The sequence below is a fragment of the Anomalospiza imberbis genome, chromosome 7 (genome assembly GCF_031753505.1).
Source record: "Anomalospiza imberbis isolate Cuckoo-Finch-1a 21T00152 chromosome 7, ASM3175350v1, whole genome shotgun sequence".
In the NCBI taxonomy this organism is placed as follows: domain Eukaryota; kingdom Metazoa; phylum Chordata; class Aves; order Passeriformes; family Viduidae; genus Anomalospiza; species Anomalospiza imberbis.
In genome coordinates this window covers 32,027,556-32,171,734 of record NC_089687.1, presented here as the reverse complement: position 1 = coordinate 32,171,734, position 144,179 = coordinate 32,027,556, and the positions used below count along the sequence as shown (strand labels likewise).

At 40.2% G+C, this 144,179-nt stretch overlaps 3 protein-coding genes across 5 annotated transcripts; all 3 read left to right on the top strand.

Annotated features, from left to right (window-relative positions):
• Positions 1-22,925: 22,925 nt before the first annotated feature.
• ZC3H15 (zinc finger CCCH-type containing 15) lies at positions 22,926-34,277 on the top strand. Its single transcript, XM_068196402.1, has 10 exons — positions 22,926-23,089; positions 25,050-25,151; positions 27,808-27,919; positions 29,401-29,553; positions 30,488-30,579; positions 31,641-31,823; positions 32,483-32,629; positions 32,825-32,929; positions 33,139-33,265; positions 33,488-34,277. The coding sequence occupies exons 1-10, from the start codon at positions 23,012-23,014 to the stop codon at positions 33,679-33,681; spliced, it is 1,293 nt and encodes a 430-aa protein (XP_068052503.1). The 5' UTR covers positions 22,926-23,011; the 3' UTR covers positions 33,682-34,277.
• Positions 34,278-46,505: 12,228 nt separating this feature from the next.
• Positions 46,506-92,876, top strand: ITGAV (integrin subunit alpha V). The gene is made up of 30 exons (XM_068196400.1): positions 46,506-46,713; positions 50,560-50,687; positions 62,731-62,822; positions 63,333-63,447; positions 64,683-64,744; positions 66,270-66,315; positions 67,813-67,938; positions 68,648-68,692; positions 68,863-68,906; positions 68,996-69,052; positions 69,447-69,499; positions 69,906-70,108; positions 72,681-72,872; positions 72,985-73,030; positions 73,585-73,686; positions 74,407-74,465; positions 75,475-75,629; positions 77,009-77,146; positions 77,648-77,715; positions 78,858-79,005; positions 79,358-79,450; positions 80,476-80,555; positions 82,284-82,364; positions 83,270-83,375; positions 83,994-84,152; positions 85,125-85,238; positions 85,597-85,710; positions 85,804-85,911; positions 86,940-87,062; positions 87,445-92,876. Exons 1-30 carry the CDS (start codon positions 46,559-46,561, stop codon positions 87,538-87,540), a joined length of 3,108 nt encoding a protein of 1,035 aa, XP_068052501.1. The 5' UTR covers positions 46,506-46,558; the 3' UTR covers positions 87,541-92,876.
• Positions 92,877-97,077: 4,201 nt separating this feature from the next.
• Positions 97,078-128,419, top strand: FAM171B (family with sequence similarity 171 member B). 3 transcript variants are annotated; one of them, XM_068196399.1, is made up of 8 exons: positions 97,078-97,363; positions 119,086-119,319; positions 120,030-120,122; positions 120,410-120,565; positions 122,338-122,505; positions 126,047-126,163; positions 126,683-126,806; positions 127,070-128,419. In XM_068196399.1, exons 1-8 carry the CDS (start codon positions 97,198-97,200, stop codon positions 128,394-128,396), a joined length of 2,385 nt encoding a protein of 794 aa, XP_068052500.1. In that variant the 5' UTR covers positions 97,078-97,197; the 3' UTR covers positions 128,397-128,419. The 3 variants fall into 3 exon arrangements, with proteins under 3 accessions (XP_068052500.1, XP_068052499.1, XP_068052498.1); XM_068196398.1 differs by having other exon boundaries at positions 97,078-97,387; XM_068196397.1 differs by having other exon boundaries at positions 97,078-97,411.
• Positions 128,420-144,179: the final 15,760 nt, after the last annotated feature.

The following is a 144,179-nucleotide window of genomic DNA, read 5'->3' as shown; positions in this document are numbered from 1 at the left end:
ACACGTTTGGCTTCAGAAACTTCATGTTTTAAATATCAACTTTGGCAGAAAGAAGTCAACAAGTAAAACATTCTTCTTACATTCAGATACAGAATCACAGTACAATGATACTTGGCAACAAAGAGCAGTAAAAGAAATCAGCTTCTAAAGCCACAACAATATTTGTATGCTGCCAGACTGAGTTTCAGAAAATGCACTTCACTGAAAAGGAGAGCAAGAAAAGATGTGACTGTTGCTAAGAACCCACCACTCTTGTCCCAATGTACATCAAATCCAAAATCTTTTAAATGTTTTTACAAAAGGGAAATTAAGTACATTGGCACTTGACAACCCATATTTTTCATTTATTGAGCAACCTACATTCTGTTTTCTCATTAAAAAAATAACAGGTAAGGTAGAGCACAGGGTTTTGTTGGTTTTTTTTTTGTTTGTTTGTTTGTTTCTACTATCATTTCAACAACTCCCTATAGTTCTCAGTCCAACTATTTTACTTCCAAGAGTGAATAAATATATAAGGCATATATGTATAAATTCTGTATAAACACACATACATACACAATCTCCTTGTTGGACCAACACCCCTTTGCACCCCAGCATGATTCCAGTCAGTGCTGTTCCTACCAGGGCAAGGATCCCAGCTCAACAGCAGCAGAGCAAGTTTTGAAAGTTATACTCATATGGGCAGTGGGAAGGCTTGAGAGAATACAGGCAAATTAAAAGCTAGGATTCAATTAAAGCTTCATACAGTGCCCCACCACCTCTTGTGTACAGTTTAAATAGCAAACCCTGGTATTTAATAAAGTGCAGTCCATGTTCTGGAGCCAGTCTATTGGCATGTTTCACAAGAGAGGGAGAAACCCCTGTGGGTTCAATGAGATCTACCTAGGAAAAGAGACTTGGGCTCAATTACACTTTGTAACCCAGTTTGGTAACTAGCAAGGCTAAACAACCAAGTGGTAGAGGACTTCCACATCACATGTTTGAGTCTACACACTTAATTCCATCTACTGCACCATTTGAATCTGAACCAAAATTGCTCTCAGCTCACTAAAAGGATAGTAATACTATGCTTTGCACATAAGTTGTAAAATCAACGCTTACCAGTCAAATGCCAGATGTATTTAAGTATCTGAAAAACATTTTTGTGTGCAAATTATTTTACAGTTTCCAGTACAGTTGAAGTTAGTAAGCACATATATTCTTCTGCCCCCTTCTACACCACTGACAAGAAGGAATTCTCTACAGGAGGCATTCTGAGCCTTGCATCTACTCCATAATCCGGACAGTGACTTTAACAAGTCATTCATCGAGACTAAAAAATGAGTTTTAGTATTAATGAGAATTTTTCCTTCTCTAATCCCTCCCAGTGCACACACACCTCTTAGGGAATCTAAGAGGTTCAGGTGGACGACACTTCACTTTACATAATTATGTGAGCCTCCTCAGCTTCACAAGAAAAAATACAAGATAGGAACTGAAAAACAGAACAGGGCACATGGTGTTTCATTAGCTGCAGCAGGTACCTTGCTCTGTGTAGAGCAATAAAGCTGGCAGCAAGTGAGATATTACACATTCAGAATTTCCAGGGATATCCGAGGTAACTAAGTTGTAGTTTCAACAGGACAAACACCACTCCTGCAGTAGGTCAGGCCAGGGAGCTTTTAGTGATTGCAAACAGACAAGACCAAAGCTCTTCCGCCACCTAAAATCCAGCTCCATCAGAAGCACTCTGCCTTCCAGTTGGAGGCACTGGATCACTGCTGACTCAAAGCAAGTACCATGTCCTGAGTCACTGCCTCTCACTGTCCCCGGTGACCTTGCACACAAGTCAGAGCACGCCTGGCTTCTTGATTTACAAGCTTAATTTAACACCAAATAAACCAGTCCACAGTTTATATAGTCCATATCAACTACAAGGAATTATAGCAAATTACACCCCTATTCCCTTAAACCCTTTGTGCTACAACACTTGAAATCAGTCCCAGATTATGCAGACCCTTCTCCCTCCATTTCAAGAAATACTAGAAATTAGTCACTGTTGCTTCTAAATAAAACAGCAAACAACTTTGTATCTACACACAAAGTCTATAACACAGACTACAATACAGAATTATTTACATCCGAGAATCAAATTACAGTGTAGTTCAACAAGGCTCTTATCTCCTTACAATGTCAATTTTCTGGAAAAACACCTTACACTCTATGCCATCAGTTAAACAGGAAAATGAAAAAGAAAATTACCTAAAAGCCAGAGCTTTTTAGATAGATATATCTATCTAAAACTTTCCATTGTGTTTAACCATGACCCATTTATTTATTCCATGAATGCTTTTCACTGCCCAGACAAAACTAATTTGCAGGCCTTCTTTTGACATTTTCAACAGTCTAAAGGACTGTTATTCTGGGTAACAACAAATGTGAATTACAGGAATTTTGCAGTGAAATAAAAAAATCATTACAATACAGGTAATCTCAGTTTTCATGAGTCTGACCCTGTTTTGCATTCAAAAATGCAGCAGTTAAGATCTATTTATAGCAACAGCAGCTACATGACGTGGTTGATAAAACCTTACGTGAAACAACTATTACAGAAATTTCTCATACTTTTCCAGGAAGCTTTCAAGATATCTTCCTTTATATTAAAAATACTTTCAATTGAGTATGCCAAGAAAACAGTCAACAAATCTCACTTCACACATGGAATTTCTGGATCACTTTTTTTGCATATACAGAAAATCTCCTAAAACATACCCTAAGAAAACAGACCAGATTTCTTACTAGTGGAAATTTGGAAGAAAAACGTCAGCCACAGGTAAATGTATTCCTCATTTTCCTCACATTCATGTGCTCCTCTGCCAGTTTTGGGTTAATTACTGCTTTGATGCACCAACTGACTGATAGGTAATAAAGGTGTTTTCTTTCTTGTGCTGCCTCACAAGCTCCTTGTCAGTTAAATAACTTGCTCACCTCTATGAAATTGCCTCCAGGATTTTTGTTGCCTAGAAGGATTATTGGCCACAAAAAAAGCCTGCTATTCTGACAGCCCTATGATACCTCCAATAAAATCACAGTACACAAGTAGAGGAGGTTTCTGAAAGTCATCATTATTTTTTTAATTCATCACTGCAAACATCTGCTACATATTGCTGAGTGAACAGCAAAGTCAAAAATATTTCTTACCCATTATAGAAGTATCAAGATGCCTGGTTTATTTTCATAACAATATATTTTGAAAGTAAAAGGCTACCTATTAATAAGTGATGGGTTTCAAAATTTACTTGCTGAACCTTGGAGACAATTAGAGAAAAATCCCTCATCTGCCTATTTCCACCACCTTATCACCAAAGCTACGAGCCACCTTGTCACAATGTACACAATGTACAAATTATGAAGATGCCACCAAATTTGCAAACAGATATTAAATGCTTCCCCTCTCCCCCAGATGTTTTACAACTACAATGGAGTTTCACCAAAACAGTGGTGTTCCACTCAATATCAAATCTTAAACATCAAATTATTCTACTCACATAACAGCCAAGTAAAAAGTCATCCAAATTGTGGTTCTAAGAATAATTTTCTAAGTTATACAACATTTAAAGAATTACCCCAAAATCATTATCAACATAAGTTTATATACATTTTGAATAACAGGGTACAGACCAGACTTAACATTCACTGAAGTCAATGACAAAATTGCCAAGATATCTCCTGAAACATGGTTATAAATCAGAACTGCATCGTGAATTCTAAAATACCAGCAAAACACTCATGATATTTGGGTGTTATAAAAGTCCTGGAAAACATCAAGGAAAGGTGGATGATACAGAATTCTGTTATCTAGTCACACAGTTCACACTTAGCCTTTGTATAATACAAGGCAGGAGGGTTATTTTAGGCAATGAATGCAGAGAAAATTGTTTGATAGCTCACCTTCAAGAGCTTATTCTTATTCAAGAGTATTTTTGCTATTTTTAATCTATTTGGAGTCTCATACTTTGGACAGGTCTACATGCCACAGCTGTGTTGAGAATCCCCTCATAGGTAACTTTTGCAAAAAAGTTATCTAGACACATAAAACTTACTCCAAATATAATTAGAAAGACAAAATGCACAGATCTGAAGTACATGCTTTCTGCTACTGTCAGACATGGCTTCTAGCAGATTTGAAGAGCAGCTCAATAATTAAAGAAGAAACACTACTTCAAATTTTATAATGCCGAAGCTGATTTACACATATTCACACACCTCTTTGAACAGAAAGAGAATTATTCAATCTACCCTTTGCATCTGGAGTCTGTAACTGCTTTTCACAGTCATTTATATAAGAGGGCTTTTTCCCTCAACAGGATATTAAAGTCTCACAATCATTCATCTACAATAGACAGTCATTTTTCAAAAATAAATAAAACAACTGCTATGCAAAAATAGAAATTCAGAATAACTTACTGTCGTGTACACCAACTGCACAAAAAGAGATAAATGTTTTAAATAATTTAGAAAGTCAAGTGGTTTTAAAACATGAGTCCACGTAAACTTAAAAGTGCCCTACACAACAATACAAATGGATTAATAGCCTCACTGATCATTAATTCTGTAATGGCATGCTATGATCACAATGTTTATGATGCTATGAAAATCTAAACAATAATTAACCATAATTTGCAATCAATATTTCTCTTTCAAATTCTTAATTTCATGTTATGTTGGAGTACTGCCTTATTCTTTTAACTAAGCAGTTTTTATCTAGTGCAAGTCCTAGGAAATGTCTGACTAAATTCCTGGCACCAGAGGAATGCCAATGGGGGTTTAAGCCAGTCTCAGGCCTGAGCAGTTACAACAAAGTACATAATCTACTGATTCTTAAATAGGTACATATGGAGGACTTAAGAAGAAGTTCTCCTGCTCATGTGATTGAATGCTGGTGAATTATTTTTCTCCAAATCCTAAATGAGAAATGGAGCTGAGCCTAGTAGCAAACACAAAGGAAGAAACACAAAATGGGTTTACTTTATACAATTCAAGTCAAGGAGAGGAAAGTGTTCTTCATTACAAATACTCGCTCATATCAGAACCTCCTTGGCATCTAACAGAGAGATGACCAAAGAACCACCCCCACAAACAACACTTAAGCTTGTGCAGGTTTCCTAGAAGACTGTGGGAAAAGCTGACTAATTCCAGAACACCAACTTTCTAATCTCTAAATAGATTTTATGACTTATGTCTGTTTTGCAGCTGGTGATCTCTCACCTCAAAGTCTGGATATTCAATCCATAATGTGATGTCCCTCTACTGTCCTGCATTTTGTGCAAACCTTCCACACTTACTTTATTTATTTACACAAGGGATTATGTGGCTCCTTATTCAAAGACAATTTTGACTGCCCTTTTTAAAGATATATGTTCAGTTTTAGTTACAGACTCATCTGCAGGTATGTATTTCAATTCCTACCCATTCTTTGTTCTCAAAGCATTTGGGAGACCATAGCTTTTCTGTCTTCATTTACTTGCAAAATTTTCCAATTTTCATTTGCATTTGGTTTGACACAGAATAGTTATATCACATATTTTTCTGACCACGGTACAATTTCAATGATGTAGGGAAAAAAAGATATTGGTTTGCCAGATAATTAATCCAAGTCTGTCTCCATCACAGAGAGAAGAGCACTATAAAACATAAAGTAATGTCTTGATGATGATGATGAAGGAGGACATCTCAGTCTGTCAAAATTAGGTGGAGTTTTTATTACAGCAATACACTTCCTAGCTAACAACTCATCTCCAACAGAACCAGACCTGAGCTATTTGCTCATCAGGAGTTTATCATCTGCAGTACAAGCTTTGGTATGGAACACACTCATGAGAAAACGCCTTTGAACAAGTCCAAGTGGGTTTTTTTAAGGGGTATTTGAGTTAAAGATTAAGCTTATCAAGATTCTGCTCAGGTAACCCTTTAGGGGAAATCAATGGAAGCTTCTTTGCTGGGTCAGCTTTCTACAGCTCATTCTATTCCCAGATTTTGCCCTTGACTCCTGTGAATATGATGAAGTACCACATCTTTGGCAGAACTGCTGCTCTGTCTCAGCCATGAAAACAGCATCATTTCACCATAAGGCCAGTCCAAAGAGGCAGATAACACAAAATAGGATCAGATGTGCTATGAAATCCACATTTGGGACAAGGCCTAGCCCACTACAGTTTTTTTCAACACAATCATTATCACCGATGAAGAGAGACGGGGATTCCATGAGACGGTCAAAGAATCCCATTTTCTGTGGGCTACATATGCTTATATACCACTTCAGGAAGACTAGTAATGTTTTACTACAAAGACTGGGTTAATCATCACATAAACGTATGCACGTTACAACATCTCTTGCTTGCAGAGTTTGATGCATTTTTCTTTTTCCAGTAAGTCAATCTGATTTAATCTTTGTGTAATCTTCAAAGCTGCTTGTTTTTGCCAAGACATCCTAATTGTCATATCTCTTTTGCAACCAGATCCAAAGTCCATCATCTGTCTTCTGTGTCCCAATACTTCTTTTTCTTTGTCCCATCACAGAAGGCAGGAACTATTGCTAATGGAGTGCAAAGCCCTACAGCATGTGGGATCAGTGGTGTGACAAAGTGATTTCAAAACAAACGGAGATGGGGTGAGCAATCTCTCTACATCCCTACCAATGAACAGCCCACCAAAAACTTTTTAACTATAAAGCATTAGCTATTCAGCCCCTGGTTCATAAGCTACAGCCATGGTTATTATCATTGGAATGTTTTCATGTACTTATACTAATGTATTTCAAACATACAGTCAAAGGTAATACGTTTGAAATCATGTGCAAACTTCTGTATTGATTTCAAGATTTAGTCCAAGAATATGATTGACTTATTTAAATATTTTCCTTTATCAAGTCATGAAGAATAAGTAACTAATTATCAAAAAGGATATTGCTATATTATCCTATCATCGTGCCTGTTTTACTCCTGTGGATTACTTGAGTAATCCATAATAATAAAAGTTCTAAACAGCAATAATTAAGAGAGAAGAGACAGGATTGTACCTTCCAGTTTTGATACCATGAGAACTGTAAGGTTTACTCTGAAGGCCTCCAACTGGGGCTCAGAATAATTAATTTTGTGTATATTTCTCATTTAAAGTCAAAAGTAGGGAATATGCTTCAGCTTCCAAAACCTGACAATCTGTAATCCATTTTTTTCAACACGAGTAATTTATGAGGTATCCACAGTACAAGTCCAAATTGAATGAAAACTACATTTTGATTAACTAAAATCTCATTATTTTTCTAATTGCAATAGGCGTGAGACCATACAGTAGCAAAGCCCTCCAATTTCTATTACCTTCACTGAATACCACACCTAAACTTTATACAGAATAAAGATATTTAATGAATTCTGTAGTGTTTGACAGTCCTAGGGTCACAGTTTTGCTTTTGAAAACTATAGAAAACTGTATTCTAACTGCTGTTTTCAACATCACCTCATGCTACACAAAATCACAATGCAACCTTTTCATTCCCACTGGATACATGAAATATTATCATTAGTTACTAAAATGAATTGTTGGACACTATCATGCTCTTTAGAAAGGTTAAAAAAATCCTTTGTTGCCCTTCAACTGAAATTGTTTGAAATGCAAAAAAGCCAGAATCAAAGCACAGCATTAAAGGAGAATAAACAGAACTAACCTTATTAATGAATGAAAAATAGATACTTCACCATAATGAGAATGGGTCCTATGAATGGTGTTTACACTTAACAAAATAAATATTAATAGAACTTAGAAAAATAGTGCCTCAGATCAAAGCTTATATCATCATACCCTTTCAATAGTTATGCTTGTTAGTTTTGTCCTTTTGTTATTCCTGTCATTGATTATCCTGTTCCCTGGTGCTCCTTCCACCTCTGACCATCATTCATCACACATGGTCTTATACTGCATATCATCCACCCATAAGAGAAACCAGTGTAATCTTCAGACAGTGGTCAAATTCCAAGTACTCAATGAAATAAGTCTAAAATACAAAAGCTTTTATAGTTAATGTTATAAATTGCCTGCTGTCATTACCCCTAGATCACAGAATTAACTTTTTTCATTTCCACTTCTAGATTATTTATTTTCTAATGTCTTCCACAGCTCTCTTAAAACATGTTTTAAAGCTGGTTATCCCACAGTTATCCCAAGTATTTTAGCAAGGCACAACATCAAGACTGAGGTTTACCTAAGTAATTTACTGAAAGCCAGGAGAAAAAAACAGAAGAAAAAAATAAGACAGCTTTTTCCTGTAACTAACAGCACAGAAAGAAAAGCATATTTGCTTTCCTCACTCCCATCTTTACAGTATCTCTGGTCTTAGCATCAAAATCAAGTTGCTCCTGTTGCTCTTCCCTTGCTATTTTTCTTCCCCCACAAAAAATAAAAACCTGATGCCATCTAGATCAATTTTGCAATGAGAACTGCAGTGACAGAGAATGACCACCTGAGCATGGAAACACACAGCTCCATGCCTTAAACCTGTGTTAGTCCTTTATGAGAATCACTCCATTCTTTCAGATGCAAAATGGCAACCTGAAATGCATAAAAAAGATTTGATCTCTCCTTGAGTGCATAGCAAACAATATTTTGCTCTGCACATACCTGTTAAATTAGTCCATCATCAAGGCTGTCTAGCCTTTACTAGAAAATGTCATTAACATAGTGGGATGGAACATTAAAATACACTTTTACCATTAACTCATTTCAAAGGCACATTGTCTTTCCTTTTAAATCTATATTGCATCTTCAGTTTGATTCTGGCAAACAAGACAGAGTCGTAAGACAAAAAAGATCAACCCAAAACTTCCAAAAGTGAATGTGACCTCTACAGATTGCATCCTGTTTTACCAGCTGCTTCATCAACATCTGTGCACCTAAGAGTAGCCCAAGACACTGCGAAGGACACACCTACTGCTAATTTTGATTCTGTTATGGCAAAAATTCATTAAAAGATTTCAGGGAAAAAAGAGCAGGGAATAAACAGTCTATAAAGGTTTCAGTGGTATCATGATACAGCACATTAATAGCTTTAATGTGAAAAAAATTTACATATGGGCTAATAAAAAGCCTTCTTTTAATTCCCTCTGTAACACCATGTAATTCCCCATGACTTGACCATCTGTACAGTGATATATGAGTAAAAATACTTGAATGTGTGGTGCCAAGGGACTTGTAGATTCATAGTAGCTGACTACAATGGCACCATGTTGAGAACACCCCCTGGACAACCTTCAGCTCTGCAGAAGCAGCCAAAGTTACAATTTCCCCCTTCAGCTGCTTCAGAGTCATGCTGACTTCACTAACCAAAGAGTAGTTTCATAAAACATCTGTCTGACCTAAAACAATACTTGAAAAGAGACAAGGATAGTTTGAAGGTAAGACAACTTGGAATGATCTTTCCTCTTGTGAAGATGCTACTGCACATTCACTCAGCTCAAAACACACTAACACTTTAAGCATTTTTGTTCCACCCCTCAGTAATACTTGAATAAGCTACATATATTCTTACCAAAATGATACTAAGATTGTGGTTGTGTACGGGATATGTATAAAACATTGTTTCTAGTACAAAATTTATAGCTTCAGATTTTTTCTAAAAATCAAATTCATGGCTTGGAAATTTGCTTTGTAGGAAAACCATGCGACATTCTCCTCTTAGAACTCCAAATTCCATGGGAAATAAAATGAGAAAGAACTTGAAAAAGTATTTAAGAATATCTTAAATTGTTCTAAACCAGGAACTGAAGTAATTTTTTGGTTTTGATTCACAGCAAAATGATTTTACAAGGAAAACAGTTTCTCTGCAAACTTGAACTGGGGGTTTCACCACTGCAAGTAATGAAAGATGGTTACTGTAAGTGAATGTTTCACCTTGGGATGTATTTTGCAACCCAGCAAACCAAAAGCTATCAGGAGCATCTCACCTCAGTAACTTCCCTGAAGAGTCCTCATAGGATTCCTGACTCAGTCAGAAGTGGTAAGGAGCATGGCCAAGCAGGGAAACCTCTTGATAATATTTGTTTTTGAAGGTGGAGCAGAGTGGCAGAGTTCTATTTTTACTGGGCCTGAGTTACTCTACATTGCACAGAATTTCTGACTTTAGGGTTGAAATTAGAACTGCAAAATCCTAAATACCAAGGATGTGGTGTGTCCTTGCAAGAGAAACTTCAAAAGCTAATACACTTTGTGCCAAATTAAAGGTTTTGAGTACAAAGATCTAACAACAGAAGAGTTCATACATGATTATACGAAAAAAATATGAGTATTTGCAACCTAGGGGTTGGAAATTATTCATTAAAATAAGAAGGCCCTAGACCTTAGATACTGTTTTGACTTTCTTCTCTTTTGATCTTAATGTGAAACAATTTATAACATCAAAACAGTGTTATATTTCAGAAACTTTTTTAATTGTAATGCCAACATTCATAATAATTATAATTTGCTTTTCAAATCATCTTTGAGAAGAAAGGAATAATAAAATTATCCTACTAAATCCACTAGGGGATTATGGTTGTACTGGAATATCAAAGAACTTAGGATGCATTGAAGTTTTATTGTCATACAAAACATTGAAGTGCTAATTATCTTAATCTGAAATTGGGTGTTCTTCCTTTGATTAGATGCTGTACATCAGTATGATAGTCTCAATGCTTTCTGGTCAGACTGATTAATGAAACCGATTTTGTTACATTACTCAGTATGTCTGCAAGTTTATATAGAAATAAAATTATTTCCTTATAAATTTTAAATTATAAACTATAGAGAAGCAAGCACAGTACAGCTGTTGCTTTACTTTGCAGTGCATGCTGTATTATGAAAGGAATTAAGCAACTTCCCACCCCCCACTCATAATAATGAGAAAATTATGGGAGTTTTTCCTCTGAGCTGATGTTCATCCTAAGAAATACTTCAGTTCAAAGTGATCAAGGCATTTAACATTTGAATTATTTACTAATTTAAGCAACAGTACTATTCATATGCTTAGAGCCAGGAGCATACACACCTCACCTCACTGACTGAGCATGGGGGACCTGCAAGTCCACAATTATTCTGGAATATTCACTCTGTAGTTTACAAGCAGCTCCATCTCATGTTTTTTAGCAAGACTCAAACACAGCAAGAAGATTCACATATTTCCTAAAATAATGAGTCCTTGTTAGTTCTTCATTTATCCTTACTAAGAAAACCTAGGAAAGCAAGCTTTATATTGTAAATGGCTAAGCAAAAGGAAAGCACAAAATTTCCTAGGAGCTATATGGGAATAAAATAACTTAATCCATTTCAAATTATTTCATGCATACCAAACCTTGCAAAGCAGGCAGGAAAGCATTCATACCTAGGCACAAAATATTTATGCTGACAAATGCAATCTTTCACTTGCACATCAGTGTAAGTTAATAAAAAAAATCTTTCAAAAGCTTCCTCAGTATTTCAGTCTTCAAATCCAAATTTAAATAACATCCATCAAGATTTTACATACACAGAAAAAGCATAGCAATAACAAATTTAAAACTGACTCTCTGAAGCAGACAATTTAATTCTTAGTACGCAAGACAATGCAAACAAAACTAAAAGCAGTAACTAAAAATAGGCATAATTTTCTCTTTTCATCAAAAGCTGATTATAACCCCTCTAAGAAACCAGCATGATCTCCACAGACTCCATAGTCCTATATAAGGAAGATACAGTGGCATTTATTTCTTGGATTCATAGAGTGGGTTTGTGACATGCCTGGGCAGGGTGAGGAGGGCAGAGCTGAGCAAGCACAGCAGGAGTCTGCAGCACCTGCTCATTCGTACACACTGCAGGACCACGTCCCAAATATATTTTTCTACAGATGATCTCATGCCACACAATTTGTAACAAAACTAAGGAAATCTAGGATCAGGTGGCTGCAAAGAATGCTCACTGATTTACAAGGTTAATTTCCCATAGCAGCATCTAGGCAGGTTAGTGAACTATGAAGCATTTTCCTTTCAGTAATGGAAGAGAATAACATACTGACAGAACTGACTGAAAATACTTAATTTCTCCCTCTTACATAAGAATATTTAATGTGACTTCTAAATGACCCAACTGAGAGATGCATTCTTTCCCTAGGTAAAATACATGACGGGGAGAAGAAAAAATATATTTTTAGAAAAAACACTCCCTTAACTATATTTGCTTTTTGCCACCAGCCTTTGAAATTCTTCTTCAACAGAGGATTAACATCATGGAAGAAGGCAGGAAATTCCATGGCCCGAATTAAATCTAAGTAAACAAAGTAGGATGCCAAATTTCAGGTTCCTAAGGTTCATGAAGCTGAATTCTCCAATTCATGATGACCACAGTGGTACCAGAGAGAACATGACAACGTCCAGTGTTGGCCAAGAGTCCACAGGAGATGACTTCCACTGCTACTGAGTGCTGAAAAACACACACCTCTGAACAGAATGACCCTGACTGTACAATCATGCAGCAGAAAGACAAGCAGGAACCAAAGAAAATTCCCAGACATCCTCAAAGAGAAGCTCCCTGCCAGCTCTGTACTGCTTTCATTATGAAATGTCAGACCACAGCTTTTTTTAATGACGTGCTCTTCACAACAGTACTCCCTCCATACCTGAAATTTCATGTAAATGGCTGCATGAACAATTTGAACATGCTGGAATTACAGAACAAATTTCCAGCCACAGTAGAAAATTAGATATTTGATGGAACTGAGCAACTGAAAGTGTTTATGTTGCATATAATATTTACAAGTATTTTTATAATAGACTAGTATCAATTTATCCTGCATCTAAGCAAACAAACATTTAGCATAACCAGCTCAACTCTGCAGCATAACACTAATGACAAGGTTTATTTTAAAATTAATTTGTATTATTATTACTCTGGTAATAACACATTACTATTACTCTGATAACACATTAACTGCAACTCATGGAAATAAAAAAAGCGCTGCTTAACATGAATATTGTTTTATGTTGGCTTAAAGAATACAAGTCTGAAGAACTTCACAGCCTCTAAATTCATGTTTAGATATCATCAGTAGATCCTTTTTGCCAGTATGCAGGTATACAACCTCCCAGGATGTGGTTTAGCAGCAACATATATCCCTAAATGACTCAGCTCTGAGTATAGACAGGAACTTGCCTATCCAATTGGGCTGCCAAGAACTCGTGGGACTTGCAGTGACAACAGGCTTTCTGTGGCTGGGCAAAGCCCGACAGCTGGAGACTACCAAAAAGCCACAAACAGAGAGGTAGCCTCACCCTAACACAGTGGCTTAGCAACTCAAGTTAACGCCACATCAACAGCCTATTAAACAAATGTTTCCAGTTCACTACAGAGACACTCGTTTCTAATACAGTAAAAATACAGGACTGACAGGAATATTGTAAGAAAACATGGACTGCGGTATAGTACTTAAGCCAGCCTGAACTTTAATGCAGGTAGAATCACCTTTTTCCCAGGACAACAAAACTTGGAACTTGCATACACAATAAAATCCTTCTCTGTACGATTTGCTGGCTGAAATCACCCACAAAGCTGGCCAAAAGAAAACTTTGAACACTTTCATTTTATATACGAGTACAAAACATTCTTGTACTACAGAGAAGCAAATCTTTTAAGAGAGTCACTCATACCATGCAAGGATGCAGTGAAAGATGACTCACATTTTTTCCAACTCAGTATTTATCCAGAGGGCAGAATGTACAGGGAAGGGAAGGAAAGAATCATTACTTAATTGCAAGGCATTACCAGAACAGGAGTGGGTTAAGGCAGCAAAAAAGCCCAAATGCCAGTAACTTCAGCTGAACAATAGTAACTAGAGACAACTGCCTGAACAATTCCAAATGGCTGGAATTCAGATTTGTGATGGCTTAGAGCTAAAGGAGGCACAACTTTTGACTAGTTTCTTGCTATGATCAGAACTACTGCAAAAACAGAACCAGAGACACAGATTCTTGCAATGAAGGCACTGAGCAACTACAGTGATAACGGATCAGAGTTCGTGGCTGCACTTATCAAATGGGACACCATTTCAGAAGCCTGATAACCTGCACAGCAGAGTCTGGCTGCCAGGCTCAAGAGGTGATGTGAGCTTTAGGCTAGAAAATAGAAATCCATCACCATGACCTTTACACCACAGGTTATTAGAGTTTGTTCCTGTCTGGAATCCAAGTATCTTACACATAAGTAATTTGCACTTTCATTATAGGATGCACAATTACCTGGAAAACCATTTACTGTATCTCTACCATAAATGTTATGTTTTGCAGAGCTGAAAGATAGTTACAAATACAGGCTCCAATTTAGCATAAAATTTCCAGTCTTCTCAAAGTACAGCTCCATTTATATTCTGGATTTCCATCTTATATCAATACATAGGATGTAAAAGCAAGTACATAATGCATTCCCTTGAATTTTAGCCACAAAAGTTAGGAAAAACAACAACATCAAAATAAACCAAACCCAGATTCCAACCTCTTCACTGTTGCAGATGTGCTCTGCAGAGCAAATTTCCACCATTTGTGGACTGTTTCTTCTCTCCACTTGATACTGCTCCTATTACTTTCAAAATCCTTTCACACTGAATTGACAATTTAAGTGGGGTGCCAATAGTTTTAGCACCAAATGCCCCTCTGCTACAGCTAAATTCTACCTTTCCTAGGAGTTTATCATCACTCAGTTTTTTTCAGCCAACGAGTCACACCAAATAGTCACAATGGGTTTTGAAGCAGTGGTCAGGACCTTGCAAGCCAAGAAAACCCCTGCTCACAACCAGCACACTTGCTCGCAGGAAAAAAAAACTGCATTGAGCAAGTTTACATTAGTTTGTACTAGCACAGCCCAGTTATTCTGCCTGTGTCATCTCTCCAATTTACCAAATCATTCATTTTTCTATTCCCCAAAACAAGTCATTAAAATGCTATTATTTCCAGTTCAACAACTGAACATAACTCCAAGGTGCTCTGTTGGCCTGGGCAGAGAAGTCTGTTTCCCCACACACACCACTGCCCTTAGCTGTCTATTAAAACTCTATGAACACTTAGAGGAGAGTTTTATCACCTTGAACTCTTTGAATTTACCCCAATTCCCATGGCATTATTAAAATGCTTTCTTAGCAAGATCAAATACTGGTACTGCCTCTATCATTCATCAGTTGATAGAGAGCAGCACTACAGAGAGCTTCTAAACCAAACACCACTCACACTGCATCATCATCATTTGAAATCCATTTGATTTTGTTCTTGCACTGACACTTTAACCTGATTACTCAAACCAACTCAGGAACCAGATGACAAATACTCTATAAGGTGTAAACCTTAAATAAAAACATCCATTTTATTCTTAATTGTTTAAACTCCTATAGAAAACACCTCCTCATTTAGTTATACTTTCATGTTTAGAAAATATTATCATCAAACACAATTTTGAATTTCTAAGATTCAATTATTTAACCAGAAGCTCTCCACTTTCTCTTCTGCCCATCATTCCTGCAAAGAAAATATTTTTTCCAAAGTGAAAATTAATTGTAGAAATTCATCTACATGTATACGGCAACCATAGGATTTGCAGCAACCTGTGAACCCTTGCTGTCACTCTGTCCATGACAGCACAGTGTGACCCAGCAGTGACACCGTTCTCCAGGACACCGACCTGCAGCGTGGGGCAATCCTGACACCCGATGGCTGCTCCTGCAACTGTTGCTATGGGACACCAAACGAGTACACAGAAGCTCGGCGAGTTTAAGAGAGAAAAAGAGAGAATTTTATTTTTGACCTCACAATATATAGAATTCCAAAAGTGACAGTGGATTGGAGGATGAAATTGCCACCTCTCCAACTACACTGGTCAAACAGTCCATCAATTCTCTCTTCCCACAACAAAGAATGCAAAACAGTCATTATTTACATGAACAGTGTGTGAGAACTCTAATATGCAAACATTATGAGAAGGCTAAAGAAGTTTTATGAGAACTTTAAAACTTTCAAAAGAACTAAAAAAGAAAACTTAACACTTTTAAAAATCAGGGCAACATGCAACCACCAAGGGCCTGGCCTCAGGCAGCACGGCCCTGGCACGGGCAGCAGCTCAGAGACTCCAGGGCTCCCTGCAGGTGCCTCCGACTCTCACACACCTCTCACTGAGTCCCCTGATGCTGCCAACCTGCTCTCAATCTCTTCATTACTCCCTGGACATTCCTCTTCCAACTTTTTTTCTTTTTCAGTATTAAGGGAAAAGAGGATGGCTTCTCACTCATTAGGAGCATTTGCTGAGCTAATTTCCATATAACAATTCATGGTTATTGTTGCTTTAATCTTACAACACTGTAAAATGGCATCTCCAAATGAAAAAAAATTTACTTTCACCACTGATCTGCCCACTGCACTCACAACAACCAGATTGCGACCAGCATTAGATCTACCTGTTCTATCATTCCAATAGTAAGAAGAAACAAGTCAGTTAAGAAGCTAACTGCCCAAAAATCCATGTTCTATGTCAAGAGAAGAGGCATATTACAGCTTTCTTGGAAGGGTGGTTACTGGTTACCCTAATTCATACTCACAAATAAACTCCGAATGCTCTGAAAATAAAATGCATTTTAAATGAGAGCCTGATGGCTTATTCCATTGTTTAAATGAATGTGAAAAATATTTGTTTACATTAAGACAGAGAAGTATAAATACACTAAGAGAAAGGGAAACATGCACAATTTCTTTCCCCATCTGGTTCGTAATAGAAATACAAACATAGTCCTGATACACAAGTATCAGGTTTAATATACACAAGACAGTTGCCAGGGTCAAACTGCACAAAAATGAAATAAATGTCACTTTCATGCCACTCTCATCTTCTCTTTAAATCAACCAGACACCTACACTATTGGACAGGATTTAAAAGTACATTAAAGTTTTTATTTCCTTTCTTAAGTCAGCTACAAGCCCACATGATTGATTCCAACTCTGTGCAATGCTGAAAGGACTACAGAGCACTCAATAGCTATGCATGTTTATTCTGCATAAATGGAGACACTGCTCATTTTCCTCAATGAGTCTGCACCATTATTGGAATCATCCTGAGGTCTAGCAAACCATTTCCCCAATCTTTCCATGTATAAGAATCTGACCTTTCTTAACTGACACTCTTCAGCTGAACTCTCTTTTTCTTCATTTACAGTTAAAATAATCATCTTCATGTCTATGAAGATAACATCTATTTCAGATACCACTTATTTTTAACTTAAATCCAAATAACTTGCCTATAAATAACTATAAGACTGATTAACAATGTAAATGCCTATTCAAAGTATCTTATTTATTCTTTTATGTTTAGGGAATTTAAATCTCAAATTTTGAAACACTTTTGAATTAGTAATATTCAATTCTATAGAAAGATTATAACTCTTTAGAATTCTTCTGTAAGCGCAGAGCAAGCTCCAAGAACCCAAATCCAGATTAATACATAGAGAGAACACTTAGAACACCCCATCCTTGATTGGGCAGAGGTACAAAATTCCCCGAGCACAAACCCTGTAAAAGCAGCACCACACATTATAGCACTGCTGAGAAAATCCAGGCTACCACAAGGAGAACTCCCAGAAGGATGTTGGTGCTACCCTCACGCAAATCCAGGAAAACCACGCTGTTGTCTCTGGATACAGCTCATCTCCACATCTCCTTATGGGCAGCAGTCCTGTACCAGATACAAGTAAATGCTGATGCAAGAATACGACACTTGAAAAAGTCCCTCAGGGAGTAAAGTGCAGGTTTACATCCTTTTGGCTCTTCCTCATTAAACCTCTTCCTGAATCCTGCAGTTGTCAAAATTACTTTGTTACACTCTACCTTACTTATATAACCAGAAGCTTTCCACTTTCTTTTTTGTCCCTTGTTCCTGATGTAGAAAGACCTTTTGTAAAGCTTAATTTAATTTCAAGTACATATCAACTATATGTCTTTTCAGCACCTTGACATACAACTTGTGAACACTCAGTAAATAACAGCAGAGTTTGAGTGTACAAATTACAGTTTTCTGGGACAGGCACTTGGAACATGGAGAAATTGTGACACCTTATGGCTGTTCCCATAATGACCTTGAACATTTAAAGGGTAAACAGGTGGAAAAAAGAGTGAGTTAGGGGTTTTAAGTTCTGGTTTGGCCACACAGTATGAGTAACTCATCCACCACCACAACCCTGTTTGCAGCAGGAGTTCCTCAGGACAGGCAATCCCACCAAAACCAGTTTATGCCTCAAGAGCCTCCTCAGGCCTCCCTCTGCCACGAAGATGCTCTGCAGAGTGCCCTGAAAGAGCAGCCACCCCAAACATGCCCAGCAAGCCACTGTTCCCATAGCATCAGACCCCAAACATCTCTAGGTGAGCCAGGGACAGCATCAGAGTACTCCCACAGCAATGTAAATGTCTTGGTGCCTCCTGGACTCATCATGATGGACTTGAGCAAACCCTGTCCAGTCTCTCTTCAGGATATCTTACCTATACACAACATTAAAAAAATATACAAAAACTGACATGCAAAATACCACAACAATACTCACTTACTACACCATTTCCAGCAGGGATTTAAGACCTCTACCAGCAGCCCAAGAATAGCCTGCTTGCTCTCAAGATATAGTCTTATCCATAATGTTCTTCAGGTGGCTCTCATCATTAGCCAGAATGTCTCCAGCTGATGTAACCAATTAAGTTAGGTTTTCTCCTATAAAGCCCTCCACTGGAGAATGGGGCAGCTTGAGGGAAAGTGTAATGGTTTTAACAGATTACTCTCCTTTTTTAAAGCTAAGTTAGAGAAAGTCTCTTGAGAGGAGAAATTATTTCACATTGTCTTTGTTATCTCTTCTCATGTAGTAGCAGAGAATTATAAGGTTCCCTGAACTTTTTTTTTTTCAGGCTATATTTCTTAATTTCAAGAATTTTTGTCAGAGGGCTAAAGCCTGAAAGTTTTGTTTTATCACAAATATGAAAACATGTAGCTGGGGAGATAAAGAAGATGAAATGAATGTCCTTGTTTGTGTTATGCAAATGCAGAAGAAATACACAGGTAAGTAGGAGTTACAACTCTACAGCTGATTTGTGACTGAGAAGGAAGGATCTAGAGACTGCTTCTGGTTCCAATTTGGGTGCAAGCAGCAGCTCTTTGGCTGGGCTTCTATAGGTTCATACTCGACTTTCTCACTTGGCAGAAATGTATGGCTTGGTTTTTGTTTGGGGAGGAAGAACAGGAAAGTGTATTAAACTGGGCTTATTTTAATTGTGGAAGATGCATGCACACCATAGTGAAACACGATGTCAGTAAAGCTCAGTGAGCTCTCGGACTACTTACTTGTCATTTATTCAATTACTCATAAAACAATCAATGTTCATATGAATTAGAGTAACAATCTTAATTTTTGAGGCATAGCAAAGGAGGTGGAAAAAAGTCAAGAAGCTCAAGTTATGTTAAGCCTGATATTTCTGTGGTCACTTAGGATTATTTTAAATGAAATACTGTAGACAGTACTGACTTTAGTGAGCTCATAATTCTAGCCTTAGCTAGTTCTAAATCTAATGCTGGATGCAAATTAGAACCAAATTGCGTAAATTTCTAGAAACAAGAAATAAAATACTATTCTTCAGGCTTAGATGGATTAATCTTTTAATTATGTGTTGTATTTATGATAATCTTCATGTTCTCTATTATTTTAGATCACAATGAAAGGAAGCCACAACATGGGAATAATTTTTCCTTTAAATTGGAAGACACAGTGGCTTATGGCACAAATGAAATAAATTTCACAGAAGAAAACATAATGGTGGCTCATCTTACAGTGGAAGTGATGTTAGCAGGAGCATGACTGACATAAGACAGTGAGTTGTCCCAATAGCTCAAACAAAATGGGTTCAATTCTCAATTTTAGACTGAATCCCTTCTCTGTCAGGCTCCCACCACTGTGTGCTGCTGTGTCTTTACTGATGGGTCAGGAAATCATTAGTTATTACAAATCTGACCCAATGTAAACCAGTGCCAGTCAATCAGGGAACCTCCTAGACCTTCCATGGTCTCGTGCTTCTTTGTGACTCGGAGCCCAAAACCAAAACCTGGAATTGTTTTCCAGTATTATGCAGATTATTATGTAGATTCCAAACTGAAGAACCAAACCATGCCATCCTTTTTGAGCGTACAAGCAGTGATGTGTGCCAAACGGCTGGTATGGCTACTCAGCACTGTGAGCCCCAGAATGTTCTGAGTTGGAAGGGCCCTACAAGGATGACAGAATTGCAGAACTGTCAGGGCTGGTAGGGACCTCAGGAGATTACCCAGTCCAACACCCCTGCCAAGATGGGGACACATCCAGGTGGCTTTGGAATGTGTCCAGAGAGGCAGACTCCACGCCCTCCCTGGGCAGCTGTTCCAGTGGTCTGCCACCCTCAGAGTAGAGAAGCTCCTCTTGTTGAGGTAGAACTCCTAGTGCTTTACTTTGTGCCATAAATATGGCTCATCATGCCCCAGCTCTTAGCCTGACACAGGACATCTTGACCTCTGTCAGGCTGGGGGCTGTGAGCCCTTCCCTGGGGAGAGATGCCCATGTGAGCAGCTGAGTTGGGATTCACTTATCACCTGACGGTTCAGAGAGCCTGGGAGATGCTCTTTGTCCCCCTGACATTTAATTGTCTGTTCTGTGTGTCCTTCAGCATGCAGTATATCCCTGTTAAAAATGACCAGATATTGGTGTTTGTATTAATGTATTAGCTTTTGCACATTGCTAAAGATTAAAAGTGTTTAGATATAGTACAAATTATAACTCTTCAGCTGCTTGTTAATATCACGTAACCAGCTTACGTATTCCCTGTATTGCTCATAGAAATAGTAGTGTCACAGAACACCTATGTATCACTTACAGAAATAATAGTGGGGTGAATGTATTGTACTGTAGACCTTAGCAAAACATAAGATGTGAAAAGGCTTTTGTGTAACTGTGAACAGTGTAAGGCCATCCACTCACTGACCTGTCCAAGTGATAAGATAACCATGACACAAACCAGGGCACCAGAGGACACCATGTTAAATTTAAGGAAGTCATACAAAACCCTTATCAGAGGGGTGAAACAGCAGGATGGAGACACAAGAAGAAATAAAATATATTGACCTGACGCACAGGATGTCATGCAGATAAGCCAGACTGTGAAGAATTCAAACAAAGGAGTTCCCAAAACGTCAGAAAGTTCGCAAGAATGTTTGAATAATGTATGAAATACATGAATATGCATGTGATGTAACCATATAAAAATAACACTGTCTGTATGTACTGCTGTGTTCTTTGGCTGTCGGCCAGGAGCACCCCAGCGCTGGATTTTTGTCTCTTCTTTTATCCCGTATTAAACTTTACAAAAATTCTTTATGCTGATCTCTGTTTCTCACAATCCTAAGTGAGTGGAAAATCGTGCTGCAAAAAGCCACTGTCCACGAAGAAGAAAGCGGAGTCCTGCAAGAATCAATTTTATTGGAATAAAGGGAGAGAGCCCACTGCACCATACCCCTCTGGGGTCTCTCCGAGTTTCTGGAGCACACATCTCTTTAATCCCGAACTCCTGGCCGCATGTCGCTTTCTGTCCTTTCCCCAGAGGCCGAGGCACTAGGAAGGTACAGCCCTCTGTATATTCCTCCCTGAATACAGATCCTCCCCGCATCGTGCATCGTACGACCACTAAAATGAGCTTTAAGACGCCCCCGGACGAAGAAGTTAATCCCGTAAACCTATTAAGCCTGTACATTCTTCCTAGAGTTCAGAAGCTCAGACTGTGCTGGGCTCTGCAACAAACATGACCCGCACGCCCATCCTTACAGAACCCGCCGGGCCCTTTCAGACCGAGTCGCTGAGAGGGCACTCGCAGCCCTTTCCCCTCACACAGAAACCACTACCTCTGACCAGCAGAGCAGTGTCCCTTTCCCCTGACACAGAAACCACTACCTCTGACAAAGCAGAGCAGTGTCCCTTTCCCCTCACACAGAAACCACTACCTCTGACCAGCAGAGCAGTGTCCCTTTCCCCTGACACAGAAACCACTACCTCTGACCAGCAGAGCAGTGTCCCTTTCCCCTGACACAGAAACCACTACCTCTGACAAAGCAGAGCAGTGTCCCTTTCCCCTCACACAGAAACCACTACCTCTGACAAAGCAGAGCAGTGTCCCTTTCCCCTCACACAGAAACCACTACCTCTGACCAGCAGAGCAGTGTCCTTTTCCCCTGACACGGAAACCACTACCTCTGACCAGCAGAGCAGTGTCCCTTTCCCCTCACACAGAAACCACTACCTCTGACCAGCAGAGCAGTGTCCCTTTCCCCTCACACGGGAACCCCCGCCCCTGACCAGCAGAGCGCTGTCCCTTTCCCCTCACACGGGAACCCCCGCCCCTGACCAGCAGAGCAGTGTCCCTTTCCCCTCACACGGGAACCCCCGCCCCTGACCAGCAGAGCGCTGTCCCTTTCCCCTCACACGGGAACCCCCGCCCCTGACCAGCAGAGCAGTGTCCCTCACACGGGAACCCCCGCCCCTGACCAGCAGAGCAGTGTCCCTTTCCCCTCACACGGGAACCCCCGCCCCTGACCAGCAGAGCAGTGTCCCTTTCCCCTCACACGGGAACCCCCGCCCCTGACCAGCAGAGCAGTGTCCCTTTCCCCTCACACGGGAACCCCCGCCCCTGACCAGCAGAGCGCCGTCCCTCGCGCTCCCTCACGCACTTCCCGCCACTGAACACCACGCACGCTCCCGTGACGTCACGCGGCACGCCCCTCCGTGACGTCGCGCGGCGCGCGCTGCCCGCCGGGAGGCGATTGGCCGGCCGGCGGCGCGTTCCCATCGTGCCCCGCGGGAGCCAGTGCGCCTCCCCCGCGGCGGCGGCGCGGCCCGAGCGCTTCCCGGCCCGGCCCGGCCCGAGCTCCCGCGGGAGCCGAGCCGCCCCGCCCCGCCATGCCCCCCAAGAAGCAGCAGCAGCCGGCGGGGGGCAGCAAGAAGGCCGACCAGAAGAAGAAGGAGAAGATCATCGAGGTGAGGAGGCCCAGGCCGCCGCTCTCCCGCCGCGGCCTCTCGCTGGGCCCCGCCGCTCCCTGCGGCTTCCCGGCGGGAGCGGCCGAGGGAAGGATCACGGAGCCGGATCCTCTCTGTTCCCGGGGAGGCGCTGGCTTCTGTGCGCTGCTTGGACGCCGCTCCGGCCGGGACGTGGCAGGCCCGAGCCGTGTCGGGCCTGAACGCGGTGTGACAGCGCTGCTGTGCTGTCTTTTTTCCTCGCCCTCTCTCGTGTGCGTCCTGGTGTCCTGTGCGTCCGTGTAGGCCCGGAGTGCGGCTGGCTGCGCTGTGGGTTTGTGCTTTTGGGGGTAGGACCAGATGGTCTCCAGAGATCGCTTCGCACCTTAATGATTCGTTGGTTCCTCCCTCAGATTTGCGGTGGGTTCTGTTACAATTTGACTCGTGTGACCGGATTTAAAAAAATAAAATAAAACCTGCTAGGGGTGTGTATGTTTGTCTTGCTGTGTGTGTGAATTTATACTGAGAGTACAGGCAGGGTGGTTACAGAAATTTAAATGTTTGCCTGAATTTTTGGCATGAAGGATGCTGCTCAGGTGAAATAGCCGTGTAATGAGTGTGTTCCTTTCAATCTGAGGTTGTGGGTTGTTGTTTCTGTGGCTTTTGGAAAGGCCAGGTTAGAGCAGTTGGTCTTGTGTTCTCCTGACATTGGAGTTCCCGAGGTTCTTGCTGAAAGTAGCTGCCTCGGAAAAATTCTGCTTTTTATTTCAAAGAAATGTAGCTGAAAGGTGAAAAACTGGCATTAGTTGTTTGCAATAGATTTTCATATAAGTCAAATACACAGGGATTATATTTTCCGTGCTGTACTTACAGTGGCAATCTAGTGTGTAAACAATAAATTCTCTTTCCCAGCTAATTGTTTTGGCTTCTCCAGTTAGCACTAAGTAACAGAAAAGCTGCTATTTGTAGGGAACATGTTGTAAGTCAAAGCAGCATGAGTCTGGAAACTTGGACCTGTTTATTTCGTAATTAATTTATAATATACTTTTGGATTGTTAGACTTCCAAACCCATATTTGCACTGAGCTATTTTCACTGGATGAACATCTGTTACTTTTTGTTCAAAGGAGAAAATGTTGGTATCAAATCAAAGGCATGGATAAGTTTTTAAGGCAGGTATTTCAGTTACAAAAAATAATGTCTGCCTTAGCTGTTCATGTGAAAGTAAGCTGGTTTTTTGGTGGGTTTTTTTGTTTTGTTTTGTTTTTGTGAAATTTGTTTCATAGATTTGGTATAGAAACCTCTCCTTAACAGTAAAGCGGAAGATACAGAGGAAGAACTGGTTTAGGCAGTAAACAGAAACTTCAAGCAGTGGATTTTAGGAAGTAGAGACACCTGTCCAGACCTGATGTAGATAAAGACTTCACTTCAAATTAGTACAGTTGGAAAAGAAAAAGCTTCCAGTACTTGAAAATAAAAAGTAATATGTCACATGTGGTAATAGAAAAGTGGGGTGTGTTATATAGATGTCTGTCTGAATAGTTGAAGATAGAAGCAATGAGTGATTTCAGGTAGATGGAAGAGAAAGCAGCAGTAGTTATAGCTGATTAGTTGTCCTGTTTTCCTCAGCTGTTCCTTGGGTAGTCTCCAAAAACATCTTGTCCTGTTGCCTTGAGAGGCCTGAGCACACTGTGTGTCCACTCTCACACTGATAGCAGGCACGAGGAGCTCTGCTGATAAAAACAAGTGCTCACACAAGGGCCACGTTCAGGAGGTTCTGGTGAAAAGCCACTTCTGAAGATGATTTGAGGAGTCTAAATTTTGTCCATCCTGTTTCTTGCATTGCTTGTGTTGCTTGAGGAAATAATCTGTGTTTTACTGAAAGCCTGAGAGGAGTGGCAAAGGGTGAGGTTTCTGCTGTTTTGGTGGTTTGGGTTTTTTTGGTTTTTTTAAATTAATATGGCTGTGTTTATCTCTTGGTTTAGGACAAAACATTTGGCCTAAAGAATAAAAAAGGTGCAAAGCAGCAGAAGTTTATCAAGGCTGTGACTCACCAGGTTAAGTTTGGTCAGCAGAATCCACGTCAGGTAAGCATTTATTGTGGAATGTTTTCCCACTGCATAGTCAAATCATCTTTCACTCTCTGTACAGATGGTCAGGTACTGAAGAAGGAGACAGTTGAGCTGTTCCTTGCCTCATGTGACTGGCACAGATCTAGCTAACAGTTGTCTAGCTGTAAATTATGTACCTGTGTAAAGGTAGCACACAGTATGGGGGTTTGTTGGATTTTAGTTTGTTGTTTGGTTGGCTTTTGTTGTAAAAAAAGATCTGCATCCCATCCAAACTCAACTAGTCAGGGTGAGTGCTTGTATCCACAGTGTTCTGATAGTAGCATAATTCAGTTTAAGGTGTACCTGAAATGAAATTGTAGATACTGACTGTCAGCAAAGTACAGTTGCACCTTCTTTCTCTATTTTCTTTTCAATTCACACCTTATTTGAGAAATAGTGAGCAATTAAAATTAACAAAAGTTGTTACTAAAACTGAAATTGAAAGAAGATGAAAGTATAAACGTATATGTTTTCATTCTTCTGCTTACAGAAGTATTTATTACAATTTTAGGTGGACACAAGTCTGTCAAGTCTCCATCTATTTGGTGAACTCTTTGGTCAAAAAACCTGAAATTTTGAGCTGCTGTGTGCAACTTGGCTCTTCTGTATGATGAAATGAGATGCAATGTTTACTTTATACTCAGTCAGAAAGCATGGATTTAATGGACATGATCCAGGTCTCTTATTCCTACAGTGCTAGGACAGCTACTGTTACATATTTACCCAGCTTTCTGTCCTATGAATAAGCCTGTAAAATTATAACATTTGCATTAGCTCAATTCATGATGTCATGATACATTTCTTGCATAACAAGGATGAGCTAACATGGAAAGCCCAGCTTGAAAAGTAAAGTTGGTATTTGGGTCATTAAATCTAAATAATTTTTTTTTGTTGTGTGAAAAGATTCCTTGATGTCACTTCAAAAACATTGGGGCTTTTCAAACAGTTGTGAAATTTGTGTATGAAATCCCTTGATCTCTGGCATGTATACAAATACCACTATGTAAAATAGCCAGCCTAAAATAGTGTTCTTTCTCAAATGCTGATGGCTACCGAGTATTGGATGTCAGGACCAAATTTTTAAACCTGATTATAACTCTCTTACCTTATAGAAAAGCTTTCAGTTAGGATTGTCCTTGAGAAAGAACTTTTTGAAGCAATTTTCCCTATGTCATGAGATTAAAATGGAAATGCTGTCAGAGTTCTAGCTTTGGTGGTGGGTGTTTTGGGGTTGTTTGGGGTTTTTTTTTCTCCTTTTTTGATTTGTTGTTGTTTGTTTCTTTGGTTTTTTTGCTTCTTTGATTTTGGGAGATTTTGTTGGTTTTTTGTTGGTTTGTTGGGTTTTTTTGAGACAAGCTTCATTTTCAAGTTTTAGAGCTCCGAAGAGAAACAAAAGCATTCTTAAGGTGCAGTTTTCTGTAGCTGACATATGTGGATCTGTGTGTTATTAAAAATAGCATTTGTGAACTTTTAGCAGGAAAACTAGCCAAGCTGCTAATTTCTTTCTAAAACAATTTGGTTTATTTTTGCCAAATTCACGATAAGAACAAAGATACTTTTTTAATATCGTACTGTATTTTAGACAATAGTACCCACATACTTGTTTGTGGTGTTAGTCTCACTGGCTTCCATAAGGACCAGAGTCAAATAAACACAGAATCCTTAAGGGTAGAGAAGATCTCTCAGAGGATTGAGTCCAGCCATTAACCCAGCACTGCCTGTTCACCACTCAAGCACGTTCCCAAGTGCCACATCTCACATTTGGAACACTTAGAGGGATAGTGAGTCCACTAATGCTTGACCCACCCTTTCAGTGATGAAATGTTTCCTAAAATCTCATCTAAACGTTGTCTGGGGTAACTTGAGACCATTTCCTCTCATCCTGTCGCTTGTTACCTTGAAAAAGAGATGGACTCCCACCTTGCTAAAACCTCCTTTCCTATCTGATCTAAGAATGTTTCTCCCATGTCCTCTTTTATGTGCTTTCATCCCGCTTTGGTATAGACACACACCTGCTCTGGCTTACCCAAAAAAGGGTAAGGCAGAGTCAGGTATTTTTTTTTTCCCCATATACATGCAGTTTTCCTTCCCTGGATGAGCTTGTTTTCCTGTCTTTGGTCCTTAGTTAAGCAATGAAACGTTCATATGTTGAGTTGATCCAAGCTGAAATAGTGTTCTAAAAGCATTTCCAACTTCTTTGGAGAGATTTCCTGGAATTTCTACCTGTTGTATAGATCAAAAGAAAGAGCAAAGCAGCATGTAGAGGACTCAAGAGAGGCTTTTTTTGTGCAGATCTCGAAGTAGTTGCACTGCCAAAGGAGAAGTTTCAATGCCTCTCATTGGCTTTCCTACCTGTAAAGGTGCAGTAGGGGTCAGTGTGACGCTGCAGGTACCTGCCAGCACCTCTCCTCTCTGGCAGATTTACTTTGCTAAATACTTTGCTGTCCCTCCTGTGGGACAGGTCAGTGCCAGTAAAGTGCACCAGCTGCACACACAAGAGCAGCAGTTCTAAGCCTTGCAGGCATCACAGGTTGTTTCATTCCTGCTCTTGTAAACTGATTTTAAATGATTGGCTGTTTTACCGTGCAGTTCGTGTGAAGTGAGTCCTGGCATCCTGCTTTTATGTTTATAGGTTGCTCAGTCGGAAAGTGAGAAGAAATTAAAGAAAGAAGATAAGAAAAAGGAATTACAAGAATTAAATGAGCTCTTCAAGCCTGTGGTTGCTGCGCAGAAAATTAGCAAAGGTATGACTAACTGATTTCTCTTCATTTATGTTTTCTTATTCATATAACTACTTAAGGTATAATAACCCTTCAAAAACACCAGCTATTTTAATGAAATAGATGTGACTATTTCCTCCTCCATCTAGTATGCCAGGTATTTTGTCAGTCATGACTTGACATTGTTTTGGGAAGTCCTCTGGGGTCAGTAGATCATTAGAATATCATTGATGTTGTCAGCACAGCTGAAGATACTTGGCTGTGTTCTGATTCATCCGATGCTTCTGGATGTGTGGCATGATTTTTGTGTGTGTGTGATGGTATTTCTTTAAAACAGCCTGTCTCCCCAGGGAAGTGTGAACATCCAGAGAAACAATATAAGATGATAACTGTTGTCTTAACAGAAGACTTGTACTCAAATCAGAACAGTAAATACTTTCCTGTTACTTGTCTCTGACCTAACATTTGTTTTTGGTCTCTCTTGAGGTTGATTATTGAACAAACAAATTTTGTGATGTTTTTACTCACCTATCTACTGGAGCTTATGTGCAATAACTTTTGACAAAAGAGGTGTGATTTTCATATACTTAGAGCAAACCTGATATTTACTCACTGTGACACTGATCAGCAACAAAGGACACTTTCCTGTTTGTGACCTGCAGCTTTCTTTATAAGTTTTCTCTAAATCAAGCAGTTTTAGACTTTGAGTCATTTCAGAAAACTTATATTACCCAGATTTTTAGATTACATTTTAAACAGGTGTTGCTGTACATACTGAAATCACTTTCAGTCAAACCAAAAGTGAAGCATCATGTGAAAACCTCAAGCCTAAAATCTTCCATGAGAACTTAATACTACAAGTAAAGTATTTCTGATTTAGTCATGTCTCATAAATACACTTAGACCTGCTTCTTTCATTGCTAATGACCTCCTAATGGTCAAATGATTCTTTAGTAGGATGATTTTTACTTAAACTGTAGTTAGGGTGATTGTATAGTTCATATTAGAACAGCAGTTGCTTATTTTGGGGTCTGTAATCGGCCATTTTCTTTCTATTTTTAAAGGAGGAAAGTGGTTTGAGTGCATGAGGGTTAAATTGCTGTAATTTGTTGTCCTGTGTTATTGATCTGTTGGGAAAAGGCTGACATCCAGAAGATGCTTTAACTCTGTACTAGGGGCAAGAACAGCTTCATGTATAGGGAAGAAGTTGCACAGAATGATCTCTTTGATGTATTATAATACACAAATGAATAATTTTCTCAGGCACACCCTATTTGTTTCTTTAAATAGTTTAGTGGCAACTCTGATACTTAATGTAAATACCATGCAGTAAAAGTGAATTTGGCAAGTTCAGGACATGAATTATGTACTTACCATGAACACTTTAAATATTTAATCTTTAAAATGTATTTTCATTCTCTACTTCTCCTTGATATTCTCATAATTTCTAATATATAACTTTTGCTTAAAAACAGTATTAAAATATAAAAATTTCCTTCACTCAGGTGCTGACCCAAAATCTGTAGTTTGTGCTTTCTTCAAGCAAGGCCAGTGCACTAAAGGAGACAAGTGCAAGTTTTCTCATGATTTGTCATTGGAAAGGAAGTGTGAAAAACGAAGTGTCTACATTGATGCAAGAGATGAAGACCTTGAAAAAGGTATAATAGTTGTAGAAAGTTACTGCTAAGCTATTCTGATTGTGAAACTGGAATTTAAGATTGTCTTCTGTATTGTGGTTATGATCCTGAAGAGCAGTGACTATGGCAGTGTCATGTATTCTGTGGTACAAGTTGCAAGCTGAGCAGTATTTGACCTTTCTTGCAGTTGCTGTTTCCCTCTTAAGCTCTGTAGAAGGGAAAGGGGGAAGTGCAATGAGCAACCAGAGTTGCCTTCCAGAGCTGCTACTAGTGTTTGGCCAATTGTGCACAGTTCTACATTTAGGGGTACTTGGGAATTTTTTCTGTGACTTCCTCTCCCCAAATGACTTGTTGGCAAAATACTCTGGATTTTACTTTTATTCGGCAGGGATTAGAGATTTTATAGAACTTGGTTTTTTCACATTTCCTTAGTCTCAGTCTTTCTTTGAATTTTAGCCTCTGTCATCCTAAATGTATGTGATGGAATCCCACAGATTGACTGCTAATGTTATTGGTGATTTGCTGCTTTAGGTGGAAGCTTCTTTCAACTTTAGCCAGATAATTTGGTATTATGTCTTTCAAGCCTCAAGTTAGATTAACTGTATTTCTGGATGTTACCCTCCAACCTTCTCTTTTGTTCAGTTGTCTTGTTTTTCTTCTTTTCCCTTGTCCACACTCAGTACTCTACAGATGGAATGACACGTTGAGTGTTTAACTGAAATACACTTTATGCATTTCAAAATTAAAATTTCTAGGGTTTTTGAGGTAATTGTCTTTTGAGTGACATAGGAGAGTTTGAAAACGGTATTTTAAGAACATAAATTAATTTTCCCGAGTATAAGCTACTTAAAATGTAAGAATTGCCTATTAAAACTGTTACTGGGCAGAAGAACAGCTTGCTGCCAATCTTCAGTATTTGGAATTTTCTGTGAAACCATCTGTTGTTTTTTTCTAGATACAATGGACAACTGGGATGAGAAGAAGCTGGAAGAAGTGGTGAACAAGAAGCATGGTGAGGCAGAAAAGAAAAAACCCAAAACCCAAATAGTAGGTGGTCTTTTTTTTTTTTTTTTTTTTAATTGAGCTGTACTAGAAGGAATTAAGTGCAGTGCAGTCTGGCATTAGATGTGTTTATCATTATGTAAAAATTTAGAATGGAATATCATAATAATAATAATAATAACTGAGTAGATGGCTGGCCTAATGATATTTCTTGTAATGTCTTTAAAAATTAAAAAACCAAAACCACAAAGAAAACCATGACCCAACAGCACTTCTCAGTCCATAAAAAGTTTTCTCATGTATGTTACAAATGGATAGTAGGTGAAGTGCTTTACAGAAATGCTCAAGGTTTCAGCAGTGTATCGAACACATTCTAATTGCTTAGAAAATCCAAGTATTGCGATTAGTGAAATCTGTTATTGCAGTGACTGTGATACTTATTGACTTATCTATGTACTGGGTGACATATAAGCATTATAAGCTTTTGAATTTTCACCTAATTTATGAATTGAAAGTAATTTGTAATTCCTGGACTCGAAGTTCAACAATATTTTTTAGTTCTGCACTAAATGGCATGATGGGTTAATCCCTTTTTCATTTTTAGGGACTATTTCACCTAATTTTCAATATCAAGTAATTAAATAGTCTGTTGGTATAGCCTAAATTTTCAAAAGGTAAACATTGCTGTGGCTAAATATAAACTGTGAATTGCTTGTTAAAGGTCCTAGGATGGCATCTTTACCTCAGGATCCAGAGCTGGAAGGTTTGACAACATGTGAGGCAGATGCAATTTGTGTTGTTTAAAACTGCACCAGTGTTGGTGAGCAGAAAGAGATGTGCTGCTGGTTTTAGAGAAGTGCAGAGTTGCTTGTGTTATCTTGTCTTTTTTTAATTGGGATCATACTGAGGAAGAAAAAGCTGTTGACTACGTGAGTTTTAGATACTCAGTTGCACTACTTTGCCTACTGTTTTTAGTAGCAGTGTAATTCACATGTTCCTTCTGTTCTGAGCACAGCTGAGTTTGACTTAGTGAATTTCTGACATGGGATGTAAAATGCTGGGGATGGAAAGAGGAAACAGTGCTAACAATCACTGTTTTTATACAGGTCTGCAAATACTTCCTTGATGCTATTGAAAACAACAAATATGGATGGTTCTGGGTCTGTCCAGGTGGAGGAGACAACTGTATGTATCGCCATGCCCTCCCTCCAGGTTTTGTACTAAAAAAAGACAAAAAGAAGGAAGAAAAGCAAGATGAAATTTCCTTAGAAGATCTAATAGAAAAAGAGGTAAAGTTGTTAGACAGCTATCTTTTTGTGGTAGCTGCTTGTATTACTCTGAAGAGAGGTAAAAAAATTACTAATTTATATTAAAAAACTATTAGATGTTTTTAGAGCTGTATAACCTAGGGCAAAGGATGCACAGCGTTGTTTCATGTTTTTGTTTAGAAACTATTATTTAGTGAATAGAATTAATTATAGCTCCATACTTAGTGCAGCTGTTGCTTACCTTTTTTAGGAGGTTTCTATTTCTTAACTGCTGTTTCTCATTTATCCATTACAACTGCTTCTGTGGCTTTTCTCATCCCCAGCTCAGTGTCTCCTTAACTCTCTAATGAGGCAGCAACACCAAGAGCGCAAGGCCTTCTGAAGGTGTTGCTGCTCTGCTCTTTCTGTCCCCATTGCTTGGCAGTGTCACTTGAGCAAAGCTGAGCTCGTCTTTATTTCCTCCTCCACTTTTCCTATAAATTTTCATGTCAACTCATCTCACTAACTAGAAAATCCCATGTTGAGTCAAATGTTAAGAAGGTGATGTATGTTTAACAGTGTCAAGAGGGACTTGGAAAGAAATGTTTTCAATTAGTTTCTAGAAAAGAGTAATTAAATATGCAATTTGTTATAGCCTTTGGAAAGAGTTTCTAGCATTAATGAGTCTCTTTTCTGGACAGCGTGCTGCCTTAGGACCAAATGTTACCAAAATTACTCTAGAGTGTTTTATTGCATGGAAGAGAAGAAAAAGACAAGAAAAAATTGATAAGGCTGAGCAAGATATGGAGAGGAGGAAAGCAGATTTTAAAGCTGGCAAAGCATTGGTGGTAAGTTTCACAGTCCAATTCTTAATGTAAGAAGAGCAAGTAAATAAAGTTTTTTGAAGAGGTGGCCTGAAATAGTTTTGCTTGTTATTGTGTGTCATTTTCATTTCCTTTTCTGTTGTTTGTTTGTTTGTGGTTTTTTGCAAGTAGTATAAATTCCATGAAGTGATAACTGAAGGTTTCTTTTGCTGTGAATAGATTAGTGGACGTGAAGTGTTTGAGTTCCGGCCAGAGTTGGTTGATGCAGATGATGAAGAAGCAGATGACACCCATTATGTTCAAGGAGCAGGAGATGATGATGAGGTAAAGGAAACAGGATTAAATCAAGGAATATTTTAATTGCATTCAAGTTTGAAAAATGTCAAATTAATAAGCTTGGTTGTTAATACTGCCACAGAGTATATTTTATCAGGAGGTTCCTGTTGAAGGTGACAAATGTTGTAGAAATCTTGCAGAAGTGGAGATTTTTGTGGAAAAGTAATTCATGCAGAGCATCTTGGTTTATTTTCCAGATGGAAGACCCTGTGTGCATAAATGATGTAGATTTGAACTTGTATGTCCCCAAGGCAGTAGAGGAGACAGGTATTACAGTGGCTAGTCCTGAGCGATTCAGCACATACACTTCAGTAGAAAAAGATGGTAAGTTGTTATTTTTTCCAACCTGTTTTCATAGTTGACTATCCAGCCTTGCATATTAACCAGGTACATGCATTTTGGCCAATATAAGTCTGTGTGAATTTCAGATAAAGTAGCTTCTTCATAGTTTCAAAATCTGAAAGCATGTTTAGTAGGATTGTGAATTCAATTGGTGATTAGGAAACTTGTGACACTGAAATGCCTAAGAATTATGTTTATTTTCAGATAATAAATTAAGTGAAGCTTCTGGCGGTGATATAAACAACAGTGAGCAAAATGATTTAGAGGAAGATAATGATGGAGATGGGGAATTGGAAAATGGAGTCATTGATGCAGTTCCAGTTGATGAAAATCTCTTTACTGGAGAGGACTTGGATGAACTAGAAGAAGAACTAAACACTCTTGATCTAGAAGAATGACTTAAAAGGCTCCAGTGAGGAATTAAACCTATGTGAAAACTGACTACATTTTTTTCTCCTTTTTGAATAGCATTCTTAAACAAGATGTTTATGGTTATGCAGCTGAATATGGTGGGCACGTGATAAAGCAGGAATGTATTCCTTCAATCTCATCTACTCCAGCCTTGGCTATGATCACAGTAAAATGTTCAGAGTAGTTCAGAATTACCCGACAGCTGAATTTGCAGACAGTGAGATTAAAACTTCCAACTGAGAGTAGGAAGTGTAACTGTTTTGCTAGTATGCAAGTGGGCAATTTGACATCAGGTACAGTACAAAAATCCAAGTATACATTCTTCACAAAAACCACATTTTTATTAGTGATTGTGTTGATTTAGAAACTGCCTGAAGTTTCTTTTAGGCAGGGTACTCTAACGGAGCTGATGCAGATTATGCTTCTTTAAGTGGTGATTAGCTTTATTTGATCAGCTGGATACTGAAGATTGTGAACTGATACTTCATACAATACCAGTACAGTGCCCTCTGTTTAAAATGTTTTAAACTTTCCCACCACCTTTTGCCAATAAATCTGTAAATAAAAATTACCAACTTTAAAATACCTGTGTTGATTTTTCTCTGCCAAGTTAGGATATCATACCAAACTGTTAAGAACTGGATTTTCTGATGGAGTGGTAGATGTCTTTCTCTGCAGTCTTGATACAGAAGTGATGATGTTGGCTTCAGTTAAATTTGGGCTAGCTGCCATTACAGTTTTTTTGTCTGCTCTTGATGCAGTGTAAAATTCAGCAGCCAGCTTTTCTCCCTTGCTGTTCTTATCCCCTGCCCACCCATTAACTCATGTAATACCTGCTACACATCACTGACTGCTATTCCAGTCTCATTCTCTCCCCGCTGTCTTTGGTAGATTAGTGAAGACCTCAGGCTCTGCAGAGCAGGGATGTTACAGTCCAAAACATGCCTGTCATCCCTTTGGTGTCCTCTAGATAACAGGAAGTTGTACAGGGGTAAGTTGCCTCAGGTGCTGTACCCTGCGAACTGCACTTGAATCAAGTCAGTGTGTGCTTTTCCAGTGGATTGAGTGTCTGCCACAAAGATTTCTCAGCAGTGGTGCTTTTCCAGGGGGCTGCTCCTCCTTGCCATACTCCCCGTGCTGTCTGCCACTGTCCTGCTGTACTGATGATACCCTTTGTATATTGTTTTTTTCTAAAGCTTTTAAATCTCTACTTCCAGACCAGTAAGAGTTATGGCATTGTTAGAGAGCTTTCCCAAACTGCTTTTGGATGGTAATATTAGCTTTACTGGTTATTTCTGGCACTGCTGAATTGACTCTTGTATCTTGAATGCTATTTCTAAAATAGCAGACTTAGAATTTTTGGCCTTTTTTGGGATCTTTGTGGAATTCATTTTTCCTGTAGGAACAAGAAGCAGTGCTTGGGAGAAAGAGGCCTACTGAAATTGATTTCTAAATGTAAGTGTTTAAGGAAAGGCTGCACTATCAGATACAAAGATTTATTTATGCAGATTTTTCTCCTGTGGCCATAAATAAACAGAGTTGATGGATTATTGTATTATAGTGGCCAGCAATAGAACACCTGGCTATCAGGACACTTAAGAATGCAATTCATTTGAATGTATGTTGCATAAATTTTCAAAGTTGTATATTTTAAATGGGAATAAAAGTAATTTAATCATTATCAAGGATGAAAATGGCTATGTTTTCTGTCTTAGGGATTAGTTTATTGTATATAATACTCATTTTGATAATACCTGTTTCACTGATGTAAACAGCTTAAATATTTGCCAACTTTTTGTTCACATTACTTGAGTTTTAGAGTGGAGAAATATCAGGGTGACTCATTAGTTTCAGCTAATAAAACCCTGATGGATAGGTAGAAAGTGCCTGTGTGCCCTTTTGGGCAAAGGATGGTTGTGGTGCACAACTCCTTTGTACAGGTGTCATTTAAACATTCTGTTACCTTGCATAGCACTGAAATCCACTGAACATCTGTAAGCTAGCTGAAGAAAACCTGATTTTCCTAGGCATTTGCTGTTGACAGATGACTTCACATGGGCAGGAAATTATAGCTGGCTGTCCCTGTTTGGTTTTCACTCTTTTTTCCTCTCCACTTTTGCACAGCTCCTGGCTGGGCTTCCTCTGCTCAGATTTCCCACCGTGAAAGCAGGGTGACTGCTCTTCAGGAGCCCTTTGTCAGGAGAGCATTCACACTTCAGAGGGTGGGGAACCCTAAGCTGCTACATGTTCCTTCTGCTTTCATAGGGGCTGCTAAAAGTTCTTCATCCTCTCATTTAAAGAACCTTGGATTTGTAGCTAATGAGGTTTCAGTCGATAAATGTGCAGTTGAAAATGAATGCCAAGGCATTGCTCGGGCTAGATGAATTATTAATGATCAGGAAATGAGCAGTGGGATAGAAGGGAGTTCACTCGGATGTGATGTCACAAAGTTCTTACAGATGCACATTTCCTGAAATTACTCTGGTAAAAGTGAATGAGTCACTTCTGGAAGAATGAGATATAATCTCAATTCAAAAATAATGGTATCTTCATTTCAGTGACTACCCAGTCTGTAAGGGTCAAAAATACAGTATTTCACTGGTAAAAGAGCAGGCAGGCTCAGTTCAGGACACTTGCTGTGCTGAGATCAGGCTGTAAAGCATCATAAGCCAGGTGAGAAACACCTCTGCATTAAACTTGGTTTCTCTCCCTTGCAGGCTGGGCCAGTGTTTGTATCACCCTGTGTTGCTCCTAACTCACATGAGCACTAGGTGAGAAATGCAGCTGTGGCCTGAGCAAATCTAGAGGGAGCACACTGGTGTAGCACTGCCTTGAAAGCACCTTTGGTACTGGACGTGTGTGTGGACAAAACCAGTTAAAGGTGCTGCAGTAAACCCATGCCTTTGCTTCCTGATATTTGCTGTTGTGGGAGTAGAATATTGGTTGGTTTTCAGTTTTGGTGTGTATAAAAAGCGCATTTCAGTCACACACACAAACTGCATGAACTGCTGAAACTGGCTAGCTTCAAATTCTTTGAAGTTCTGGGAATTTTTTAAAGCCTGTATGATTAAATTTTATGCTTGCCACTGCTTTGTTACTTACACCTCCCTACTGTTTTTTTGTAATGAACACTCTTCACAAAGGCCTGCAAGAAAGTTTAGAGTTAACTGTCAAGACTGACCTTAAATATTACATAATCTTTGAGTTATTTGTAATAGAAGTGTTGCCATTTCTTAATGGAAAGTGCTCCCCCACTGTTTTTATCAAGTGGAGGTTTTATTATTGACAAAACTTTGGCCCAAGCAGTGGTACTTACCTTGGCAATTCATTATTTTCATAATAGATTGTGTTTGTTTAGTGTGTTGGTTACAGAAAGAATGTACACATTCAAATCAGTATGTTTTTATTCATGTTTTCTTTCACGGTTTAGTTGGATGTGGAATAACAGCTGTCAAAAACTGTTCTGAATGCTGAATTCAAGACATTCTGAATGCTGAATTCTAATTCTTTTGCAATGCTAATGCCCCTTTTAAAAATTACCTGAATATAGTAAGTAATGCAGGCTTGATTTTGGTAAGCTTATATATCTTGCAAATAGCATACTTGGAGGTTTCATAGACATTATTTGTTACTCCTGTTCCATGTGCTGCTTTGTAATAACTTACTGAAATTGCAAGGTGTTTAAGCAAGTGAACTAAAAATCCTTCAACGTTGGGTCTTTGTTTTCGTCACAGTGAAATTATTGCAGCCCTAAGCTGAGAGGAAGGGATTGTTCTCATATGCCGTCGTCACATACATATTCACTTGAAGTGTCTCAGGAAAAAATATCCCCTGAATAAGAATTGGAATGAATAAGAATTGGAACAGAACTGGAAAAATGAGATGTGGGAAGGACAGAGGAGCTGCAAAAACTCATGTAACAGCAGCTGCACTGCATCAGACCAAGGAACTGTTTATGACACTCCCAAAACAAGACACCTGAGGAACAAAGAGGTGGGAGAAGAACAGGCCTGTGCACTGCTCAGGAGCACTTCTCTCATGGAGCTTCCAACAATTCCTAATCTGGAACATTTCCTCTGCTAGATGGAGCCTGTGGGGCATTTCTCTTCACAGTAAATTCTCTCTTTCCCCCTTGATTCCCTTGACTTTCTAACCACCTTTTGGAAACTCAGGAGTTCCACAGCTCTGCTACATCTTGTTTGGAACATGACTCCTGCTAGCTTGGGTTCTTCCAGGAAGTCATATCCTGTGCTTTGCTTTAACTTAAAGCCAGATAGAGAAAGGGGGTGTAAAAAGAGAAGCTGATGTATTTCACTTGTGAAGAACACAATGTACTTCAGTGCTAGAAACAGGTTTTTTTCTCAATTAAAAGCTTTCTCTTGACATACTTGCTTTTTTGCTATAAATGGGCTTCTAATAAGCAGAATCTTTTGTGAAGCAAATGCTTCATGAATGAAACATTTGAATGAAGTCTTTGCTTCTGGTTAGGTACCAGGTGTACTTTTTGGAGCTGTGATCACCTTATGTGCTTTTACTGTGATATGTGCACGTGACCCTTTTCTTTTTCCCCCACACTGGTATTGCAGGCTTAGAAGTGACCTTGGCTTTGCCTGTCACACTCACGTCTTCCTTTCAATGGATGCTCTGTCTTTTTACAGAGAGCAGCTGTTGCTGGTGTTAGCAATAAGGCCAAGATGTTTTATTCATTTATGATGTTAGAGCCTAATATGTGACCACAATAGGCTCCTTCATAGCACATTGTTGAAATGAATGCCAAAAATAATCAGTTCTTTCAATCATAAAATAGCAGCAGCAGCATTTCGTCTGTGTTTAGGGAAAGAGACCTTGGAGGTAATCTCTTTATCTTACATTTGTGGTTGAAAATGCAATGTTGTAATACATTTGGACCTAAATTTGAGAAAGGCTGGCTTAAAACTTAGAGGCATTCCCTGAGTTATTCCCTGAGTTTACTTCAGAAATGAGACAGACTCCTAAATTAAAAAAAAAGAAACCATGGAAAAGAAAGCATCACAGCTTTCCATTAGAAAAGGAAAAAAGCAGAAGCAATCCTGAAGGAAAGAGATTAGCAAATTACTATAGAAGCTTCCCAAGGCAAAACAATGTTCTTTCAATGTACCATCAGGGAAATAAGTTCTACGGAGGCTGCATCCTTGGGCCTGTGCTTGAACAAAACTGTCTATGAGCACATAATATGGATGTAGCACATCTCTTGCAGGAAATCAGCTTATAACTTAGATGTCTCAGGCCTCTACAATACATTTTGACAGGATTGCTCTTCTAGGAGAATATTTGTCCTTTTTGTGTTCCACCTCCACTTCTGTTTCATTCCCTTGGTTTCCCTTCTTGTCCTCTGAACACAAGGTAGGCAGAGATGGGATCAAAGAGGATGTGGTAGTTTGGTCTCAGCACAGTAATACAAATCCATTGCAAGCTCTCAATCACTGTTTTCTATCAATCTTGGTGATCTGTCATGACAGGTAGTTTAGTTATTTCATTTGGGAGCAGTAGACTGCTTCAGAAAAAAATTTACTTCCACTTCAAAAATTCCATAGTTGCAATTTAATGCCTCCTTAAAATCAGATAACAGCCAAGTTTCTAGGTAAGAAACCTTTAATCTTCATTCTTCATCACTTTCTCTTGCTGTCTTCTCCCTCTGCTGAGTTTAAACACAGGGGAAGGGCTGCTCTTCTGCCTGACCTCTCTAATCCGTATCAGCTAGCCCAGCAGTCCTTGTGAAGGCAGCTGCTGCCTTCTCCCTGTGAGCCCCCTGCACAGGCCTGGAGCAAGGCATGTATCCTCAGCAGTGTACTTCCCTAAGGTGACTCCAAACACTTCAGGGGTTTGTTTATCAAATGGAGACAAGGAGAATTAGGAAAGCTGGTTAGAAGGAGTAGAGCAAAAAATCTTTCTTCAAATGTCTGACAGACTGAAGTTAAAATTGGAGGGAGCTATCAACTGTAAGGGTCTCACTGTTGTGAACTATTTCCTCGAATAAGCACCTGGGAGGTGGCAGAGCTGCAGTTTGTCAGCACTATCAGCCCTACACCATGAGCTCTTCAGTCATTTTCTTGTCAATAGAAGTCTCTATTCTGTACATGGCAGTTCCCACACAGTGCCTTCCACACAGAAATACCAAGTTCCAGTTCTACACAGCAGTTGCTATACATGAATAATTGCCCATTCTTTCTTTGTATGGGCAGCCAGGACAAGTGGAATGAGGAATCTTCCCCCAAGAGGGCAAAAAGGGAAAAGCTTAAATGTGCTCTTTATTCAGGGCATGGAAGTGTCTGTAGTTTCCACCACTGATGACCGTTGTCAGCATTAACTTCTGTTTGATAGATGCAAAAATAGTTCTTCCACCAGCAGTGCCCAGCTGGGACTCTACTGGAGTGACCCCTGGCAATGGCAGGCTGGTGGCTTAGAAGCAAATAGTAGAAATTTGAAAACAAACCAAACCCCCCCACCCCTCATTGCCCTGGCCAAACCCTCTTTTAGAATGGATAAAGGTCTGATTATGTCTTGGTCCGTGTTTAGTTTTATTCCTTGAGAGGAGTTTTTGTTATGTTACTCAACAAGGGCATGGTCACCATGTACCATTTTTATAGATAAGGACATGCTTTGGTTTAATATTAATGCCAGACAGGACAGTATTCCTTGGACACAGTGGATCAAAGTATCATGGCTTCAAGGTGAGGGGGGATTGGGGTTCTTTGGGGAGAAAGGGCCACTTCTGCTTAGGGAAGGGGGAGGAAGTTTGAACTTTGGGGCATTCTGTAAGATGGTTAGGTGTCTCCTGAAGGCAGGAGGCTGGAGCTGATGGCTGAGCTGGCGTGTCAACGTGGAAAATGCCTGGGCTCAAACACTTGAAATGCTTCTTGAGAGACACGGGGAAGGAAATATCTCTCTCAGTGTCAGTTCATGTTATTACCATCTTTTAGTGTTTTTGTATTTGAGTAAAAGAATATTCAGAGTATTGGATAGAAAGCAACTCTATTTCTCCACTGCCTTTGAATCCTACTTGCTCTGCATCCTCTTCTTATTTTGTTATCTAAGTCTTCAACATGTTTAAAGTCTGAGCTTGTTACTAAGCACAGAGCAGCCTGAAGAATTATTCCTTTCTCAGGGAATTTCAAAGTTTTAAACTTTTGTTCCAAATCCTTCAACAGGAATTTGGAAGCATTACTGTAATACAGGAGCACTGGAGGACGGATGCTTCAAGGCAGATGTGGCATTATGTGCCTGGAATGATCAATTAAAAAGCCAACATGACTGCTCTGTGAGTCTCAGCCTTGTTAGATTCCTTTGAAAATGCATGATGGAAAATATTGTAGAAAAAATCAGAAACTTAATGGAAAAAAAAAAAATAGAAAAAAGTAGAAAGTTTGGGGGAAAGATTCAAAAGTTGTACATAAGAAGCTGTCATTTGTACTAAATAAGAGATGATTTGCACTAAAGACAGGGATAACAATATCTCAGGGATACAACAGGAAGCAGTGGTCTCTGGTATTTCTGTATAACCAGAAGCAGTCAAGAATGTAAGAAACCTAGGAAATGCCTCTTGTCATCTGGAAATTTTCCATAAATGGAAATAAACTAGAAAGTGACCCAGTGCTTATAGAGCCTGTGTGAGGGGAAGTGCTCTGTTACTCTTTGTCTCAGCAGAATACTGTTCCACAAGATTTTCTGCCAGACATAGGCACTTCCACTTTCTAAATAAAACCTGGGTGCACACTTGCCATGGACAATGGACTCAGCAGAAAGGACAGTACTTAAAATAGTATGAAAACAGTGGCAGGCAAAAGAAGAAAAAGGTTCTTAGGAAGGAGATTAGGATATAACTAAGAATAAGATAATGGCAAAAGAAATAAACTTATTTCTCACCTTCAGGGAACTGCATAAAAGCAGCATGTTCTAGAGGGTCTTTGTGAATGTAAAAAGGTAGAGTTAAAATTCATGGAATCCAGCAAGCAATGGACCTTTCTTCCAGGAAAGGCAGAAAGAAGTGGAGGAGAGAGTGATGAAGAGATGGGAGGGATGATTCTTTGTTTAATCAAGTGTACTGTTAGCACTCCAGTATTAATTGTGACTGTTGTGTGTTTACAAGCTTTGCTGGATACAGGCAGAAGGGTGGATTCGGAAGAAGTGCAGCTCCAGGTTGTTGTGTGTGATGGAATTGACCTGTAAAGGAACAATCACTGCAGGAGTAACTCACATGGGAGCTGGAGCTTTCCATCTCATGGGCCGCACAGCTGCTGTGCCAAGTCAGACATTCCAGTGGGATGGGAGAAGCAGAAGTACAGAACTATCATACACAATACACGTATTTCGTGTGACACAAGTGCACAGCCTGTTGATTTCAATGTTCCATCTCTTTTCCCACTCTAGGAGCAGAAGGCCAATTCCATCACACTCTCTAGATTAGCAAATTCTCGCCATCTCCTAAAAAGCTTTCCTGAGACACCTTTCCCACCAAGAGACCCAAGCTCCTATCTCCATGGCTCTCTCCTGGGAGCTCCATCACTGTGATTACCCAAGAGCACTGCACTCCTCCCAGGGATAGGTGTGGTGACTTCCCAGGCTTTTCCTTCTGGGCTGGTGTGTTCCCACACCATCTTTCTTAACGGAGCAGGGTGGTATTTAGCTTTTTGTCTCTGTTACATCTTCTATATGCAGCATATTATGAAAACATTTTCAGAGAGATGGTGCAGAGAATATTATGGAGATTGTTGTTTAGGTTTTTTCCTGATTTCTCCCTTATTGCATTATTTCCTGTCAAAGTTTTTTTTCTCGGGGGAAGTACTCTTTAAAAATATTTTTTAAAAATATCTTAGTCTTTGGGGGTGTTACTGAGCAGCATCTGGATCTATTTGTTTGGTAATCTGCTGAAGTGCTTTGTGAAGCAAAAACTGAGACACATGTGATTTATAATGACCAACTTTGTCAGACTGAAGAAATATGAATCCTTGGGTGAATCAAGCAGTGCTGTCCCTGAATTTGATGCTGGGAAATCCTAATGTTAAAAAGGCCTGGTGAGTAATGAGCGCTCCATAAAACACAAAAAGGCTATTGCAGAAAGGCTTTGACTAACACTGGAGTAATACAACTGTCATTATTGAGCAAATCAGAAAAAAAACCTGGTACAGCTCACTTCCTTTTGATCTGGGAGATCTCAGACTCCGTGCTAGGAGCTGGTTTAACAAATGTAACCATATTCATGTTGTGAAAACATTGCCCCATAGCCCCGGGCTAAGGACAGCTTTTGCTAACAACCAAATGAGATTTGACTGATGTGAACTGCTCATAGGAGCAATACAGCAAATCAAGCCCAAACATCTCTAGTGGTTTCCTCGTGTTTCACCACTTAATGCTTCCACAGTTTTCAGGTGTAATGTTTGATTTTTTCCCAATGGATATCAAAGACAATATTAAACAAAATAGAAATTATAGGGCACAACCTGACCAAAGCAAATTAATATGTGAAGTCCATCTTTTACTTTTTCTACTGCCTTGTTAGAAACTGAGTTACTTCTTAAAAGGTCTGTTCAGAGCAGCTAAGCCTCCTGAAAAGTCCAAATGTCTGGAAGGCACGAGAGCAAAATATTTACCAAAACTCTCTCATCAATGAAGGCTTTTCTGGGACACTAATAGTAGTCTCTATGAATAAATGAGTGGTGATCCTTTCTTTGCTCCAGATATTCATTCTGCTGGTACTGTACAGCACTGAATCCACTTAGAGGCTGAAGTTTATTGCTTACATACAGGACCCCTTGCTGCCCCTTTGAAGTAGGACCGCAGTGGTTTGCACGTTTGCAGTTTCTACTGAATTATGGCACTTTGTCCATTTCTTGCTGCTGCCTTTCATGTCATGAGGTGGAGACTCAAAGGAGAAACATTCTGAAATACTCTGTTACGTGCTGGACACTCAGGAATAGCAAAAAAAAAAAAAAATCTGCCTGCCAAAAGTTCTTTGCATCTTGCAAAGTTTTATTCAGCTGCATTAATAGCTTGTTGTCTGAATAAAAGCTAACAAGACCAGTAACTTGTAACAGAAATATGAGTTTGATCTGTTGGATAGAGTTGGAGTCTTTAGACTCCAATTAATTCCAAAATAATTGCATTCTGTTTTGAATATAGACAAAAAATTTGGTGTCTATGAAGGAATCCAAGTGCTGCCCACTTCTTAGTTGTTGTATTTTCACCACTGGGTATCTTAGCCTGAGAACTGAAAGCTACAGGTAACAAGTAAATATAGAAACACATAATTAGCTTGTTTACTTTCTGTAATATGATCTCATTGGCTGTTCCTTATCTATTTGTTAGTCATGCTGAGAACTAAACCAGCTAGGAAAGAAAATCACATCCCCACTGGAGGGGTGTTTGCTGCTCTACATAAGCAGCAAAGTCTGCATTTGGCTTTCACTCCTCTGTCCAGGATTCTGTCGGGCAGGGTAACTCGATGCAAGCAATGGAATCAGTCACTCCCTCGTTTACAGTAAGACTGGCTTTGATTGGCAGTGCATCCCAAGCCGGTACACTTCATTTTCTTTTCCCACGTGGAGGCTGGGGGCTGTGATGCCATGCAGGGAGCTGTGGCTGGGCTCTGGGGCTGTCTAGACTGGTTGACTCCGATTGTGCTGTGAATTAGGGCCACCCAGCAGCGCCGCCGCCGCCTGCAGCCGGTGACTCAGCCCCGGGAGCGGAGCCGGTGCCCGGTGCTGAGTCAGGGCAGCGAGGGGACACCGCACCTTGGACAGCCCAAAGGGGCACGGAGCAGCTGCGAAGGAACAGCCCTCTTGAAGGGAGGAAAGCGTTTGGGATGAGGGATGAGTACCCCTGACTCTGAGTCGCTCCGTTGGACTGGCTTTGCAATTTCTGACAACAAGAAGTGCTGCACAGCCAGTCCCTAGGAAGCCAAAATTGATCATTTGGTTAAAAAAAAAAATCTAGTGTCTTAAAGATAACTTATCCTTCACTGCTTGTGTGATGTTGTGAAGTTATACAGTCCCTAGGAAGCCAAAATTGATCATTTAGTTTAAAAAATTCTAGTATCTTAAAGATAATTTATCCTTCGCTGCTTGTGTGATGTGAGGTTATGCAGTCAAGTAGAGAAAACAAATCCTCCTTTTCCCTAAGTTACTGACTTACTGTTCAAAGTACTCATAAACCATTCTTTTAGTTTATTACCCTATTTACTAATGTTTGGAAACTTATTAACTCATCTGCAGTTTTGCTTTGATCAGGTCTGTAGTACAAAAGCTCTGAGATAAGTCAGTAAATAACAATAAAAGTAATGTGGAGTTTGTCTTTGGTTGTTTGGGTGGGTTTTTTTTTAACATGTTGAGGGGACAGCAAACTTCGAAAAATTAGCAACAAGTATCAAGTTTATGTATAGGAATTCCCCTTCTTGATAGAATTTTTAAGGCGACTTCCCAAAGAAATTATGATTAATAGCAAGAACAAGTGAATGGAACAGAGGAGTAGCTGGTGATTCTTTGGGTTTTCCTCTGCTTATTGTAGAAATGTTTTTCTTTTGGGATTCCCATTAGACTAAATTGGTCCCTTGGTAAATATGTATGGGGTATTTTTAACTTTTATTTAAGGCTCGAAACATCGTTATTTGTTCTGTCGCTTTTTATCGTGCTCACGATGAGGAAGGCAAAAAGTTTAGACTTTTGGTGGCAATATACTCCAGTCCTGTTACGTTGTACAAATTAATATGAATTATTTACTCTTTGTAGGTGTTCGGTGTGTTTTCTTTTACCTGAGATACTGCTATACTCAGCAGACGTTGAACTCTCATATCGGCTGAGGAGGGCAAGGCTAGGATGGGTTTGACAGCAGCCTACAGCTGGCCGAGCCAGGATGAGAGTGCTAAAATGTTATTAGCGAGAGGTGATACAAGAGCTACGAACTGCAGCTGAGGAGATTGGATCTGCCCTGGGTGGTTCTTCCCTAGGCGGGCAGTGCAGGGGTGCAGCAGTAACTGAGACCTCCAGCAGGGAGGATTTGCATGTTCCCTCTTCCCTGCCTTGCACCTGCTGCTGGGCATTCCTGTGGCTGGGGAGATGCTGGGACACTGGCATTTAAAATTACTTCATTTAATAGCCTATGTGCTTGAAAATCGGGATTTTCCTCTATGGCTGGGTCCACACTGGCACTCCCTTCACTCTTTGCTTAACAGCTTTCCTGAAAGACCGGTTCAGAAAGGCTTCAGACTTGGTAAGACCAGACACGGACATGTGTCCCTCTTCAAATTTCTAGCACTCCTTCATAGGATGGTACAATGGTTTGTCTTGGAAGGGACTTTAAGGGCCATCTCATGCCACCCCCTGCCATGGGCAGGGACACCTTCTACTAGCCCAGGTTGCTCCAAGCCCCGTCCAACCTGGCCCTGAACACTTCCAGGGATGGGGCAGCCACAGCTGCTCTGGGCACCCTGTGCCAGGGCTTCACCACGGTCACAAGAAAGAATTTCCTTGACCTTCCTCCAGCCTTCGGCTCGGGCAGAGATAAGAGTGGGATGCCCGGAGCGAGGGCAGCTCCGAGGCCGGAGTTCCGCGGCCGCCGCGCAGCTGCAGCCCCAGCCCCGGGCGGTGCCGGGCGCTCCTCGCCCGCTCTCGGCGGAAGAGAGCGGCGGCCCGGGCGCGGAGCGGCCAGGGCCCGCCCCCGGCACCACATGATGCCGCCTCTCCTTCCTGCCGCCCCCGTCCCAGCGAGAAAGGGGAAGTGACTGCGCTCCGCTCCCCGCCCCGCCGCGGGAAACGCGCGGCCCCTCCGCCCCCTCGGCGCGGGGCCGGCGCGTCCCGGCAGAGCCGCGCCCGCGGAGCAGCGCGGGGCCGGGCCATGGCGCGCCTGGGCATGATGCTGGTCCTGCTGGGCGCCGCGCTGGCCCCGGGCAGCGCCTTCAACCTGGACGTGGAGCGCCCGGCCGTCTACTCGGGCCCGGCGGGCAGCTACTTCGGCTTCGCCGTGGACTTCTTCGCCCCCGACCCGTTCTCGTAAGTGCGCGTCCCGCCCCGGCCCGTCCTGCCCGCCGAGCCGCTCCCCGGGAGCCCGAGCCGAGAGCGGCGTTGTGCCGGCGCGGGGCGAGAGCCGGGCGGAGGATGGCGAGCTGCCCCGGTCCCTCGGCAGCCGAGCCGCTGCCGCCGGTCCCGGGCGGGCCGGGGCGGCTCTCGGAGGGGACGCGGCTTTGCTCAGGCCCCGGAGCGGGGATGGAGCCGGCGCCTGTCCCCGGCGGAGCCCAGCAGGGACCGCTCCGCACCCCTGCCCCGCTGGGGCGGCTCTGGCGGCCGAGGCGCCCTGGCCGGGGAGCCAAAGCCGGTCCCGAGCGGCCGGCGGCTCCGGTGGGGCATGAACCTTGCGCTGCGGGATTCTCTGCATAGCCTGGTCTCATACAAATGATGGTGGCGATAAAAGCAGTGTAGAAAGATGTAGTTGTGGTATTTTGTTTCCTGAAGCCGTGTCCCGCGGCATTTCAGAAGACCTGCTGTTCTCTCTTTGGGTGCGCTTTGCGGGAGTGCTGTGTTTGAGTTGTGAGTCTGTGCGTGTCTCCAAGCTGCTGAGGAGTCTAGAGAAGGAAAAGTTCCATCTAAGCACCCTCCACGTCTGCTTCCTGAATATGTTCCCGTTTCATGTTAAACATTAGGCAGAGTGTAGTCGCTGTTGCGTTGCAGACCTTTGAATCCTCGTGTCGCTAACTTGCACAGCCTCGGTGTTGCCAGAATGAATCAGGCTCTGGCTCTGAAATGCGGGCTACAGTAACATCCAGCTTTTGCCACTTTTCTCCCACTCCTCTCCCATCTTAAGGGCTGTAAAATTGGAAAAGCTGCTGGCTTTCATCCTGCTGAGGGGATTTTCTCTCTCCCCCCTTAATCTTTAGCTTGTAAAACTTTATAAGCAAATTGTACAGCTATTGAGCAAGTCTTTCTGCAGTACATCATCAAGCTTTGTTTGCAATTTTTTATTGCCTGCATATATTAGAAGCCATCCTGTCTTAACTTGCACATGTTGCACCATCCTTCTCTGCTATCTTAATCCTGTAAGTCTTGGTACTAAAAGAAAAAAGCTTCTATTTTTGTCCCGCCCTTTATTTTTAAGTCACCATGTGTGGCCACAGAGTTATCAAGAGACTGGTAAATGCATGTAATAAACTTTCTTCCTTGCTTTCTGATAAGGAATTATGTGACACAGCTCTTCATGAAATCACTATTTGGAACCTTTCCATTATTTTTATAAGAACTATTGACCTCAAAGTGCACCGCTATTAAAGAAAACAGTGTGGTTGTCAGGCAGCACATGAAAAGCTTCTGTATATTTCAAAGGGAATTCTCACCTTACTTTTTTTTTTGTCATCACTAGAAGTTTGTTTGTATCTGCTAAGCTAAACACTTTATTTTACATTGAAGTCCTTAATTGAATCAAGTAGTTCTGCAACTTTCACAAGAACAGGCCCTAGTGGTGTTACATTTTCAGTTTATGCCTATGGCCACTGATATTTTGTCTCCTGAAATAGCCAGAAATACTTGTATGCAGTGTCCAGGCTTGTGGGGTGTCATGTGGTTTCTACGCCTTTCTTTTTGCTTTGGTGAGCTTTTATTCATCACCTGTTTTATACATGAGTACCAGAGATTAAGTCAGTTTCGTTGGGCTAAAGCTATTTGGATTGTCTAGCCTGACAACAAAGGCATGCTATTAGCTCCTGAATGCTCAAGCTGCTGTTTCACAGTCTATTTTGACCTGCTGGATGCCAAACCAAAGCGTGTTTAGAAGTCCAGGATGAAAGTCCTAATCCAGGAGTGGAAGGGATGGTGCTGTGTCAGGGGCTGTGTGCTGCCTGACAGTGGGCACAGCTTTCACAGGAGCTCAGCTCCTTAACAGCTGAAACAGGTTTGTCACGCACCCTCTGTTAGTCCAGGATGCACCTCCATGGAAGCCCCCGTTTCTTTGTTGGCCAGGGAAAGCCCTGGAAAGGGGCTGTTCCTGTAGGCACACCAAAGGTGCCAGAACACTCCTGCTGTTGCCCCAGTGTTGGGATGGGGTGGGTGGTTCAGGACCGTGATTCAGGAAATTGGCAGTGTTGAAGCATAGCTGGTGTATTCCCATGGAAATGCAATTGTCCCTCTAGTCCCTTTTTCCCAAAGTATGTGCATTAGAGACTTCTAAGTATTTGGGTAATTTGTATATTATTATAAGAGCTGTGACAAAATCTGCTAGCTTGGTCTCTGATGATGAAAATGCTTTTTTTATTTTTTTTTATTTGGGGAAAAGACCTTTGTGGAACCACATAATGGTTCCTTTATTTGTAGTCTTTTTAATAAACTTCATCACAAATGTTAGCTTAAGAAAAATTTAAAATATATAATTAGAATGGGAATGAAGAAATCTTTTAAACAAATGTTTCATTGGAGGACTTCTCAAAAGTCAGCGGTACAAGAGTAAAGTGGGAGGTAAGCTACCACTTGTTTAATAGATTGTAATTATAATAATTGATATGTTTCTTTGCTTGGCATTATAATGTTAATTTTTAAGCATTTCTGTTCTGCCCAGAGAGCTGATTTTAAGTTGATTAAAGTGTTTCAAAAATCTAGACAGTCTAAGAATGGCAACTAAGGAAAACAAATGGATTGCCAGCTAGCCTGGATTTTCTATCAGGGTCCATGCCAGGACATTTTTAAGGTTCTGAAAATTCACACAGGTTGAAAACTGGTAGGTCTTCGTGCAAACTGAGCTTTGATGAGGTGCTCTTTACTAAAAAGGAGCCTGGAGATGACTCTGAAAACCAAAGCAAGTTTGGTAAGCCTGGATTTGCCTGCCTGTAGACATTCTCTCCAACCAGTCCTGCAGCTTGTTCAGCTAACCAGTTTCCAAACTAGAGAACTGTAGTGCCTGACAAGACTTGCTCTTGCAAGCTGCATTCCCTCTTAAGCAGTGTGAAGGGAAGTGACAGAGCAGACTGATTCTGATGGAAGGAAGCACTTGATTTTGTCTTCTAAGCATGGCTTCATGCCTCACATTGACTTTCTCAGTAAAGTGCTGATGAGTGAAGTGGGTCTCAGAGGTACTGGGGCTCCTGAAAGGTTCTGGAAGATGCCAAGAGCCTCGTTCAGTGTTTCTGACTTTGACACTTCTGAATTTTGCCACCTGTGCAGGAACAGTCTCGAGGCAGTTCCGGCTCGGGTGCACGGAACAAGTGTCTGTAGAAGCAGAGATGCAGAAGAGCACAGCAGATGCTAATAAGAAAATGATGACTGTGCAGTGAGCGTGGGTAACGATTCATTAACATGCAGATCTGTGGCTCGGAGTGGCTGGCACTTGGAGATTGTTTTTCCAAGAGCACTTGCTGGGGCAGGGCTGACTCATCACGTTCAGTACATGCTGAGCTCCCTGCGCACTGCTGCTTTGTTTACACGTTGTTTCCATTTTTGACTGACTTCCTCGAGTTACCCTTACTCACAAAATTAACAGAAATTATGCTACCTGATGGATTTCGTAAGGTACAGAAGTACACAATTTCCTCTTCAGATGTACATGTACGTATCTTTGAAAGGAAAAAAGAAGACATGAAAGTGTTTCTCTCATTTAAAATATAATCCTAAAGAGGCGAGGATACTTCACATTTGTAATATCTTTTTTTTTCTCTTCTTTTGGTAAATGGTGGGGGGGTTTGCATGCTTTTGCATGCAGAAAAGAGGACCTCATATGAATTTCTCTGTAGCTGAGAGTAGTTGGAGTTGGAGTTAGATTAGGCAAGACTTCTACTTTATTAACTCTTCAGATGCCATAAAGTTATAACAGCTGTGCCTTAGGTGTTGAAACCTTTGTTTTGCTTCTTCTTTTTCCTGCAGGACATATCTTCTGGTGGGAGCTCCGAAAGCAAACACTACCCAGCACAACATCGTAGAGGGAGGGCAGGTGCTCAAATGTAACTGGAACTCAAACAGGAACTGCCAGCCCATTGTATTTGATGCCACAGGTAATGTGTGGGTGGCTCACTGTGGGCGAGATGGAATGTCTCTGCTCTGATGCTGCTGTGGGGAAGCAGAAAGGTTTCAGGTCCCTGTAGGATTTTTCCATGGTCAGTGTGAATGTGGTTGGTTTTTGACTGGCAACTAGTCAAGGCTTGCTCGTGCTTTCCTTTTCCTCTCCTCTCTTTTAGAATTCTGTTGTTCCTGCTATGTGCTGAAAGCCTGAGTGAGCAAACATCATTCTTCTTGTGTTTTAACCTATTTATATTTCTCCTCTGTACTTTCCAGCAATTCTAAAACATTTTGTAACCTAATTCCCAATGAACCCTGAGGGGTTTTCTTCCTATTAAGAATGTGTCATATGAGGAAAGATACTTTTCACTATCAGCAAAGGTGGTTTAGGCAGAAATACCCAGAAGTTTCATCTGAAACCAGGAATATGTCCTAAAAACTGTGGAAAAATGTATTTTTAAAATTGTTCCCCTCAGATATAGCTCTACAGTGTCTGTGGCTTCTATGATAGCAGCACTCAGGTAATAGGCATTCCTTACGCATTGCTGAAGCACAGAAGAGCTGAGCAGCAGCAGTGAGGACATGAAATATTTCAGTCATTCTTCATGCTCTGGTGCACACAGTGATTTCCACAGGCTGTGGCAGGTCATGAGAATGCACTGCATGTGCTTTTCTGCTCCAGCCGCTCGCTGCTGAATCCTGTTTTCCACAGCAAGTTTCAGAGCAGCAGAAAAACTTCCCCATGTCATGGGAGGGGATTAGCAAGACCCATGTGGTAAGGCAGAGGAAACACCTGCGCCTTGAAGGTCTGGTTGGTTGTAATTCATTCTTGCCTCTGCCAGTATTTTGACTTGGCAGCCTAGAAGTTGCTAGATTGATGCAGCCTTTTTTAATCATGTGCAGTAGATTGGAGAAGCCCTTCTTCCAATTCCGCTGTCAAGGTATGCCAAAAACCTTGTTGGTGTTCAGATTTCTGAAGTCTTCATATCTTTTTGTGAAAACCACTATGTCACCAGTTCCATTGCAAAAAACACAAAGAAAAAAAGTATGTAGTGGCACCCACAAACCCCAAGTCATTATCATTCCTTCACTCATTTATCATTTTCTCATATCGTTCTACAGGAACATATCTGTCAGATTACTAAAAATCTCTAATAAGCTGCAAAGTCTGACTTTTTTTCTGCATCAGTGTCAAGGCAGCAAAACCAGATTATAATAACCATCTTTTTGTTGTTGTTCTCTGGGCTTATTGTTTACTAGAATACAAGTGTACTTTTTGTTAGTTTGGGTGCTTTTAAGAAAGAATCTCGATGTCCCTAGTTAATAATAATCATTAATATTATAGCCAAAAACTTCTGGTGGGGAAAGATGAGCCACATGTGTAGGTTCTAGACACATCTTCTAATGGGAATTACAGAGCATTTATGTGTTTATAACATGAACATTTGCAGTAGGCTTTTCCATGTGCCAGGTGGAGTTGATAGAGACCACTGGCTGCTTTCCTGCATGTCTGTGTTTAAGGGACATGCTTCTGGGCAAACAGACAGTGTTTTGCTTGTCATTTGCCTTTAAGGAACAGGCATGTTAATTGCTTGAAATTTAACAGTAAAAATAGCAGGTCATAAGGGCTTAAGAGGATTTCTTTCAGGCAGGCTTTAACTCACTCCAGCTTTGAGGCAATGAATGGGGGAATAATGCATTTGTCAATTATTATCCTGGTGAAAAGGGGCATTGTATTTCAGCTTGATAAAATAATAAATGCCCTGAGACAAAAAAGAAAATGTCTTTTTCTTTGTGCATAACACAGTGCTCATTCCCTGTGTTCTGGTGACAGAGTCACTGCCAACACTGTAAGCCCTGCTCCTGCCTGTCCCTGCCTTTTTAGGGAGCAGGGCTTAAGGAAAACTCCTGACCCACTTTGGGAGCAGGAAGTGGAAGATCTGACCACTAACTTGTGGTGTTGATGCGAAGGGGCTTTTTGTAGATGACTAAATGCAGCCTCTGCAGGAATCTAGGCTCATCCATCACTGCTTATCATTTGTGCAATACCATCTGTAACTCCAGAGGTGTTGCTTAGCCCTGTGATACGAGGCAGATTTTTTATTCCCTCCCAGATTTACTGGAAAAAACAGGTTCTGCATCATTACTTAGATGTGTTTCTTCAGAGTAATTTTCTAATTGCTTACAGCCAGTGAGAAATCTGACCTGTGAAAATAATGAGAATGCTTGTACTTGTGGCTTTCCTCTGTTTGCCTGATGATGCTAAACTTTGTATGTGGAGTTGGATGCCCCATAATTGACAGGAGTCATGACCCTATTCCTGCTCCTGGTTCCTTCTGCCAGGTAGCACAGCTGGAAATGGCAGAGCAGGCCAAGCAGTGAGTGAGGGCAGGCCAGAGGGAACGTGGCAAGGGAATGGAGGAAAGAGCAAGCCTTGTTCTGACTGTGTAGGGTTGTGTTTGCCCCTTCATCTTTTATCACAAATAAATATGAGACTAAGGTTTTACAGAGGTCCAGCAAGCAGGGTTTCTTCCTCTAGATGTTGTTCTATTACTCTTAATTAAGACTATTTCTTCTTAAACATTCCTTGTTTTTTATTTAAGTTTTTCTGCAGCTTTATGGGTCTGTTTCTCTTCCCCATCTATACAAAAGCCACGCTGAGCTCACTGGTTGGACAGGGCTGGGTTTTACTTTCTAGCTCTTGCTTTTGGCTTTAATATCATATTTGCAGAGCAGCGTGGTCATTTATGTGATCAAATGCCACAGCTCTTCTGTAGCCCAGGAAGGAAGGTACCAGCTGCTGGAAGATAACCTTTGGAAGAGTTGTTCCAGCCCTGAAGTTCAGCAGCATTGCTTGCTTACTTGCACTTACCCTCACCCCAGCTGCCCTGGAGGAAGGAGATAAGTCATTGAGCTGATAGTTCCTGTACTACAGAATTTACTACTTTGTGTATTCCTTCCTGTGGGTAACCACTGAGTTCTGTCAGGATGGGAGTTGGGCAGTAGGAGTCCATTTGTGGAATGTCATTTATGTAGCTCTCATGCTGAAATTACATGTTTTTCCCTCATTTTCATGCCCTTCCCATCAGCCTGTAACATAAAAAACAAAATCAAACAAAAGCAGTTGTTATAATTTTTAAACCTCTGGCTAAAAAAGCAATGTTCTTACACAGCATATTTTCTCACTTAAAACAGCAATATATTTCATGGAATCACAGAATGGTTTGGCTTGAAAGGGGCCTTGAAGATGATCTAGTTCCCACCCCCAGCCATGGGTAGGGAGAATTTGTGGAAAGGAATCTCCCCTTGTCCTGGATCTCTCAGCACAGTGGTTATACTCACTGAAAATACACTGGAGAATATTCTGTGTGTTTCTCTGCACATTACACTAATTGCTTTTGACATTCTGGTATATATGGTGGCTTTGGAAGGCAAAATGTTTATATGGCACATTAACACTTCCCAAATGTAAAGATGCTTCGCTGTGAGGCTTCTCAGCCTCTTAGCATTGACATCAGTTGGCTTTGATTTAACACAGTTATGGCTGTGGGAAAGTGGCATAACAGACGTGTGTGGGAGAGTCTGCCCTGAAGTTCAGGGTGCACATGGCTGTGCTGTGTGTGCTTGTGTCACTGGGCTAGAATTTGAATACTTTTTTTAAAAAAAGAATTTCTAATGTAATCAGGCAAGTGTTTCGGGCTGGCTTCTGCTCTTAGGAGCACATCAGGGTTGTAGGTTAAGAAGGACTCAATCACCAGAGCAAGCTTCCTAACCTGCACACCTCTGTTGGTCCTATGCAAAACTGAAATATGAAGCAGTGCTGCTGTTACTTTAACAGGTTACCCTGCAAGTCTAGACAGAAACAGGTCTGATTTAAACACTTTTTTAACCCTCTTCCTGTTTACCTTGTTAATTCAGCAGTGAACAGGCTTCTGTCACAAAACTAAAATTCCTGGTATTGGTTTTCTTCTATATCTTGACTTCTTTCTACAAGTGACAAAGCATGACCACAATTTCGATTCAATTGCTATGTAAAATACTTGGAATTTTTCCCCTCTGTCCCTGTTAACTTTCAGACTTTCAGAATGTGTAGGAGGCCCTATTTTTCCAGGACAAGCAGTGAAGGGAAATTTGTAGTCTCAAGATAGCATATTCTTCAAAATTTTCATAAACACAAGCAATGATAATAAATCCTTTCCCCTCTGCAAGATGTTTTACATTGCACATTCAAATTAAGCAAAATCACAGGTTGTAGCTCAAGGTAAATATTTATCTTCATTCCTTCTTCTCTGTTCTCCACACTGGATAATGTTGTGACCGAGAATTTAGTTTAATTTTTGTTTAAATCCATTGAAATAGGGAAATGCTCTGAATTTTGTGAAGAAGAAAGTATCTGGGAGAACAAATTGTGGAAAAACTGCTTTTGCACCTGGCTGAGCCCTTTCTACCAGACTGACCAGAGACGTGGTTCCTCTCTTAAAAAGCTTAGCACTTTGCTTTTTCTGCCAGCTGCTTAGCAGCTTTTTCCAGGAAAAACATACTTCTTGTGGGTAAACCGTGAAGGGAATGCACTTAATACAGCAGCCCATTTTCTGTTTCTGATCAGTTCTGAGGCCAAGGTCCAAATCCATTTGTTTTATAGATGTATCAGTCTCCCTCTCCTTTTTTCATCTCCACAGCCTTCACAGACTGGCACAGCAAATTTTTCATAGATAGTACCAGATATAGCCAATAGTGTTTCCATAATCTTCCTCAGGATAAAGATTCCTGGAAAGTTAAAGGGTATTCCACAAGTTAAATTTATTTTGGGTAGTTGTCCGTTTTCTGTGCATAAAATCAAACATATTTTTTCTGTGCAGCAGGAGGATCAAAAGTTCACAACAAAACCAGTGAGCAGAGGGGTGGCCAAATGTGCTTTTTAGGAAAATCAACACATCATCTTTGTTTTTAATTCTGTGTTTTGCATTTAGGCATGCATGGAATGGCAGGGTTGATACACTTAGCTAATTGTCTGACGTCTAGTACCTCCATTATTTGCTCCTGGAATTTTAGGGAATCAAGCTGAGTTTTCATCTCAACAAACAAAAAATTATTCAGAGACCCATGTAACCAGTTGGAGATAATCAGGCTATACATGTGGCAAATTAATATAAATCAAAAATGTCCTATGTGCTTGCTTTCCAAAGAGAAACAATCTTCATAATTATTTATAATAATTTATTTTTCTTATTGGCCTCCTAGCTCATCATCAGTCAAGAATAGTGGGAAATTGTTTGGTTTCCTCATGTGTCTATGGCTTTTCATAAAAGTTTAATCAAATTATTTTATTACCTGCTGCTTTTTAAAAGAAAACTGTAATTGAGAAATGTATCTGCTGCAGTACAAGATGTTTGAAACTGTAGCTCTTTATGTCAGTACCAAAAAGTGCAGTCCTGAGACTGCCTCAAGAGCTGCTGCATTTAGAATTGTCTGATGAAATGCAGACAGCTCTATGAACTGTTACAAAGGAAAATATGCTCATAAAAACCAATTTGAACTTCTATGCTAATGAATTGCAGATTTCTTGAGCAGATTTCGTGTTTAGCCCAGGAAGATTTGCTTGTTCAGACAATGGATTGTTTTGCTTTTCTGAGACCTGTGGTAAACCAGGGATGCATGGCTGAGTGGTCATTCCTTCTCCTGAGGAAAGCTTTCCCTACTGCTTTCATTCTCTGCAGCAGATCTCAAAATTCAAGACTGGGGAGACTTGCAGAAGCTGTTGAATACTAGAAACTAGGAGCATCTCAAATGTTTTCAGCTCAGTGCGGTGTGTTTTTGCTGCTTTGGGAAAAGAATTCAGTGTGGCCTCTGCCTGGAGAAAGTTTTATCACTCACAGTTGTACTGTCCCTCCTCTTCCCCCTTCCCAAGTTTTGATGCAACAAAGTAATTTTAGAGAAATTGTTTGTGTTTAAATGCTTTTGGATATAATTCTTTGGAGACCGGATTTTTTGTTTTGTGCTAAAAGAGAAGGAGACTTTTCAAAGGAAATACCCTTGTAAAGAACGCTCCTGATTACTCCTTACGTTTTCAGATTTGTTTTTTTTTGTATCCCCCCAGTGGGTGATCCTAGACAATAGGAGGCTTTGTTTGGAATCCTAAACCACCAGTTTGGCATGGCTGGTTCTATCTGTGACCTATTTAGCTCGAAGTGGGTATTTTAACTGCCTCAGGCAGCTTTGAGCTGTAGCAATGCCCCGTAAGATCTGCTGATGAAGTTATGGCTGGAGTGGGTGCCATGAGCTTACATTTCCCTCCTGGAGATTTTGATCATTTGTGCAAAACAGTCAAATGTCCAAAACTCCATCATTTCCACTTACAAAGTAAGGAAGTGTGGGATAGGTCGGTATTCTTTGAAAATAGCTTGTTCTAACAAAGGGCTGCTTTATTTTTGGCTGATTGCTTTATTGGTATCACCACGGAATCCACAGGGGAATTTCAATCTCAGAGGACATTGATTTCGTCAGCAATAAAGCAATAAATCTTGTGAAGACCATGCATTGATTGGGAGTGAAATGGATTGATTTTTAGCTGGCTAAGTCTCTCATTACCTCAGTCCCCCTGAAGTTTGGTTGTTATCCTTTTGCTTGTGCTGGGTGACTGAAGCGTGCCTTGGGGTCCGGGTGCTGCTCTGAATGCAGAAGAGAGCAGCAGAACCTATGGAAACTCCTCCCCATGCTGTTAGAGCTGACAGCAGAGAACTGCTCATGCTTTAGTGATTAGGTAGACTCCTGCATGAACACTGTTGGCTCTGTGTGGATGTGGCTGGCTCGCAGGGGGATGACGGGTTGGAAAAAAAGCGGAGGCGTATTTCTATTAGGCAAAGGAAAAGATGCTTTTGTTCCAGCACCGCCCGGGGGAAAAGCAGGATTCATACCTCAGAGCAGGGAAGGGGAGTAGTGGGAAGGTCTGTATTCCCCTCTCCCTGAGTCATTGCAAAACACTGTGGATAAACCAAGGTTGCTAAAGAGCATCAGCTGCCTCCCAGCATGGGGAGTTTCAAGTGAAGATGAGCTTGTGTTCGCTTGCTCCTGCTGCGTCAACTGAAGTTGAAATCTGTCATCTAATGATAGATGAAAGATACTTTACACTGCATAAAGTTCTTCTATTACGAAAAGAGGGCTCTTGCATGTTTTATAGCTTTGTCTTTCTTTTGGCTGCGTAGTTTCCTTTTACCTAGCAGGGCAACTTCATTTCCGTGGAATCGGCATAGTTACAAAGAGGTTTATTTTTAACAAGAGGTCTGTGAATTGGGTGACTATTTACATTTTACAACTTCTTAAGTGTTTTTAGTATGATGACACTGAACCAGATTTCATCAGTTCAGTGCCTCTTGACTCATGATCATCTCTGCTAAGTCTGTCTGAAGATGGGGTAAATGTCTTAGTTCACTTTGTTCATTACCATAAAAACAGGCGGGCTTGCAAGTTACAACTGGATCCTCTTACTCAACAGCAGGACTTTCCTAGTAACTCCTTTGTTCCTGTAACTGATAACATTTACCTTGGGAAAAGAATGTGCCAACAATGCAAAGGTGGTAGGTAAAAGAAATCTATCACTGAAAAAAGAAAAAAGTGATATTTTTATTATTTTTGGAAGATGGATTTCTTTTCTTTTTCTGCAATTTCTACCCAGCATCTTCCACATTAATTTTCATTTTTTGATTCAAATTTTATGGAATGTGATAAAGAGAATGTGGAGAGTGCTCCATTGGTCCACCAGCAATGCACTTTTTTTTTTGTTTTTGTTTTAATATTAATTCTGTTCTTGCCCTCTGCCTAGAAAGTACCTTGTGAGACACAGCACTGTTGACTTGACATGTCAGCCCTTTTTTCCTATTGAAAGAGTCATGTAAAATCATCATGTGATGCCTGCTACAATCAGAAAGAGCAAAGGAAAGACCAGGGCAGAAGCTGCCTTTACAAATAGGAAATAATACCCCATGGTCATATGACATAATCCTGGAATTAATGACCCATCAAGTACAAGTCCCTGTAGCAGTTGCATTTTAGTCTGACATATGGCATTGTATAAAAACTCTGAATGTTTTCTTGAATAAATCTAGTCAGAATATAGTTTGTCCTGCCTAGATATATTTGACTGAATGACTTTTTTTAGGCTTTTTCAAGGCAAGGTTGGATGGAGCTCTGAGCAACCTGGTCTAGTGGAAGGTGTCCCTGCCCATGGCAGAGAGATTGGAATGAGATGACCTTTAAGGTCCCTTCAAACCCAAACCACTCTGTGATTCTATGACTAAAATGTAAATCATTGGCTTAAAGACATGTGTAGGGTATTTTTGGAATACTCTGAAATTTCAGAAATACAAGAAAAGGCTGTAAGAAATACACTAAGGCTACAAGAACCCTTATAGGACTAAGGCTGATTATAATACATCTAAGCATTGGGCTGGATTTATAAATCCCTGGATGTTTAAATCTTACCTGTAATACAGTTTGGTTCATTTAAGGTAGGTACTGTTTTTAAAGGGTATGGGGGAAAGCTTGTTCTTTTTTTTTTTTTTTTTTTAATTTTTATATATATGTGTATATATATAAAACTACCACTAGAAGTTTTACAAAGATAAAATTATAATCAGGTCAGGCTTTTTGCAATAAAACACAGAAATGCTGAAGTCAGTCCAGTACCTTCCCATGACACATCTACTTTATGGTATAACTCAACATTTAACTGTGGTTAAAACTGCTTCAGTGAGGGCACACATTTAAGTGTTTTAATGTTTGTTTTTCCCAGTCATGAAGAAAAACTCAAATGGTTTCTTGTTTAACGTGAGGGGATTTTTGTTGAATGGGTGTTTTCCAGATTTCCTCATAAAATTAGTTTCTCTTTGGATCTGAGAGAAAGGCTTATAATCTATTTGCACAGTTTTTCCTGGGGAGAATTCTGAGTGAGTATAGGTTAAAAAAAGGTTACTTTTCTTCTCTAATAGAGAGTTAACATCAGATTTGGCTGGTATCAATTTTTTACCTGAGACTTCTGTCAGTATTTCCAATGTACATACTTTCCACTTGATCTAGATCTTCTGTCCTCATGCACTTTCCAGTGTTGCAGCTAATTGCAAGCTGAACTCAAGGCCCTCTCCCTAAAACCTCCTCACTTAGCTTTAAAGAACCTAAAGAAGCTTTTAATAGAAGAGAAACTCAATCTAAACCATCTTAGCCTTGTAGCACATCTTGCTTTGTTATGTGTGTCTGCATTGACGTGGGACAACTTGACTGAGATGTTTGCAGCATGTTTCTACAATAGAGGTGCTATAAATAAATAAAATCCATTTTGCCAAATTGCCTAATGGAACACATTTTTCTGTGGGGTGGTGGGGTTTTTGTAAGAATTCTTCATTTGTTGTTCAGGCCTTCACAAATTATGATGCTGGCTTCTGAAGTCATGACATCTGGCACAGAAACTACATTTGGCACATAATTATCTTTGTGGTCATGTTCGTTTGCTTTCCGGTTTGGAGATTTGGGGCTTTTATGTGCCAGCTTCTGGTTGTATCTGAAAGCATAGAGATTTCTAATATTATCCTCAATTTAGAGCTGAAACAGGGCTTTTTAATACTGTAGAAAAATATTTTTGTCCCCTAAACACCACAGGAGATGCTGTCCTGGACACTGATCCTTCTTGGCAGCTGAAGAATGCACAGGGAAAAGGCAGAGAGGAGCTGTTTTGGCAGCCTGTGCTGATTGTTCTGCTGGCTCTCCTCTTCTCCAGTGCAGTCAGTATAGACCATGGGCAGGTGGTAACCAGTACTTGGCTTTCTTTTGATTGTATTTTTTATTCTTATTACTCAGCCCAGACTTCAAGGAGCTAATTTCCTTAACAGCTGAGATAAAATCAGTTTGATAATGCAGAATGGCTGCTTACTCCCTATTGCAAAACAGCCTTTCCTTCTACTCCCTGCCTGCTGTTTTAAACTTGTGGGAGGTTTGCATCCTAGACACCTTTATGGTAGATAGAACAACAGGATTCTACTTTACACTATGGAACTGCTATACCAGCTTTTATTTTTGCCATGCATACACAGTATTTTATAAGTATCCAACAGAAAAGATAAAGTGCTGCTCTACAACTATCCCCAAGTTTAATATTGTTTGGCAAGTAAAGCTGAGCCATCTCTTTGTATTTAAGAGTAGCTGGACAAGTAGAGGGCAGAAGCCAAATCTGTCTTTCCAGGCTACGTAATCCTGGGTGTGGTTAAAAGATGAATTAACCACTTTTAAATCCCTCTTGGTGCCAAAAAGGATATAGTTCCCAGCCTTGTGTTGCTGTCTTCTCTCCAGCAGGTTAGCACTGCTCCCTTCCCCATGCAGCCAGCTGGGTTGGAACCTCATCCTGCTGAATACTTTTTTAGGAGGGTTCATTCTTTGGTGGTTCATGATGTGACCAGGGGAGTAGTGGCAAGAGAGACATGGGCAGCAGGAATGAACCCGGGGACAGGAGCAAATGGGAACTGCTTCCCCTTTGGGTGGCAGCTTCATCTGAAACTCATCCAGTCATGCCTTTGAGCAAAACTATCTGTGGGTGGATTTTCATAGTTAAAGAGAAGGAACAGAAGAAAATGGTGATAAAACAGGGATTTCTGTGTGTGCCAAAGGTAGTTCCCTATTTGGAAAACATCTTGATCTGGGTTTGTTTTTCTGTACCATTAAAAGGTGACATGATGTCTCCAAGCTACATTTTAGCCTGTGCAAGGGTGAGAGTATAAAGGTTGAATGTACATAAATCTGTGCAGATGTGCTGACCATCAGCAATGATTTATGTTCAATGTACATAAATCTGTGCAGATGTGCTGACCCTCCAAGCCTTTAGCACCAGCCCAGTAAGAGATGGAGGGGAGGGGACAGAGGAAGGTGGAGGTTTTACTTGCCTTTGATGACATTAGCAAAAACCACAATAGTTCTCTGTGTTGCAATGTGCTTGGCACTGGTTTCTGTGTAGCTCTAACCTGAGAGCAAAAATAGTCCAGGTACTTGCTTGTTTTGGCTGACTTGACAGATTAAAATCTTTTTTGTCTTTTTCATGGGACTTTCCTAAAGGAAGTAATGCAAACTCTGCAGACAAAGCATTCTTTACAAGGTGTAAAACAAGCAGGGAAGTTCTGGTTCAAGTGGCCGAAGTCTCTGATTCATAGGAGGGCTGGGTTTGGGCATCCCCTGGCACTCTGCAAGTGATGTGTGGCTGCTGCCTCATCAGTTCCTGAGGTTTTAGGCTCTCTAAACCAGCCATTTAGGGAACTTTTAGCAAAGGTATGTTTTTCAAAGTGTTACATCGATTTTCTCATTATGCTGGCAAATTTTTCCTCATTTTGCCAATGAATGTACACAAGAAACACCAAATAATTCTATGACTTTTAGCATTCACACCTGCAGAAATACTGCTTGTTTCTACCAGCCAGCGTAATGGATCAGACACCACTGCAAATTACTCAGTCTTTAACTTGCTCCCTTTCCCCATGTCTTTTCAGCTTGCAAATTGCCTCCTTTTTGCATTGCAGTGACACTCAGAATAGAGATGTTACCACTTGGTGGAACTGGGAGAAGAATCTCATTCCTGATTCTAGCCAAAGTTCACATGATTTAATCCAGGCAATATTTCTTTTAGAAGCATTAGTCCTAACAGGGCTTTGGCTCTGCTCCTTGAGCAGTGCTGTAATCTGCTTGGAAGTCAAATATCTCAGCTATGAAGTATTTACTGTGTGGCTGTCAAACATGCTATGAACTTTGAGCTCTTACAACTAATCAGCATTGTACCAATGCTCTGTGTGCAAAAATAGCTGCTTTGGGCCCTTGATATAAAAAAATACTAATAAATAATTTTTAAAGCCTGTTTCCATCAAAGCGTGCTATTCTCCAATGTTGCTGATCCTGATTTTCTCTGTATGCATCAAAACCAATGGCTTAGTGTGGGGTTTTTTGTTTTTTTTTTTTTCATTTTTACTGTACAGGTTCCTGTGAAATTATGCTTCTTGTTTCTTTTCTTTGTAGGTAACAGAGACTTTGCTCCTGATGATCCGCTGGAATTTAAGTCTCATCAGTGGTTTGGAGCCTCGGTGAGATCCCAAAATGATAAAATTCTGGTAGGTCTTTGATACCCTTCAGATGCATCAGTACTGAGATATTGCAGTGGAAGAAAATGTGAAGACATCCAGATAACTTAGAATTTAAAAAAAGAAATCCCACTAATCAGCATGAATTGTCTGTTCTTTAGAATTTCTTAGCTAGGCTTTTCTTAACTCCTTAGGAACAAAGGTAGGAGCATTTTTTTCTACTTTTAAGGAAAGTAGTAAAATTAGTTTGATGAAGTTAGAATGTGCTATAAATTCTTGATGAACACTTCACAGCTGTTGCTTTAAGAAAATATTATTTCTAAAATTCTTGATATAAATTAGCCATTTATAAAATACAAACTGATGGTAATTCTGCCCCACTGCTGATAGTACAAATCTCTAATAACACGAGATACGTCTGCCAGGTTTTTTTTTTTTTGTTGCTTTTCTGTATAAAATTGGAAATTCATTGTATTATTTGATACCCACCAGTATTGTCAAGATGAGTTTGTTTCCTCACTGTTGTGTGTTCTTCCCTAGGCCTGTGCTCCACTGTACCACTGGAGAACTGAAACAAAACAAGAGAGAGAGCCTGTAGGAACTTGTTACCTGCTTGCTGGGTCAAAATTTGTGGAATATGCTCCCTGTAGGTCAAGTAAGTATAGGGCTCTTACGTTGCTTTTCTCTTTGGAATTCCTCTGGTGTCACATTTTGGAGTGGAATGTTTTACAGCTATTTCTCCCTTCAATGTATAGTAATTAGAACAAAACTTAAAAACTAGATCCAAGCATCTGAATTCTCCACTTGAGGTTCATGATGCAGACCTTGTTTTCTTTACTGTAGGCCAGAGGAAAATCTTAGGTCCAAGTATCACTGGGCTTGAGGACTTCTGTTGTTGAAGGGACCAATTCTGTAGTAATCACTCAAGCAAAATTATGTAGCAAGTGCTTTTTCAAAGACCAGCTCTGGAATTCTTATGAATCTCAAGTGTTTTATCATTATTCAAGTACATTAAGGTGCAAGCTCATTTTAGAAGACAAGGTTTTGCAAAAATAGGCCCTGATGTCCCTGTGTGCATACACATGTAGTGATGCATTGTTTAAATTATATTAACTGTTCAGCATTTGGAGTCTTATTTTCCAAATGCTTTGCATTTATTTCCTCTAGTTGGACTGATAGATTATTTAGAAGCTTATAACCTAAAAGTTGAATGTTGAAGTTAGGATTGACTTTTTATTTGCTGAAAATAATTTGTGAACAGCAGGAATAAAATCCAGCCTGGTCCAGCATAACAAGAAGTTAAATAAGTAAATATTAAATTAAATCATGCTAGTTAAGCAGTCACATTTTCAGATGAGGAGCTCCCAGCATTTCTATTCTAAAGCTGTGTAATCCTAAAATTGATTCAGCCATAACAATTCTTGCTGGGTTGAGTGTCAGTGTGGAGGTATTTTTTCAGCCAGGTATGCTCTTTTTTTTTAAGCCAATTCAGCTTTCTTTTCCATACCAAAGGAAAAACTCATCCCCTCTTTTCCAAATATCTTATTCATTGAATAGAAATTGCAAATATATTTTTCCCAATACATTTGAAGATTAAATACAAAGGAATATGGGGTTGCTGTTTGCTTTGACTGTGCTAGGCTAGAACATGTGCTAATGTTACATATCAATTAGGCCAGCCCTAAAGTTGTTACAGCATTTGGTTAGGAGTTGTTGATAAAGAGAAAATACTGATTAAGGAGAAAAGTATTCCAAGGTTCAAGTTTAGCAGTGCAAGTTTACATAGGGAGATGCACTGAAAAGTATCTGCAGTACTGCAACTGATGAAGTACTGATAATACTTAATTCATTTTTCTCCTCTTTCTTGTCTATCCTTTTTTCCTGTGGTAGCAACTATTGATGCAGATGGACAGGGATTTTGTCAAGGTGGATTTAGCATCGACTTCACAAAGGTATGTGATTTTTTTATCATTTCTGTGGGTCAGCAGACAGCTACAAGTTAGCAAACCCTCCTGATACAGAGCACTTAGAATCACAGCTATTATGAAACCAAACGTTCCTGTTCCTGGTGGGAAGCGAGCCCACAACCAAACAAAATTTATAAATAAACCAAAAAATAACTTGAAACCACTTAAAGAGCTTTTATAAACCTGTTTCTCCCTACATCTTCATAGCAGCACACTTTCACCTCTTGTAGGAACTATGTCCTGAACAAATAATCTGCTTTCCCAGCTTCCTGCCATACCCCTCTGCTGCAGCTGGTCCTCAAGTGAATTCAGTGTAATAGTCAGGATTTTTGAGACATGGGATTGGTGCATAGCTATTGTTACTTCTTAAGGAATAACAACTCAGGGAACTAGTAAACAATGTGCTTGTGAATCATGTTTGAGTTTCTCATCAGCCAGGAGAAGTACAGGGTTTTTTACCTGACATGTTTCTTTTGTGTTCTACCTGCCTGTTCTAGTTCTTTTTCAAATTCAAAATTACTTTTGAAATCCACGCACAGTAAAACTGTGCACAGAGCTAAGAAGGTACTACAGTGTTTTATATTGCACAGTGAAATGGTTGAGCAGAGTCAGGAGGTGTTCAGACTATGCAAGCCCTTTTTGTGATGTGGCTCTTTTTTTGGGTTCTCACATCTCAGGATGAGGTCATATCCCAGAGTCTTAACCCAGAGCCACTCTTGGTTTTCCTCCAGAGGAAACTGCCAAGTGCAGGAGAGGACTGTGAGTGTTTGGGTTACTCTGCACACACCCTCAGGGTCACTGTGCAGGTTCCAGGCCTGGTTAAAACCAACTTTGGGCTCTAATCCAAAACCTTAGAGTGGGCAAGGGTGTATCTCCAAATGTCTGACCTAGATTTTTCGGAGTGATGAATATAGGAGTTTTTAGGATTGAAACCTGAATAAGTGGCTTAATTATGCAGCAAAGCCTATGGCCTAATTCAATACTTACAGAGCAAATTCCCAGCCCTTGGATAGATAATGTGGTTAAAGTTTCATAAAATGGTGTTGTGAATTGCAGTTGTGCCAAGAAATATGGAGTGGGGGAATTACATCACAGTTATGAATTAAGCTTTTCTAATGATAAGTTACAGAAAATGGCAGAGGCAGAAGATGACACTGTTTTGTGCACTGACTTAAAAACATGATGTAATATTCTCTGAGTTTTCTCCTAATTGTATTCCTATTGCCATACGTTTATGGAGGAAGAAGGGTCTATTAAAATAAAAACTGAATTCTGCCTAGAATTCTAAATGGGTGAAATAGTCACTGGAAGTTTTTGTTAGTATTTTACAAGATGCATTTCTAGTTAATCACTCCTTCAAAAAGGAAAATGTGTGGTGGTCAGCAGAGCTACAGTGATGTACGTGCGTGGGATTTCTTCCCACAAACACAGGACGTGCTGTCTGGCTTTAGATGTGCCTCATGTGGTTTTAATTTTTCTTCTTGTCTTCCTTTTTTTCTTCCCTTCCAAGGGAGACAGGGTGCTGCTTGGAGGACCTGGAAGTTTTTACTGGCAAGGTGAGACATATCATTTAAGTCACAGAGAAGTTGACCTTTATGATTTTTCTTTGTCCTCTTAGTAATTTTGATCCACGGTCTTCCAGCTGCTGTCAGAGTCTTTGTCAGTAAGAAAACTGGCAGAAATACTATTTTGTTCTTAAGAATATCTCCTGAATAATCAAGGCAACCACAGATAATGGTTACAGTAATAATAGTAGAGATGTTCTTTGTGTTTTAAATAATTCCATTATCATAAAGGCATTTTCCTTTATGATAATGGGAATGTGGGATTTGTTTTCATCAACAGCGTGAGTTTCCTTTAGCATATTTTGTTTTGCTATGTACATGTTTTATAATTTGACACACATACAAGGTGTACATTTTCAATGAGAAATACCCCTCTAATTTCATTGTTTTCCTCTGATGGCAAAGATGTTTTGCATTTGTATTAATTGGTTTGTGCTGCAGGGCACATTTTACCTCTACCTGGCATTACCTGTACACTTTGCTCATGTGGGAATCAGGATTATTCAGCCTTTAACTGCAGCTCTCTGTTCAAAGGAGGGTGCTGCTGTTATCAGGACACAGCTGCCAAACTCTGCTGCCTGCTCTTTAGTGGAACTTCTAACATTTATTAATAGATTTTCTGTATCATGCCAGCCTACATGTAGGTGCAGCAGCACAGGAGGCTTGTTCCAGTCCTGTGTTTTAAATTACAAACAAAACTGAATTATTGAAGATAAACTGAAGATACAATATTGTATAAATTAGGTTCCTGTATTCATTTGATTGCTTTTTGGTAAAAGTGACACTTCATCTGCCAAAACAACCTCATCCTCTTCTACTACTACCAAAAAAGCCCACTTGGCTCTGAATAGAAGACAATAGTGTGCTTCTGAGAACAAGACTTTTCAACCTTAACTTTTATTCCACATGCTGAGATACTGGAGGAGGAGTTTTCCCTTCCCTTCATATACATATGAATATGTATGTGAAGTAAGTGCCATGCTGAATGGGATTTTTTGGTGATTCAACCTTTAATTTAGACTCGAAGAAAAGAATGTAAAGGAGTCACCACCTAGTGGCTGATGAAGTGAAAATGGAGAACATGGCAATACACTGTGCTCATCTCATTTTTGTTCATTTTATTGGTTTCTTGTCTGCCAAAACAGGCTCTCCTATTGTGGAATTTGAGCAAGAAGCACCCAAAGGGCTTAGTTCTGCACAACCCTGAGCATGTGATATCTCAGCCCTGCCTTTTAAGCTCTGCCTTAGTTTAGCCTCTGCAGTGAGAACTGTGTGTGTGCCTTTGATTCAATACATGCACACGTTTTTGCTGGAGTAGGATCCATATTTTCACTCGTGTCCTTCCTGGTACTGCTGCAATTGGCCCCTTTCTGGTCAGTGTTGTGGAAGAGCCGCTGCTTCCAAGGGCAGCATTCTGTGAATGAGTCCCTTCAGTGAAGGAGTCCACCAATTCTGGTTGTGGTTTGCAGCTGTTTTCTCTCTCTTTAGGCCAGCTGATTTCTGATCGAGTGACAGAGATTGTGGAAAAGTATGACTCCAAAGTCTACAGCACCAAGTATGATGACCAGCTAGCAACCAGACCTGCCAGTGCTGCTTTTGATGACAGCTACTTGGGTACGTGGTGGGAAAGGAGAAACCTCTACCTGCAACACTCCCTGCCACTACTGATGCTGACATCTAAATCACACAACTAATAATTCCACATCTAACAGATAACAAGGGGGTGACATTCCTGAAAATGCACTCATTTATGTATGATGGAATTGTAGTTATTTATTGCAGTTATTTGCCATAGGCTTGACTCAAAAAGCACCTGATGACAAAATAAATGGAAACGTTTTCATGATTTTCCGTGCTCTGTGATTCAGGCTGAATGTGGGAATGGTAAATGTGTGATTTTTATAGGAGAGGTTAGTCACATTGGTAGTTGTTTGTTTGTTATTTAAAAGCAGCTGTTTCTAAATAACCTACCAAAACAAAACAAAAAAAAAGTTAAAGAATTGTGTTTTGGAAGAAAAACAATGAGGAGTGGGAAATCATCATTTTGCTTCACAAACATCTAACCAGGCTCAGGAAAAAAGCAAGGAAATACCAGGACAATTCTCAGGATAATAATCTTAAAATGTTCATATTCTGATCTCGAATTCCTGGATACTGATAAGTTACAGCCACTCCTGGAGCTCTTCATAGTCTAAGCTGCTTCAAGGCAATATTTTTACCAGTGCATTTTAAGATGAAGAGAGGAGGACTGTTCACAGAGACACAGTGTAGAGAGAGATGAAAGGTTCAATAAGGTTTTTAAAGCCTCATCTTGTCTCTGCAGGTTATTCAGTGGCTGTTGGAGACTTCAATGGTGATGGCATCGAAGGTAAGCCCCTTGCTTCAGTAAGAGCATCATGTTAATAGGCTGGGCAGATCTTTCAAATCAGTGGTACAATGCACAGGGAAATGCATCAAGTGCTAGGAATGAGCTGTTCTGTTCAGCAGTCACTGTGCCTTGGGACCTGACTGTTATCTGTGTCTTGCTTTATGTTTCAGACTTTGTATCAGGAGTTCCACGGGCAGCAAGAACTCTGGGCATGGTAAAATATTTCAAACATCAAACTTTACAATAAATTAAAAAAAGGAGACTATTGCTGGTGTGCTGTAATGTGTATTTCTTCACGTGCAGGTGTCCATTTACAATGGGAAAAACATGTCCTCCATGTACAACTTCACTGGAGAGCAGGTGGGTGGCTCTGCTGAGTCTGGTGGGTGACCAGGAAGCCTTTCCTATGTTGCAATAGTATTTAGGGTACTAGATAACAGTCTTCATATTACTGGCTTGATTGCCAAAGCAAAATTTTATGAAGTCTGAGGGAATTCTAATCTTATTTAAATAAAGGAAATGCTGCCTGTTTTGAGAGCTGGGAAAGAGACTGGATCATGACAGAGGGAACGGGAAAAGTAACCGATGGGTTTATTTTCTAACAGAGTATGGAAGAGAAACAAAAACTTAAGGAACAAAAAAAATTTGTGGCCTATATTATCATCTAGCTGATGTATTTTGTGTACAGATTTGTGTAAAGTTGTTTGTTTGTATCACTACAACTCATAGGTTTGGTTTGAATTTTGTTTTCCAGATGGCTGCCTATTTTGGGTATTCGGTGGCTGCCACAGATATCAATGGGGACAAGTAAGTGTCCTCTTCTCCCTCTTCTCACCAATGCCATCCAACTTGTTTCTGGAAAGAAAAAAATAGCTTTTATTAAAAGGTCTTTCCCAAAATCTAGATTTCTGTCTTCATTGCTGGTTTAACACATCTGCATGACTCTTTTGCTAACACTCCATATTTGTATGAACATTTGTAGGTTTGTTTCTGCATTTATCTACATAAATACATGTGTATATTCACATGCTTAAGGTCCATTAAATTTTTCTATATTTGTGCTTACTTGGTCAATAAATATTTGCCTTCAGTTGAATTTAAAGATAGTGAAATTTCATGTGAGCATTGACTCCAGTGCTGAGTTAACAGTGCTGAAGAGAAGAGAATGAATTTTCATGCTGCTGCTGAAGAGCTCTGTCCTTTTTTGGCCCAGTTACACAGATCTGTTTATTGGAGCCCCTCTTTTCATGGATCGAAGTTCAGATGGGAAGCTTCAGGAGGTTGGCCAAGTAACCATCTGCCTTCAGCAAGCCTCGGGAGGGTTTCAGACGGAAAAGCTGAACGGCTTTGAGATCTTTGCGCGGTTTGGCAGCTCCATCGCACCCCTGGGGGACCTGGATCAGGACGGCTTCAACGGTAGGATGTTGATTCTTGGTCAGGATCTCCTGGTTGTGGAGGGTGATGCCTCAGGTTTTAGGTTTTATATTTTTCAGATTCTGTGCTGCTTTAGTGTGTGGGTCTGGGCTTCATATTAGGGGATGGTGAGCTCTCTTCACAGAGTAGGGAGACAAAACAATTCCTTCTCCAGCTGGGGACCAAAGGCAACTGATCCAGGTCTCAGGCCCAAGAGCATAAACAATGTGGAGTGAAGAGAGAAAAACAAGAAGGATGGGACTTCATGGGCTGGAGCTGTAATTGGACAATTAGCTCCAATATGCTAATAAACCAAAACTTATAAAATTGCGAGACCCCCATGACCGGTCTCCATTTTGTGACCATTTCGGTTCACCTGGGGTGTAGCCTTGGCTGGGCTCTTGTGCTACCCAAGATAGATCTGTTGAGGCCTCCTAATAAACACCTACTTTATTCTTTAGCTCCGTCTAGTCTCTGTTCTAGGTCAGCATTCACAAGGCATCAAGGGAGCCCAGGCAGCACAGAGAAAGTGGATTCTGCACACAAACACTCGGCGCTGTAGCCGTGACCGAGTGTGGGACGCTGAGGTCTAGACTCCTTTCGATGCTTGTATGCTACTCCCAGGAATGCTAAAAGGAGTTCCATGGATGCATCGAGCAGAGACTATACCACTGACACGACAGCATGGACTGCTCTAGCTCTTACACTGACCATTGATTGCTTTCTAAGCCATGACCACAACAGAAACTTCAAAAAAATACCTGACCCTCCACTGTGACCTGTTAGGAAATCTTCAATATAATTTTCCTCTTTCCATTGTTTAAAGACTATTTTCCTCTCTAGACACACAATGATGACAGAAAAGAAGGTTTGATTTCAGATTGCTGGTTAAAAATGTTCATATAAAAAAGATTCTCCTGAGAAAAGAGTAGGGTTCGGGGTTTTTTTATTTATTATTCAAAATGGAAGAGTTTGGTGGAAATACTGCATAGCAGCTACAGCCAGATGTACCAAAGGCAAAGTGTCTTGAGTGAGTAATCGGAAGAGAAGTTTGTGTCTGACACAACTGGAGCTGAAACTCTCAAACCTCTTTCCCAAGCTTCTTGTTACTTTCTGATAGGAATGAAAAGCAATAAAGCAGACAAGAATCACGTAGTGTTGGGATGGGGATTTCCAGGAATCCTCGGGAGAACACTCTTTAATGCCCATTATACTCCAGTGTTGCCTAAAGAGTAGTGGGAATTTGAGTTCCACCAAAAATCTTAATTTTTTTCCATTCTGCTTGCAAGCTAAGTATTTTCTGTAAGATCAAAAATTACAATAGATGGCTACTTCAAAATTCCCAGGTAGCTCTGATTTATTTTCGATGAAGTCATAAATTCACAGTGTAGCTGAAATTGGAAGGGGTCTTTTTAGTTGCTAACTGGATGTAGAATCAGTGTGAAGATGCAATATCACTGCAATTATTTACAGAAGACATTGGAGAGCTGATAGCCAAAATTCCAGTCACTTGATGAGATTATCCCAAACATTTTTTGATTCCACCATACTTACATTTGAAATACACTGTAGGAAAGAGAACCATAGCAAAAGTTGCCTCTTTTTAATTGTTTTGCTGTAATTTAGTCTCCTTGTTTTGTGTTTTATTGCTTTGCCTCATTTTGGGAGTGTTAATTAAAATGCCTTCCATCACAGTATGGTGCAAGATAGGAATTTTTACTGTCTTCATGAAGTTTGTAAATAGGAGTTTAAGATACAAAACTTTAAACTTTTGAGTCCTTGTTCTTTTCATCAAACTTTCCCAAATTTCAGAAAAGAGGAAGGACAAATGTAATTATTCCAAGTAGTGTTTCATGTCTGGTCCTTGAACTGTCTGTGGAAGTGTTGAAATTAGATCATATGTACACTTCTAAAGCTGTCCTTACAGATAGTCTAATTAGCATTTTGTTTCCTGCCATTTACTAATCATTAACAGTGAGTACTTTAAAATTTAAGAGATAGAATAACTGCACTAACTGGAAATTCTCCATAAAGCATGCTGCCAAGCTATGGAGTAGACTGCATTTTAATATTTACCATTGGATTAGGATGATTTAAATTTTCCAGAATTATTAATATGTCCCTTCCTTTGGAGGAACATGTGCATGTAAAGGAAATGGGAAGAGAGTTACACTTAGTTTTGTGGTTTTGCACCCACAGTGACTAACTCTACTTGTTGTAATAATCTCAAAAGCATCCCAAATCCATGTGATTTTACTGCAATTTAGTCACTGAAGTGGAAAAGTATTTGTAGAACTATTTCTCTCCTTCCTCTCCTCATAAAAGGCTGTGACATGTTCTTGTTAGACATTTATACTTTGTAGAAAAAAATAGCACCTAATAATAAAAGAAAAAACAGAACAAATAAAAGGAATAATAAACAAACAAATGTTGATTAGCATTTTAAAGGCTGGTTGCACTTCCTCCCTACTGACACACATTGAAACTGTAATACCAGAAATTATTGATTGATGTAAGCACAAATATGTCCTAATTTGAGTCTGGAGACGTTGATAATTCTTCTTTTGATTTTCAGATATTGCAGTTGCTGCACCATATGGTGGAGAGGACAAGAGAGGACTTGTGTATATCTACAATGGAGGAGCAAGTGGTTTGAATGCCATCCCGTCCCAGATCCTGGAAGGGCAGTGGGCTGCTCGCACTATGCCCCCCAGCTTTGGGTACTCGCTGAAAGGAGCCACAGATGTGGACAAAAATGGATATCCAGGTCCTCTGCTCCAAATGGCACTTTACAATAACTCAGTAGCAGCCCCACCCTTGAGAAAAAGCATATTTCACAAAGCAAGTTCTAATGTGTAATGTGTCTCCTCTCTTTCTAGACTTGATTGTTGGAGCCTTTGGTGTTGACACAGCTGTTCTGTACAGGTAAGGGTCCCTCTGTGCTTGTACCTGAGTGAAAGCTCAGTGCAGTTCTGGAGCTACCAAAGAAAGCAGGATCAGGGAAGTCTGAAAATCTGGCACTCCACCATCCAAACCTCTGGAGGTGAAAAAACACTATAGAGCCTTTTTTTACCGAGTAAACCTATCTGCTGGCTAAAATTCATCTTTCTCAATAATATGTAGTCAGGAGAACACAATAATAAGCTGTCTTCAAGGCTTTCTGAGTGACAGTTTTCTAGATTCTGACACAGCAGCTGCAAGCTATTACACTGCAATCCCAATATTCTCATCCCAGCTTGCTCATTTTGGGAGAATATATTGGTCTGTGCTATAAGTAGATAGGACTTCCTCTTTACACAGTGTTCCGTGTTGTGGCTGATGGAAATGAAAGGGCACAGAAAAGTTTCATCCAGTTAATGGTTATTTGTTTTTCTTGTGGTTTCACTAAATACTGTGTGTTTGTGTATATTGCACAATTTGGTGGGGGGCATTGTCAAACATGGTGTTGAGTGCTCTTCAAGAGAATGTTTTCTTTGCAGGGCTAGACCAGTTATTAGAGTAAATGCTGCCCTGGAAGTTAATCCAACCATTCTAAACCCAGAAAACAAAGCCTGTTCACTGGGAGATGTAAAAGTTTCTTGGTAAGCAGCATATCTATGTTTTCCTTTGAGGGGAGGGACATCTTTGGTTTAATTTTGTAAGCTTCCAATTTTGAAAGGTCTCAGGAAGTCTAATTAAAAGGTCTCAGGAAGTTAATTTAAAAAAAAGGACAAACACAGATTTTTTCTGAAAGAGCAGACAGTACAAAATAAGAACTCTCTGACAGCAGTTGGAGGACCAGCACTGTCTTTAGATGCCAGACTGAGTCCCAAAACCTGCAGAGACTATCAGTTGTCCCTGTTGAGCAGAGTAAGGTCTTCTCAAGACATCAGCACATCCCATGGTATTTGCAGTGGTTTTACCCACTAACATACACACTGGGGCAATGATCTACTCTGTAAACTGATTTTGCCTCTGGTTCCCAGGCTATTATCCGAACCCACTTTCCCTTCCTACTGCTGTCTTTCTTTTCAGGGTCAGTATGATGGGTTTAAAAATCAGACCCATTTGATTACAGAAATAAACATTCCAGTCCACAGGTGATTGTCCCTAGATGAGTCAAGACTCCAGAACTTTGCAGTGCCTGCAGTTCTGCCTATTTATTAATATATTATAGTTTCTCTTCCATCAGTAGAAAATAGCTTTTGGGAATGAGCTAGAGTCTCAAAAAGAGGATACATCTGAACAGAAATAAATAGGGAGAAATTTTAGAAGAAAATGAGAGAAAAATTGTGTGAATTTTTTTTTTTCCTCCCAAACAGCTTCAAAGTAAAGTTCTGCTTAAAGGCAGATGGCAAAGGGAAGCTCCCGAACTCACTCAGTAAGTTCTGCTCATTTAAAAATTGGAAGTCTTGTTGTATTGTTTGCAGACATGAGCACTGGTCATTGTTATTTTCATGACAAACAGCTGGGTGCCCTTTGCAGCCACTGCTGCCCCTTGGGTGCCATGTACATCTATGGGACTCTTCAGCAGGCTGTTTTGGCTGCAGTAGTGTAGAAGTCATTTGCCCATACCTGAGACTTTAAACATATGTTCAACTATGTGGTGAACTAGTCTTGGAAAGCCCTTTGTATTTTACAGGATTTACAGTAACTCTCACTGAGGGGAGTTTCAGACAAGAATATTCAAGTATGTGCATTGCTAGGCCTGAGAGATGCAGACAAGCCACAGGGAATTTGTCACATCCTGTTGAGATCATGACTTTCTGATTGATATCACTGACTTTTTTTCATCAGATTGTCAGATCAGAATCAGGAAAATATTGTTTCAAACAAGCGTTTTAAGTTGTCTCCAAGAGATTTTTTAGTGTGGCAAGCAGCCTGCTGCAATCAGGTTTTGTCTACTCATTGCAAAATCTTTTCCTTATTTTCTGTGGCACGTACAGAGGTGGTGTGATTTTGGGAGGCTCATATGAATATCTGTTATGTATTTTAAGTTCTATTATCTATATCAAATATTTCAAGTAATTAGATTAGCAATGGTGTTTAAAAACGCAAATGTTATGTGCAACACTGCTTTAAACTTTCTAGTGGAAAAAAAATCTAACTTTAGTTCTTACAGTTCTACTGCAATTACAAATTATAAATGTATCTGTGTTCTTACATATTTCCAGTGTTTAAGAAAAAAGCAGAATCCAATTTAGGACATCAGCAGTGCTTGAGAACCAATGTAATGACAGATTTTACATGGAAAGAACTGCAAGTTTTAAGGGGGCAAGCACTAGGTTTTCACTGTAGTTGAAATCAGTGTTCAGCTCTGCTCCTGAGGGAATTCTGCACTGTGTTTAATGGAACAAATATCCCTTACCCAAACCCTTTGGCTTGGCCAGATTTCCAGGTGGAGCTGCTCTTGGACAAACTGAAGCAGAAAGGAGCTATCAGGAGAGCTCTGTTCCTGCACAGCAAACAGCCCAGCCACTCAAAGAACATGACAATTACAAAGGGGGGCAAAATGAACTGTGAGGAACTTGATGCCTTCTTGAGGGTAAGTAGCCATTCATGTTCTAGGCAAATAATTTCTGGTGCTTTGTCTATTATAAGTTCATTGTGTTAGGTTTAAAGAAAAAAAAAAATGCTAGAAAAACTGTGTTTTCAGTGGATGGACCTGAAACTACTAAAACAATACATCTGTCCTGAATTACTGTTGCTGTCACAGCATGAATGATGAATCTTCTTGTGGCTAAGGTCCTGGTCCCTAAATGCTCTGGAAATTCAGAACTTTGTTCTGGACTTCTTGGATAAGTTATCCAGGCACCAAATTAGTTATAAGTTCCAAGGAACGTGAAAGTCAATAAGCAGAGGTTGTCCTCTCTACTTTTGAGGTTTAAAATTGAAGAAAAATACAGACCTGCAACTGACAAGCCAAAATAAGCAAATAGCAGAGGAGATGGAGAAAGTTGAAGTACTAAGTTTGCTTTTTCTCAGTCTTTCTGTTTTCATCCCCACAAATGTGAACAGATGCTAACACAATTTAAAAGTTTTAATCAGCAGAAGAAACACTGTGTATAGCTATGTAAGTTCTATGCAGCTCAGATTTATCTCTGAGCACTTCTAAATCAAACATAAACAACACTTGCCTCCCACTAATAAAAAACCAAATAAAAATGCTAGGAATCATTAAGGATTCATGGAGGGTAGGTAATACTTTCTTTGACCTGATTTTTGTGAGTGGGTTATATACAGAATTAGACATATTGGATCTCAGGGTTAGTAAAGATTTAGCACATTTCCACCTGACGTTTTCATAAAGTAATGACACATGACCTATATAAAATGATCATAAATGGGATGTAAAACCAGTTTAAAACTATAGGTAATCAATAAGTTTCTGCCCATAGAAGGCATAATTTGAAATAAGATCCTGAAGTGAGCCCTGCTAGAGTCAATAGTTTTCATTACTCTCAGAAATGAAGCAGAGTTTACACTGAGCAAATCTGTGGCTAATGTAAAGCTAAGAGATGGTTTGTAAGTTCTCTGAAAGGCAGGATCAACATTTGATAAACAGAATGATTTCAAATGAACAATATGAAAGTCAGCAACTTCCAAGTGCCAATAATTTTAGGAAGGAAAAATTGTAAGTCCAAAAATGAGTGTTTCTGAGGGATCTTAGAAGCAGACTGAGGTTGGTCTGACAGGAAAGAGCAGAGTTGTGTAGCCTTTAGTCTCTTTGTTACTGGATTTCCATGACTTAATATTTCTGTATGCTCCGGTTTTCCACTTGCTTAACAGGCATGTTATTGCTCAAATTGTGCAGGGTTCCTGACAAGAGATTGTCTGCTTTGAAAAGAACTCAGAAGTTTTAATGTTTTGGCCTCTTCATTCCTATTACATGTTAATTGTGATTCAAACCTTTGCTTTCCTCAGGATGAATCTGAGTTCAGGGACAAGCTGACTCCCATTACTATTTTCATGGAATATCGTCTGGATTACAGAACGGCTGCAGATGCAACAGGATTGCACCCTATCCTCAACCAGTTCACTCCTGCTAACATGAGCAGACAGGTACACTGCTTACACGGCCTGTGATGAGAGAACTCAGAACATTGCTTCATCTTAGGGGGAAAATCAGACTAGTACTGCAAGTGTTAGTATTGAAGGCTTTCTCCAGACTTTCATCCATTCTCATACTATGCTGCTTTATGTACATTGTATTTTCCCCTGTAGTTCTTTTAAGGTAATATAAATAGCTTTTCTATTTCTGCCTTTTTTGCAAATTTTTAGACTTGTTTGTAGAGAGCATTAATCCCTTAATATGAAGGGATTATTCAAGGTATGGAAAGATGGTTAAGGTTAAGTCCTAGAATTGCAGTAGGGCAGGATGAGGCACAGTGTCCCCCACATAAAAAACTCATTTGTTCTCTTCTGAGACTAATGACATGGACACATTTCATAACCAGCTATGTACTTTTTTTTGTAATGTGCTGGTGAAACAGTATTATTAAAGATGTATGTTAGAACAGATGAAGGAATTATTATAACAGTATGTGTTTGATTTTCACATAGGCCCATATCCTGCTGGATTGTGGGGATGATAATATCTGCAAACCAAAGTTGGAGGTGTCAGTAGAAAGGTAAATACATGACAAAAATACAAGGAAAAACAATTTCCCTACCTGAAGTCTACAATTCAGTAGCTGGTAATACTTTTGTTTAAGGGATGTGTTGAAATAAATAGGACTCCTCATTGTATGCAGTCTAAACGCAGGTTTATATGCTTTTAAAAAACTCTTTTCTGCTTTGGAACCTAATGTCTTTAGCATGTAATGCTCCACTCCCACTCCCACCCCAGCCTCCACTATAAGTAGGCCAAATTTATTTATTTATTTGCAAAGCTGGACACATGTAGTGAGAATAAACCACTGCTAGCTGCCATTGTATCTCTGTTCTGTTGTTTAATATTAGATAGACACGTGAAGATGTGATTTTATCCAGCAAGGGGAGGAGTTGGGCTCCCTTGTCACATTTATGGAAAAAAAAAAATTGTTGGTATTGGCGGTATCTTTTATCAAACCTGGAAAAAAGAAACGATTTTTCAGTGGTAATTCGTTCATGAGTCTGAGCTTTTTTTAACTTTGTGTGGCCTAAAACCTCTCTTACTGTATTATCTCATAATCTGTTTTTAATGCATTGTAGCATATGCACATTGTATGTGCATACAGGACACTTCAAAAGCACTGATTCATGCAAACACCTCAGTAACATTTGACATCAGTGCAGATACCTTGATGTGTGCTTGTAGTTGGTGAAATGAAAATACATTGCTTGCTAAGATCCTCTCTTTGTGTCTGAACCAAAGGTATTGCAGAGGTCTTAGCTCTGTTCTGTGTAGCTGAGCCTTCCCTTGAGTTTTGTTACAAATCTGTGCTTGTACCTCTGCAAAATGGGCCTGTAATTCAAAATGTGCACAGGGATTTAGCTGCTCATAATTGTTTGTTCCTTGTGAGAAAAAGGTGTTTGTGGTTCTTTTTGTTTTGTGGTACATTTTACAGGCAAGATTCTTACAAAAGAACATGTAATACTTGCTCCATTTGTGATTATAGACACAGGGTTTTTTAAAAATACCTTAGAGAACACTCCTGAAGCAAAGGCACTGCCTCCACATTTCTCCACTGTCTGTCTGAAATTTCAGATTGTCTCTTATTTCTGAGTTCAGCCACTTCAGAGCAATTTAAAAGCTGGATGCAGAACTTGTTTTCACACTGTTTTCTTGCAGTGATCAGAAGCAGATCTATATTGGTGATGACAATCCCCTGACCCTGATTGTCAGCGCTCAGAACCAGGGGGAGGGAGCCTATGAAGCAGAACTCTTTGTCGTTGTTCCACCCCAAGCAGATTTCATCGGAGTTGTTCGCAACAACGAGGTAAAATTCCAGCTGCTTTTGAGGAGTCACATTTCAGCTGCTGCTGTGGAAATCTCTAGTGGTTTCTATTATTTCAGTCTTAGAGCAAAGCACTGGAAAAGTGATGAGTTTTTTAAAAGCCCCTCTCTTTTATAACCTTGAAAATAGATTTGTCTTGTATCAGAAACATTTGTCTTCTTGGTCAGAAACTTCCATACTCAGATTTTATTTAATTTTATTATTTGACTGTGTTATGGCTGAGAAATTATATTAAAATTAATACAGCATATCTAGGACTTCTCTCCAGACTTTAATCCAGGTGCTCAGATGCAAAGAATGACATTCCTTAGTGTTTCTTCCTGGTTTTTTGCAGGCTTTGGCCAGACTGTCATGTGCTTTTAAAACAGAGAATCAGACTCGCATGGTAGTTTGTGACCTGGGCAATCCCATGAAAGCAGGAACTAAGGTAAGGTTTGGTCCAGCAGGGGTCTGGTAGCTCACCCAGGGGGCAGGTGGCATTGTCCTGAATCTCAGTACTGTTTGGGCAGGAAGTTTTCTCCCAGGAATTGAAGAGCAGACCTGACATTTAGCTGCCCACGTTTAGTTAGTACAGAGGCAGTTGGTTTTAACTTTTCAGCTAAATTAAAGGCTGGAAGGATTGTTCATTAATTTTGTGATGCAACTCAAAATGAATCGTTCATTAAATAGTGGAATTAATGGCCTTTGGTCCCTCATGAATTTTTTATATTTATCTGATATGTATTTTTTAGGATATAATCCAGATCTAGCTCACAACACTTCTTTCTCTTAGTTAATCTCTTTTCTGCCTACTTTCATGAGGAAGGACAGAGTTTTTTTCTAGTTGAAACCTCTACAATTTCACCAAATGTAGCTGAAATTGGAAGAATTAAAAAAATTATTACTGAGACCTGGCAGATATTAATGTGATATGACATAGTAAGTCTTATTTTCTGAGGAAATGAAGTGAAAATGAGTCACAATTATAACAATTTCATGATGCTTTTCTTCCAAGAGCCACCTTGTATAGATGAGTAAATACTATTTCCAAAGTCTTTTGAAGTGTATCAAGCTGAACTGCATATATGTTAAAGCAAATATGAATTGACTTAGACCAATCCTTGGGAATTAACTTTGAATCATTAATGTGTTCCCTGCTCTTTAGATTACAATATTTTTTGCAACACCTGGGGAGGGTCAGTTATGTATAGAAATGGCTGAAGAAAGGGTGGGAAACAAGATACAATCCTTATTTTGTATTTTATGGCAGTGATGCCTTGGCTGTAATCTAAAGAGAGGACAGAACATTTCCAGCCTGGATGAACTAGACAACTTGAATTTGCCAGTTCTGTGTGTGTGTTCTCTCATCACCAGGAGTCTCAAGCCATTTCTTTGTAGTCTAATAGCATTGAGAAGCCTTTATTGTGTGTTTTATTGTGCTTCCAACTGAACCACAGTGTTTTTTTTCCCCAGCTCTTAGCTGGCCTGCGTTTCAGCGTGCACCAGCAGTCTGAGATGGACACCTCTGTCAAGTTTGACTTGCAAATCCGGAGGTATGGAAATCTCTGAGGATGTACCTCCCCTGGGAGAGGACACACACAGTAAATAGGCTGCAAACCACACAGTATCACTCTGGCCTAATTCTCTTGGCTTTGCCTCATAATGGCTTGAAAAATAAACACACTGAGTTAGGTTTCCCAAAATACAGGACAAAGTAAGAATATTTGTATGTGCATATCACTGTGCTCTGCTGACACTTGTGGTACCACAGAATGACTTTGGGTTTATAGCCCTCTTTTAAAACTGATGCTTGAACTCTGAATTCCTTCTGATGTAAAGCCAGAATTTTATGTATTTAGAGGAGGAGTGTCTTTCAGGGCAGGCAATGTGTGGGGTAGTCCAAGCAGAAGCAACGTGCAGTGAACCATCACAGCAGCCAGCCTCAATGAGCCTGAAAACTAAATGGAACCAAACAGGAGTGTTCCTGCTAGTTATCAGATGAGCACAGCCTTGTCATATAAATCTGATATATAAATCTGAATTTGTGACTTCTGGAGATGATCTTTGAAGTTGCAGATGTGATCATTAGGAGTATCTTTACCCAATGCAGTTTTATGTTGCTTTTAATGGACAGTATGAATACACCTGGTTTTTTTTCTTCCCCATGGTGGATCAAAACCACTTTTTTTTTCAATTTAAGGGCTTTATTTTTTTTAATGTAGTGAATAAATTAATCTCACCCACATAAGCATTTGTCATCTATGGGAGTTAGGAAAGATTAGAGCTGCCATTGTATTTTAATGATGGAGTGTTTTGCCATACCAATCAAAGGCCGTGGCATATGAAATACCTCTTTGATCTCCTGTTGCTGTCTGTTGGGTTTTTCCCCTTCTCCATCAGCTGGTAAGGTGTGCCAGTGGCATGGGACTGTTCTTTGCAGGAAGTGATCTACTCTGGGGTGTCTGTCACCTTCCTCAGGCTAGCAGCAGTCACCTGCCACTGTCACTGGCTCAGAAACAGGCAGGGAGGTTGCTCAAGTCATGCTTGTCTGCTGATGGAAGAGAAGGGAGGTTCCTCTAGTGTTTTAGGCCCTTTATGGAAGAAAATTCCTTCCGTGACTCGTGGGTGCAAGAAGGGTGAGCAGTGTGCCATGGAACACAGTAATCACAGTTCACAGTGACAGGCATCACCAGGGGATTATCTGGGACAGGTTTTAAGGATCACACTGCTTGTCTTAAACTCACAAAGCTAGATCTCCAGTGCTGGCTCAGTTCCTAGCAGAGCAGGTCTAGTCTCTAAAAGAGTGAGGTATTTACAGGTCAGGAGGAAAACACTGCTGCATGTGTTTGCTGCTTACAGCAGCAGTGAAGAATAATTGGAAGATTCAAGAAGGTCTTTGTACAGGAAATTGTTTGGTTAGGGGGACAGAATAATCAGATGTGTCGAAGGAGATCAAGATTCTGCTCCCAGCACCCCTTTGAGGGGGGAGTGTCCCCTGTATTTTCTTACATGACAGCTGTATAACAGAGTCAGCATGAACTCTGTGTCCTCCATCCACCTCTCCCTGCTGGGGCTCCCCCACACTGTGCAGAGGGTGGGGCTTCCATGCATTTAGGTGAGAGCTTGCTGGAATCTGGTCCTTAGCTTTTAGCAATTGTGCTTTCCTGCAGGGGCTCAGGAGTCATCCTGTGTTACACACAACTACTTTGAAGTGTGGAGGGGTTTTTAATTAAATACTTTGCTTATTTCATTTAAGAATTTACTTTTTATTTTCCCTGCAGTTCCAACCTGTATGACAACCTGAGCCCAGTAGCATATTATCAGGCTGACCTTGCTGTTTCAGCAGCTGTTGAAATTAGAGGGTAAGCAATACTATTTTAATTAACACTTTTAAGGAGCTTTGCACATTTGCTTCTTTATATTCACTGAACTTCCTTTCAGGTCTGCATAAGTTTTCAGGAAGGTTTAAGGAATATTGAATCATAAAGACAATATGGTTTTCTCTAGCCAGCCTTTGGACTTTTGGATCTTAAATAATTCTAAATAATTACCAAATTTATTCAAAAAGGAAAAATGTGCCTCCATTACTACAGATATTTTTTAGAAGAAAGAAAAATCACCCCTCTTGTTTGCAGTTTTACATTTCTGCAGGTCACTTTTCTCCTCCACAAACTGACTGGGGTTTTATCTGGAAACCCTGAAACCAAAGTTGAAGATTCTATGAAACTTAAGTTTGTGATATCCTCACCTTGTTCAGTCTTAAGCATAGTATTAATATTGTAATGACTTGGTTACTTCATCACCTCTACTTCTCACCTAAAAGTCCTCTTGCTTAACCAGTTAACTTGGATTCCTGAGTCATAATTTTTAAAATTTTCCACGACATTCATTATTGTGACGAATTTGTTCAATATCTGAGAGGTGGGGGATGGCACACTGGAAAAGCATGATTGGTATCTTCACTGTTTTCAGGACTGAATTACTCTTAGGACTGTACTGCTAAGGCTCTACCAATATTTCTCATTATCACAATATTTCACACTGGTTTTGTTTGGATGACATGTGTGTCCTTTATCTTTTTTTAACTTGGAGAACAGAACTGAACATTTAATACTCAAACCACTTCTGTTCTTTCAGGTTTTATATAGAGGATGAAAAAGTGGCGATTGCATTTTAAGCTTGTTGATTTTTTTCCTTTAGATGTTCTAGAGAATCACATTTATTTTTTCATGCTTGCTAATAACAACTCCTTTGCTCTGCTGTTTAGTGTGTCGTCCCCTGATCACATATTCCTTCCTATTGCAAACTGGCAGCCAAAGGAGAATCCTGAAACAGAAGATGATATTGGGCCTCTAGTTCAGCACATCTATGAGGTGATTTCTGTGACCTGGTTTCTGTGATAAATGAAAATAAATCTTTTGGTGTAGCTTTTCTCTGGAGTAAATTATGATTTTTTTTTTCTTTTGTCATGCATGTAAGGAGGGATTTAATTTTTTTAATACTGGGCCAATAACTGGCATATCCAAGAAGGGCTGGAATGCCTGAAAACAGTGTAACAGGGCTTGATTACCTAACTACACGTATTTTATTTTCTTGCCTTTTAAAATCGAGATAAAACATTTGAAGTAATGTGAGCTCAGGAAATAGCTCATGGCTTTAAATTATTGTACTCTTATCTGTTCTGAATCACTACTCTAAATTCTTTTGCTGTGGGGAAAAAAAAAGTATTTAAAATTTCCTTTAAAGAATTAACACAGATTTCATCTCGATTGTTTAATTAAGCAAAACTTACTGAGAGAGCTGTGTGAATATTAATAGTTAAAAGTTTTGCCACTTTTAGGTAAAGTTTTGATGCTGTTGCCATAAGTGGTTGGGGTGGGGGTAGTGGCAGTATCACATTTGTAGCTCAAATATAAAGTAACAACCATATGCACATTAACAGAGAAAGTAGCATTATTTTTTACATCTGTAAATTTTATTTTCATAATCAGCTGAGGAACAACGGTCCAAGTGCATTCAGCAAGGTGATGATGACTCTGCAGTGGCCTTACAAATACAAAAACAACACACTGTTGTACATCATGCAGTATGAAATTGATGGTCCCATGAACTGCACTTCTGACATGGAAATCAACCCACTGAAAATTAAGGTAAGCAGGACTTTCCCTTTGAGTGGAATGAAGTATGTTTGGTTGTTTTGTAAGTGCTCAAAATAGCCAAATCCCTGAGAACATGACAAACTGAGATAGTTTTTCATCTGTGGCTGACAAATAAGTCCACACTTTTCCACAGCACATGTCAATGTATACAGCAGGTGAAGTAAAAGGTAAACAGCAGCTCAAAATTGTCAACTCAAAGATCAATTTGTCTTGTTTCTTTTTATTGTGGGGGTTTCTTCCTCTTTTTTTTAACTCCAAGGCTGCTCTATATGAGTTCTGAGTCCAAAGCAATAGAATTACAATGAATGTGGTCACGAACTAAAACCTAAAACAAACCAGATGCTTCTGGTTTATGTAAATTTTCTGGGTTGTGTTTCTTGGAAGAAAATGGTATTTTTTTTTTATATTACAATAATCTGTTTATCCAATTGGATAAATTCATCCATCTTGGATGAATTTATCTATTCATCCAAAGGTCACAAAGGACAATAGAGGTTAGCTATCACTGCCAGCAAAACATGGGATTTACAGAGCAGAAGAAACTCCTTTTTCCTGGGCTGGACTAGGCAAAGAAACACCAGATAAAACCTAGCAAGTTTAACTGAATGACAGGAGTTGATTTCTAGGATAGTTTAGAACAAGCAATAAAAGTCAGTATGTTTGTTCAAGAAAATGTCAGTATGTTAGCTCAAGGGCAAAAAAAGGACTGAGGGAAGATATTCAGTGTATAGAACAAAGAATACTTGTGTATCTTTGATAGCCAAAAAGAAACTTCAGTGAATATATAAATACAGAGTTCCTGTGTTTCTGCTCTATGATTTGCAGTGATTTTTTTTTTAAGCCAGGGTCTGAAGAATAGCTAGGATACAAAGAGAGAAACTTCCACTTAGGTATTTTCTTGGCCTTAAGCTTGAAGTCTGCAATTAACTAAGTCATGGTTTGGGTTCCCTTGGTGCATCCTAGATTTCTGCTTCCAAGGATGATGACAGGAATGAAACACTTGGCAGGGAAGACCACCGTGACCACCGCATCAGCCGGAGGGATTTGGCTGCCGTGGAGGGGGACGTGCACACTCTGGTGAGCTCTCAGCACTGAGGTGCTGACTACACACCTACAATTCTGTGCTGCTATGAGTCCTTAAAAACAAATGTACGGAAGAGTTTTCCTCCCCAAACATGACTGGGAAAAAAAATCTCTAATAGGAAATTAACATTACTGTATCACTGTCTTTGTAACTGCAAACTATAAGTAATTATCCGATACTGGAGGTTATTTATTGTATTTTTTAATATATTGTATTATTAACTGGAGGTTATTTAGTGTATTTTAATGGTTTATGGTGATTTGCCAGTGTAAGTATAAGGGTAATGTCATGTCATTTAGGACTTTTCAAATGTTTTCATACTTGGAACATCCTTCCCATTTTTATACACAGGGCTGTGGAACTGCTGACTGTTTAAAGATTGTCTGTCAAGTTGGCCACCTGGAAAGGGGAAAGAGTGCAATATTGTATTTAAAATCACGCCTTTGGACCCAAACTTTCATGAATGTGAGTGACTGCGAATATTCTGTCGCCGTTTCTGAAGCATAAAAAGTGATTTTTGTACTCACATGCAATACTAATTTTGTTTTTCTTATGCAGAAAGAAAATCAGAATCATTCCTACTCTCTCAAATCATCTGCTTCTTTCAGTGTTATAGAGTTCCCTTATAAGAACCTTTCCTTTGAAGATATTCACAATTCTACAGTTGTAAGTCATTTACATCCAGCTTGAGTTACCATATACAATCACTTCAAAATTAGTGCAAAGACAGTTATTGTTGAGTAACATTTTTATGGCTTGATATAATTTTAATTTTATCAGCTATGTGTTTAATGTATTTATTTCAGTTGTGCACATACATCTGAGGGTACAACAGACTGAAGTTGACAATATTTGTGGCTTGAAAGACTTAATTGAAAATGAAAAAAATGATGGTGAACAGTCCTCATGTTCCTGTTAATGCCATTGTTTTTAGAGAAAACATTTTACTTTAAATTTGTTTTCAACTGTAGTAGCACTTGCAGCTTGAATAATGAACTTTCATTATATGAAGCATTATATATGAACACTATATGTGAGGGTGGAAGAAAAAGACCTTCTCTGCCTCAGGGGGGTTCAAAGGGAAAGGAGACAGGGTGCAAACAGAAAGGAAGATATAGGCCACTTGTTTGGGCTGACAAATTGAAAGTTTTTGGTAAGCATTAGAGCATTAAGAGATCTTAAGGAAAAGGTAGAAAAGGATTATGATTAACTTATTTTTGAACATAATTTCTAATGCCTGTTATTAACTGGGCTATTTTTCTCTCAAGGCTTGTGGACTTGATTTTTTTTTCAAAGCATACTGCCTTTTAAGAAAAAAAAATGAAAAGCCTTTAATTATTTTTCTCTGTAATTCCAAAATATTTCCAGATTCTTATACTTCTACTGAAAATCATCAAGAATTACAGAAGACATGTTGCCATGTTACCACTGATTGCAAAAAAGCAAACCCAGGCAAAACAATCCCCAACCCCCTACCATAATTTAACTTTAAAATCCTATTAAACTTGGATCAGTGAAGTCTTTATGTCACCGAGAATCTATGGCTTTTGATTCATTCTGGAGACAAAAAACTAATTTATACTGGATTAAGATTATAATCATGATAGGATAAAGGTATACCAGATTTAAACTGCATGGATGAACTGAGCGTGTCACTGTGGTGCAAAGTGTGATTTATTGTGTTTTTCTGTCAGGTTACTACAAATATTACATGGGGCATTCAACCACAGCCCATGCCTGTGCCAGTGTGGGTTATAATTTTGGCCGTCCTAGCAGGGTTACTGCTCCTGGCTGTTCTAGTTTTTGTCATGTACAGGGTAAGTACTGTGTCTGGGGGTTGTTGCATCATTTGCTTTTCCCTACTAGTGATGTATTATTTCATATTGTACTAGCACTTTGCAGAAATGCCTTGCTCCCCTAATCATCTGAATCTGTTAAGTTTTTGGAATAACTGTAAAAGCTTTTCAGCTTTGTCAGGAAGAAGCTGAATAAAAGACCATGTCTCTGATGGTGCTGAACTCAGTTTAATTTTTTAATATATTAAAAATATTTACTGTCCTTGGAGGTCAAAAATGAGGGAAGAGAGTCGGAGTGAAAAGATATCTTAATCAGTTTAAGATCTGATCATGAAGGAAAGAGAGGATGTGTGTATGTTTTGCCAGTCACAATGCAATTCCTTAATTGTTCTCTGAATCACAGATGGGCTTTTTCAAACGTGTGAGGCCACCTCAGGAAGAACAAGAAAGAGAACAACTGCAACCGCATGAGAATGGGGAGGGAACATCAGAAGCTTAAACAGAGTTTTATCTGTAAGACATTCTGAAGTGTACACTTGCCTACATCTTGGTTACAAATATTGGCTTCCCCCTTCATGAGCAAACCCTCACCACTGCAGAGCTGCTGGTCTCAGAAGGCATCAGCACATGCCAAACAAGGGCAAAACACTTAAACCTTCCCTCCTGCATTGACGCTGTTCCTGCCTGCCACTAACGCATCTGCACTGACCCCATGGGACAAACTCCAGAGAGAGTTTGGGATTCTGCTTGCTGGGATACAGGACACATCATCCTTTCTGGTTCATGTACTGACTCTCCATGAACTGCTACACAGATTCTGCATTTGCTTTTGAAGCCAACAGCCTCCAGAGGTGCTTGCTGGATTCCGTGTTTGGTTTTGGCTGGTGTTTGTTGGAGTACACTACATTTCATTGCCTAGCTCTTGAAAGTCAGTTGCACAAAAAAAAAAAAAAAGAATGTAGCTTCTTTTACAGTACTGAAGAATGTTCTTTACCCATTAGCTCTGATGATGATTTTTTTCTCCTGCTCAAGAAACAGGAAATATTCAGTGGAATCATTCACAGCTGATACCTGTTCTGCACACCTGTTCCCCTGCCTACTCCGTCATCTGTCTTGTGGTTTCCCTCTCGACTTTACAAATACTGTTCTCCAGGTCCTGGGTCTCTTACTGTAGGGATTGAGCCTACAAGCACTAAGTGAGGGATAAAAATCTGAGGCTGATGTACTTTCCGTGGGGCTTGGGGAAAAGATTCAGGACAAGATCCCAAGACTCTGCTGTGTATTTCCACAGCGCAGGATCCAGGTGTTCCACAGAGTTCTTGGCACCATGGATGCATTCATGCACTGCCAGGGACAAGATGCTGGGCTGTGGCTGCCAACAGATGTGTCTGAGAAAACCCTTGATGTCCACAAACCAAACCTGTGCAGGGTTTGAAGGGAAGGCTGTAAATTACTTGGATTGTATTTTGGTTTCTAGCAGTAACACTGGAGGGACACTGTGTGACAGGTTACCTGGTGCACTGTAGGGAAGCTGTTAATCCTCACTTTCCCTGCTTGACCATGCCCAGGTGCAGGGTGGAGTGACACTGGGGCTGTTTAGACCAGGCTCTCTGCCAGCCACATCCATGGATCTGGATTACACCTGCACTTTAGCCACACTCACACCTCCATCACCTCCTGCCCTCAGAGAACAGTGAGTCAAATGAAGCAGGGAAGAGCTGGCAGTGCATGAGGGTTTGAAGAGTAAAGGTTGATTTGGCTTGTTGCATTTCACTCATTCATTGTTTCACTAGCTTGTTTCATTTGATTCATTCATTGTTTCAGTCCCTGCATGTTTCATTGCACAAGACATTTCATTGCACAAGACATTTCATTATGTTCAATGCATTTCATTTTCAGAAAAGACACTAAGTATTTTGATTCATTGCTGTTTTCTGAACATACCAAAAGGTCAGTGGTTTAAAGCCATGGGTTTACATCACTCAGCATATTTCCCTCACCACTGGTGTAGTAAAAGGAAGCTTCTTACACTGATTGACACAAGAGCATTGTCTATGCATTCCAGTAGACAAGGAACTGCAGAGCAGGAGGTTGTTCAGCTTGCAACCACAGGTTCTAGAGTGGACATACCTAAACCATTGCTAAGGTGTCTTCTATGAGATGTGTTTATTCTCTTTTCCAAAAAGAGAATAAATTATGCTATAAACTCCCAGGTACACAAAGGAAGACTTCTACAGTACTTAATCCAGTGTGATTTCTATGTAGACGGACTCTTAAAAGGGCAAAAACTCTGGTTTGGTTTTGTACCTTGGGGTTTTTGTTCATAGCTGCATCTCCTCCATAAATACAGCAGTGCCCACTAAACCCAGAACTTTCTGAAATTAGCAGTTTGTTTCAACTCTTATTTCTGCATCCTTTCAGAGATTTAAAATCCACCAATGGCTTTTGTTGTTAAGTCCATTCTTGCTGATCCATGATGGCATCTGAGTCCTTAAGGGAGCGAGCACTGAGTCTGGGGGGACCAGTATCTTCACCAGATATAGGCTTGCATATTTATGCATTTACATGGGTTGGGTTTAGACAGTTTGTTTAGATAAAATTAGTATACGTGAAAGGGTATAGGGCACAAATTTGCTTTCACTGAACTTCCAAGGTCTTCGGTGTGGCCAATGTTTTATTTTTGTCTTTATTTTTAGTATTGTTACTAGTAATGTAGTAGAGAATCAGGAGTCAGGCTTTGATCCTGGCCTCAAAATGTGACTTTGGTAGAACAGCATTTTCAGTTACTTACATGGGCTTGTGGTTCTCACGCTTTGTCAGCTGATTATCTGTGTGCAAGGAGATTGGTTTTACTCAGTCTTAATCTTAGTAGGGTAAGAGGTTTAAGCGCCTGCCAGACAGATTATAGCTCTAATTCCTACATGTGTGCTTTCATTACATGTACACTCCATGGTGACTTGAAATTTATTAGACTACTTGCATGTGTAGGCTTTATTAGGAGATGAAAAAGAGTATTTAAAAAAAGCATGGTCAAGATCCCTCCTGCTCACATGGATGGGATACCATAGCATTGCTAATGTCAGTGCTAACTGCATCCTAATTTTACTGGAAACTCTCATTTTGCTGATTTTCAGGATAAGAAGGTACTTTTTATTGGTACAACTACTGTAGCTGTAGAAAGTATCTTCCATTTTTGAAGTTACATAAAGTAAGACTTATTTAAGTGATTTTTATTTCTTGCCTTTTCTGCTGGAGAGTGAAAACAAATAGTTGCTTCTTCCATGTCCATTAATTTCCAGTTAGGTTAAAAAGACCACAGTAGCATATGTAAATGGAGTATGCAGGTTACTTTGTGAGCATAACACCTCAAATTCAATTTAAAGTAGCATTTGTCTTTCAGGGAGATTCCAAACTGGAAATTTTCCTGAATGGGGGTGCAGGAAACTTTTGATACTGTGTTCTAGATTTAGCAATAAGATTCCAGATTTTGTATGTACTTGTGTCAATATATATTTCATACTGACTTAGAGACATTGATGTATTCTTACAGCAAGTACTGTAGAAAGATGTTAAATCTTCTAAAGAAACTTTTGAAAAGGTATTTTAGAAGTAAATTAATGCCTTTCAATCAAAATTGATATGCATAAGGTGCATACTGGAAGCATTTAGAAAATACAAGTACAGTAACAGATAATTCTTTTGAGAGCTATGTTTCAGGAGCAGATTTTTTATGAATATAAAATCAACAGGTATGTAATTATTTAGACCATAAAAACATTTTAAAAGAGCTATCTTTTATAATGAAATTATATAAGTACTCCAGTTTGCAATTAGTGCAGCATCTCATGATCAGTATTGAAAAGTGATTTATATTACAGAATGCATATTATCTATTACTATATTTGACAATATTTAGAAAATGTAAAGCAAGGAACCTAATTTATAGGTTTACATTTCTTTCAAGAAACTATGAAATTGTGGAAATAACTTTTGTTTAAACATGACTGTAAAGTCAAATGTGGGCTATATTAACGTAATTTGAAATCTTTGAGTAAGTTTGCCGATGTTTGCCAAGTTTTCAGGGTTTATTCTGTTTTAAATCTTGATTTACATGTTGATCTCCAATTCACATAATGCTTGTGGAAACTTTCTGAAGTTTACTATGTGTGCTCTTTCTTTATAAAACATTTATTCCAAGCAAAGGTATGAAATATTTAGTTGTTTCTAAACTTGAGTCCACGCTTAAATAGTCTTAAAGGGTATTTTGAAAATACTTCAGCTATAATCAGCGTGCTCTTGGTGATTTGAAGGAATCATGCTGCACTTAGATTTTTACAGCATTTGGGTTTGCTGTTGGTTACCCTGACAGAGCCCTGCAGTATTTTTTCCTAGACCCTCCCAAACAGTCTCAGAGCAGCATTACACTGGTGAAAATCACTTTTTTTCTTTGGTCCAGACTAACGTGACCCTTTGATGTGATTCTTTATGTGCAATGCTGCTGGCTGTTAATGAGTCAGGGAAAAAAAAAAGAATTTTATTAAAAAAAAAAAAAAAGGTAATGGCAGGGCCTGGATGAGATGATTTTGGTTTGTTTCTGAGGCGTGCAGAGCTGTTAGTGCTCTGTTGGCAGTGGCCCCTGTCACAGCCAGATGCCACAGTTGGGATCATGGTTATTGGTGCACTCCTGTGGGATGTGAACTCCCTGGTACTGAGTCTTTAGCCTCGAACCCCACCTGCAATATGACGTGGTCTGACCTGGTTCACTGCCAAGTCCTCTGCCCAGATTTGCTGGCCTAAGAAGGGCCATGGTGTTTCCTTATTTGTGAGGACAGTGCTTGTGAGCATATTACAGAGCCAGCGTGCTCACTGGAGGTGATGAATTAATGCCTTTGGAAGTCTTTGATCACCCACATTGGGTGAAGCTTGATGTATATTCTAAAGTGTATCCACTACTAACTCGTGAGTCCTTCACAACTGGTACCACCTTCTTTAAGCCCACTGTGGAAAATTTGTCTAGAGACTATAGAATAATGGGGTTGAGTCTGTAGTACTACTGCTGTTTCATGTGATTGTGATATTTAGGTCTGTTTTTTCCCAGAGTGTAGAATTTTAACATAACACGGGAAATCTAACCTTTCATGCAATGACTTTCTCCAGATATGCTGCATTAAAGGTGAATAACTTGACCCTTGGCTTTTGCAAAGTAATGGAAGATTTCATGTAGCATTTGCATCTTAAAAAATCCTTGTACAGGTTTTGCTTTTCTAGTCCATGAAGGAAACCTGTGTTTGCTATGATACAAGTATGCCGAAAATGTAACTTTTTATTTCTTTGTAATGGATTTTTTTTTGCCTTTTTTTTGTGTTTGCTCGTGCATTAAATCAATAGAGCATTATTTGCACAAGCAGAAAATTAACATACTAATGAGAGTGCTGCATTTTATGTTTCTTTGTCATGCAGTAAATACTTGCAGCATAAATGGGAATATTTTCAGTTACTATGAACTTGTTTCAAAGGTCTTCGGTACATTTAAGGAGAGCAATATACATTTGAAGTCACCTTATTTTGTATTAAATTATAAATTGTGCAAAGAAGTGGGTATTGTGGCACAGTAATTTTGTACTGATATGGCATATATAGCTATTAAAGCTATGGTTTGCTTTTTAACTCATTCTTTTCATCCTAATGCAAATTGGAGTGTTTTTATTAGGTTGTATTTTTCTATGTATATATACAATTTCAAAGTACTATGATTGGGTAAATGGAAAAATATAATTATTGATTTGATTCTGATGTTTAGAATTTTGGAATAAAATACCTCCTAATCAACAGAAATTCTGTTGTAGGTTTGTTTTTGGTTTTTTTTCTTAGGTGTATTTTTTTAAAATGCATTTAATTCACCAGAAAATGTTTCATAGAATATGCTTGTACTCCACAATTATGTGCTAAATTCAAAAAGGTTACATTCACACAACTTTTACGTTCGCACCTCAAGTGGCACCTTGAGTCAAAAAATTTTGTAATCACAAGCAAGAAAAATGATCTAGTCACAGACTATATTCTATCACCATAAAACTGATTCCCAACAGAAATTTCTACATACCAGAAATAAATATTTTCGACTTTATTGGTGCCATGTTGCTGTAGAAAATGGTAACATCTTGTCCTCAGGTTAGGAAAATTTTCCTAGAGAACTGGAGTATCTTTTCTTGTTGTATTATTAGTCTAATTTTACCTCAGTGTTACATTTTTTCTGATTACCAGTCATACTCACCTGTGTGAGTGGGGTGACAGCAATATTTTGTGTCATAAAGACATACATGAATATGTTTTATTGATAAAACAAACAGTGAGAAGTAAATGTTAGTGCTTGTGACCACTTCAGAAAAACTCCAAACTAATGAGTTCCCTGGCTTGCTAGTAGACAATTTGTTAACCTAAAGAGAATAGTAATAAAGGAGACAGAAAAGATGAAGATCTGATATTTGTGGTTTAATTAACAACTTCCACTGATGTCACAGTGGCTGCACCTGATGTAAGAAACACGACAGCAGCAGTTCAGACATGGCTTTTAACATTTGTTCAATACACCCTGCAGCCAGCACAGGCCTAGCTCCTGTTAAATAAGATACCTGCAGTTGGATAGCAGCACCGTGATCACTGCATCTGCCCAAATGAATGTATTATTATTGAGAAATTAGTGACAACAGCTGTCTCATTGCAGGAATAAGGCAACAGAGTGGTTTTTCAAATTCCCATCTTACAGTGTAGCCACCTCAGGCAAAATGGTGGCCCATGCCTCGAGGTAATTTGCATTTACACCACTCTACTGGAGCTGTGCTGCTGTACTTGGACTCTTTGCACACCTGAATGACACTTAACTGCGTGCTTGGAGCATTAGTTAGTTTGTAAATGAATTGCTAATACATTAATACTTTATTGCATATCGGTACATTGATATTTTTAAATCGCCGGTTCAGGCATTCTAAAGAACATTGTGAACAATTGGAAATACTTCGAAAAAATATTTACAGGAACTTCTCATCAATATATTGTCTGATCTACATAAGGAATTAAGGTTAGTGCTGTCAGCTGCCCATCTTCTCACAAGGTATTTCACAATCAATCTGTTCTACTGCATCTTCCTGATAAACCTTCTGAAAGTCTGGTGTTGAACTATTACCCCTCTTGACAAACGCACAGGACATGCTAAGACTAAGTTTACAAGACACAAAAGCACAACACACACCTTGCAAATGTGAGAAGCAGAAGAATATTGACAGCAACATACCCCATTAATAGTGTTTGTAATTTTACACGCAGACCAGGCCTGTGTGGTACTGCTTTTGAGAGTTTTGCAGAGTCCACATAGACTGACATTTCTGTGTCATTTGTGCACACATTTTCAGCCCTGCCAGAATAGCAAATGCCAAGTTCAGTGGCTGATGACAATGGCTGTAATTTGTTTACAGTTTGAAGAGTGTGTAGCAACTTTTAAAAAGACTGCAGGGGTTACTGCTGGACACAATTCCTTAAGAAAACACTCAGGTAGTTGAAACAAATTACTACAAACATTCATTTCTTCAGAGAAAATTTGTTTAAGAAGAACATCCTGATTGTGATTATATTTTTTTCTGAAATGAATTTTATTGTGTACCCTAATTTTTCTTAGCAATTTTTCAAAATGTAGTCAGACAATTAATTTCCACATGTTACTCCCCATTTGGAGCTGCTTTCAAGAGGGCTTTTATCACACATTTAACAGATATTTTCCCCCTAGAATCTTATAAATGAATAATTGCTCATAATCATATCATCAACATCAATTTAAAATGTTCCAGCTGCCAAGTTGGTTCAACTATTCCTCTGCAAATAATTTATATCTTGTTAAAAGCTCACGTCTGCAAACATTTGGAAATGAATTTGTGATCTGCCCTTTTTCAATGCCACACCCTCCTGAACAAAGGAAGCTCACAGCAGTAGCAAGTTTTCTGGAGGCCTCTTTCTTCCACCTGGGACCACACACAGTTGCAAAGAATCCAAAATTAATTCAGTTTTAAGAGTGGCTGTGCAGGAACAGCCACTTTTCCTTCACAGTGCCCACATAAAAGGTTGAAACAGGAAGCTGGGTGAGAGGGTGTTAATTAATCAAATAGGCACTGAGCATGTCTGCTAAACTAAAAAGAAAATTATTTTTTTCTTTATGAGCTCCTGGAGGAGTTTCACATCAAATAAATGATTGTTTTATTTGCCTGGCTTTTGTGGCCCTTTGCTTCCTTTCAAGAAAGGTCCTATAAAATGAAATCAGGTTTTCATGGCAAAGGGTTTTTTTGGTGCTGATGAAGAAAAAAATGAGATTGACAGCTTGACAATAAAGAATAGTATTGAGGAGTACCTGCTAAAGAGGATGTGCATTTCCCACTGCAGCATTACCCTGCAAGCAGTGACTGGTCCAAAGTGGTGCCAATGGACTATCAGCAACTGCAACAAAAGCAAATTGTATTTTCTATGTCAATCACAAATATATTTCAAGTCATTGTTAATGGCAGTGAAATAATTACATTGTACTGTATAGAATGACATGGAGGCATAAGGAAAAATATATTTTCTTCAGATTTTATAAGACATATGTTGAAAATATGCACAGTAACTTGTCAGTTCTTCCTTTCAGTATGGGCAAATTTATACCCTGCTATAGTTTGTGACTCTATTCCTCTGTTTCTCTTTCAATGAGAAATTTTCTGCGATCTGAAATTGACAGGATTTGGCCTAGTGTGTTAGAATGTCTAAAATAAACCTTTTATTTTACTGATCTTTGTTTGTTAAAAAACAATTCAAGTAATTTCATACTTCCCAAAGAAGTTTCTGTTCACTATTTCAACATACACCGAAGATTTGGTGCTAGCCCGTTCTGCGGGTGCTTACAGAGAATGGGATGTTGGTCTCCCTGAGATCATGGCACGGGCACGCTCATCCCCACCAGTGTGAGACCCCCGTGGGGTGATCCCAGTGTGTGCTCAGCCCTCAGGCACGCAGGTGCTGCCTGCTCTGGGGCAGTTTGGTGTGTCTGGATGTGCCTTTCTTTAGGTTTTGGGGTTTTTTTCCAGCCTTACCTGCTGGGAACAACTGCAGTGGTTTTTCCACTACCCTGCCCTGGGCTGTGCGGATACACCCAGCTCCCTCCGCATCAGGCGTGTGCTCCAGTCGCTGTGACAGCCTTTAAAATGACATTACATCTCCTAAAGCCTTGATCGACACACAGGATCTCTCTGCCTCGTGTGCATGTTTGCTCCTATTAGCAGTTCCTGAAAGCCAACATTGCACTGATCAGCAGTACAGAGAATAAAAAGTTTTAGCTCTCCTGAACGCATTTTTTAGAATTAAGGATGCACACAAGTAAAATTGGAATGCGTGCACACGTGTTTGTGAGGCCAGAGAAGGGTCTGGAGCACAAGTGAGTGAGGAGCAGCTGAGGGAGCTGGGCGTGTTTATCCTGGAGAAAAGAGGGCCCAGGGGAGACCCTGCCGCTCTCCACAGCTCCCTGAAAGGAAGGAGCAGCCAGATGGGCTCTGCTCCCAAGCAATCGGTGACAGGCCGAGAGGACACAGTCTTCAGCTGTGCCAGGCGAGGTTTAGGCTGGATATCAGGCAGAATTTCTTCAAGAAAGGGGGATCCGACCCTGGAACGGGCCGCCCGCAGAGGTGGCGGAGTCACCATCCCCGCAGGTGTTTAAGGAAAGCCTGGAGGTGCCACTCAGCGCCGTGGTCCGCTTGACACGGTGCTGTTGGGTCACAGGCTGGACTCGGCGCCCTCCAAGGTCTTTCCCAGCCCGGTGGGTTCTGTGGCTCTGTGTGGTTCACCGATTCCGCAGGCGATGCTGGGGCTGCCCCGCGCAGCGCGGCCCGTGACGCTTCGCCACCGCCGGCAACAAGTGCGGGGGGCGATGCGAGCGCCGCCGCCTCGGAGCCACGACATCCCCGGCACCTGGGGGAGGCGGCCCCGCTCCGCCCCGCCCCGCCCCGCCCCAGCGCCGCCCCGGCACGTCCGTGGGCGGGCGGGCGAGCGGAGCCGCCGCAGAGCCGCCGCCGGGGCCGCGGGTGCGGAGCGCTGCGCCGGCCTCCCGCAATATGCCTCCGCTGCCCCCGGGCTGCTCGCCATGCCGGGCACCTGCGGGCGCCTCTCCGCGCTGCTCCCGGGGCTGGCGGCAGCGCTGCTGCCGATGCTGGTGATGCTGATGATGGGGCGGCCGCCCCCCGCCGCCGCCACCCGCCCGCAGCAGCAGCGAGCGGCGCTGCCCGGGGGCGCCCCCGCCGCGGCATCAGGTACCGAACCCTCCCCTGCATCACGTACCGAACCTTCCCCTTCACCGGGTACCGAACCCTCCCCTGCATCGCGTACCGAACCCTTCCCTTCATCAGGTACCGAACCCTCCCCTTCACCGGGTACCGAACCCTCCCCTGCATCGCGTACCGAACCCTTCCCTTCACCGGGTACCGAACCCTCCCCTGCATCGCGTACCGAACCCTTCCCTTCATCAGGTGCCGAACCCTTCCCCGCATCCACCTTCCTCCCCTGCGGGACGGCTGCTCTCCCCCCGCGGGGAGCCCCGGCGTGTGCGCCGTGCGGTGCCGGCCCCCTGAATGAGCGGCTGCGGCGTGGCTGGAGCGCGGTCCGTGTTTGGAGCCTGCGGGTGGGAGTGCATTGACCCGCACCTCGGGCCGCCGAAGCCTGGCCTTGGCTAGCGGGGCTCCAGGGAGTCCTGCTGGCTGGCAGGAACGGCCACAGGGAGATAGCGGAGCGTCCGTGGAATGTAAATATATATGTATGTATCATAGACGGGTATTTATTTCTGTGTATATTTCTGTGTCACTTTAAAAATAAACCAGCTGATACGTGTGCGAGCATCTTGAGCCTGTCAAATGCGTGATGGGGCTGCTGAGCTCGTTAGTTTTTGCAGCTCCTATGCAGATGCTTATCCAAGACCACGAAAATAATGTGCATATTTCAGCTTCAGGCCCTAGTTTTGCAATCAAATATTTGGGGGTACCCCTTTGCAGAACCAGAGCGAATGATGAGCTGTCTGTACTGTCGTCTGGTTTAAATAATATGTGTACAGTTTGAAGTTTAGGGGCTCAAATGAGGATAAGCCGATATTTTTCTTGCCATACTGCTTTTCACCTAAGAATTTCAAGATGATTTCAAGCATGAATTAAGACCTTTTAACACCAAGGCTCCATTTCGGCATATCACTGGAGCATATGTTTCGTTTTTAGCATATAGGCATGCTTCTGTTTCCAGTTGACTTCAGGAAGGTATAAAATGTGCTTAGTTTTAGGCAGATGGTTAATATTTTCCTGAATTGAAGCCAATTTGCAAAGCTGCCAAAGTATATTTGTTAATTAGGAAATACAAGCAAAGATATTAAATTGCAGTATTTGCTTGCAACTACTTTAAGATGTAGGACAAGTAACTAGATTTGATAGAAAATGAACAGAGTCTTAAATTTTTCTCTATACACTCTTAAAATGCCTTGATTTGCTTTCAGCTCTTTTTTGTGTAGGTTTGGGTTTGTGGTTTTTGTTATATAAACATTAAAACTGCAGCATTTTGAAGAAGGGCATTTGATGAACATCTTGGTCCTTGTTTTTCTCATTTCCACTGATGATTTTTCATTAGTTTGCTTCTTATACTTTAATAGAATATACCATTAATCACCAGCAAACACCATTTAAAAGGCATTGGCAGTATTTCTGACTTGGGCAGTGAACATTTTGCTCATTAAAAATTGAGTGGCAAAAAAAAAAAAAAAAAAAAGGACAATTTTTCTAATCCAATGATCCTCTTTGGTTTCAGGTATTGATTTATTTTCAAGAAGCTCTGTTACCTTATCTCCTTCAGTCCTGGCCAAGGTCTTTGTTGGTATCTAACATTTTGATGCCTGTTCTGTTGGTTTACTGTTGTTGTTGCATACTCATGTGCTCAGCTCTTTCTGTTTTCTTTTATTTTCTTATTTGGTATCATAGGTTCTGAGGTATGAGAACCCAGAAAGTGTCTTCTAGTCCACAGCTTGCATGTTCACTCAGTTTATGAATGTTAAAAGTTACCATTTGAGGTGGTTGTCAGCATTTGTTTATTTTAGGCTTAAATATAGTTAAAGGTTTGTTTCATTTGTTGGCTGGATTTCTAAATGATCTTGATTAATTTTTTTTCTTTTATAAAAACTGAAAGAAGCCAATGGTAGACTTTGAAAAAGATAAGCTAATTGCTGCTCTGAAACTTTTATTGCTCTGAAGACGCTGCTAGGCACCTTTTTTTTTTTTTTGTGTGGCGTTTCAGCACAGCACGTAAGCAATTTTTGCTTTATTGACATTTTGGACATTTTGTAGAAGGAGAACAGGACTCCAGATGTATACATAATGGATGGTCATGTCTCTTTCTGTTAAATGATCATCGGATGGTTCACAGCTGCCAGGTAGGCAGGATAAATGGCTGCAGAAGACTGGCAGCAGAGCCATCCCTCAGGGCGAGAGGCCACTCCTGCAGCTGCAGCTCCTGCGCTGGGGCTGCCAGGCAGCTCTGCCTTCTGCCAGCGAGCAGGAGCCTGCCCCAGCCTGGCTTTGTGCGGGGTGATGCTGACCCCAGAGCCGCCACAGCACAGGAGGCTTATCCTGCCTGCCTGGGAGGGCACAGAGCAGGGCTGGAGTTCACGTTTGACGTGTGTTCCCCTATCGATGGCCCTGTTCTGTCGGAGCTCATTACAGCGTTTTACAGATCAATTCCCTCCCGGATTAAGTGACTCCTGCCGGTGGGATTGTTGTGCTGGCCGAGGAGAGATGCTGAAGTCAGCACAGCTGTGTCTGGGGTGCGCACTCTGTGCTGACATGGAAGTGCAGCAGGGAGAAGGTAGCGGCACATCATGACTGAGAAGGGCTTTTTGTTCATCTCTTTCTTTTCCCCTAAAAGCAACAGCAAACTTGCCATTGCTAAGAGTAATAAGTAAATTCTGTAACAAGGCAGAGAACACATACAAGAGGGATGCAGTTCATGGAGTTATTCTGACTCATCTCACAGATACAGGCATTCTTCCAAATGAAAGAAGAAAATAAAAAATTTGAAGAGTGAGAGACAAGCCACTCTGGTTAGGGTGGTGATTGCTGGAGTGGAGAACCTGCCTTGGTTCTTCCTTATTCATACTGATTTTTTGCCTTTTCCACGTGGCAGTTTGGAAATCTGGGCTCTGGTGTGCAGGAGCAATTGAAGAGAAGCTACTGGGAGCTTCAGATATTCATCATTGAGGTCAGCAGGCTTGAGCACAGAATTCAGTGAATTATAGTCCTGGCTCTGATCCAGACCAATCTGGTTTTGTTTTCCATGTTCCCTTTTCTTTATCTTTATTGAGGTGCATTCTTTACAGGAGCTGAGAGTTACGTTCTTTAATGTTCATGAGACTTGGGCTATCCTGATGTGGGGCATTGTTATTCTCTTTCTAATGCAGATTTTGCTCTATAAATAGAGCAGAGACCACAAATTGAAAAAGTGATAGTTATCTGTATCAGCTCTGTGGCAGGTCTGACATGCACTGAATGAACAACATGCTCCTGCAAGAAAAAGCAGCTGTGTCAGTGGCAACTGTCACGTTACACAGGGTGACATACAGTATCTTCATGCTGGAGGTTTTTCACCATGTTGAGACATTAAATTAGACTTGAATGATATTTTAAAATAGGTGTTTTTTTTCAAGTGTAGGTAGTCCCTGTACCTTTTGTAATCCCAGTATGAACAAGAAAAACTTTGCCCTGTTATTTCTTATAGACCATGCCCAATCTGCCTCTCCTTCTAGAATTCAGGCAAAAATGAGTTTATTTGGGTTTGGTGTAGTGTTTTAGGTTGTTTTTTTTTTTTAAGCAGATGGCTTTGCATGCAATGGGGAGATTAACTTGGTTCTGTAGGGTGAAATTCAAAAGCTGTAGTAGCTAACAGTGGTGCTGAACAAAGGAGAGGGGGGATTTGGAGTTGCTATGTGTATTTATTTGTTAATGCACAAACCCCTGTTTATTGAGACAGATGAGATAAATATGTGATTGTTGACAAACCCAGAAGAAAAGTAGGGATTACTTTTTTACGTGCTGGAGACGAATTCCCTGCCTGGATGCTGCCTGTGGAATTTGATTCTGAGCCCATGTCTCAGCACTGTCTGCCTGCATGTGATGATGAGTGGCTGCCTAATGTGAAGCTGTGTTGTAGACAAGTCATTTCTGGTTCAGAGTTTTCTAAACTCTTTTGTATGTTGTCTTCTTCCTGATCATTCCAGTAGAAGGAAACTTTCTCATGCTTCATTTTTATTTAAGATAAAAGAGAAATATTTCTCCAAAACATGTGCAACTTACTGGTTTTTTAATCGTGGTGTTCCATGTTTCTTGCTGTAGACTATTTTTTTTCCTAATGACTTATATATTGGTGTGTAGCTGATACTAATACTTAGGTATTTAGAGGAGCATTTTGTTCTGGTATCTTGTTACGTTTGTCTGGGTTTGAATTTGAGCAATAACACATAATAATGCACTTAACCCCATGATGTAGTGTGACTGTCTTCTTTGTCATTTGATGGAACAATCTTTATTGTTTGCTGTCCCCCAAGCCACTGGATTGGGGATTAGTAGGGCAGCAATAAATCCAGTTTTGTTTCAGAGCTTTTGTCGCAGTCAGATACCACAAGCAAATGAGTGAGGAATTAAAAGCTGTGTGGGAGATGCTTTAGCATTCCAGTAAGGAAGGAAATTCAGTCGTTTTCATGGCTCAGCAGTTATGTAGGATACAGTTCCTGCTCAAGAAGCCAGGGCTGTCTGACTAGAGACTTCTGATCAGAGCTGGCATTATTTGTTTTGTACAAGCAGCAACACAACCCTCTTATCCTGTAGATACTGGAATATAACTGGAGTCAGGGAAAAGGTTTATTTTCAAGTTAGAAATGTTACATGCACACCCCAGCCAAATGGTTTAGTGCAAGCAAGCTAACTCCCCCTTTAGAAATCAGCTCAGAAAATGGCCTTTGATTTGCTCTTCTTTTTTCTAGGATTCCCAACCTCTGGTATTTACAATGTTGGCTTCTCAGCTAGGTGAGAAAGAATGCAAGACTTAGACATGTCCTGATTTGTTGGAGATGATGTTCTTAAGTTTCTGAGCTTTCTGTGCTGTTCTAAGACTTGGTAATGCAAAAAAATATCAGTGAGGGCATTGGGACACTGAGAGGGGGTAAAGCATCTGCAGCTGGAAATGGGAATGAATAAGGAAAAAGAAATATTCATAGATGCACGTGCTCTAGGATATAGGTCACTCAGTTGCTAATACAAGAAAAAGAGGAGTTTGGGGTTTTTCATGGTAAAGCACACATGAAAAAAAATGTACTACTTTTTTTGGTGTGGTTTTTTTTTTTTTTTTAGGAAGAGAATCTGCATAAGCACAGGGGTACCGAGGAGTTCTGAGGAGTGAGACATCTCTCCTGAGCTGAAAGCTTGCTTTCACTGAAGCCTGTAATACATTATACAGCATCATGCTCTATACTTCAGGAAGCTTGATTTCAAGAAACTTGCCTTGATAATAGCTTTTATTGTAAAGAACTGAGAGAGACAAGGTCTTTTAGCGCTCATGGAATCGGGACCCATGAATACATGGCCAAAAGTGGCAGGAAACAAGGGATTAATGATGGCAGGAAGCTACCTATTGCAAGGTGGTAGTTTTTGCAGTTCTTATTTGTTTTGCTGAAGTTTGCTTCTTGTCAGCCTGTTAGCAGAAAGAACACCATCAAAGGGCAATTGCTATGTAAAAACATTCACGGAATTACTGTCAGGCTGAGAAAAAGGCAGGTTGAGAATTTGGCATGCAGCTATCTGGGTCACTGGGGATCTGTAGCAGGCTTTCTCTGTGAACAAGCTCAGTAGATGAAGTCTTTGAAGACATAGGCGAACATCTGAGAGGAAAGTTTATTCAAAATAAACTCAATTCTTGGTGTGTCAAGCTTAGCAAAACAGCACAGGTTACTTTGTTGTCTTGAAAGCTGCATATTTTGACATCACTGTATCCATCTGTAATGAATGGGGACTTGAGGCACAGTGTGACAGAGCAGATGTGTCCTCGTCATTACTCCTGATACTGTGTTTCATTCTTAATTCATAGACTTTGCATCTGGGGTGCTGTAGGGGCACAGAACCCAGGTTCTGTGATCATCTATTTCCCTAGCACCATCAGAGTTAGTTTACTCTCAAATAACTCTTCTGTGTTCAGTAGGGCTAGCTCCTCCTGCTTAATCCTGGCTTGCCAGGGGTGCTGAAACCACCAGATCTACTCCCTCCTGCCTAATCCTGGCTTGCTGTCTCCTGCATGCTCCTAAACTGTCACCTTCCACACATAGCTGCAAGAAGGTGTATTCAGCAGGCTGCAAAGCAGCTGTAGCATTTCCTGCCTTGCTTCTCTGGCACTGGTTGTAGCAGAAAACATGAGGTTTGAGATCACTTTTCCTGCGAGGTTTGAGGGGAGGATGTGAGTGTGCGCAGCTTTACAGCCAGCAGTAGGGAAGTGTATTTGTTGGGTGAAGCTGTGCTAGGGGTTGGAAAAGTTGAAGAGAATGAATTCATCTTGCAGAGCTCCCTAAGCCCAATGTTTAGTAGGGCAGGTTTCACTCAAAATGTGCTCATTTGGAAGAGGCATTCCAGATCCCTGCAGCAGAGCTGGGTTCCTGGGAAAGGGCAGTCCTTCCAAACTCTGAGCCTGCAGCATGGAGCACGTGCTGCTGCAGCCCCACCACATCTCCCTTTCACATCTACAACAGATAGTCTGTACAGAGGGCAACCTTTGGGCAGTTTGCTGTCCTGGCATTTGGGGGGATTTAGGGCAGGAAGGGATGACTCTAAGATCTTCCATACAGGAGAACACTCATGGACTGTAGTGTGAGCAGGTTCTTGCTCTAGACCAATCCTGTGCGTGGAGGACCCTTCAAACCTTAACACAGCTTCTCAGCCAGAGTGCAGGGCTCATGTGTGGCACCAGCAGTTCTGTCCAGTGAAAAAAAAAAAAAAAAATTTGCTGTGAGCTTCACAAGCTATTCTCTGTGGTTTGTAGAAGATGTGGATAAAGTCTCCTCCAGTCTCAGCTAGACTAGCTGCCCTAACTTTCCAAATGCCACTGCATGCCCTCTGGCTGTTGTAAACACCACAGTAACAGGTGTGCAGCTCATGGCACTTGTGTGGCATCTCCCTGGTGATGTGTGGCTGTGTCTGATGTAGCTCATGGAAGCCATCTGTGTGTCCTGCTGGGGGTGACAGGCCTGGCAGTGATGTTCTTGCCTGTCTGTGTGTGCATAAGCCCCCTAAGTCTCACCAAGGGCAGGCATGAACCCTTATTCTTTCCCCTCAATTTCTTGTCCTTCTTTCTCTTCCCTGATTATGCTTCCTCCCGTGGACTCCAAGGGAGCCTCTGCTGTCTGAAAGAAGTCAGGCTGCAGGGCACAATTGTCAAAATGTGGAAATGAGGCAGTTGCAGGAGGTGGGTACAGGGTCAGTTCCTCCTGCTGGACTTCCATGTGACCCTTTCTCTAGCACTGTGCATTTACTGTTGGCAGTGCCAGGTACATAAGAAACTGCATTTCTACCAAGGGAAGAGGCAACAGGTGACCTCTTATTGAGATTACATGAAATGAATTGTGGCTTGTGGTGGGTTAGAGAGCAAAAGCCAGTTTTGTCCCTCTACCTTGTGATTTTATCTTGTCCCATTTTGAAAAATGTGGTGATTTTGGTGTGGATCTTACCTGAACCACTGGCAGCTGTACAAGTTAAGCTGCATGACAGCTGTGGTGGGGAATGTTGGGGGTTTTTTGTGTGTGTTGAATGCAATGCAGTACTTATAGGTATGAGTGTGAGGCATGCATTGAACCAATGTGCATTAGGAGGTCATGAAACAGAAGAATAGAGAGAATCTCAGAGCTGCTTCAACATGTCCCCAGCAGACTGTGGTTGAAAGCCATTTTTGATGTGACCACTGCACCCCAAAAGTGCCATGAGGTCTGTGGAGTGTCGTGGGACTGATGAGGGCTCCAGCCTGTGCCTCTGAGTGTTGGCTTGGGTGCTTTTACTAAACACAGTGTGGCTATAGGCAGATCAGTTGGAGCACTGACTCATTATGGTGCAGCTTATTTTGGAGGAAATAGCTGAATTCAGGTGGGTTTTGTTTGTTTGGGTGGGTTTGTTTGTTTGTTTCGGTGTGGTCCTTAATAGTTCATCTGCCTCTTCTGAAACTTTTTATTGTATTTCACATAGTTTTATTTTTCTTTCTCATTAATCTTTTGTCTGTATTTAATGATTGAACTTTCCCACTGGTGTGTGCATGTAACTTTCAGGGTTTTTGTTGTAGGTTATTTTAGTTTCAAGTCTGAGCAATCCTTTGATTACTCAAACTGACTTAACTTTCAGAATCATTGGTATTACTGTTTTCACTTACTGCAAGAATTATCACAAGTAATGCCATGCAAGATAAAGATAAAGTATCTTTTCACCCTATTTCCAAAATTAAGCATGGAATTTGCATCAGATGGTGAGCCCCAAATTATCATAGGATGGTGTGTACTCCAGGTAAAACTTTCAGACAGATTTGGTAAATGTATTAAAATTAGCAGCTGAAATAAGTGAAGATGATACTTGTTGGTTTTATATTCTGTGATTTGAGAGTAACTGAGGATCTGGGTGGATGTTTAGGCTGGAGGGACCATCAGGGGCATTCTTAAAGCAGGGTTGGCACTGAACTCACAGCTGGGAGCTTTCCTGTCAGGCCATGGAAGGCTTCAGGACTGGGGAACCTCTCTGGACAGCCTATTCCCATGGTTGTTTATCCTTAGAGAGAAAAGCAAATCCCTTTCCAGTCAAATCCTTGCCTGCAGTTGGTGACTGGTGCCCTGCCATGCATCTCAACAGAGCTCTTGGCCCTTTATCCCTGGGTGAGGGAGGGCTGTTGTTTAGGGCCCCCAAAACCTTTCCTGTGCAAGGTTAAACAAGGCTCACGTCCTTCATGTGCCTTCCCCTAATACATGCAAACTGGGACAAAGTGAAGTTACGTCCTCTGCTGCAGATTTGGGGCTGTTTCATAAATATGATGCATGCAGTTGGCTCAGTCTGCTGAAATAGATATTGGTGTGTAGCATGGTTATGAATCTTGGCAAAACACCAAATCTATTTATTATTAATGACTCTGCATGAGCAAGGCTCCCAAATGAAACTGATTGGGACATTCTCATGGAAGTTATTTTCTGTGAAGTAGCAAATCTGGTTGATAATTTTTATGTGCTAATCTGAGCTATTCTATTGGAGAGAAGGTCAATGATGTCAAGATATTTGAAAATATTGTCCATTTTGCTGGGATTGAGAAGGACATGCTTGCCCTCTCCACCTATTATAGACTCTAATGGGATTTTAAAAGGTTTTTTCATATAATTGTGGAAAATAATTTTCCTCTGTTTTGAAGCATTTCATTAAGAGACTAAACAGGAGAAATGAGTAATTTTATGTTGGGTAAAAGTAGGATTTTGGTAGACCGAGTGTTTAGAACAATAAAAACTGTTAATAACATGAATTATGGCTTGTGATAAATATCACAGGAGCTTATTCCATTGTTTCTGGGAGCAAAGGAGAAAACTTACTCTCACTGGGCTGGAGTAGAGAGTTTCTTTGGATTACGGACCACTGAGGTTGAGAAAATCCTCTAATTAAATTCAGCCTAAGTGAGACCCAGTGAAACATTTGTGAGACCCTGCTCAGTTTGGGTGCAGCACTGAGCAAAAGAAGTTGTCATGGCTGTTTGCCTCTTAATTAGTTGTCAGCTGCCTTCTCCCCCTCTTGTGTTTTTGTTGGGTGTTTCTTCTTAAGCACTGCCAGTAGAAAAAATCTGTCCCTCACCCTCATCCAGTCTGCTGGATTCTTCAGTGTTCCATGGGACAGATTCTCCCAGAAATACTTTAGTGGATTTGTTTTCCCCCAGTCCAGCTGGCACAATCTCAGAGGTGCTGAATGAGTCTTGAGTATTTGGGGATAAGAAGAAATTGTTTACTGCCCCGTTCGTAGCCTTGGTGTCAACAAAACCATTCCCATCATCCTAGAAAGGTTTCCATGGTGCTAAGTCATTTTCCCATTATTCCCTACAGGATTTGGGGCACCTGCTGGGAAGGGAGAACTTGTGTTTGTGCTGGAGACAACACAGCTGGGGCCTTCAGCTGGCTCCTGGAGCACTTGATCTGGTGATGAGCTGTAGGCAGGCAGTAATGATTCCGAGCAGCAGCGGCTGAGTCATTAGTGCATCCAGCACTGACACATAGCATCTGTCTTGGTTTGGAAAGACAGGTGTCTGCTAAGGAAGGCAGGAGCCTCCCCTGAAATGGAAAAAAAAAAAAAAAAAAAAGAGACCCCCTCCTTCTGAATTGTTATCATTTTGAATTTAAGGGGGGCTCTCAGGCACAAATATGGGAGCAGGAATAATAGTTCTTTATTAGGGAAGAAAATAGAAAGATAAACAATGCAGTGAACCAAAACAGCACTGACAGAGTCAGAATACAAGTTGACACCCTGGTGGACAGGGGGTTGGTACAGTCCAATTGGAATTGTGGCTGCAGTCCTCCTGGAGTGTCAGGTGTGGTTTTGTTGGAGCAGTGATCCTGTAGAAAAGGGTGTGGTCTTCCTGCAGTGGAAGAGGCAGCTGTTCCTCTGGAAAATCCAGCACAGAAAAAGCCGTGCTGGTGTTCCAGAAACTCAAGATTATATCCAGGTAGGAATGCTTGGCTCCTCCCTCTGGGCAGAGCATCTCTCAGTGGGATGCTGCAACTTTTATTTATCAGTCATGCAGTGACATTGAATAGCCCATTAACAGCAGATGTCTCCCCGGGGGGAGGATTGCTTTGTGGAACAGATAAAGAAAACTGCCCAATTAAGAGAAGAGAACTGCCACACCTCTAATGGATGGCAATGTGCCTTGCAATCTAGGACAGCATCCTGGGCCCAGAGAAGTTGTGTTCTTGTCCTGATTCCATTGTTTTGCTTTAGCCTGTGATCTGATTTGACAGAACTTTCTCTTTTGTAAAACCTTTTTAAACTCTTAGGAATAATACTTATTTAAAATGAGTAGCAATCTGCAATCATTTTTCTAATAATCTTGTGTTCTTTGTTGTTTTGTGACATTTGATCATTCACTTTACGAAACTCAACTTTAATGAAAATTTCTATATGAAAGAGACTGTAGCTTGTTGGGTGCTCTTGCTTTGTTGCTGCAATATGGATTTCCTAACTCTTGCAATAAAGAATTCCCATTCCACGTGTACAGAGCTACCCTTAGGGAATGTTGTCCTGCAAACGTTAAATTCTATTTTCTCCACATATGCCTTTATACATTGGCCTTCTTCCAAGGGATTAGAGGTTCTTTTCCTGCAGGTGAAAGACAGACATTGCAGCAGCGTTACAAATATCTTTCTTCAAGGAGTAGTGTGAGACTTTACAGCTTTAGGGCAACAAAAGTATTCTCAGACAACGGTAGTGACCAGGTTATTATTGAAAAATATCTCTGAATGCAACAGAAGTTGTCCTTTGCAATTAGTGAGTAGCGTGCACTGATGTTTGAATTTCTGTTTTGTGGGCTGTATTATTCCACAGAGTCTGTGGACGTATATCTGTCTTAGGGTTTCACAGCAATAAATGTAATGTTTGAACAGGTGCTACTTTCTTTTCCTGTGATTTTTTTTTTCCTCCTTCTGTCAAATTGAGGGTATGTTTAAAATTGCACAGTTTTTTTTTCTGCTAATTCCACTCACTAGTCACCACTAGGAATTCCACAAGATAAATGCTGTACCTGAGCCATTAGGATTAAAAAAAAAAAGACTGATGTTGCAAGGGTGCTGGAATATTCTTTCTGTCCAAGTATATTGACTGTTAGAGGGTAGGTTTGACAAATCATTCCAAGTTCTCTACAAGAAATGGTCACATTTTGTCAAGATGCTGCTGCTGACTGGTTTATTTTTGCTGTGTAAATACTGAAGGTTTAATTAGAAAGTTCATCAGTGGGAAATCCACATTGTTGGCTTATTCTCTAACAGGGATTTGCCCATTTTTCTTGAAGATGTATAATATATTGTGGGGTTCATATAAAACCCCATATTTAAAATAGAATGTTATGAAGATTTTATAATATTTCCCTCTGTACGTTTTCCCCCAGTATTCTGTAGCAAACTGAATTTTTAATAGTTTCATTCCTTCAGCTCTGATGCAGGGTAAAATTATACTGGCAGTGATTTAAAAAAAAAATGAAAGAGCAGCTTTACATGTTTGATATTAGCCAGTGAGTAAACTGAAATGAAAAAAATAACCTTATAATGGCCTCTGAAATGCCTGGGCAAAGCTGTTTTATCTTGTAGGTTTTGGGAGCTCTTTCTAGTATTTACTTGCTCATTTTATCTCTTTCACTTGCAAGTTTATCTTAATTTGAAAGGTAAATTTTATTTAAGATTTTATTATTGTAACATTAATAATTTATCTCGCTTATATAAAATTACAGAAGATGATATTTAAAATAAATGACTCCTAAACAAGTGAAGCTCTGCACATTGCAGCATTTCATCCTGTCTACTGCCTGTCTCACTTGCCCCAGGAAGGTGAATTTCTGCTTCAGTCTTCCATAGTAACCACAGCTCTGAGAACCAGGCTGGCTGATTCAACAAAATAGCAGCAAATCAAAATGCAGAGTTGCTATGGTAATTTTAATTCTCATAGGTTTATTGTGTCCTGTGAATTCCCGTGTTCTGTCTCGGGTGATGACACAGTCTGATTTTAATTTGTGAAGAAGGCACAAATGGTGAAAAAACATCTTGCAACTCCTTACCAAATGAGTACCTTGCAGCAGTACGTGCTGTGCACTTAAAATTATTCCAGTGAATTTTTTAAATTACATAAATGCCATGCAGTGTTAAAGGAATACAGAGGAAAAAAATCCCATCTACCCTTCATGGCTGCTTTCCTGTGTGAATTTCATGGTTCTTGCTTAGGTAGCCCATAAAAATGTATCATCAATGTATCATCAAGGGGAATTTTCCTTCTGTTTTCTATATCTTACCAGGAGCACTTCAAAGTGCTTGGGGGTGTGTTCCCACTGGATAGGAGAGTGAGTGGTTAGCAGCTTTATGGATTAGCCTGCTGGCATTCTGCTGCACTTCTTACAAGCAGGATCCTTCCAGGAAGGTGTTCATTGATTATGCAGCAGTAATCATTAGGGACACTGCCTATGATCATCTGGTTTATTTTATTGATTTTGCAGGACCTTAATTTTATCAAAATTTGGTTCCCGTCAACATTTGTGGAATGATTATTATGCTTATATAGTTTGTTTATGCATGTGGTATGAGACCTTGGATGGAAGTGTAACCACTTCTAATGGCAGAACACATCTGCTTGTAGAAAATGATTATTTTTGTTTATTTATTCAAACAAGTCATAAGATCAGTCCACTCATATATACAGCAGAACTTCAAATTGAAAAAGCTATATATGCCTATGCAATCATACAGATTTTGAATACTGAGGCCATGCAGATTATAAAGTAATCCAAATCCATTAAAATAATTGCAAGCATTAAAAGTTTGCATTTTTTTTTAATGTGGTGGGGTTTTTTGTCTTTTTTTTTTTTATGTGAACTCAAGGTAGTGCTGCAATCAGTGCCTGTACAAGTGCTGTGGAATGAGATGGATGGGAATTTAATGTCTGTTGGGAAGTACAGACATAATTGTACTGGGCAAATATCACATCAAAATGTGTCAGCTCAAGTTTGCCAGAGTTTGAATATTGGCCATATTTAGTCCTGATTAAATTTCATCTTGCCTTTCAGTTGCTTCTGAATTTGGAGGAACTGATAGCAAAAGTTGTAGGGAGAACAGTTTATTGGTTTACACTGACCTAATGCTTATTGACTACTTTGGAAATCCTTTCAGTGCAAAAGTACTAATGTGGCATAAATTACTGTTTTTCAACAAGTATTCAAGGACAGGATTTCTAGTAAGAATGTTTTGCAGTTTTCTTTACCTCTCTTTTCAAAAAACAGATCTCCTTTCCCTCTTGTTGTTTTCTTAAGATTTGTATTTTCGTATGCACACAACTCCATACAAAATATAAACCCCTGAATATAAAAGGAAAATAATTCTGTTAAAGTGAAAAAAAATTCTGCTGAAGTGAAACAAAATTGTTGTCCGTAAATAAATGCAACTAACAACTATTTTCTGAAAACATCAGGAAAATGCACTGTTAATTCTATGTAAAAAGTGGTGCCAAGTCTATGAATACTTTAGCTGGGAAAAAATGGACAAGGTATGACTCAGATAAACATTCTATTTCGCTGGTGTGTTGGGCTTTTTATTTTGTTTATTTACTTTTGTTTCCTACCAAAACCCCTTTAAGAAGGGAAAAAGGCTTTGTTCTTTTCTGTAAAATATGTAACAGTTGCTCCAGTGTGTTAGCAGGCAGTCAGCTTCTTCATACAGTCTGATACAGTTTTATTATCATATGAAGCTGCATTTGGGTCTCTTTTGAATGAAATAAATAATTAGTTTTCCACCTACTAATTTACTTAGAACCTTGAAGTTTTCCCTGGATCATGCTAATTTCCCAGAGGCAAATCCCTGCCAGTTTTTCAGTCTGCTAGATTAGAAGTGTCCCTTTAAAGTGCTCATCCTGATGGGTTTGATTCAATGCATTTAATTTCACGTAATAAATTCACCTCTCTTTTTAGTGTGAGGCTTGCAGAAAACCTCATCTTCAGAAGAGTCTTTTCTCTTAATCAGTGATCTCACTGGCTAAAATATTACAGGGACTCCTCATCACAGAGATGACTCCGGGATGGATTGAATTGCGGAGGAAGGAGACTGAGCAGAGCTCTGCAAAGGAAAGAGGACACAATCAAAAGCAAGGGGAAATAGGACGTGGGAAAGGGAGTTTCCAGAGCACAGTGAATGAGCAGAAAGCAGGTGTATTTTTGTTTGAGATGACAGCAGACTGTTGGGTTTACATCTCTTCCTGCATTGTTTTGTTCAGCTCTTAAGAGCAGAAGCATCCAGTTGTTTCAAGAGATGCAGCCCCTCCTTGATGTGGCGCTGAGGAGTCAGAATAGTGTGTGAAAGGTGTTCTTATGCTGTATTTTTAATTTTCCCAAAAAGGTGGGAGGAAGGGCCACCTGAATACTGTAGTGTGTGCTGAAATGATGCATGTATTGACATGAATGAGCTCCTAGTAAATCATTTCCATTAACCCATGTACAGATAGCTGACAATTCTGGCACTGTGGGCTGCACGTGTCTATCACAGCTGTGCTGTGATATTCTCATCAGAGAAATAAGGTGAAATAAGGAAATGTTTCTCTGTATCTGAAATCATTGTTTGAAGCAAATACAAAAGAATTTGTTTGAAAAACTCTTGAGTTAGAAAATAATTGGTTTTTTTTTCCCAGCAAAAGCTCACTTGAATAGCCTGATGTGTGATGAAGCTTAGGCAACAGGGTGCTAAATTTTTTAAAATTTCTAATCTGTTACACTTTTTGACTGTGAAGCAGGAGCTTGGTGGAAGCAGCTACATCTGACTAGATTGGGTTAAACTGCCTCCTACAATAAAAGTGACTGTAACAGCCTTTCTCTGTGTAAAAGGGACTGCCTGTTCCCCCCAGGATCTACCTTTTGCTCCTTCGTAATTGAGATTTTTGTAGATGCCTTCTGTGGAAATTGGTTGACCAGAAATAGGGCAGTGGGAATACTGTGGTGTCCTACTTTCCCAGACCCTGTTTTGCTGCTTTGTCCTTGGAAATTGGTAATGTGTTGTGTGTCACTGCAAAGATGTTTGCCAAAGCTTCTCTTAAATATACATCCTAAAGTTTGATTTTGCATTAAAATATTTTAAGGGAGTGCAGAGCTACAGAACTGTGCTGTATAGATAATATGGACTGGCTGTGCATATACAAATGCAGCCAATGCTGATCACCTCTGTGCTTCAGTTTGTTTAAAAATATCTTTTTATGGTATCTGTATTGTCTAAAAGCAGTAAAACATCAATATCTTTTCTCCAAAGGGATTTCAAGGTGCAGCCTCATCTTGCTTTAAAATTAGAGCCATAATGCTGCCACTTTGCCTAAAGATCAGCCTAAATAAGGCAATTTTTAGAAATTGCTGCAGTCTATATCTGTCCTTATGTTCCCCTGTTCCTCACCCATCACTTTGGGGTTAGTGTTGAGCTCCTGGCTGGAAAGTTTTAACTCCCAGAGTGATTCTGGAGAGGGGTGGTGCAAACTTAACCCCCTGCTAAGTGCAAGAGTGAGACTGTCAGTAGTTGTCTGCTTCCAAGTATTTTCTTTTTGCAGCCAGGTAGAATGATTGTATTTGTTGTCCTAAGCATATGTTGTCCTTACCTAAGGTTCTCTTTTCACGATTTTTACAGCTGGTTAGGTATTTGCTGAATTTTCTCAGACCTTTTGTGAATAATATGAGCTTCTTTGCTTCTCAGTTCAGTCATAAGTTGTTGAAAATGAAACATGCAGATTGTACTCACAACTAATTAATGAAGACAAAGTGAAAATTGCACAGGCCAAAACACTTGCAGTGTATTTTGTATTTTAGCAGTGTTCCTGTTCCATTTTAGGGAGGAAAAATAATGTCCTGCTATTAATATTCTGCTTCTGTTTTAAATCAGAGGAGTAGTACATAAAATATCCTTATAAAGAATCACGTAATTAGTTTCTAAATGAGATATTCTGATACCAGTTTGGAATAGATAGAATGATTTGTGCAGAGTTTAGAAAGATCTTTACACATGTATATTCCCATTTGTTCTAGGGTCTATAAATTACTGCACGGAGTATGACAGGATAAAAGAACACTGATAGCTAACAAATGAAGCCTACATTTGGCTGTAGTGGTTATTAATTAGATCTGCAGGTTATTTGATAGCTATGAGAAGCATAATTGAAAACCAGCCAGAGAGCTCACCCCAGTGCCTGACAATAACTCTCCCAATAAAATAGTTCTGGGAGTTTAGGGGTCACCTATCAGGTCATTTTAATGCACTGTGCAAGGCAGCAAGCTCAGTCCTGTGTCAGCGCTTTGTACCTGGCTCCAGAACAAAGGTACCCACAGATGGATGGTGCCTGTGGGGAGGGGGGCTTGGCCCTGCACTAAATCACCCCCCAGCCCTCAGGTGCTGCCACAACTGCCCCTCGAGTACATGGATTTTTAATGAACTGCAGGTGGCTCCTGCTTTTTCCATCCATGCTTTTTCTAGTTTGTCACTGCTATTACTGTAGTTTTAAGAAAATTGTAAGAAGTAGCAATTGGCGTTTGTGGGCAGGAGGATGGCTTTGGTATGACCTTTTTTTTTTTACTGAAGCCAGATGTGTGTTGGCTGTCTAGATTATGTGTTTCATTGATTTCCACCCCCTGTGGCAATACCATTGCAATATTGGATGTGTAGTAAAACCCCTTATTCTTATCACACATTTTTCCTTTGCAGATCAGTGCACCTTTCATATCCCTAATTGTGCTAAGCCAAAAAATATGGTGTTTTATGAATGTAGAAGATGGAAAAAGGGTTGTTCAGTCAGCTAAGACCAAGGAAATGGCACAGCCTGGGTTTTCTCTGCCTGGTTAACAGGGAACTCATATCAGTGTGTGCCTTTTCTGCCATGAGTTTAAACACCTCTGGGCAAGGGTGATAGGAGTCCCGTCTGAAGGAAGGAATTATGGAACAGTTTGATTGTATTTACTGTTTATCCCATAAGATTATTGCTTAACTGGGTAGCTGTCTGTGTGTCTGAGAAGAGTAACTGCCTCCTTCCAGGTGCACAACCACTTTGGCTACAGCAACTTGGCGATTAAAAGGGAAAAGGGTTTAGGGCTGGCAGAAGGTGTGGGAATTCTTCCTGGGCAGTGCCCTGTGTGTTTTCACCACCATACCTCAGTTAATGATGGTATGTGTAGTTTGGCACATACTGGTGCCTGTGAGGGCTCTGGCCTTGACCATGTTAATTAAATCTCACATAAATGGTAACCAGATGACATGCTTGTCTGCAGAATTAAGAACAAATTACATGGACCATAACTGAGATTTTTTGCACTGTTACATTTGTACCCAGCTTACAATTCCAAGCAGTTCTTTGGCTTAATTCTGTGATATGATTTCTGAGTTAGGACAGTGATATGAAGCCAAATTCCAGGCATTAGATATTTCTTTGCAAAGAAATGAGGTGTAAATTCAGTAAAATCAGTTTTACTGACCAGGACTGAAGTAGCTAAATGTGGTAGAAGGCCTTTTTTTCCCTTTGTCTGAATAACTGATGCATTTGTATGAACCTTTATCAGAAACATTTTAATGCTGTAGAAACTGGCATTTCCAGTGGACCTGCCAAGAGAGGAATCCCTTCCTCTGAGGCAGCACAAATCAAATTAGCAAGGACTGAGTTCTTTCTTCTAATTGTAGGAGTTATGTCAAATCTGTTTAATACTGAGATACAGCTGACCCACTTGTGTTTGGCACGTGTCAGTGACCAGAAAAAAGCACAAGGTTCATCCATTGTTTAAGTTTTCAGTTTTGCTTTTGTTAAAAAGCTAACCAAGTGTTCATTCTTTTTATCTGAATTGTTCTTTTCGGCATATTTTATTGTGATTCAAGTATCCTACTGCAGTTTCCGTCATAGTTGAGGCTTAAAATTGTCCTTAAAGGCTTGTAAATTAAGGTATTTATAAAAAGAAAAAGACAGTATTTCCTTTGCAAATTAGGTGTCTTGGATGTTACTGTGACATTGTTAATAACTGAATACCATTAAATAAGTGATAAATTTGCACACTAAATGGATGTGAGGCTTGTGAGGAGGGAGCTGGTCAGGGGATGTCAAGGTTGGAAAGAAGTGATCAGTGCAGTAGGACCAGAGGTGCATACAAAGTCTGAGCTCTGGGCCCTGGGAATGTCCTGCTTTTCACTGGGCTGCAACAACTGGTCTGCAAAACTATGGTGAATGTGGCTGTGTGAGTAGAAAATTGTTACTGTTGGATTCTGGCTTTTCTTCACATGGATTTTGAACGTGTTATCACTTCACAAGCATTTGGGTGGAGGCATAATGAGGTGTCCTCATGTCTCCTGTGCTGTTACTCTTGAGGAGTGCAAAGAATAATTCTTTTAGAAAGTCTCTCCAAAACCAGTGCGTGGGAGTTTCAAGTGACTTGTTGGCAGAGTAAATTCTAGTTGATATTAGCAAATCCAAGTGCAGGCAGGACACAACTCCCTCTTGTCAGGGAGACTCTTGTGTTAGCGCAAAAGATAAAGCCAAAGGCACCGAGAGCAGCGGTTGGGTCTCCTTTAATCTGTGTCTGGATGTTCAGGGGCATGAAGTGAGCACTCCTCTCTGGAGTGGCTGCTGCCTGGGTGTGACAGTCACACAACTGGGGACTCTTCCAGAGCTGCCACTGGAGAGCTTTGTCTCATCAACCCTTGGGATTTCAATCCCTGGGATTTCAGAACACATTTCCAGCCTGGCGCCTGCGTCTGCTCACCGCCCCTCCAGGCAGAGCATCACTTTGGGGAAATGCTGGGGCAATTTCTATACCCACAGGAGAAAGAACTAATCAAAGTTCAGTGTGGCTAAAACCAGCCAATGATATTCTTCAGCTCACCATCAGAGAGTGAAAACAGCACATCTTTACAGGCTTTTTTTGGTTTGGTGTTTTTTTGTTTGTTTGTTTTTTATTTGGAACCCCAAGGTTCTAAGAAAGTGGGGTTTAATCTGGCTGTAACTGAAGGAGATGAGAGGAAGAAAGAGTTTAGCACAGAACAACCTCTGAATTTACCAACAGCTGCAGGAGAGCTGTGGCATTTGCCCTCACTCCTGTGTTTTCTTTTACACTTTTTGTTTTTCTGTTACACTTTTTGTCAGCAGGAAATGGAAAATACTCACTAAAAGTATGAAATGATTGAAAGAATGTGTCTTTCTGAGTATATTTTAGGTTTTGATTTTTATGACTGATTTCAGCTGTTAAAACTAGGCTCTTTTTCTCCTAACTTGACTCCAGCTGTTAAAATACCAGTTTATAACAAGCATTTCTGGTGTTCCTTCTTACAGGCATGAGCTTGAATTTTGTACCACTGCATTTCTTACTTTTAAATACCATTTCATGGTAGACTCCTGACTTGCAAATGATTACAGGATAATAATATTGTACACAGCCTGTTTCCTCTCCTCTGTAGCCTTTTAACTAGTCATTGGCCAGGGGCAAATGACCTGTTTTTCAAGTTTGGGCAGCCACTGGAATGATGCTGGTATCTGTGTAACTGGATCAATGCCTGGAGGAGCTGTTTGGAGCCTGTAATTTGCTGACATGACATAATTTTTTTCCCCATTATCACATGATTTAAAACCCCTCTAGCACAGCAATTTAAAGCAATTTTATCCTTGAAATATCTTATATAAGGAAAAGAAAAAAAAACCATAGTACTTTGTTCCAGGATTATTGTGAATTTTTTGATTAATTCTGTCAAATACATTTGAGTGTCACTGGTTTTTTTGGGTTTTTTTTTTATTATTTTTCTGAAAATATGTATCAGTTTGCTCAAGGAGATGTAGATTTTTTAATAACATTGCAGAGAATCAATCTGGCATGGCTGGTAAGTTTTTGCTGTGTATGTGGTAAACATAAAAGAGGTCATTTTTTTGCATGAATATACAATGTGCCTCATGCATACAATAGATCTAAATAAATACTTATTTCAGAGAGGCCCAACTTGGAGGGCATCTCCACCACATACTGGATTTTTTTGCACTGGGCTCCTCAAGACCTGTTTATTTAAATCAAGGTCAGTGGCAGTAATCTCTTGGTGCAATGTCAATCTCAATTATAGTGAGGATAACATAGTGAAATTGAAGTATGATTTTGGGTAGATACATTTCAAATAATTTAACTTGACATTTGACCTAAATAGAAATACATATTCATGATGAATGGATTCAAAAGTATTGGGATACAAAGTAGTGCAGTGATATTGAACAGTAGTAAATCTGTAACCAAAATACTGGAAAATTTGTTATTTAAAGTATTTTTAAATATGATCCATAGATATTTTAATTTCTAACAACAAATTAACTGTATTCTGGAAATAGTGTGGAATTCTGTTCCTTTTCACATACTGTGAAAAGGCTCCCTAATAGTTTATTTGAGACTATCACGGTGTCAAAGAAACCTTTGACACGGTGAGAGAGAAATTGTGGTTCAGAGCACCTTGAGACTGTTGTTCAAGTGGGTTGATTATTTTCACCATACTTTTTAGTCACTGTAATTATGATCTCTGCAAGACACTGGGTATGGTACGAGCTATCAGAACCTCTAATTAGAGTAGAGAAATATTGTTTAGAAGTTGCAAGGTAGGAAGGTGAAAAGTAGCCCAGTGCAAGTCTGGTGGGAGATGGTAGCTTAAAGTAGTGTCTGGATTCATTTATAATAATGATACACGTAAATATAAATGTGTTGTCCCACTGTCTGTAATCATCAGGTTCTCTGCCTTTAGAAACTCAAGGTGCATCTTGAAATGTGTGTCCCAAGCCAAGGGTTGGATAACAGGACCATCTGTATTATCAGTGTGATACTGCAGAGCACTGTAAATCTCACGTTGTCACAGATGCATTCTTCAAGCTTACACAGAAAGGGGAAAAGATTGCTTTGTAATTTGGTTTCAAATGTGTTTTTTTCCTGTTTTGTTTTGTTTGTTTGTTTTTTTAACTGGTTAGCTATTATATTTGCTGAGCTTGATAAACACTTTTTGACACCTTTGTCTTAAGGGTTTTTGTTTCCCCCTTCTCTGGGGTATATAATTGCATGGTTACCCCTGCCTTTGGCCAGAGGTAGAGATTCACTGTGCAGTGCATGAATAGCAAAGACTGAGCTCCAGGACTTACAAAACTATGGTCCTTAGTTGTGATGCATCATCATGACCTCCTGTTTTCCTTTTTGTCACCAGGATCTGTTTTCACCCTGAAAGTTCAAGTAAATGACATCATCAGCCACCAGTACCTGCCACAAGCAGTGGTAGAGGTGTTTGTTAACTACACCCTGACAAATTCTACTCTTACTGGGAACAATGGAGCAGTGTTGGTAAAAGTCCCCTACAAATTAGGGTTAAGCTTAACTATTGTCTCATACAAGGATGGCTACCTGCTGACACCTTTGCCTTGGAAGACTGCGAGAATGCCAAGTACGTAAGCGTCTTACAGTCCTATTATTAAACTGTATCTGGCAGTAATTAAATTTCTCTCCTAAGCTGTCTGGGTAGTTGCTGTCAGCTGAACACAACTCAGAGAAGTCAGTCAAGGGAGATGGTGCCTGCCAATGCAGATCTAAGGGTGAACGGTCTGTTAAACTTGTCAAAATTCTGATTACTCTAAAGCAGAAAATAGCCCTTTTATGTTGTGACACACAGTGAATTCTTAGTTGGTTTTTTTTTTTTTTGCCTAGAGTTAACAAAGAGCTGTTAATGTGTCCTGAGGAAAATCCTGTTGACCTGAGTAATTCTTGGAATGCCGATGCTTTTTGTCCTCTAAGCAGATATAACCTGTTACAGCTCTGCTTCAGCAGTGTTTCCTCACCGGTTTTCTTGTTTAACTACTGCATGATCCTAAAAAGGCACATGATTTTTTTAAAAAAAGAGACTTTTAAGTCACTTTCTAATGACTTTCTATTCACTTGTTTATCGATAGAAAGTATAAAACAGTAGCAAACATTCAACAGAGGCCTTTCTTCCTAAACACTAAAATAGCTGCTCTGGATAACAGGAGTAATTTATTTAGTCTTCATATGCTCTCTGGTGTATTAACTGCTTTGCATAATAGATCTTTAGATTTGGAGGCCTTGGAGGATTTTTTTTTGGTTGCACAGTGTAGTAACGGATATTATCGTTTTCCACAGTATACTCGTCCGTGACGCTCTCATTATTCCCACAAAGTCAAGCTAATATATGGCTTTTTGAAGATACTGTCTTAATTACTGGAAAACTGTCTGGTAAGTTCTGTGCATGCAGACTGTAACTAAGCACTTTGTGATAGCCATCTGCACCCAGATGGAAAAAATTAAGCATCATTTTCTATAATACCTATCTACTTAAAGCCAGATTTTCTGTTAATTATGTAGCTGTATGAGAGGCTGTGACAAGTGCTAGACTGGAAATACAGAAAGCATGGAGAAAATGGGAGGAAACAGGTTGTTATGCTAAGTGGATTTCTGGAGGGTAATAAAAACATGGTTTGTCTGTTTTACTGTGGCTAAGAAAAAATATTACTCTTTTACAGATGCCAAATCTCAACCGAGTGTCCAGTTTCCTAAATCTTTAATGAAGCTTCCAACAAATCATATTGCAAATGTTACAGCCTATCTGACAGTGCCAGAGCAATTTTTGAAAGTGGACAGCTTTCTCTATACAACAGGAATTATTCTAAATAAATCAGGTATGTGAATATGATGCTTTGGATTTCTTATAAAGAAAGATTATAATATTATAATGCATATGAGTGCACAGTGTTTCAGAACATATGCTTAATTTAAGAGGCCCTGAACCTGCTTCATTGTATTAGATCAGAAAGCTTTGTTCCACAGGAGTGAGCTATAAACACATCAGGTGAGTAATCAGTGTTACTCTGTTTTGGTCCATGCAGTATGAGAACATACCTTCCTGCATTGAAATACAACTTCACAATCTCCTTTTTACATTTATATGTATGTATATGTATTTATGCTCAGGATTTCACGAGAATTGGAATTGGCTTAGTAAACACTTAAAAATGCAATTATAACCAGAGTGTACAGTAGGTGAAGCTAAAGAAATCAGTCAAACAGCAGCAATTAACTTCTGCTGTGGAGTTCCTGCATTTTCACTGGAGTGATTGGTTCTGGGAGTTAGAGCCAGCACAAAGATTGCATGGAAGCTCCTGCTTGGCTCACAGTCAGGCTGGGCAAGTTTGGGACCAAGTGGTCCCTGTGTGTACAGAACACAGCTGTAATAATGTTTTCTGTGCATCTGTTTCACCGGAGAAGCACTAAGTGGTTTCATGAGTCGTAACTCTGCTCTTACACCATTGGATTTTGTTAGTATTTATCATTCTATCTGGTAGTTTTTTAATCTGCATGAGTACAGTAATCTCTGGTAGGTTGTACTGTGTGCAGTTCCATCCTCCTTTTGTTCTTTCTTTCTATTCCCAGTGGATCTGAAGCCATGAGGCTCTTAAATTCATCGTGGTGCAGGAAGAGGTCACTACATGGCTTATTTAAAGTCATCATACTCTATTCTTTAATTTTCACTCCATTAAAGGCAGCATATATACTTACATTTTGACATAGATATTTTAAAATCTTTCTTATCTGTATTTCACCTCTGTAAATGGAAGGCAGAAGGAAAGACGCATAGGAGAATAAGCAGTGTTTATCCTCCTTGAGTTTTCCCTTCAATCTGTCTGGCATGTGTTTTAAATTATTCATATACCCCTAAAGGAATAGGCTTCCTTTTAGGGCAGGTGGAAGCTAATTGATATCTGATGTGCCAGGAGCTCTCTCACAACCAGCTTCTGACAGCCTGCATAGATTTAACATTATTCTGCTACTTAGTAATTCTGTTTCAGCTTCTCTCACCATCCTGTCACACTGGGCATTCTGGAGCATTTGCAAACTGGTGAAAGGAAAACAAAGGAAAGAAACTTTCAGCCTGCTTTGTAAATGCAACATTTCCTCTGAGTGCTTTGACAAGACTCATGATTAACTATTCAGTTAATTCTGGCTGCCAAATTAGGAAATTAATCCTTACAGGAGAGGTTCCATATGCTTTCAGTTTCATTCAATGTTATGTACATTGTGATTATACCAAAATTCTTGTATGATCTGTATTTCACATCAGTTAGGGGTTTTGTAATCTGATTATCTGAGGGGAAAAATCCTTCCCCCTCCCACCCCAAAACAAGTTTTGCCTCATGGTTAGTTCTATGGTCAGCATAGAATCCAGATGTTGCAAATGTGTTTCTCTTATAGCACTGGTATGGAAATGACTCTGTTTTGTTTTAATCATAAGTTGTTAGAAGTTCAGAAGAAAAGTAATGTTGATTTTTATTTGGTAACAGCTGACTGTGTAGCTGAATGTGGATGAGGACTTGCCTTTAGCAGCTTAATTCTTCATTTATTTCTTTTAAAATAAACAATGAAAGGAGAATTACGAGATATTTCTTGCCTTCAGGTTTCAAAAGCATGGAATTAACTCCTCTCGCCGCCATATGTGTAAGTGTTCTTTTGGCTGGGAAAGAACTGAACATAAAGGGTCCCATTCAGGTTACACTTCCTCTTCCCACAACTACTGTAAGATCAGGAGATGCTGTACCTGCCTGGACGTTTGATATGAAAATTGGTAAGTGGGTTATTTGTTATTTTGCCTTCTAGCACATACCTGTATGTTTGGGCACATGGCACTGTGGGTCATGGAACGGTGATGGCATTGTTCTATGAAGGGATGGTCAATAGGTGGTCATTTATTTTAATGGACTAGCTTGAATTGTTCAAAGGTATTTCCCTGCTTTCATTAATTCAAAAAGCTTTAGTAAAATTCATTAGCATTCCTCTTGCCTGCATTTAGTGCACTGGATTTTTATTTTCATGGGAGGCTGAGTGTTCACAGAACATATATTGTAGGTGATGTTAAATTTCAAGCCTAGTAATTTTGTGAATTCCTTCTTACAAGAAAGCAAACCAGAACTGAAGGTTTGGATGCTTTGTTTCCTGGAGTATAGCTCTAAAGATCCTCTGACGCTAGAACTGGAGTAGATGTTGCTTCAGTTAACAAAAACAATTCAGAAAGTGAAATGAAGGGGAAATAAGAGTTATCCAAGGGAACAACATAGTTCTTCCAGTATGCAAAGAAGAGTCTGGGGATTAGTCATTCTAAACCTTTTGTCATCCCTTCACATCTAATTTTAGTCAGGAGTGAGTAATGAGCTATGTCCATGTAACCCATTTAGATGACCTGTATTAGGTGTGGGTGCATTAGTGTCCTGATTGTCCTACATTGCACCTCACACTCACCATCACACTTGAAATATGAATATATATTGAATATATAGGCTTGAAATATGTGAGTGAGTGAAATCTTGCTCCTTATGAAGGCAAAAAGCTTTTGTGCAGTGTTTAAGAGTACAGGAGAGGGACACCAGCTCTAACAAAGTGTTGTTGACATGTTCAAGAAAGAAACTGATCAACTTAAAGGAAAAAACCTGAAGAACATGGATTTGAATTAAGGACGTGCTAATAAAATTTGGCTAGGCTGTCTTGTGGGGAAAAAGTAAATGGGATAAGTTTTGGCATAGAAGATTAAGTCTGTCTTTACACCTAGAAGACTGTAGAGGGGTAATTGGTGGAAAGAGATGGCACTTTAGAGGGTTTTAGTCTGAGGTGGTAAAATATCACCGTGGGTTTAAATTTCTTATTGCCACAACCACTTTTTCCAGCTCCTGTGCTCATGCTGCTTTTTTACCTCCCTAAACAAAGCAAATTCAATGCTGTTGTTAAACAAGGAGTTGACAGAACTGGAGCAGCACAGGATTGGGTTAGAATACAAACCAGTGTAAGGTGTTTATGTGCTTGTTGAGGGTCCTACTCGGCATCCCTACATAGGCATGTTGGCCTTGGGACTAAAACAGGAGCCAGGAACGTGGCCTGCTGATCCAAACCCCAATAAAACCAGTTGTTTCTTCCTCTCCAATGGGATGTACTTTACAGAGATTCCATAAAGGCAAGCTGTTTGTAATGGATGCTCTCTGAGGTGTACTGTTCACTGCTGCATGCTGAGGAGAGGGGCAGAAGGATGGTGAAAAAGGACAGCAACTTTTGGGGCATAAATTAACTTGTACTTTTTCTCCCATTTCTTCCTTTCTAACAATAAGAATTTGCAATTGTATTTGCTTTCTGGATGTTTATTCTTAAGTATGTTCCTTTTATTTTTTTACCTTTGATCTGACACACGCAAGATGACTTTTTCCCAAGGTAACTGAGTAATAGCAAGGCATGTTTTAGTCAAGGTTCTGGTGACTGAGGGCAACTGAACAGCTCAGCTCTGCAGCTGGCATTCCATAGCATCGGTAAGGAGCAGCAGGCCCCCATCTGAGCTGAATGCAGAGCTCCTGCTGCACTCAGTAATGAGGCTCTGGACTTCAAGATGCTGCATGCGGGATGTCCCCAGCAAGGCACTGACACAGTTTTTAACTCTGAAGTCCTTGGGTAATGTGTTATGATGGTAATCAGAGCTCCCATGTCAGCATTGAGAGTGGCAAGGGAACAGGTTTGTGTGTGCTGTGGTGTGGGTGACCCATATGCAGCAGGAAAAAAATAGAATCTGCTTTCACAGATCTGCCTGAGCAGTGCTCCTGGGGCTCACTCCAAGTGGAGTAGTACTGAGACTTCCTGGAAAATGAGCTCTGGTAATTGTACTCAGCTGCTGTAAATGCAGAGTTTGTTCATCTGTATTGAGTGTGGCTTCCTTCTTACGAAATATTTTGCTGCATTAGTGCTAAAAGTACTTTGTGGATTTTAAAAGAATTACAAAAAACAGAAAGATTGCATTCAGCATTAAATTGAAAATTATATCCTTCTGCTTGAATGACAGTAAACCATACAGAAAATGGGCTTACTCATGAATTACATTTTAATATTATTTCTTAATACCAAGTATTTTCTATGTAGTATATTGGGGGAAGATGTAGTTTGCTGAAAAGGACAGCAAACATTGTATAGTTTCTTTTGGATTTGTTCAGTCAAGATAGAACTTCTGGAGACCTGAAGTTATTTTTGCCTTTTATACAAGATTTGCTGGTATTACTCCTGACTCTGGACAAGATTTCTCAGGTGGCTGAGAAAGCACTTTCAGAGCTCTAGGTGTTTGCTGCTGCCTTTCCCCTCTGCCAGCCATCACAAGCACCAGGAGAAGGCCGATGCTTTATTTTTCCTCTGTGTGCCTTCATCTGTGGCAGGTGTCCATCCTCATCTTTACCCCCTTGGTTGGGAGATATTTACTCTTCTTTTGCTGAAAGAAGGGTCTTGGAAGAAAATCAAATTGAAATTCATATAATATAATATAATTACATGAGTTATACTGTTTTCATACTTCAATTACTGGTGTTTTTAAAAAGCTGGTGGTTCTCTCTACCTCTCAGTATTTGCAGGTTGAATATGGAAGGTTGGTTATATGAGGCTGTTTTCTGTCTTTTGAATTTCACAAATGACCCACAATAAATGTTTAAATGAGTTAAGTATAATTCTCTCTCTTCTACTAGATGCTTTATTAATTGTAGAAGCTGGCATACCATAATACCTTTCCTTTGCATTGCCAAACAGATGGTGTGGAATCTGTGTCCTAACAATAGCACTTCCTTGGGCTAACTGAACTGTTACAGCCTCGGGGCAGGGAGGAGAGAAGCATTCAAGACAAACATTGCTTATCCTATTGTGGCTTAATAGGATTAAAATGTTTTCCCACTAAGTTCTGCTAGCTGATGTTAAACTTGTGTTCATATGCATCAGTTACCTGCTCCCTCATTTTTTAGTCTTGGCCTTCATGCATGCTGAAGGCTGTATAATAGGCTTTCTCAAATTATTTATGTGCATATCTGTGAAAGACAGTTATTAATAGGAAATGAATCATATTGAGTTTACTTCTGCTGAGTAATGTTGATGCTTTGTTTCAAAGTAAATGGCTACAGATGGGTATTTGCAATGAAATTGTCAGGAGAGGAAATCTGCCTGTTTGGCAGAAGCTGTGTAATAAACAGTGGCTAGGTTAGAAGTTTCAGTTTTTCCTGTGACCTTGTATATTTTTGATAATGACCTAATTGCTGATGGTTTGGGGTATAGAAGAATCCTGCATTGCATGTGCAATGTTTTGTCCTCTTTTTTCCCCCCAGGTGCTTGGGTAAACCGTGGGCTGGGAATGGTGAAGGAAGTGGATGGCCAGTTAGTATGGACATACACTGCTCAGCACTTGGGCTACTGGATAGCAGCTCCACTGCCTGGAACAAGAGGTATGGCAACAACCGGCCAAGCAATTGCTGAATGCCCCATGGAAGGCTGTCAGTTTGATTGCTTCATTTAACAGCAGGAAGGGAGAAGTGACATGCAACTTCATCACTTGCATAACTTTTGTTTGAGTCCTTACAGTGATTTTCTTGCATGTTTTTTAAATTCATATGAAGGGATCTGTCAGAGAAACAGTGTGGCTAATTGCAAAAACAGATAGCGCTCTCTGGCAGGGTGCTAAGTAAAAAATGTAGACCACTTTTCTAAGTTAGTTTGGACAATTAATACAAATATAATTTGTCTGGAATGAAGTAGATGTCATGGTAAGCTTTTAGTATTTGAGTTGAACCTGTCATTTTCACCTATCCTGCTGAAATAACAAGGTGAAAAGGGAAGGATGAACATAATGCCATTGGAACACAAAATCACTGGAAAAGTACCGTTCAGTTTATTAGCTCTGCACATCAAGTGGAATCATTTGGTTTTAAGAACTAATGCTTGTCTGGTTTTGTTTGATAATCTAGAATCCATTATTAGTGCTGTTTCCAAGGACATAACAGCCTATCACACTGTGTTCCTTACGGCCATACTGGGAGGAACTGTTGTCATTATCATTGGATTTTTTGCTGTTCTTCTTTGTTACTGCAGGTAAGCAAAAGAAGCTCCAGCAAGCTCATTATGAGTGGAATTTGAGGTTGATAAAAGTCTTTTGAGGTTAAGACTTGTTTTCTTAGCTAAACTGTGATGTGTAGCCTAATATTTTTTTTTTAATTACAGTTGTTACAGAACTTCATTTTAAGTTTGTGATGTCACTACAACTTCTTAACCAAAGTCTAACCTTCAGCTTTGGTAGTCAACAGTCCAGTATTTCCTAATATGCTCTGCAGTCACCTTGCTTCTCTTTTGCACAGGGATAAATGTCGTCGGACACAGAAGAAGGAAAAAAACTCAACCAAGCTGGAGGTCATAAAAAAAGACCAGACAACATCAACAACTCATATAAATCACATCAGTGCTGTCAAAGGGTCTTTAAAGCTGGAGGATAAGTCACAATTATATACAACGAAGATTTCTTCATACAGCCCTCAAAGGAGGCTGTCCATAGACACAGAAGATGGAAAATCACAAGACAATTTTAAAATCTACTCAGAGGATGCTTCTTATCAGTCATCCTGTCAGACTGGTCAGGCGGGAAATTCAGTGGAGCCTAGTGCTGGAGTGAGGCTTTTACAGCAGCCAAAACTCAGTAACAGTACAATTTCCCAGGCTCCGAGGGACATTCCAGACCAAAGCAGGTACCTTTCACTGAAAGAGGAGATGTATGGGCTCTCCCATATCCCAGAACATCTAATGCATATTTACAATCAGCCTATTGCTATTCTTCAAACCTCAGACCTTTTCCACTCCCCAGAGCAACTGCATCCTGCTAAATCAGCAACTTTGCCAAGGAAAGGGCAGCTGGTGTACGGCCCCATGATGGAACCCATGAATCGTGACAGTTACATGCAAACACTCCCCAAAATGCCAGTGCACTCTCATCCCCAGCCTTCTGCCTGCATAGATGAGAACAGTGCCCTGGATGGTGAAGAGGGCTTGCCTTCCCAAGCATCCAACTGGGGCCGGTACACCAACAGCTTACTGGAATCTGTCTCTGTTCCTGGGACACTGAATGAAGCAGTTGTAATGACTCCGTTTTCATCTGAACTTCAAGGGATTTCAGAGCAAACATTGCTGGAGCTCTCTAAAGGAAAACCATCTCCGCATCCTCGAGCATGGTTTGTGTCCTTGGATGGAAAGCCAATTGCTCAAGTGAGGCATTCTTTCATAGATCTGAAAAAGGGCAAAAAAACTGAGAGTAATGATACTAGTCTGGACTCTGGTGTGGATATGAATGAGCACCATCCTAACAGGAAACTGGAGAGAGAGAAGACTTTCATTAAAAGTATGCCACATTCTAAGATTCTTTACTTGGAAGATCTGGATCTGAGTGGCAGTGAAAGTGGGACCACTGTTTGTACTCCAGAGGACCAGGCTGTGAGACACATTACAGAAGGAGGGAACGGGCCAGTCCTAGAACAACATAATGAGGAAGGTCTAAGGAAAAAATCGCTACCAGGAAGTCATGAATCTGGTATCCCTTCTGCTAAAAAAAGGGATCGACCACCTCTCATGAAAAGAGATAGTAAAACCAATATCTGGAAGAAAAGAGAGGAGAGGCCGCTTATTCCTATAAATTAAAACACAATGTGCTTTGTGCTGTTGCTCTCCCTGCTGGTTGTTGACCTCTTGCCTGCTTCTGTAATTCTGCAGTGTTGGGTTTACAAGGGAAATGTTGTTTTCTAGTATCAAGAAAAGTTTCATTTTTTTTAACATACAGATTGAGTTACCAAACTTCAGCTGGGCAATTGATATTCCATGTGAATTGAAAACAGGGAAATGCTACTATTAAACTTTTCCAGTTCCTAATTTTACTGGCAGTATGAGGAAGGCCCACGTTTTACTTAGCCTGTCATTCTTGGACACACTTTTGGGAATGCACAGTGAGAAATGTAGGCACATGATTTAATTTTTTTGTACTTGTTGCTAATGCAATGGTAGCCTAGTTAAAGCCATTCCTAGCCTTGTTCCTAATCAACGTGACCATCTGTACAGTATTTTATATGTGAACTTTTCTAGCTGTCTGTTACTACTTCTTTGTATAATGTGAAATGTTTCATCCGTTGGTCCCACGACACCAGCAGATGAGCTCTGCTGGATTTGTCAGCAGAGCTCTATAGCATTACTGCCCTCCCTGTGTGCCCATCCATGTGCAATTCCATACAACACTGGGGGAAAAGGAAATGTGCAAGTGTGGCCACTGCAGTTCATAGTCTCCACTATCTTAAAGTGTTGCCCATCTGCTTTGTTTAAATCTGCTTTGTTATGGCCCGTGGATGTTGAAGACTCTCAGGGGCTATGAAGGGTCCACGTCCAGCAGAAAAGGACTGGTTCTGGTAGCATTTGGAGCTGCAGCCACTCCTGATCCCAGTGTCTTGTTTTGGCTTCTTTGTCAGTGAACATCATCTTTTCTGTATGCTGTTGGGCCAGCTGTGCTCCAGAATATAGCCTTGAATCTCTGCCTATTTCTAAGTGAGGGTTTGGCCCATGATGAAGTGTGCAAGATTAGACAAATTATGCCTTGGAAAGAGTTTCTTGAGCAGGAAAGCTCGGCACCGTTGCTTTTTGTTTTATGTTTAAAACAATGGGAGATCATTTGAGGTTTATGTGCCTACATTTTGCCAGCCTGAGCTGCTTTTGTCTAGGTTTGCAGAGGAGTTAAACAGGCTTTAAAAGTTGGGGGGGACGGTTATGAGCATGAGACAGCAGATTGCAAAAATTTGGTCTATAATGCAATATAAATACTACTTATGACTCATCTTAGAGTTAAATTTACCAAAAGTCATGAATGCATGAATTGTAACTAAGATATGTATAGAGGAAGGAAAGGCCATCAGAATGTTCTTTAATTTTAATGTTCATCTTGTCAAAGTGATCATTTCAACTTTGGCTAACAGAAAAATGGATGCATCTCTTAATGTGCTTCATATAGTTAATGGAATGTATTTCTGTGGCTTTGAGGCTGTTTCCCTGATGAAATAAGTTCCAGCATTTTGGCTTTGGCAGTTTGATTATAAATAATCCTAAAAAGACTTTATAAATATTTCCCTTAGAGCTTGGTTAAGAGTCTGTACCGAGACCTAAACATACAATGCCTGTATTTGAATTGTGATGTGAATGGACCTTGGTTGTCTGCCCCGTAGTACACTCAAGAGTTGGGAAGTATCCTATGCAGCTGGGCTTCTGGGAATATTTGCTCAGGAAATATTACTGTGAAATATGTCTGTTGTGTTGGGATTGTCAGTTGTCTGGTGCTGTTTCTAGAAGAAAATGGAAGGTAACCAGGATGGTACCAGCAATGCATCAGTCCAAAGTGAGCATTTGCTTCATGAACAAAATGTTCCTATTGAGTTCACAAGTATGAAAGTGCAAATTAAGTTTGAGATAGGTGTGTGTGTGTGGTGGGTTGACTTTGGCTGGATGTCAGGTGCCCATCAAGCTGCTCTATTGCTCCCCTTTCCCAGCTGGACAGGGGAGAGAAATTAAGATGGAAGACAACTCCTGGATTGAGATGAAGCAGTTTCCTAAGGCAAAAGCAGAAGTTTTCGTGTGCACAAAGAGGAAAAAATTAGGTTTGTTCTCTACTTCTTATCAGCAAGCAATGTTAAGGCTGCTTCCTGGGAAGCAGGACTTCAACACTTGTAGTGGTTGCTCCAGAAGGCAAACCTTGTAAGTAACAAATGCCCCCACTTCCTCCTCCTTTCCTTAGCTTTTATATCTGAGCTGATGTCATATGGTATGGAATATCCCTTTGGTTAATTTGGATCAGCTGTCTTAGTTGTGTCCCCTGCCAGGATCTTGCCCACCCCCAGCCTGCTGGTGGGCAGGGAATGTTGAGAGTCAGCACTGATGCTGTGCCAGCCCTGCTCAGCAGTAGCCAAAACACTGGTGTGTTACCAACACCTTTCCAGCTCCCAAGGCACAGCAGTGGGAAGGCTGCTATGGGGAATGATCTCCAGCTCAGCCACACTCAATATCTGTGGGCATCACCATCACAGGTAGGAATATCAGCTCCCATGCCTGGAGCACCTCCTTCCCCTCCTTCAGCATTGACCTTGGTGTCTGCAGAGTTGTTCCTCTCACATGTTCTCACCCTGCTCTTCGCTGGCCACAATTACATCTGCACAATAACTTCTTTTCCTTTTCAAATCTATTATCACAGAGGTGTCACCATCATTTCTGACTGGCCCAGCCTTGGTCAGCAGCAGCTCTGTCTGGGAGCTGCTGGCATTGGCTCTGTTGGACATCAGGGAAGCTTCTGGTGGCTTCTCACCCCTGTAGACAACCCCCCCCCCCCGCCCACACTATCAAAACCTGGCCATCCAAACCTAAAACACATGGTGAAGCCACTGTCCCCCTGCAACACGTGGAGTGCAGATAATCCACCTGCAGCCTGTGGAGGATGCCTGAAGGAGGCTCTGAACCCATGGGAAAGCTGTGCTGCAGCAAACTCCTGGCAGGACCTGTGGAGACAAGAGGTTTCCTGATAGCACCTGTGGGGGACTCACGGTGGAGGCAGGCTGTGCCTGAAGGACTGCACCCTGTGGAAAAGTGAGCCATGTTGGAGCAGTTTGTGGAGAACTGCCCTGGAGAAGAACTCAAGTTGGAGAAGTTCATGGAGAGCAGCCTCCTGTGGGAGGAATCCTGCAGTGGAGCAGGGGAGGGACTTCTGTTCTTGAGCAGCGGCAGAAACCACACATGGGGAACTGACCCATTCCTGTCTCAGAAACCCCACGTGGTGGAACTGACCCATTCCTGTCTCAGAAACCCCACGTGGTGGCACTGACCCATTCCTGTCTCAGAAACCCCACGTGGTGGAACTGACCCATTCCTGTCTCAGAAACCCCACGTGGTGGCACTGACCCATTCCTGTCTCAGAAACCCCACGTGGTGGAACTGACCCATTCCTGTCTCAGAAACCCCACGTGGTGGCACTGACCCATTCCTGTCTCAGAAACCCCACGTGGTGGAACTGACCCATTCCTGTCTCAGAAACCCCACGTGGTGGAACTGACCCATTCCTGTCTCAGAAACCCCACGTGGTGGAACTGACCCTGTCTCCCTGTGTCACTGCAGGGAGGAAGTAGAGCTGGGAAGGAGGGAGGGGTAGGGGGGAAGGTGTTTCTAAGATTTATTTCACTTGTCATTATCCTGCTCTGGTTTTGTTGGTAATAAATTCAGTTAATATCCCCAAGGTGAGTGAGTCTGTTTTGCCTGTGACAGTATTCAGTGAGTGATCTCTCCTTACCTCAGTTCAGGAACCTTTCATTGGATTTTCTCTCCTCTGTCCACTTTGTGCAAGGGATTGGTAAGAGTGGCTTTGGCGGGTGCCTGGCATCTAGCCAGGGCCAAACCACTACAGTGTGCAAATAAGTTTATAATTAAATTGGCCTAAAGAGCCTAAAAGAGGTTTAATTATGATTCATCTGTTTCAGATGTGAAGAAAGATGGCTTGTCATATTAGCATGCCTTTGGTTCTCTTTCTAGGTAACAGGAATTTTGTTTTCCAATACCAAATACATTTTCACAAAAACATTTTTTTAAATGTACAATTGTACTGGATTTTTTAATATGACTTTCTAGGCCCAGATATTGACCATTTCATCCTTTGCTTTGTTGTATACATTAGTAGGAATAAATTTGTATATGCACATTTCTTCTGAAAGCTGTCCTTGAGGTTCAATATTGCCCTGTTTGCAGAGTTGCGTTGGTTCTAATAGCTCCCTTTTCAAAAAGAGATTATTACACATTCTGTTGAACATAATAGAAAATCCCTGACAAGCTAATGGTTTTGAGGAATTCATATTAAGTTCATATGTCTTTACTTGAAATTTTGGTCACTTACAGTAATAGTTCAGATTTTTTAAAATGCATTTTTCCATGTATATACTAAAAAGACCTAATTTCTCGAACTTACTTGTATCATCAAAAAATACAGACTACTATAAATGGCTTTATTTACATGAGTTCAAAGGAAACAAGTATGGCACTCCATTGTTCTTGTTCTCTGACAGTAGGTATCTGGTTGTCAAAGAAAAAGGATTAGAAATATAACTATAAAATTATTATGATTTATATTCAAACAGAATATTTCAGAATATGAGTCTTTACATTCCAGCTGTATGTTGGAATTTATGCATTGGAAAAACCTGTATTGCCTGCTAGAGATTAGAATTCTTTTTGGTTTTATATCATTAAAAAAGGAGTCTGACTATGCTGAGCTCCAAAAATTTTAATTCCACAAAACATTCTATGTGATGTGTAATGTGTGGAGAAGACAGAATGTCACAGTGAAGTGTCACAAACTAATGGTTTTCTATATTTCTCTATATGATTCCAACTTATGAATTTTTAGGAATTACTGAATTGAATTTATTTTTTAAGATGTTTTTCCTGTTGGCCATTTGTGACATTAACAGACTGCTAAAATGCTGGTGCCAGAATTAGTCCTATACAAAAATCAGCAAGGATTCGTGGCACACAGCTCTTGGAAAGGCTGGGGAAACATTCAGAGGTTTTCACTTCTTTGAATCTGGAGGTTGCTTACCTTGAGAATAAGAAGGAGGAAATGTCTGTGAGCCTCTTCTAAGGAGAAGGGAATGAATAGGGAAAATTGGAAAGGGTACAGCTTCTTTCTGATGCTAGTTTGCAAACTGATACATGTTTGTGCTTTGGTGGAATCAGTTCTTTCTGAAGAACACAAATGTTTGCAAGACATGTCTCAGTTCTTCACAAGGCACTTCTTGAGCTGTCAGCTTTTGCAAGAAAAGCCTTATTTATGTACATACAGTTTTAAGGGCAAGCTCATTGACAGTAATTTTTAGATTGTTACCAAATGCTAGATATTATAGATGAAAAAAAAAGGTGGGGGAATCACATAAAAATCACATTTGATTAAGAGAAAAAAAGTCCTTATAGTGCAGTCAGAAAATAGACCTCTGGTATTACAAACCTGAAAGTAAAAATTATGTGTTGATTAGGGACATTATTTACCACCATAAAGCCAGAGGTGATGCACCAAAAATAATCCAGGTTTTAGGAATGTTTAGTTGTCTCCTTTGTTTTTATGCAGTAATTTGTACCAAAGAGGATGAAATGAAAGGGCACCAGTATAAATTCTTGTTAGTTAAAAAGTGACAAAGTTTCACAACACTACTGATCAAACACTGTGCAAATGAAAAGGCAGTGCACTACAACTGTTGTCTAGTGCTTTACATTAGGAAAATCCGGAGATGAATTAGCCTGCTGAAGTGCCTTTCTGTGTCATCAGACTTATTTTATCAGTGGGACACCTGACTCTCTGAAAAGCACATTGTTTTTATTTTCTGTTAGCCAAAACCCCCTGAATTCATACAATTATATAGCTTTTATAATATTTTAAGATGCAGATCTAGTGTTTTTTATGTTGGAATACTGACTTCTGCATGTTGATGATGATGGTAGTTGTTGTAAAACCTAGTTTTTTTGTATTTTATGTTTGAAAAGAAATTTTAAAAATATATCTTTAGCAATCTGAACAGTAGTGTCTTAAAAATGCTCATACGGGATCTGATTCAACTTTGTGCATCAAGTGCAAGCATCATGAAGTCACTGGATTTACAGGTATGAAACTGACTGGGATATTAACTTCAAAAATGAAATTAACCTATGTTTATATATAAACACTATTATAACAATAAAAGTCCTTTTTTCAGCTGCTAACTTTGCTTGTCAATAGCAGCAGAAATTGTATGGAGATGGGTACATAATTCTTATTTTCTAGAACCAATTTTTATCTCAATTTGGAGCCTAACCTGCATTGTTTTTTAATTGCTTTTAAATTTTTTTAAAAATTCAGTGGTATTATGGAAACACAGAACTATGCCTATGGAGCTAAAGATGAGCATTATTTTATAGTAATTTGTACTAATTTGTGCCACACTTCTAAGAGTAGGCAGCTACATTTGCGTTAAAGAATTTCTGTGAAAGGTGGTTTAAATGACTTGAATCTGAGCTTTGTTTTCTTCTAAAAGCAGTATTCATTTTGTTCTGAAAAAATAAAAAGCTTCAGGTTTTTTTTTAACACTGGCAGGGCAAAACTGTCATTTCTTGTCGTGCTAGCACTCTCAGCCTGAAAACCGTTTTACCAAAATAATTTTTTCAGTCAGTTTTAGGACTTACTGAACATTCCTTTATTCCCCCTCCCCAAAACATCCTGGTACTTTATTCCCCAGGTAATTTATTTAGTTCCTTTGAAGCACTTGTTGCACTTCAGTCGACGTTAGAACAGTACTATTTTTACATGTCACTGTGTAGAAAGGCAGTTTTTAGTGCTCATTAGAGCATGTTACTCTATCATACAAAGGCTGGCTCTGGATGTTGCAAGGCAGGTGAACTCATGGCATTGACTGTGCTCACCACCTTCAATTCTGGAGCCTCATATTCAACAAAAGCTTCATGACCTTGGCAATTGTTTTCAAAAACTCTCTAGTATGGCTATTGTTTATGTAAAACATTCTTGATATTCGGCATCCTGGTTTTAAGTATTTCTACCTTTTTTATATTTTGTCAGAGGTGTCTTTTCATCTCTGTATTTACTACAGTATCAGTGTATCTGTTGCTGAAAATGTAATTAAGGTTTGTAAAATGTTACAGCTTATGCAATATAATAAAAATTTGAAAAAGTTATCAATGCCTGAAATCTTATTTGTTTATCTTTGAAACCATATTTTGTTTAGGGACATCTCTCAACATTTTATTCCCAAATATCATTAAATGTATTTCTGTAATCACCATAATTCCCATGACAAAAGAATATCATCCTCCTTCAGTTACCAATTCTAATAGAGTCACATTCTCTATTCTGTTTCTTGTGAAGAAAAACTTCTTGTAGTCTTCAGCTGGACCTTGGAGACAATTTCCCTGCAAACAAACAAAAGCACATCAGCAGAATAAGGCACTAGGTTAAAAAGTTTTTAATCCTTTATGATAAAGTCGTAGCTGAATTATTTATTTGGAAAAGGACGATCCAAATGCATACTACAGAATCATTTGGAGATGTACTGCACTAAAAGCAAGTTTAAAACCACTTGTTTTGTTTGCCATGGATGTTTGTTTACAAAGCATATGTTGTCTACTCTCTAGGTGAAGTTGATGCCAAGAAGATTTTTAGTTTTTATACATTTTTCATAAATTTGTAGCTCTGTAAACTACTATTATATAGTTATATATAGCTCCTTAACTAGCTCAAGTACTTTTCCCACTTTTCTCTTAGATTTTAGAACAGCAAGTTAACCTCCCTGGAATCTTACTTAGTCTTTCCTCTAGAGCAAACCAAAGACGGTTTGGTTTTTTCCAGATATTGTAGACATAATAAATGTGGGGCTAGAAGCTGGGAGGGGGCTTCAGAGGGGGGCAGAACCAAAAGTGGGGGGGGAATTATTTAATTAACTGTTCCTCTAATTGGATGATTTCTGTTAAGTATGCTGATTTGTTCCACCTTCAAAATTGTTGGAGTCCTGTATCATGTGCATTTTGCCACACTTGCACCTGAAGGACCTTCATTGAAGGTAACCCCTTTTTGTCATTTAATATTGTTTGGCTTGTGTCTTTAGGCATCAAAGTCAGTTACTTACAATAAGGCAGAGAAGTAAGTGACAAGCTACAAGATATACTCAAAGACTGTCAAAATACTGGTTTAAAATCATTTATTGTAGCACTTTGCTATGCTGGAAATGCTCTGCAGTTATAACAAGAGTTTCCAAGGTTCAGTCTTGATTTTTCTGTTGCATTCACAAGTTGTTTAGCTTCTAAATTCTATTGGAATGAGAATAGGAAGTGCACGTTTTTCTCTGTGAAGAGAGCACTTCACTGCAGAGCCATTCTCCAGTTCATCTTGGTAGTCTGCCCAAAGTTTTAGGTATTTAATGTGAACATTACCACAGATGTATCTACAGAAAATGAATTCCAATTTCTGTTATCTCTCCAAAATTAAGAAAAATCACATAGCAATACTAAATAGTCTTCCCTTTTCTTTTCCTTCTTCCTCTCCACCCACATTTTATCTCCTAAGACTGCCACATTTCCCCACATGGCAAAAGGGCTGTAACAACTGTCAGGTATTTTTTCTTGTGAATTTATTCTAGCATTAGAAGTGTAGCAAGTCAGAGAATAAATTTTATGCCTAACCCATACTAAGGGAACTGAAACTCTTTGCTTAATAACACCTCCTGACATATGGGACAAACATCATATTCATCAATTTCTCCCTGATCAATGCATTTGTCATTCTCTGCCTTGTAAGAGTCTTAACCTGTTTTACAGAGAATTAATTGTGTGATTACATGAGAGAAGCTGAGTAATCTTACTGTAGCAAATTCAGTGTAATAAATTTAAATCACTGTTTAAAACTAAATTTAAACCAAGGGCTTATATTCCTGTCACTGATTTCTCCAGTGACCTAGTCCAGCTCTCCAGACTGCCAAAAGAACAAACCTAGCCAAACCCACCACTTTTCTCTTGATGTGGTGGGTTTTAATTCAGCCTGTGGAATTTTGAGGTAGGTAATACATTCTTACTACTTTAACAGAGATGGTGCAGGGGCAGGAGCACAAGTGTGATGAGGAGCAGCTGGGGGAGTTGGGGTTGTATTATCCGGAGATTTTATCCGGAGATTTTATCGCTCTCCACAACTCCCTGAAGGGAGGGAGGATGGACGCCAGGCTCTTCTCCCAGGTAACAAGTGACAGGACGAGAAGACACAGCCTTAAGCTGTGTTGGGAGAGGTTTAGCTTGGACATCGGTAAGAATTTCTTCACAGGAAGCGTGATTAGACGTTGGAACGGGGCTGCCCAGGGAGGCGCCGCTGCCCCGCGGAGGTGTGCAAGGAAAAGACGGGACGTGGCGCTGGTGCCGGGTGCCAGGCTGCACTCGCCGGCCTCGGAGGTGTTTGTTCGGCACAGGCTGCACTCGCTGGCCTCGGAGGTGTTTGTTTGGCACCCGGTGGAAGCCGTGCCTCAGTGACGGACGCGCACACGGAGCCTCCGTTCCCGGTGGGAACGGCGGCATCCCGGCGGGCCGCACGCGGCCCCTCAGCGGCGGCCGCCATGGCGCGGCCGGGCCTCGGCCGTGCCCGGGCGCTGAGGGGGCTCCGCCTCGCCCCGTGCTGCCCTCGGCCCCCGGCGCTCCTCGCTCCGCTCGGGAGGCGCTGCGAACAGCCACGCCGTGCTTTATTGCGTGCTTCTTAAAGGATGAGCAGCCCTGGGAGCCTGCGGCAGCCGCCTTGCGGCTCTGCGCCGCGCTCGCTAGGGGGAGCTGCTGCACGCCCGCCGGCCTGCAGCAATGCGTGTATTTAGCGTCTCCTTAAGTGTTGGTAACAGTTCTTCAAACAGTTGATAGCTACGAGCCTTCTGGTAATAAAGAGTAACTGATGTAGTTTTTACACATATGCACAGCAGTATATAATAGCGTGTGTGTATATATATAGTGTGTATATATCGTATAGAAATATACTATATGTATGCTATATATATACTACACCAATATATATTTGGTGTCGTTTTTACTAGCGTGTAGATATATATAAACACACATATATATAACCTATATTATATGACAGTATATATAATATATAACAATATATTATATATAATATAATTAATTATAATATAATATAATATAATAAATATATTGATTATAATATAATATAATTAATATAATATCATACAGTATAATATGTATAACATACAACATAGTATGTATTGTAGCATATATTATAATATCGATAATACTGTGGAAAATTTTTATTATACCTATAATATTAGGAAAAAATTCTTCCCTGTCAGGGTGCCGAGGACCTGGCACAGGTTGCCCAGTGAAGCTGTGGCTGCCCCATCCCTGGGAGTGTCCAAGGCCAGGATGGACAAGACATGGACCAACCTGGGAGAGTGGAAGGTGTTCCTGCCTGTGGCCTTTAAGGTTCCTTCCAATCCAAACCATTCTATGATAATGTGGTAATGGAGGTTTCAGTCCCATGTATCTTTTTAAGGCATAAGAAATTCTTCCTGCCCTGTTCTTGGCTTCTCTGAAGTGCCTTTTTGTTTCAGAAGTGACTGAGTCCAGTTGGAATGTGACAGAGATGGAGCCAAGCTCCCAGACAGGCAGGAAGGGTGAGCAGAGGGGCTCGGGGATGCCAGAGGAGGTGGGATGAGGTTCTGGGACCTGTCACTGTGCCACACCAAACCCACCCTGTGCCTGATGGTGAAGGAAAAGCTGATGAAGCTGCAGAATCCAGATCAGTGCAGAGGTGAGAACAAGGTTAGACAGAAAGGTTTTTGAATGCTTGACTCATGAAAGAGGGCGCTGAGTGAGAGAGAACTGTCCTGTGAAAGGCACCGACTGCACAGGGACTTGATGCAGCCACAACAGGGAACAGCTCAGGTGAGCTGGTCACAGCTGTCACTTGAGTCAGCTCAAGTGGGCACATCAAATAGTGTATAGAATGGGCACATTCTATACACTATTCTGTGTATAGAATAGTCCTCAGAGTTAATTATTTTGTCTAATTTTTAATAATCTTTAAACTAATCCTGCCAGCAGAATGAGGGAAGGGAGCAGGAACAAGATCAGTAGACAACATCTCTAGGTGCAAAGTTCTTAAGCCAAGTCCTCAAGATAGCATTTTTAGCTAGGTATCACAGACTTCTTGTAAAATCTCGTGGATCAGCTTGTTAATGTTCTCTTCCTTGTTTTCACCACGGTATCATCTCTCCTGAATCATGTTTTCGTAAACAAAAGGTTTTTTTTTTCATTTGTTATTCCCTTCTGGGCATGAGATGTTATAGAGCTAACAGCCATGAAGAAATGTTTTGCACCTGCTGTGTGGGAAGAGGAATCCTAAGAGTGGTTAAAATTAATCCCTGATCTTGTGATTTATACAATTCTTAATCCTAGGTTTGAGAATGGTACCTAACAATGCTTGTACCTTGTAAAACATTGGAAGCATGGAATTACAAATACATTTAAGGGATTAAGTTACAGATTATTTTGGACTTCTCTACAGAAAGAGCTTCAGAAAAGAAGCTGTGAATTTTACAGATTAACAGCTGCATTTAGCATATTTTGGACAAGTTTTTCCCAGGTCATTGTATAGGGAGCCCTTTTAGTGAGAACCCAGGGAATGTTGTTTTATTTATTATATATAACACATGACAAACAGTTCCCTTTTGCAGTTATAAAATTACATGACATGGCACAAGATGCATCAATTTGCTCTTACAAACTGTTTGCCTCTGAACTATTTCCTGTTCCAGAGCTGGTCTGGTATATATTCACTTTTTGTTCTTTCTGGCTTTACTGCCCTCGGAGTACAAGTGTTCTTAAGTCTCAGTCCCTTATAACATTACAGAATTTGCAGTTACTCTGGTTTATTCCCCATTAGAACAGATTAGCTTGTACTGATTTTTGCCAGCAGAGCTTGAATAGGATATTCTGAGCATGGGCACTCTCATGCTTTGTCTCAGGATCCACTTGCATTAATGATCTCTGGAAATAACTGTGTGTAAAAGTAATAATTCTTTTAGGTTTTGTCCTAATGTTTTTTGAGATGGCACATGCCCTTTAGTTTGTTTTATTGCATTTTAAGGCAATGCCAGCTTCATCTTTAGTGTTGCTGCACAAAAGCTTCCTGAAAACCTAGGATTTTTTGGCTGTTAAAAGGTACAGCTGAGTGGCATCATCTGTCTGTGCTCATCTCTCTGAATTGTTACTGCGAGGTGTCCAGGTAACAGTGGATTATTTTGCCCTCATGGGATGCAATTTTGAATACTGTAAGGTCCCAGTGCTGAATTCCATTTTGAACTAGAAAGTAGAAAAAAAGAATTGAGTTCCCGCCTCTGTGGAAGGTCAAATCTCTGTTTTCTGTATACTTGGGAAGTCTCTGATTTCCAGAATTTAAGCTACGTGAAATAATACAATAAATAATATAGTAATAAAACTCTGCTCCACTCTTTGTCACCTTCCCAAGATTTATTGGGTCAGAGAGCAGAAAGATGACTTTTTTACCTTGCTACTTTATATATTGGTCTGTGAACACTTGGACTTTTTTTGAGAAAGTCTCAGTAGTAAACAAAATATATAAAAATACAAGCAAGTAAAAACCAGATATGTAATCCTAATATTTCTGAAATCTCCTGCAAATAATGAAAACAGAAGATATAACTCCTGTCAGAGGTAGTGGTGAAAAAAGCTAAGTATTGTGAGACTTAAAAATTAAGATGACCTTGTGGTAGACCAGGACTAAGGAGAAGCTCATCCTGGTTCTTTTACAGGCTTCCTGAGGGGCCTTGAGCAAAATAGTTCAGTGCCTCAGTTTTATCTCAGGAGTGTTTCCTTGCTCTTGTTCCCTGCCTGGTCTGATAGACTGATCCCCCCATTCAAGGAGAGGGAGTTCAGGGTTCTCAGTGTACATTGGTGGTGACACAGGGGAGTTCTGATCAGCTCCTTCCTGCTTTACTAACAATCACTAAGCAGTGGTCCTGAGTTTGGGATTTGGATTTGTCCAATAGAACACTGAGCTCCTGAACCTGGGCACTAGTTTCTGAGCAAAGCCATACGAGTACAGGTCTCTGGCTGACATCAGCCAGCTGCATTCTTTCCACATAATTTCAAGAGCTATAAATATAAGGAAAAAAACCAACAAAGACCACACATCAGAAAAACTGACTTCTCCTTTTCCTCTCTGCCGGAAATAAGAAGCTCGCATTGTGACAGAGACCTGGAGCAGAGTACAGCATTGATAAATTGGGGCAGATTTGCAGTGGAACGTTGTGTGGTCAGTCCTGCCAATAAACTTGCCTGGGTGTTATTTTAAAGAAGATTTTTTAATAATATGGAGAATAGTATTTACTCTTGCTTACATTCTTATATAGACACCATCAGAATGATCTCCAGTGGGATTTCATGACTCCTAAATTAATTCATCTTTGCTAAAGAGAACAAGTGTCCTGAGTGTGAAACACAAGGTTTTCTTATATACTGTGTATTAATACTGCTATGGGGGCAAGAAAAACCCACAGCAAATGAAAATTTTTTCTATGAAGAGATTGTGAAGCACTTCTGTTGCTGATGCCTCACCTGACATCTGCAGATTTGGTTGTTTTCTTCTTTTCAGTTACCTAAATTGAACAATAGGGATTATACATTTTTCTTCCCCCTCCTCCCTTGTATTCACGTCTAGTTATATTAACTAGAAATGTTCCCCAGTTATGTCAGTGAAGATACTGAAAAATTGCTATTCAACTGGTGTTGCCATAACCACAAAGTGAGCACATCAAAAGGAAGAATTGAGTTTCCTGGATCTCTGCTGAGAATCTTTTCAACCTTGTGTTTGTTATTAGCCTTTTGTTTGGATTTTTTTTCGAATATCATATGAAAATGTCAAGGTGATTTTTTTTCCTTCTACAACTTCTATGTTTGTGCTGTGCAACTGTTTTTGTACTATATAGTACAAGGTAAATCACATAGGTGTTTTATCATTCTAAAACTGCATGATTCATATTAAAGGTTTTATATACTAATGGCACCTACAGTATCTGGCAGGGCAGTAAGGACATATACCCTAACACTAGCCTGAAAAGATATATTTTATTATGGGTGGGTGTTTTGTGGGGGTCATTCCATGATCTTACTTTGCTGCAGTTCATCTAGAAGGCTCTGCAGATAAACAAAACCCTCGAATGAACTGTTCGGTGGGAAAAGTTGTGTATAATTTATATAGTACATGAACTTTAAAGCTCGACTTCAGAAAATGACCAGAGAGAAATAATCACTAAGAATAGTTTATTTTGGCACTGTAAAATGAAGTGGTCTTGATACTACTGACTACTGAGTGATATGTACTTAAGTTTAACGTGTGCTGTACAGTTCTTCCTCACCACTTTTACTTCAGTTCACTTTGAACAAAATGACATTGTCTAGCAGGGACTCAGATTTGCAAAAGTATGTTTTTAATGACATTTCAGAAAGATTAGTACTGACAGGTTTTTATATATGTTTCCTATGTGGGGCCAACTCTTCCAGCCCATTTCCTTCAGTGATATCTGGAGAGGATCTGATAAGCTTTATACTGCTTTTCACAGTTCAAAGGGCATTGTCTTCCCCTTCACTCCAGCTGACAATAACAAAGTCAGACATATGTTATCACCATCACACAGGAAGCTGTGAGCCTGCTTGTGTTCAGCAAAGTACAAATGCAGGAAGAGCGTCAGGTTGGTTAAAAGCTGAGGGAGCTGTGCTAAGGCAGTGTAGAGCTAATAGTACTATAACCCAGCAATCCCATGCTGTATGCTGGGGGTGTTTCAGTTCAAGGGAGGGTGGTTATCTATTGCTGATTGGTTTAATATTGTTATAACATAACTGCAGGTATCCATTTAAAGCCTTTTACAGGTGAGAGCATCTCCAGTGGTGGGGTTGCATTGCATTAGAAGAATAATTGCTTAGGTAATAAAGAGCAAAGCTGCAGTAGGATTAAGTGGTAAAGAATTGAACATGAAGTTCACCTGATCAGACACAAGGTCACTCTGTCAGTTAACAAACAGGATGTAAGGTTCCCTACATTAGTTCTGGTTTTCCTCATTTTAACACATAGTGTGTTGTGTATCAGGATTAAAATGATGTATGTTATATTAGCAAGCTCATCTAGTGAAATGCTGGGAGTCACGACAGTGTAGTTCTGGGAAAAGTGCATTTTCCACCTTTCTGTTCTTTTGGAATATGAAAGATGGCTTAAAAAAGCCTTTATATTTCAGCACTGATATCCAGTATTTTGGAACCACAGTCATCAGTGCTAAATTTGGGTCTATTTGCAGCTTCTCTTCTGCTTCCGGTACATTGTTTACTGCTTCAGGAAAGTCTTCCCAATACATTATATTAGTTCCTATCCTCTGGCTTTTGCTTAGCACAGAACAAATCAGGTCAGCACACTGAGTTCCAGCTTCTGTCTCTAAGGACCACTTCAAGCTCTGCTATGATGTACTGCCTCTACCTGGAATTTCTAGGCACACCATAAATAACATACACAGATATCTGTAGGACTAGAGTAGAGTTATGTATAAAAAAACTAGAGTAAGTATAGAAGAACTTGAGTTATGTTGACTGCTTGTCCATGCCTTCAGGGGAGTCAGGAATGGAGTCTTTGGTCTGACACAGTGACAGTGAGTGCCTTACTGCAATTTGTGCCATCTCTCAATTTGTTGTATCTCTGTTTTCACACCATCAGTGGCTATGCCAAGAGCTTAATATACTTTCAGAAGGGTTTAAAATGGTTTACTTCCTCTATTGAGATCACTAGATTACTTCAAATGAGAAACCAAAACTTGAGCTTTTGCC

What these genes read in the sequence shown, in the direction of transcription:
- ZC3H15 (XM_068196402.1), top strand. Translation starts at nt 23,012, where the DNA reads ATGCCCCCCAAGAAGCAGCAGCAGCCGGCGGGGGGCAGCAAGAAGGCC. An exon ending in AGAAGGAGAAGATCATCGAG is followed by an intron (nt 23,090 to 25,049) that starts GTGAGGAGGCCC and finishes CTCTTGGTTTAG; the next exon opens with GACAAAACATTTGGCCTAAA. An exon ending in AAAAACCCAAAACCCAAATA is followed by an intron (nt 30,580 to 31,640) that starts GTAGGTGGTCTT and finishes GTTTTTATACAG; the next exon opens with GTCTGCAAATACTTCCTTGA.
- ITGAV (XM_068196400.1), top strand. Translation starts at nt 46,559, where the DNA reads ATGGCGCGCCTGGGCATGATGCTGGTCCTGCTGGGCGCCGCGCTGGCC. An exon ending in TTTTGATGACAGCTACTTGG is followed by an intron (nt 67,939 to 68,647) that starts GTACGTGGTGGG and finishes TTGTCTCTGCAG; the next exon opens with GTTATTCAGTGGCTGTTGGA. An exon ending in CAATGGTGATGGCATCGAAG is followed by an intron (nt 68,693 to 68,862) that starts GTAAGCCCCTTG and finishes TTTATGTTTCAG; the next exon opens with ACTTTGTATCAGGAGTTCCA.
- FAM171B (XM_068196397.1), top strand. Translation starts at nt 97,198, where the DNA reads ATGCCGGGCACCTGCGGGCGCCTCTCCGCGCTGCTCCCGGGGCTGGCG. An exon ending in AATTACTGGAAAACTGTCTG is followed by an intron (nt 120,123 to 120,409) that starts GTAAGTTCTGTG and finishes ACTCTTTTACAG; the next exon opens with ATGCCAAATCTCAACCGAGT. An exon ending in TCCACTGCCTGGAACAAGAG is followed by an intron (nt 126,164 to 126,682) that starts GTATGGCAACAA and finishes TTGATAATCTAG; the next exon opens with AATCCATTATTAGTGCTGTT.